Source organism: Phoenix dactylifera, chromosome 15 (assembly GCF_009389715.1).
Source record: "Phoenix dactylifera cultivar Barhee BC4 chromosome 15, palm_55x_up_171113_PBpolish2nd_filt_p, whole genome shotgun sequence".
Lineage (NCBI taxonomy): Eukaryota > Viridiplantae > Streptophyta > Magnoliopsida > Arecales > Arecaceae > Phoenix > Phoenix dactylifera.
Genome location: NC_052406.1, coordinates 9,249,767 through 9,391,850, shown reverse-complemented (window position 1 = coordinate 9,391,850; position 142,084 = coordinate 9,249,767). Strand labels below are relative to the sequence as shown.

Genomic DNA, 142,084 nt, shown 5'->3' with positions numbered 1-142,084 from the left:
ATATTATATTATATCATGCTATATCATATTATATGGTGAGTATATCATATAGCATAGAGTATAATTATAATATTTATTATGTAATAGTGTTATGTTATTATAATACATATAAAGGAAGGTAAAATGCTAGAGGACTGTTGTGACGGAGATAAGAATAGGGGTGAAAATAGATCCATCCAGACCCATTTTTTTATCCAAAACTATCCTGATATGGATAGATATTTAAACATTCGACAAATATCCATATCCATATTCATATTCGTAAAAAAAAATAGATATAGATATAGATAAACAACAATCCGATCCGTATTCGAATATCTAATTCTATTTATAACTTTATTTAATTTTATATAGTACTTATAAATTTTAAAAAAAAATAAATGTCTATATGAAAGGATTGAAGGGCCTTCTCCTGTATCTTTTTTAATTCCAGCTTGTTCCATAGCTTGCTATTACCATCCTCCATCTTCTTGTTACACAGTTGCTTCTACGGTTGAAAGGATTGAAGGGCTTTCTCCTGTACTTTACTGCAGCTTGATGTATTCATGCAACATGCCAAGACTAGCTATGAGAAAACTCGAGTTACTTGGACTCAAGCAAGCCCTGAAATGCCGGCTAAAGATCATTACTAGTTCGCAGTTATCATGTCAGAAAATCCAGAAGGTGGGTCTGGCATGACCACCTAGCTTTTTTTTTCCCCTTCTATATTATGAGATGAGCCTTTGATAGAAGGCAAAATGGATCATTCTACTCCAGCATGGAACCACCCAATTTCTGCCGAGCGGGCCAGGCCTCGGCCTCGCTAAGAATCGAGCCGACCTCGGGCCCTGCTGAAGGCCGAGCCGACCTCGGCTAGAGGCCAGGCCGACCTCAGACCCCGCCGAAGACCGAGCCGACCTCGAAACCCACTGAAGGTCGAACCGACCTCAACCCTATCAACCTTGATCCTGTCGAAGATCTCGTGGATCCTCAGCACAAAGAAAATAGTTCCTCCTCAAGGCCTTATATAGCCTACCTCAACGGTTCTGCTCGTCCTGCCCGGGCGGCCGAGCAGCCAGATTATACCACGTGGCAGACCCAGAAGCTCCCTCAGCATATTTTTCTGGATCGTGGTATTAAAGGCCGATCATCATGATGGCCGCCTCAGGGGCCGAGCATTGATGTTTGGCCCCTCGCATACCATTAGGTAACGCCTCAAGAAGGAGCGTGCACACAACGCATTGAAGAGCTCCCTTAATTACTTCTGCTTGGAATGATGTGGCGGATCCTCAGAACAAATCTGAAAAGATTTCTCCCGAATCCTCCGCCCGTGGAATTGATCTCCGTGATTCACGTCGCTTCCAGCTAATAGCCAGTTGATCACAACTTAGCCTAAGACTTCAGATAACGGCCAAGATCCTCACCCTATAAAAAGGGAGTAGCGAAAAGCCCCCAGTAAGCCAGAAAAAGCCATTAGAAGCAATACAAAGCAATTCAAAATATTCGGAAAACCCTCCAAAAACTCTGCTAACTTAGCCATTAGAGGGCCTTCGCCGGAATCGCCGACCAAGGCTTTGTGTAGGTACCCCGGAGCACAGGAGGTAGCTCCCTTTCTCCTCTTTCTATGTACCGACCGGCATCTTCTTGGCTTTCTCCGACGTGGTCACCCTCAGGCCGAATTTCAACCACAACATTTGGCGCTAAAGGAAGGGTCTGAGTCGTGATCATAAAGTTGAGGAGTCGAGGAGCTTCTAATGCATCGAGGCACCGAGCACCAACTCCCAGCAACTCGCTCCAAAGCCCACCCCCTTCGGCACCGACGGATCAAATTCTTCAGGTCCTGCCAGAGCAGTTCAGTCTGCTCGTCCAGCAAGTCCAAACACTTATCGCGGCCGTTCAAGGCCTGCAGCCGGCGGGAGCCCAGCCTGCACCCCCACCTCGCGGGCGCGAGTCCATAAGACGGCGCTCGTGATGTTATTCCCCTGCCAGGCAGCACACGATGGCCGACGAAAGAGAGTGTTGCCACTACCGAAGCTCCCACCGAGCTCGATCCCTAAGCCCGGAGGGCTTGTCGCACAGCCATTACCCTGAGAGCCTGCGCCAAAGTCTGAAGCCCTGAGCTCGAGAACAACCATCGGAGGCGGGGTCCACCCCATGCCGAGCTGCAGCAGGAGCCCCACCCGTCGCCGAGCTCGATAGAAAAGTCGAGGAGTTGGAGCAACAGATCCAGACACTCTGAGACCAAGGCCGAAGTGCGACACCGAGCTCGAATTCACAACTGAGTCTCCATTGCCTCGATGGATCGTTGATGAGTCAATCCCCTCAAGGTTCAAGATGCCGCAAATCGAGCCGTATTATGGCTCGTCTGACTTCCTGTATCATTTGGAAAGCTACAAAGCCCTAATAACACTCCAAGGGTGTTAAGACCCCTCATGATGATGCTGTCCACCAATAATGCTAAATCTAAGTGTAATGACACATCGAGGTAAGGACTAGAAGGAATGGACAACATAAGATTGCATAATATTTGTAAAGGTGCCTTCTGAATATCCTTGCATTGCTGAATATCTAGAGCGAAAATATAGATGATTTGCTTACTAGAAAGTAAAAGCTCGAAGTTTCTTCCTTCTTTGACTTCGCCATCCAGAAACTATCACATCCTAGAGAACACAAAAAAATCTTAAGGGTTTGTTTGTTTAGTGTAAGTCATATTATGTGGTAATATGATAATATCGGAAAATATATAGGGGATCCATCATTTATGTTACAATATCTGATATCACTTTCGCACTAAATATGGTAATCGGACATGGCATTTATTTTCTCATGCCAAATTATAGACCTCCAACCAATGGGCCTTAAAAGTTTACCCAAAAAAAGAAAAATCTTAAAGATCACTTTCTTTAAATGTCTCATCCAAAAATGGCAAAAAAATCAACGACAGATCATGCATCAAGTGATTATAAATATGAAGTCTTCTAATCTATTTCACCACCAAAGCAGAGATAAGCTTGAACAACATAGCGTTTCTATCTGTCACAGAAGAAGATGGCCAAGCTATCCTATCTTCTTCTAGTCCTTCTTGTCTTTGTGTCAGGTACTTTCTAATCTCCTTCCATCCCTTTTAATCCATTTCCATCGACCAAATTCAATTTTAGACAAATGACAAGATGTTTTCACAGAACTGGTTAAGCAATATTTTTTTGAGAAAAAATTAGCCATGATCTATGGCTAATGGATATGAAGAGGAAAAATAAATGAGATCTCCAAAAGCTTTGCTTGATTGCTTTCCATGACATTTGTTTTGGAATCAGTTCACAAGTTCTATTCTTCTCCACAATCAGATTTTAATATTAGATATTCTGTTAAAATAATTAATCTAACTTCTACTGGGCAGTACTCAGGCAGAATAATAGAAAGGAAAAAATAATATTGGTCTAGTTGGACCTTCCTTTCTAATTTTCTTCCTCCAGTATACAAATCTTTCCAGAAGATGATTGAAAAATACAACTCCATCTTCCCATGTGAGCATCATGCTCAAATATTATTACCTTTCCATGGCATAGCATATGAGTTGATGGTTTGCTCCAAAGTGAACCTATGAACCTACAAACATGGTCAAAAGTATGCATGGTCCAGAGAAGCCATGGCCTCTATCTCTTCGAAGTGGCAGTTACATTCTCGTTCATTTCTGGTTCATGATTGCAAGCAAATCTATCTACAATCCCAATCGGTAATAGTCATTATAATGTAAGAATGGATTTCTTGGGGGGTAACAACATATCATGGTTTCCAGCAGTGAAATCACAGAATCCTGGTTGCATCTGTTATTCAAATGATAATATTAAAATATATGATAACCATATTATTTAAATTATAAATTTCATAGATGGAGTTAAATAACATCCCTTGTGACTATTATATAATGTAATAAGTTGCTACTCTACTTCTGTATATGTTTACAATGTTATGATAGTGGGCATCCAAAAACCTTAAAACTCTCTATTGCTATCAGCATTTTCTTTGTAATTAAAGATAATTTGTTGACTAAGTGCAAGTATTTATAATTTTTATTTGCTCTTTTTTCAGTTAGATATCCTGTCCACTATTTTTCTATTAAACTTATGTTTCAAACAGTAAGCCTCTGGGACATTGACGGGAAAATCTGACTTTCCAACCTATGGGATATAGCCTACTAGATATGGGTGGCATTAGGATACAAATGGACGATCAATTAAAAGTATGGTAAGACACAATACTGTATAACAAGTATATCAAAAATTTTCCTTGATAGGATATTGTTGGCAACCGCAAATTTAACAACTAAAAAGTTAACCAGAAAATATTGTTTAGGTTCTTTGGTCCTGTATAAGTATGTAAGATCCACCAGTGCATAGTCAATGTAGGATTATAAATATCCACCCGTACAACTAAACATATGCCCATATAGGTCCTCGTATACTTTTCCCATTTAAGCTCTGATGTTCTCGCTAGGTTAAGAACTACGTTCATTCAAATCCATTCACAAGTATCATAATCACAAACACTATGATTAGTCTATGGTCAACCCCAATAGGCCTCTGTTATATTGTCCTCTAGACTACATGGGCCTTAGGCAAAGCCTGATACTATTTGTAACACCATAAGACTTCATCCAAAAACACTACCTGGAAAGTATTGTTTGGATTTTTTAGCTTGGTATAGATAACCGATGTAAGAAATAAAATATATAAATAAATCTATCTCATCCTATCAGCTTAAGCTTTTGGGATAAGTGGTGATTTTAATATGGTATGAGAGCAGAGGTCCTAAGTTCGAACCCTGTCTCCGCACTCTTTAACCCTATTATTAAAAAATTTCACATGTTGGACTCGCCCATTAAAAAAAAAAAAAGCAGGCCCACATGTGAGGGGAAGTGTAAGAAATAAAATATATAAATAAATCTATCTCATCCTATAAGCTTAAGCTTTTGGGATAAGTGGTGATTTTAACGACCAAGATCTCCACGTAGGAAAAATTGAAAGTGTGCGCTAAATATTAGATAGTTAATTATCATTTGAAATGTGAAAAATACAAGCAACTTGAATCATTCCAAGAGTTCCCATCCAAAATTCAGTAGAATTCTGTACTTAGAAAACATTCAGCAGAATTCTTGGAGCGTTCCCAATAAAATGCATTCCTTTTTACAAACGTTTTTTAATATACGCTTGAACATTTGGGTAGTGTTTTTATTTAACGCTTGTACGTACTTTTTTCAAATATTTGAAGCTGAGATGATGGTGCCAATGGTGGATGCTAAGAAGTGTATCGTTTACCTGGGTATCAACAGCAACTGCGACCGCAAAGAATGCTCTTGGGAATGCTCTAAATTCTACGAAAATGGACATGGATATTGTGTTACATTTCCTCCTGGAAATAACAGCTCATGTGTATGCATGCATGACTGTTAATTGAGCAAATGCTATCCCCGCTGTGTTGAGAATATGTAATCTTCTACCTATGATGATTTGAACTAAAGATATTGTGCGTATGAATAAAATTATGACTAAACCTTCTTTCAGAGGTCTTACAATGGCATAATAGCTTCCCATCATGACATATATAGGCCCATCCTCTTGTACTGCTCGACCAATTTCCGAGCTTCCAATACTATTATACGGGATGATGCCTCAGCTGTAACCTCCACAAGATGAAAGCTTTTCTCTACCAGGCCGATCGTGTGTGTGAGAGATGGAGAGACCTTCAACAAATAACCATATAGATGTCTTCCCTAGTTCTCTTGCTTCGGGATACTTTTAATTCTTCACTAGTCCACGGTGCAAAGAAATCTGAGGCCTGTCCATAGAGGTTTTGGTAACACATGATTTCGCAACAATAAAATCAGGTTATGTGGATGAGATCTGGTTTTAGAGCTGATAACATAAAAACACTATATTATATAGAATTTCAAGTTTCATAAATTACTTTGAAAGACTGTACGTCTAAGTAAAATTTTCAAGATCTGGAGGTTGAACCACGTACGTGTTTATCTACTTCTGAAATACGCTCAAGGTTTGGTGTTCAATCACTGTAGAAAGAACATAAAAATCACCGTTCAAATGCTTATAGTGCAAGAAAAAAAGATGAAAGAAAGTTGCTTCTTCACGTTTCTCTCTCTAAAATACTGAAAAATTTCTCCGGAAGAGAAGTCTGGACGTGAATGGTGTGCAGATGAGAGAGAGAGAGATGGAGAAACCACTTCTTTCTTTGAACTATTCCCTCTCTCAATTTAAAAATTAGATGATTTTGGTTTGGGCTAGCTCATCATGGCGGCCCAACCAAGCCCCAAAACCAACAAGAACCTGTTCTAGGATTGATAAAAGACATTGCTAAATCCAAGATTTTGTAAGAACGTGGATGGACGTTGAGAATGTTTCAGAACATGCTATCTTCTTGTTTATCGGTGTTTGAAATTAATTTTTTTTAAAGAAAATAAGATCCCACTGCCCCATGTAAGTCCGTGTATAACTAATTCATGAAAATAATATAGTATTAACAATAATAAAAATATTATTTTATAATATTTTAGTTTAATAATAAATATATTATAGTATTATAACTATGCAAAATGATGCATGCTATAATAATAAAATATTATTTGATTATGGTTATATATTATTATCGTATTATATTATATTATATCATACTATATCATATTATTTCGTGAGTATATCATATAGCATAGAGTATAATTATAATATTTATTATGTAATAGCGTTGTGTTATTATAATATATATAAAGGAAGGTAAAATGCTAGAGGACTGTTGTGATGGAGATAAGAATAGGGGTGAAAATAGATCCACCCAGATCCATTTTCGTATTCAAAACTATCCTGATATGGATAGACATTTAAACATTCGACAAATATCCATATCCATATTCATGATATTCGTAAAAAAAAATAGATATAGATATCGATAAACAACTATCCGACCCGTATTCGAATATCTGATTTTATTTATAATCTTATTTAATTTTATAAAGTACTTATAAACTTTAAAAAAAATAAATGTCTATATGAAAGGATTGAAGGGCCTTCTCCTATATCTATTTTAATTTCAGCTTGTTCCATAGCTTGCTATAACCATGTCACGCCCCTGGTTCTGGGGCTTCACGCAAGCGTCCTTCATCCCTCCCCGATTTTGTTTTCCACTCAAAACGCGTCTGCAGGATTAGGAGACACCCGCTTTATATGTCCAGGCTCTACAACGAGTCTTTCCGATGTGGGACTATTGGGCCTCACACCCTTCCCACTATCGAACAAGAGTCGTCCTCGGCTCTGATACCAAATGTTACGCCCCCGCTTCCGCGGAGCATGTGAGGCACCTAGTGCCCACGTGGAGGCCACATGAGGAGGGACCAATAGTCCTACATCGGAAAGACTCGTTCTAAAGCCTGGGCATATGAGGCGGGTGTCTTCTAATCCTGCAGACGCGTTTTGGGTGGAAAATAAAATCGGGAAGGGGTGAAGGACGCTTGCGTGAAGCCCCAGAACCGGACAATATCTGGCAGGAGAGCCCCGTGTTCCTCCCTCATGTGGTCCCCACGTGAGTACTAGGTGCCTCACGTGCTTCGCAGAGGCGGGGGCGTGACAGACATCCTCCATCTTCCTGTTACACAGTTGCTTCCATAGCTGAAAGGATTGAAGGGCCTTCTCCTGTACTTTACTGCAGCTTGATGTATTCATGCAACATGCCAAGACTAGCTATGAGAAAACTTGGACTCAAGCAAGCCTAGTTCGCAGTTATCATGTCAGAAAATCCGAAAGGTGGGTCTGGCATGATGACCTAGCTCTTTTTTTTTCCCTTCTATATTATGAGATGAGCCTTCACAGAGGATGCGTGGCCACCTGCACCTACCTCAGCTGGTTGGCATCTGTCTTCTCAAACAATGGGACGAAAGAGGCTCCAGGTCAAATCCCAGATGCGGCCATTCTCATAATATTTTTTGAAGAAATTTCTATGCATATGCTTAATCTGGTGCTGTTGGAAGAAAAAGGAACATATTCTCAAGGGCACCCCCTCTATACTTTACCTTCAGAGAAAGCTATCTCCTGGGCATCTCTAACTTTCCATTCCAACAAAGAGACCCTGCTCCATCTCCATCTCCATCTCCATCTCCACAGTGAAAAGATGAAGCTTCGTTTCGTGCTGCCTCTTCTCCTTGGCCTGCTTCTGCTTTCATCAGGTACTCCATAATCCCCTTCTTTCCTAAACGCTCGCTTAACTTCAATTAATTCCAGATATCCTTTTCTTTTCAGAGGAAAAGGAATTAGTCCTGAGCACAATTTATTTTATTAGACATAAGAGAATTAATTACAACAGCGAGCCTAGGAGCGAATAAGCTGCACTAGAATGGCGAGCAGGGTAATCTCTGAAGAGAATATGGTGTTCTCACAAACTTCAACCAATTAGTTCTTGAGATAATTATATTTTTCTTATGATTAATTTTGGTGCGTGGAAAATTATACTGACAAAGTTCTATAAAAGTAAATCTAGCTCTAGATTCTTCATTCTTGCATCGTCCTGGGGTGGCATCCATGGACCCATTTTTACGGTTATCTGTTTTCCGAGCAGTCAAGGAGGCGGAGCTCTTTGCGGATAGCCCAAACTCGGTCCGGCTTCCGGAGCACACATGTCAAAAGACGATTGGAACAGCTAGGTGTAGGCCGGAGAGATGCGAACAGGAGTGCTCTGTGGAGCCCAAAGGCAGAGGAGAGTGCATGGATGATGTGTGTTCATGCAGCTTTTACTGCCCACGGCCGCCTGTTTAGAGGTTTGGATGTTTTGGTTTGGGTCAGGAAATGATGGTCTTGTTTTCTCTGTTTGTTGGTTTAAGTGATAGATGAGATCAATGTTCACAGAAACCTCAGTGTCCAGCCTTTCCCTTTTTCTCTTGTAAATTTCTTCTGTTGTTTCGATAATGTAGCATGACTGCTGAAGTTTCCGGGGTCCAATGGCTCTATCAAACCTCCAAGACCAGAGACAGAGATGTTTGAGCTTGATGGGAATATTTATAGTGGTAGTTACCTCCTCTCTGTTATAGGTGCCAAAAATGCTAGAATTGCACTATAAGAAAAGGGGAAAAAGAAACTTCCAATCACACAAACCAACACCTTGGGGAAACCTGATGATGTTAAAAAAAAAAACTCTGCTTTATCAAACCTCCAGGAGAGCAGAGACAGAGATGTTTGAGCTTAATGGGAATAGTTGTAGAAGTAGTTATCTCCACTTTATTATTGGTTCCCAAAAATGCTAGAATTCGCTATACAAAAAAAAAAGGGATAAAGAAACTTCCAACCACACAAACCAACACCTTGGGGAAACCTGATCGTGAAAGGAAAACTCTCATGATAGAACTACGTATGCCAATTGAAGAGGAGAATTTCCTTTTATTTTCAGATAGGGAAAGAGAGAAGGGAATTTCCCTTCATTTTGAAGGGTCAAAGATTTCCAGATTATTCTATCTAAAGAAGCTCAGTTGTACCTCTTTTTTTAATGAAAAAGTAAGAAAGTAGTGATTCCGCTTTCCAATCCCATGGCACTGTAGGTGCAACAAGCAGAGAACTTTATTCACAAATGCTAGCCGAAAAATATTATTTAGATTTTTTTGGATCTTGTTTAAATACTTAAGATCTGCCTAATATATTGTTGTTGTGGGGCTAAACATATGTCTGCATGGTCTTTACGTACTCCATGGCTTATTTAAGTTCAGGTATTCTTGTCAAGTTAAGGGTCCAAATCTATTCAAATCTAATCACAAATACTTCGATTTAGTAGGCATACTCTATGGATCTATTGAAACTGACCATAAGTTGGTCATGGTCTTTATAATTCGATTTAAATATATTTAGACTATTAGCCTAGCAAAAATGCTGGAGCTTAAACGAGGAAGAAGGGTATGTGAGGATCATGCAGGCATGTGTTTAGTCCTACATCAATTATACAATGGGTAATATCTTAGGTACTTAAACGATGCTAAGGAATTCAAGCAATACTTTTTGGCTTATTTTTTTAGGTGAAATCTTGGGTTGTGACAAATGATACTAAAGTAGATTTGGTACATAGCCTATATATACTAAGGGCACTGCAGTATCGGTCCGTTAGGATGAACCACATGCTAATTATAATGTTTGTAATTGGATTCGAAAAGATTTGGACTCTTAGCCTAGTGATGATGCTGAGGCTTAAACCAAGAGGCATTTGAGGGGATGTTTGTTTAGTCGCACAATAATTATGTACTTAATAGATCATGGGTATTTATAAAGAACTAAGGAATCCAAATAATAACTTTAGGCAAGCATTTCTGAGTGACATCCTAGGTTGTGATCGTAGAACTTAATTTTACTCAAGTAACCATTGGCGGAGACACCGCTCAATGGGCTAGCCTATGCTCTCCATAGACAATATATAAATCATCAAGATAAGATTAATTAGTGTATCAGTCAACTCATCAAACAAGCAGCAACTTGAAAAATAAATCCTATATATAAAAAAAAAAAAAATCAGAGTTGGAGTCTTAGATGGTGCATTCCAGATGCCACTAACCTTCTAAAGTCAAGTGGGACGAGACAAAAGCCAAGATATATACACGAACAATATCTTCCAATCGTGACAATAAAAATCTCATTCTTGATGTCATACATGTATGCGTATCATAATTTTGATATCCCTGTAAATGTAAAATTTCATTTTCTCAAGAAAGTAGACGTTACTCTAAGCAACGGGCTTTTCCTATTCCTTTCATCTTTTCTTTTGGTCCTCCCCGTCCTTGCATAAGTTAGAGAAAACCGTCCTTCTTTTCAAACGATCAAGAGATAAAAAAGGTAGTTTTTGTGCTCACCTTTACCTTAAAATGGTTGGCTATTATCTGCTTTCTATCTCAGTATCAATGGTCATCAATTTTTAACTTAGTCTCACTAATTGGCGCTATCATAAGTTTTGAAACCTTGCAAGCACACTACATTAACAATTGAAGCTCTTTTATACTGTTAATGGGATTCACACTGAAAAATTGTTTACTATTAAACTAGGAAGGCATTATTGGATCTTATATCAATAATTTGCATCCTCCATTGAGGAGTCATTTGCCACGATATAAATAAGATTTCGTAGTTTTTCTTAAAGAAAATAGAAGCAAATTTTCCGCACCATGGGATGTCATTTTTTTCCATAGCTGAAATACCTTTGGAAATTTCAGAAAATCTTTATTTTTTTCCGAAGATTTTACCTTCTATGTTGGCATGGACATAAATCGAGATCTCATTCATATCACACCCACTCAAGATCTCATTCATATCGCACCCACACGACAAATAAGACAAATTTTAGGTTTTTTAAAAACCTTGGTGAAAACTACATGCCGCTGAGCTTAAAAGAAAAATCAATTCCCATGGTCGCGCCATATGTAGTGCGAAAATCTAGATGATTTGGTTACTATTAATTAAAATCTTGAAGACACTTCCATCCTTGACATTCAGAAACCATCACATTCCAGAGAACACAAAGAAAAATCCTAAAAGCTCGTTTGGTTCGCCGGAAGTATTTTCCCTCCTAGAAATATGATTCCTGGGAATCAGATTTCTAGGAACAGAATACCTAGAAAAGTATTTTTGGCATGTTTGGTTGACCATGGAAAAGTGACAAATTTTCAAAGTGCTTATGTTTGGTTAACCATCCACTTTCCTGAAAAAGTTATGTATAATTCCTATTATGCCCTTAATAAAAATTAGGTTTTTAATGCCTTTTTAATGCTGAAAGGTCTTTTTGGGAAAAAACAAAAAAGAAGTGATTCCCACCTCATGGGAAAGTAATTTTCTCATGTTTCTCATGAGAAAGACTTTCCCATGAAATGCGGGAATCATATTCTCATGGGAATACAACCTTTTCATTTCTCTCCTTTGAAAACTCCAACCAAACAAGAGGTATCTCATTACTTTTCTGTTGACCACACTTTTCCTCCTTTTTCTGCGAACCAAACGAGCCCTAGGAGTTTTTTTGGTTGGTGTATATATATCAAATTTTGTGGTAATCTAATAATTTCTCGAAATAGATATAGGATCAGTCATTTATTTTACTATACTTGATACCGCTCTGCTACCAAATATAATAATCTAATATTAAATTTAGTTTTGCACGCAAGATTACTTCTAACCAATGGGCCTAAAAATTTACCGTAAAAAGAAAAATCTTAAAGAACCCTTTCTTCAAATGTACCATCCAAAAATCTTCGCTAGGATACGATGGATCATGCGCCAAGTGATTATAAATATGAAATTTTTTAATCTATTTCACCAGCAAAGCAGAGATGATCTTGAACAGCTTACGAAGATAGCCAGGCTATCCAATCTTCTTCTTGTCCTTCTTTGTCCTTGTGTCAGGTACTCTCTAATCTCCTTCCATCTCTTTCAATCCATTTCCATCAACCAAATTGATTGCGGACAAATTATAAGACATTCTAACACAACTACTTGTTAAGTTTTTATTTTTTTGAGAAAAAATTAGCCATTACTATGGCTAATGGATATGAAGAGGAAAAATAAGTGAGATCTCCAAAAGCTTTGCCCGATTGCTTTCCATTACCTTTGTTTTGGAATCAGTTCACAAGTTCAATTCTTCCCCACAATCCGATTTTAATATTAGATATTATGTTAAAATAATTAATTTAACTTCTGCTGGGCAGTACTCAAGCAGAAGAATAGAAAGGAAAAAATAATATTGGTCTAGTTGACCTTCCTTTCTAATTTTCTTCCTCCAGTACACAAGCCTTTACAGACTGAAAAATACAACTCCATCTTCCCATGTGAGCATCATGCTCGAGTATTATTACCTTTCCATGGCATAGCATATGAGTTGATAGTTTGCTCCAAAATGAACCTATGAACCTACAAACATGTTCAAAAGTATGCAAGGTCTAGAGAAGCCATGGCCTCTCTTCGAAGTGGCAGTTACATTTTCCTTCATTTCCGGTTCACGATTGCAACTAAAACTAACTAGCAGCCCAATCAGTGATGGTCATTATAATGTAAGAATGGATTTTTTATTTTTTTGGTACAACGGTCACTCACGTTAATCTAGCATGCGTGCAACCAACTGAGTTAAGAAACATAAAGGTGGGGGTATTAGCACATGTCCATGAGACCTTTGTGAAATGATGGGTAGCAAAGGAGGCAACTCAATCTGCCGTCTTGTTTGCCTTCCGATACATATATCACGGTTTCCAACAGTGAAATCACAGTATCCTGGATACATCTGGCAGAGGAGGGGTCTAAGCGGTGCATGCGGTGTGCGTGCAGGCCCTGAAATCGGACAATATCTGGCAGAGGAGCCCTGTGTTCCCCCCTCATGTGGCCCCCACGCGGGCACTGGGTACCGCACGTGCCCCATGGAGGCAGGAGCATAACATTTGGTATCAGAGCCCAGGACGGCTCTAGTCTGAGGGTGGGTGAATGAAAGATCCCACATCGGCTAGACTCGTTCTAGAGCCTAAACATATGAGGTAGGTGTCTTTAAATCCTGCAGATCAATTTTGGGTGGAAAACAAAACCGGAGAGGGGTCTGAGCGGCGCGTGCGCGCGCGTGGGAGCCCCGAAATCGGACAATATGTGGCAAGGGAGTTCCGTGTTCCTCCCTCATGTGGCCTCCACGTGGACACTGGGTGTCTCACGTGCCCGGCCGAGGCGGGGGCATGGCATTTGGTATTCAGCAAAATTAGTAGAGTGCTTCGAATAAAATGCATTAATACATTTTTTAATATATGCTTTGAACATTTGTCTTTTGTTTTTAATTGATACTTGTAATTTTTTTCACATATTTGAAGCTGAGATGATGGTGCCAAAGGTGGATGCTCAGAAGAAATGTTTAATTTTCTTGATGAGTAACAAATACGAATGCCTCAATGTATCCTGCCATTGGGCTTGCGCAAAATGGTATAAACATGGAAATGGATATTGTGTCCCAAATCCTGATGCAAATAACTTTGTTATGTGTGCATGCAGTTATAATTGTTAATTGAGCAAATGTTATCACTGTTCTGTTGAGATATGCAATCGTCTACCTTTGAGGATGTGGACTAAAGATTGTGCGTTTATGAATAAAATTCAGACTGAACCTTCTTTCAGAGTGCTTACAATCTAATCATTGTGTAGCCCCTCCTCCTTGCACTGCAATTGCCGAGTTTTTAATACAATTTTAGTGACTTATTCGGGATGATGCCTCAGCTATAACTTCCCCAAGATGAAAGCTTTTTGGTCACTTGGCTATTTATCCCAGATAAAGTGGGGATAAAAACTCATGTAATCCAAACCATACGGAGCCCAGTTTTCTAAAGACATCTCTTGCAGGTCGATCTATGTTTGCGGTTTAAGAGATTGCCAAAAAACGAAGGGACTTGAATGTAATATTAGCACGTCTTAGAAGGAGTCCCGTCATGCGAATTTGAGCTATAGCCTATATAGTCCCCGCAACTCTATGGAGAAAAGAATTATCACACCTAACCCCCTGTCAAAGATATATATTAGACATAAGATCTTTCTGCCAAATTTGATCTAGTCCCGCAGCTCCCGCAGGCTGCAGGATCTACTTTTCAAATATGCAAGGTAATCCCTGCATTTGTGCCAAATTTGATCTAGTGCCAGCCAGCATGCGACTTGCAGGGTCTACTTCACGAATGCAAGCTAAAACCCGCACGCAGCATGCCAAGACTAGTTCAATTTTGAATAAACTTGCATATAAACCCCTAGATATCGATATTATATATGGCCTCCCAACAGCAGGTTTGAAATGGATTTAAGCGTGAGACCCGCCAGATTAGTTGAGACATAATATAAAGATTAGTACATTGCTAGAGAAATTCATAGATTGCAGATAAAAGATCATTTCTTGCTTCCAATCCCTGCTTCTAAAGCCAATACTTTCTTAACCTTCAGATAAGACTTCTTCTAATCTGATTTGATAATTTCTTATCTCAGACTCAGAGCTAAAAGATAAATTAAGAGTGGCTACCAATTGTCATTAAAAGGAAATGCTAAGACTTCAGCACAGCAGTCCCGTATTTATCAGTCACGCTTCAGCCAACGCATCCAATAGTTCAGCAGTTGAAACAAGCCAATATAGCGTGGTCTTTTAGAGGGTGGGGAATTAATTACCCCTAAGGGGTAATTAATCACCGGTACATTTATTGGGGAATTAATTACCCCTATAATTTATCACGTCCAAATTAAAATATTGGTAAGAGAATGAAAGAAAAGCCTCAAAAACATAAGGGTTCCTTGGTGAGGCGGATTATTGCCAATGAAAATATAAAAACGAGGACAACCTGTAGCGAGGCTTTGAGGTTCGTGTGGCTAATTGGGCGTTTTCATCGAGCAGGTGGTGGGCATCTGAAAAAGGGTGACCAGAGCGCACAGGGCCAGTGAAGAGGTCCTGCCGGCACTCGAAGGACCCGAGGACCGGCAGGACCTAAGGCAAGAGCAGGACACCCAGACTTGGTCCGGTGGGGTGCAGGGCCTTCCTCGGCAATTGATCAGGACGACTCATCAGATCTCCAAAGAGGAGATACAGAACTACTGAAAACAAACGTGGCCGTTGGGGTATTTAGTTCGAAGAGGGAAAAAAGAAAACGCATCAAAATCCTCGTCAATTTCTTAAAGATCCATGCTTTCTAATCCCTTACCCTTCTTCCACTAAAAATCAAACGAAAAAGAAGAACAAAAGAAATGGAAAAACCTAAAAATCTAAAAAGAAACCGTTTTTTTTTTCCTTCACCAAATCCCACACCTGGCCTGGCTTTCTGGCCTCGTTTTTTTTATTTTTTTACCTGCGGTTCTGGAACCAGACTTTGATCTGCTTGGGCTCGATGTTAGCGAGAATCGGGCACTCCCGGATGAGCTGCTGCTGCCTCATGGAGCTGGGCTTGGGGCACTCGCTGTAGACCCTCTCGAGCGCCTCCACCTGCTCCGGCGTGAACCTCACATACTTCCCCGCTTCCATTCCTTGCTGCATCTTCCCCGCCTCCTTCCCCACTCCCTGCCCTGCCACCACCATCGCCATCTCCTCCTACCAAAAACCCCTAGCAAAAACCAACCTTTACCCCACCAGAAAACCCCAAAACACCTCTTTTCCGGCACCTCGGCAGCTGGAGAGAAGAAGCGCCGCCTCCCTCCGGCATCACAGGCTCAGACCCTCGCCCCCTCCGCCGGAACAGCCACAGCGGCGCGGCGGAACCGTATCCCTGGCTTCTCCCCGGCTCCCACGGCGGCCATTTGGAAAGAGATAAAGAGAGAGAGGAGGAGGAGGAAGAGGAAGAGGAGGTGGCGAAAAAGACGAGAGCGCTTTGGTGCTTCGCTTTCGCTTTATTTGGTTTTTTTAATCGCTCTCTCGCTGGCTTTGGTGCAAGGCATTCGCTTTATTTGGTTTTTCCCTCTCATGATAACGCTGTCCGCCAATAAATGCTAAATCTAAAGTGTAACGGCACATCAAGGTAAGGTCCGTAAGGACCAGATGGAACGGACAACATAAGGTGCTTGCTGGATATCCTTGGATTGCTGAATATCTAGAGCGAAAATATAGATGATTTACTTACTAGGAATTTAAATCTCGAAGATTCTTCCTTCTTTGACTTTGCCATATAAAAATTATCACATCCTAGAGAATACAAAAAAATCTTAAGGGTTTGCTTGTTTGGTGTATGTCAGATTATGTAGTAATCTGATAATATCTCAAAATATATAGGGGATCCATCATTTATGTTACAATATCTGATATCACTTTCGCACTAAATATGATAATCGAATATGGCATTTATTTTCTCATGCCAAATTATACACCTCCAACCAATGGGTCTTAAAAGTTTACCCAAAAAAAGAAAAATTTATAGATCACTTTCTTTAAATGTATCATCCAAAAATGGCAAAAAAATCTATGACAGATCATGCATCAAGTGATTATAAATATGAAGTCTTCTAATCGATTTCATCACCAAAGCGGAGATAAGCTTGAACAACATAGCATTTCTATCTGTCATAGAAGAAGATGGCCAGGCTATCCTATGTTCTTCTAGTCCTCCTTGTCTTTGTATCAGGTACTTTCTAATCTCCTTCCATCTCTTTTAATCCATTTCCATCGACCAAATTCAATTTTAGACAAATGACAAGATGTTTTCACAGAACTAGTTAAGCAATATTTTTTTGAGAAACAATTAGCCATGATCTATGGCTAATGGATATGAAGAGGAAAAATAAATGAGATCTCCAAAAGCTTTGCTCGATTGCTTTCCATTACATTTGTTTTGGAATCAGTTCACAAGTTCTATTCTTCCCCACAATCCGATTTTAATATTAGATATTATGTTAAAATAATTAATCTAACTTCTGCTGGGCAGTACTCAGGCAGAAGAATAGAAAGGAAAAAATAATATTGGTCTAGTTGGACCTTCTTTTCTAATTTTCTTCCTCGAGTACATAAGTCTTTACAGATGATGACTGAAAAATACAACTCCATCTTCCCATGTGAGCATCATGCTCGAATATTATTACCTTTCCATGGCAAAGCATATGAGTTGATAGTCTGCTCCAAAATGAACCTATGAACCTACAAACATGTTCAAAAGTATGCATGGTCTAAAGAAGCCATGGCCTCTCTTCGAAGTGGCAGTTACATTTTCCTTCATTTCTGGTTCACGATTGCAACCAAAACTAACTAGCAGCCCAATCAGTGATGGTCATTATAATGTAAGAATGGATTTTTTATTTTTTTGGTACAACGGTCACTCACATTAATCTAGCATGAGTGCAACCAACTCAGTTAAGAAACATAAAGATGGGGGTATTAGCACATGTCCATGAGACCTCTTCGAAATAATGGGTAGCAAAGGAGGCAACTCAATCTACCGTCCTGTTTGCCTTCCGATACACATATCACGGTTTCCAACAGTGAAATCACAGTATCCTGGATACATCTGTTATTCAAATAATATTATTAAGATATATGATAACCATATTTCAATTATAAATTTCATAGATGTAGTTAAATAACATCCCTTGTGACTATTATATAATGAAATAAGTTGCTGCTCTACTTCTGTATATGTTTACAGTGTTATGAAGGTGGGAATCCAAAAACCATTAAAACTCTATATTGCTATCAGCATTTTCTCTGTAATTAAAGATAATTTGTTGACCAAGTGCAAGTATCCATAATTTTTATTTGCTCTTCTTGTAATTATATATCTTGTCCACATTTTTTCATTAAAACTATATATGTTTCAAGCAGTAAACCTGTCACGCCCCTGCCTCCACGGGGCACGGAGCTTCCCTGCCAGATATTGTCCGATTCCAGGGCCCGCACGCGCGCTGCACGCACCGCTCAGACCCCTTTCCAGTTTTATTTTCCATCCAAAACGCGGCTGCAGAATTTGAAGATACCCGTCTCATATGCCCAGACTCTGAAATGAGTCTTTTCGATGTGGAACTATTGGACCTCACACCCTTCGCACCATCGGACATGACTCGTTTCAGAGCCTGGGCATATGAGACGGGTGTCTCCAAAATAATGCAAATGCATTTTGGGTGGAAAACAAAACCGAAAAAAAGGTCTCAGCAGTGCGTGCAGGCCTCAGAAACGGACAATATCTGGCAAAGGAGTCCCGTATTTCTCTCTCATGTGGCCTCCACGTGGGCACTGGGTGCCTCACGAGCCCCACGCAGGCAGGGGTGTGACAAAACCAATATTTCAAATAGGTATATTGAGGGGAAATTCAGGTTACAAAGACAAATCTGTTGTTTGTTAGATAATAAAATCCATGCCTCCAATCTATGGTTTAAGATCTAATAAATATGAGTGGGAAATTTTATACTATTCTAGAACTTTCCGTATCTGGATACAAATGGAGGACCAACAAAATGTCTTGAAAGATACAACGTTATATAACCAGTACATCAAAAAATTTGCTTGAAGGGATGTTATTGGCAATCACAAAAGTCAAAAAGTGTGCTAGCTCTCAGATGGTTGTCATTTGAAACATAAAAAAATGCCAGCAACTTGAATCACTGCCAAGAGTTCCCAACCAAAATTCAGTAGAATTCCACGCTTAGAAAACATTCAGCAAAATTAGTAGAGTGCTCCGAATAAAATGCATTCTGTTTTACGAATACATTTTTTAATATATGCTTTGAACATTTGTCTTTTGTTTTTAATTGATACTTGTAATTTTTTTCACATATTTGAAGCTGAGATGATGGTGCCAAAGGTGGATGCTCAGAAGAAATGTTTAATTTTCTTGATGAGTAACAGATACGAATGCCTCAATGAATCCTGCCATTTGGATTGCGCAAAATGGTATAAACATGGAATTGGATATTGTGTCCCAAATCCTGATGTAAATAACTTTGTTATGTGTGCATGCGATTATGATTGTTAATTGAGCAAATGTTATCACTGTTCTGTTGAGATATGCAATCGTGTGCCTTTGAGGATGTGGACTAAAGATTGTGCGTTTATGAATAAAATTCAGACTGAACCTTCTTTCAGAGTGCTTACAATCTAATCATTGTGTAGCCCCTCCTTCTTGCACTGCAATTGCCGAGTTTTTAATGCAATTTTAGTGACTTATTCGGGATGATGCCTCAGCTATAACTTCCCCGAGATGAAAGCTTTTTGGTCACTTGGTTATTTATCCCAGATAAAGTGGGGATAAAAACTCATGTAATCCAAACCATACGGAGCCCAGGGTTCTAAAGACATCTCTTGCAGGTCGATCTATGTTTGCGGTTTAAGAGATTGCCAAAAAACGAAGGGACTTGAATGTAATATTAGCACGTCTTAGAAGGAGTCCCGTCATGCGAATTTGAGCTATAGCCTATATAGTCCCCGCTCCTCTACGGAGAAAAGAATTATCACACCTAACCCTCTGTCAAAGATATATATTAGACATAAGATCTTTCTGCCAAACTTGATCTAGTCCCGCAAGCCGCAGCTCCCGCAGGTTGCAGGATCCACTTTTCAAATATGCAAGGTAATCCCTGCATTTGTGCCAAATTTGATCTAGTCCCGGCATGCGACTTGCAGGGTCTACTTCACGAATGCAAGCTAAAACCCGCACGCAGCATGCCAAGACTAGTTCAATTTTGAATAAACTTGCATTTAAACCCCTAGAAATCGATATTATATATGGCCTCCCAACAGCAGGTTTGAAATGGATTTAAGCGTGCGACACGCCAGATTAGTTGAGACATAATATAAAGATTAGTATATTGCTAGAGAAATTCATAGATTGCAGATAAAAGATCATTTCTTGCTTCCAATCGCTGCCTTCTAGAGCCAATACTTTCTTAACCTTCAGATCTAATCTGATTTGATAATTTCTTATCTCAGAGCTAAAAGATAAATTAAGGGTGGCTACCAATTGTCATTAAAAGGAAATGCTAGACTTCAGCACAGCAGTCCCGTATTTATCAGTCACGCTTCAGCCAACGCATCCAATACCCTTTAGTTCAGCAGTTGAATCAAGCCAATATAATTTATCACGTCCAAATTAAAATATTGGTAAGAGAATGAAAGAAAATATAAAAACGAGGACAACCTGTAGCGAGGCTTTGAGGTTCGTGCGGCTAATGGGCGTTTTCATCGAGCAGGTGGTGGGCATCCGAAAATGGGTGACCGGAGCACAAGGCCGGTGAAGAGGTCCTCCAGCAGCGAGGACCGGCAGGACCTAAGGCAGGAGCAGGACAACCGGACTTGGTCCAGTGGGGTGCAGGGCCTTCCTCGGCAATTGATCTGGATGGCTCACCGGATCTCCAAAGAGGAGATCGAAAACCTCCAATAGTATTTCACGGAGTTTCTAGAGCTACCGGAAGAGGGTGTGGAGGCGGTGAGGCAGGCGTAGGAGACGACGGCGGTCATCGCTCGTAGCCTTGGTCGGAGGGTTCCCATCGAGTAGGTGGCTCAGGACCTCAAAACCCGGAGAAAGTTGGGGTATGAGGTGGAGGCCTTTCCGATGGCGGAGGACCACAACGTCTTCTGCTTTATGAGCGAGGAGGATCGGAATGCGGTGTTAACCAGCAAGCTGTGGATAGTGGCTGAGCAACTGCTAGTGTACGGCCCACGGCTAGCAATAGCCAAAATCTAGCTGCCGAGGGTTGTTAGGAGTAGGATGCGGGCAAAGAAGATGACAAGTCCACCCCCGAGTTCACTTTTGGGTCGGTTTCGTCTCAATCGGGGTTGAGTTCCCTAGGCTCGCCGCCTGCTTCTGATGGATGGCAAAAGCCGTCCAACGTCACTCGCCGGTGCTTACCGGTAAGCTGTCTCACCCTGAAATCGGTGCAAACTAGGGCGGAAGTTAGTCAACACTGGTTGGAACTCAAGTTGGAGACAGAGATAGAGATGGGCAGGGTTGTGGGTGGGGCCCAAGAAAAAGGTGAAGCAGGTTGGGTCAACGGGCCAGGAGGAGCTGATGCGGAGATGCTTGAGGCTCGATCTAGTTCGGGCCAGCTTAAGCGAGCCGAAAGCCAACCGTCGGAAGGGAAGATATTGGGCTGCGAAGAGCCCGATCCGACCCAGGAGAGATTTGCAATCTCTTCTCTGTTGTCTGAGCAATCCCCCCCCCCCCCCCCCCCCCCCCAAAGGTCGATTCCGAACAGCACTGCCATCCTTCTCCGGCTCCAACAGCGGCCCCGACGCCGGAAGTGGCAATCATCTACGAGGATGGGGATGGGGCAGTCCAGGTAGCGAAGATCAGGAGACTTGAGGGTGTGGAGCGCTGGCAGCAGCGGGGGGGGGCGGAGGGCGAGGGTGGTGAGTCTCGATCTGTGGCGTCGACGATGGTTGGTGTGAAGGCGGGGCTAGGAGGTTCACCTGGATTGGAGAGATTGGACCACGCAGAGGGGAGGGCGGTGGACATGCCCAAGCTGTCTGGCAGCTCAAGGAAGCCTTAGCTTGGATAATCACGAGGGGGCCCGAGGAGTTGGTGGGGACGGGTGAAAGGACCAAGAGAGTTGGTCACAAGGAAGGAGGGCCCTTCTTCTTCGGCATGAAGTTGTTGATTTGCAATAGTAGAGGTGCTGGGAAGCCTTATTCCCCAACCGCATTCAGAAGGTTAGTGCAGTTGAATGACCCGGATATGTGCATCCTCTTGGAGACTAGATTGTCAGGGTGGAGTCTTCAATGCGCCAGGCCACGATTTCCTCCATCCTGAGGTTTCTACGCAATTGAATCTCGAGGCCTGTCTGGGGGTATAGTAGCGGTGTGGAAGATGTGCTTTGCTAATTTTGACATCTTCCATAGATGTATGTAATCAACAAGTAATTATGGTAATTTTCGAAGATAATGGTATTTTTTGGTTTCTATCTATGGTCTATACTAGCACATATTATAGAGAGCGCCGAGAGCTTTAGAGCGAGATATCTTGTATGGTGCAGCAGGGTACCCCTACTGTGGTGGCGAGTGATTTCAATTGTATTGATGGGCCGCGGAAGAAGCATGGAGGCAGGGCATTTTCAGCCAAAGCCGAGGCCAGAGAGTTTCAAGATTTTATTACAACAAATAGTATGGTGGACTTGGGGTTCACCAGGCCGAGGTTCCCTTGGTGCAACAACTGCCAAGGCCGAGCAAGGGTTTGAGAGAGGATTAACAGGGCATTTGCCACGGTAGGGTGGACTAGCATTTTTTGGACTACCATGTGCGTCACCTGCCCCGCACTGGATCATACTACTACCCGATCCTCATCGATACGTTGTCCTCCTTGCCTTATCGATGCCTCTTTAATCTAAGGTCTTGGGACATAGTCAAGGAGGTTTGGCGCATGGTGGTGAAATCAGGTGACCTGCAAGCTTGAGTTACTCAAGCGTCGACTCCGGAGATGGAATAGAGTGGAGGTAGATGACATCTTCGGGAGACTGGAAGAATTTTAAGGAGCGATTGCCTCTCTCCAATCCAAGGAGCAGGAGGAAGGCCTATCGCCGAAGGATCTGTCAGAGCCAAGATTGCAATCATTTTTGCACCACTCTCTTGTTCCAACAAGAGACCTTATAGCGGTAAAAGTTCAGAATGAAATGAATTTTGGAGGAAGACCGAAACACTACTTTCTTCCATCAGTGATTCGGAGGCAAAGGAATAAGATCCAGAGCATCTAGGACACCGGTGGACGGTTGATAGAGGAGGCAGGGTCTAGCCAGAGCGGAGGTTTTGGGGGCTGAGCTGGGTGCCGAGCTAAAGACAGCCTAGAAAAGCATCTCTTATGGAGCGAACTAAATTCAGCTGGAGGAGGACTCGGCAGCTGGATTCAGCTGGGGGAGGACTCGGCAGCTGGAAACATTCCGTGTTACCCAAAAAAAGAACCAAAGAAAAGAAAATTGCTTGATGCACTTCATGCCATTGTCACATTAATATGATGGCAGGAGATAAATAATCATAAATGGGAAAAAAAGAGATATCAGAGTAAAAGACTCTTGAAGCAGAAGAAACAAACACTGCCCAAAGAACCATCCAGTCCGTCTTCCCCCAAAAGATCTTAACTTGAAATTCTCGCCCTCCAATCAAGTCCTCGAGAGCAGATCTAGTTGCTAGAGGATACAACTCCACATGTCGTTACTCTATCTATTTATCCATAAACATATCCAAAACAAGGTGTCAAGCACTTATATTACAATTTGAATGTTCATTTTGAGTCCTATCAAGTCTTGCTACCATATGAAAATGAAGCATTTCTGACGAAATACCATAAGCCAAGGATGAATTGCCAGGGAAACACCATCAGGCCGATTCCCCATGTTTTACCGCATGATGGTGATCCGAGGTTGGGACCCGTTCTCTATTATGTCACCTCCACCTTGAGTACTCCTGACGTGGGAGTGGAAATCAGCAGACAAGAAGCTGAGGTGATCCTGCTGTTCTAACATTCCTCCGCTGGTGGAAACTCTTGCGACATCAGAGCTGGTAGGAGCAGCAGATGAACCAATGGGACCATTTTCAGAGTCGAGATTAGAGGCTGAGAGAATCCCCAAACCTCTGCTAATAGAAGGCGAAGGCGGGGGCGGCGGGGGCTGTTGCTGCTGCTTTGTATTTAGGAAGCGGCCGCCGGATCCCCTTGCTCTTTTCATTGCATGAAGATGCCGAGACTCGTGAAGGTATGGCTGGAAAAAGAAATAGAAGAGCAGTTGGAAAAATTAAAGCATTTTGGACCACCATACGAAAATCTCAAGTCCCTCAATTATATCTGAAACAGGAAAACAAGTAGAAACTACAATGCAATGTTTGGACTCATGGAGGGTGGTCTTGGCCAAATTCTTGACGAATCAAATTATAGAAACTTTACATTCGCAAGCATTGCATAGAAGATTCTTTTAGGCACACCATTGACCACAAAAAGAGAAGACCAAGCTAATATAAAAATGTTTATAATTTTATACCTTTCGAACTTTGATGAGCTTATTTTGAGCCTCCAACTTTGCACGCAGCTGCCTCCTTCGGAGTATTGCACGGTATTGTTTTGCATTGACGTAGATGGGTTCCTCTGCAGCAGGTTCAAGAGGCAGTGGAACACGAGAACAAGGGGCCATTCCCACCATTTGAGGATGAATCTGATTTAAGTACAAAATCACAGCATACCAAGATCAGTAGAGATGGGATGATATAGAAAACTTCTTTCTTCCCTCATAGAGGAGGCATGACTGAACTCCTATGATTAAAAAAGAGTAACAGTGTGAGTTCGTGCCTGAATAATATAAATCTAAGTTTCTGGAGCTTCTTGTGCCATTCCCTCATCAAAATGACAAGAATTGCAGGATCCGGCACAAACATAGTGGTTGCATCAAACTAAAAGAGGACAAAGTGTTGACAGAAAGAACTACTGTGCTCTGAATGATATACGCATTCGCTAAAGATTTTAAGTCCAATGAAACATACTTGGGCAAAAGGATGATCGACTGCAATGAACTTTTGGACCCACCTTTCTCTATTTACTGATCTGAATTAACTTCAATGACCAACAAAAAAAAAGAAACTAATATATGTCTACTTTGGATAGAATATAAATGTTAGGATAATTGACAAAAAAAAATAGTACGCAACTAGCCTGTAAATAACAGTCATGGCAACAAAATAATAATGCCATCCCATCCTTGGCTCATGTTTCAACCTGTGCATTGTAGCATGTTCATATTGGCATAACTTAAAAGCCACCCATGAGTAATGTTGTTTATGTTTCCCCTGTGACATAAATATAGGTTTAATTAGCGTTGATCTAATTGCCTCACAAGAATTCATGTGGCACACAATCAGGCTTTCTGTTTAAGTCTTCCTTATCAATGAAGAATAAATGTCTCTTAATGACTTCTGTGTATTTATTCTATACAATACCTTCGGTTGTAGACTAGCATTTTCTAGTAATGATGGAAAGATAAAATAACCCAGAAAACCATTAAGAATGCCCTGACCAAAACAACATAAACCTAAGAATAGAATACCAAAAATAAAACATGGCTGTGCACGAATCTGGGAAACAAACCATCATTGCAATAGAAAGCCATGTCCTTAGAAACATAAGGTATCTTCAAATTTGCTTTGCTACTATCATCCAACTTTTTCTTTAGCCCTATCCTCCACATTTCAGGAGATCTGTTTCCAACAAGTCGACATCCATCGCTCAAAAAGTTTTGAGCCTATGAAAGGCGTAAAGCAATGGGTATGCATAATAAAGAGTTTGATCTCGCCTGGAGAAAGGCCAAGTTGCCATATTCTGTTAATAAAAAGGAAAAAAAAAAAGGAAGAACATGTTCAACAGTACATACTATAGCAGGTGACCCATATGCAGCCAGCACACCGCCAAAGCTTGGATCAGCATAGGTGTAAGGGACACAAGCCTGCCACAGAAACACCACAAGAACCATCAAGCATATGCATCAACATAAAAAAATGTGGTTACAGGGGTCTAGAGCAATCAAGACCACCGGAAAAAAATTCAAGAATATGGCATCAACTTACAAAAGACTGGCCATAATCAAGTCTTGGAGATACAAAGGCAGCTTCTGGAGTCCCTAGGAATAAAACTGAGTTCACCTGACCCTCAACCTGCTTTCCACATCTCTTATCATTACCTAAGTAAAAGAACAACCCCGCATCAGATGTTTTACATCTGGTGGCACAATGGCATATCTCACTACATCAAGAAAAACGAAAGTCTAAGATAATGTTTCCAAAGAATACATTTCACACTAGCGACCACCTTTATATATGCATACAAGGTCAAAACAATAACTTGGAATACTATTAATAATGACTGCCTGACTGCCAGATTACTGTCAATAAAGTGGCAGCAAAACTTCATTTTATCATGAGAACACTTAAGCATATTCTGTACCATTGATCATCTCTGAGAATGCACTAAGCATTTAGTCAGGATTTGGTTTCTACATTATATAAAAGTTTTATCCCATCAGGTTACAAAATTGCAATATATAGTTGACAAAACCAAAAGTGAGAAAAAACTAAGAATGAATAAAAAAAGAAAGATAATAAAGTACTTGTTTCCATTTAAATGCCACACTTTGGAGTTGGGATTTTTTTTCAGCTGTCTTTGGGTCAAGATGTTTAATTCATGTTTAGTTTCTGACGCTTTCAAGCTGAAACAAGTTGAAATGAAATAATAATAAATTTATTGAAATATTCATTTGAATTATGATGATACAGCATTGTACATATCATAATGTTCGACTGTGTGGTTTGCAAACCTGTGTACAAAGCATAATCACGGTGACTGGTCCTTTTACATATAGTAGCAATCAACGGAACCTTCTGTAAGATAACTACAAGTTCCCAGTCCATATGCACTACAATGCGTGTAACTCTTTATCACAGCCACCAGAATGCAAAGGATCACATAAAATGAACACCGAAGCAAGTAACACTGAGCATGTGGCAGAAAAGGCATACACATCATCGACAAAAATGCCAAACTTCTCAACATAAAACTTCACATGCCAAACACAATCTAAATAGCAAAAATAGGAAGTAGTCATGTTCATAAATGACTGCCTTTGTATTTGACTGCTATTGACATTTGTTGGAAACCAAAAACAACAAATTTTTTTTATCATGTAATGTAATTCTAAAGGAAGTACATAATAAGATGAGCAAGTGAAACTAGCAATGGTAAAGAAATAACTATAGTAAAACTGAGCTTCACCATTGCTAAGGACTTCACACCAACATAATATGCCCGATCTAATGAGAAGATAGGAAAGTACAACATCCATAGTTAAAGTCACAGGTTCATAATTTAACAAAAGTACAAATCATATTTAACAGAATAGACATGTAAAAATTGATATAGACCATACCAGCTTGTGCTGAAATACTTTGCTCATGAAGGTTGCCTTCACTTGTTCCAGACACTTCTTGGTGTGATTGACCGGTTGACTGAGTCGAGGATGAGTCCTGGTCAGGCATTTGACCACCCAGTTGCTTCATCTGATTATCAGGTTGTGCCAGGGAACCCATATTCATGTAGAAGTTATTGAAATATGTTGATTGTGGAAAGCGCGAGCCACTTTGATTCAACAAGGATGGACAATTATCAACACAATTTGATGTTGAACGGACTGAAGTCACTGAACTATGCTCTGAATCTTTGTTGCTGAAGTATTGGGTGTCAAAAGCATTTACATTATCAAGAGGCATCTCTCAGTTCCGCAGAGATTGCAAGTCCTCAAAGATGTTGCATTCTTCTTGCTTTTACTGCAATATTTCTATAATAAAGCACCAAGTTAATTAAATAATAATGCAGTTTAACGAACACGAAAAACCTGCAATCCAGAATTTAAATCATCCTAAACCACCATCACAAAGAACTTTATATATACATAAAGTACATCTGTACATACATACATACATATATACATATATGCACAATCAAATGAATTTTTATCAACAAGATGATATTAATGTTGGACAGCTGAAATAAACATATTAAACCATCCATCAAAAGATATAGAAGTACATTAGTAAGTATGTTTAATGTAAGAAAATGGATAGTAAAGAACTTTTGAATTTGAAAGTTAAAATTGAACAAGTACACACAAAAAAAAAAAATTTAATATGGAGAGAAAACATAGAACTAAATAGTAGTGATCAAAAATAAGAAAAGGAAACATGTTGCAGGCATTAGGTGTGTGTCACATCAATTGGCCAATACAGTCCAATAGAGAACTGGTACAAGCAATATATATTTTTTTTAATTATTTTACGCGTAAGAACAACTATTATATTCTTTATGGTTCCAAGCGGTATATTTGTGGCTTTGATATTGAGCCTCTTGATTTATTACTTGGAAATCACATAGAAAAAAATAATTATATACACTACTCATCTGCATTATGTGCGAAAATGAAGTCAGTTCTTTATTCCAAATTCATCTTGAAGCAACATCTTCCGTTCATCTTTTGTTGAGAAACAAGTTTATTGCCGTGCAGTTCAGTAAAAATGCAAAGAAAAGACATAAAGAGGAGAAAAAAAAAATGAGGATATGAAGTAGGAGGGGAACATGTTGCTTTAATACCAGTGCTCGGCAACACATTCTACAAGAAAAATCAATTACTAGGTTAACATATATAGGCACAACATATTTGTTTCTTTAAATCTTAAAGTGGAGGGTGAGTCTTAGCTAAATGGTAAGGTTGCTCCATTCCATTGTGACCTAAAGATCACAGGTTCGAAACACGGAAACAACATCTCTGCATATGGGGGTAAGGTTGCATATATTTGACTCTCCCCAGACCTCGCAATGATGGGAGCCTCATGAACTAGGCCACCCTTTTTTCCCCAAATCTTAAGGTGGCCCTTTGATGAGCAGTGCAACTTACCATCCAACATCTAGAAACAAAGAGAACTTCTCATCCCAATTTATGTTATTGGAAAAATTGGCAAATTCATTTTAAATTAGAGATAAGGTTTCAAATAACTCAAAATAAAATATCTAATAAATGTAAACAAAGGCTCCCCATCCTTATGCTATGGTTGGAAAAAAAAGGAAGGATAGAAAAATATCCTTTACCACCACCAAACCCCTTCATCTCCAAGTTTACAAGAACTGCTAGAATTTAGTTCTAATGACCCAATAAGTTGTCCATGCCTAACAAATTCTCCAGAACTTTAGAACGTTTTATACTCCCACTTATAGCACTCCACCTTTTTCTAGATTCTCGCGTGACATTCTACAATAATCTCGAGCAAAATATAATTGGGTAACCACACCCAAACCTAATCCCCTAGTCACTATTAGTGTGTGTGAACAAAAAGTGTAATTAACTCACAGCATACTCTATATAACTATGCAATTATCTCCTTGTAGTCCTCAAACATGTTCCATATCCTACTTATAGCACTCCAGTCTTTTGTATCTTATCCTAGGACATTCAACAAGACTTTTGGGTCCCTAAATTATTAAAGTGTTTGTTTATCTCGTAGCATACCCTACCTATGAGAGTGCTCTCCATCCAAGAGGTCCTGTAAACATTATGCGAACTCTTGGCAACCTTTCTTTCCAAGATGCCATAGCTAAATTGGCTCTATTACTTGGTGTTTACATGCAAATCTTGTAGGCTTTACCACAGAACCATGCAGGATTAAAGAAAGAAATAGAAACTGTATGGTAAAGAGACCCACTATATTTTCTAGAAAGAGGCAAGCGCGGAAAGCTCCGTCATTTTATAATCCACAATAAACCACAGGGCATGTAGTTTGCGTAAGCATGATGCTTGTCCTGTTGTCATAAATAAAATGACTCTTGATTTTGAGAGGGAATGAACAAATCATGATTTTGAGATAAGCTTCTGAATCTCCACAATCAATAGAAAGATATGAGTAAACCTAGGTTGTCTTAGCATTGATGTTCAGAATCAAAACACTTGAACAATTATGCGAATACAACCACTACAGCTCCATTATGCTACCATTTTAACAAATACAGGGACACAAAAATGATGTTCCCTCAACAAGCCTCAGTTTTTCTCTGCACCAGTTGTCAGAAGTTTTATGATTCTGTTTGTTTAATCTCCTGCAAAGAACCAATATGCATTCAATTTAGTCTGCTCTTGGTACCCTAGAGCTAAACAGCAAGCTATACTGGTGAAGCTACAATAATGCATATAAAGGATGAAAGAAGATTAACCCATACCAGCACCGACTTATCGATTCATATAGCAACATTTATCTCCATTAATGGCTACAACTGTGCCACAGCATAGAGCTGCACATGGTTGAGGAAGATCGTACGGTCCCATATAAATATGCAAGAAAAAGTTTCCACACCAGCACCAGGGTTATTTTTTCATATGACTTATCACTTCATATACCTTCATTTACCTCCACTAAGGGCTACAACTGTTCCACAGCAAAGAAATATCAGCTTATATAGATATACACTTCTCCATGCAGTATGCTAGTCTGCCAAATTAGATATAAATGCCTCTTAAATTGACTGTAGGTCACATTACAGACCTCCATTCTGTGATTTGCTTCCAATCACAAGAGATTATCAATTTTCCTATTCCCACCTCTCTATTATTCTAGAGAATTTATGAAAATTCGAGAACCCTTTCTTGTGACAAAGTCATGAGAATCCTAAAACATCAGGTTTGCCGTCGTGGACACATCACTAGTTCATTTTCTGGAATACTCAATCAACAAATGCCAGAATCCTTGGTCGTTGAGAATAGCAGGTAAAGCATGCAAATGCAAATTAGAATGATTATAAAATCCAAAGCACTTTCTTTCACACTATATAGAAAATTTCAATGAAGAAGATAATTTATGTCCTTTCTAGGCTTCAGCATTCCGAACCACAGAAACGTTAAGGCCCTCGGCATATTTCATCACAAGCATATAGAAATGTCCAAAAGAATCCAAAAATTTGTGGAAAAAAAAAAACTTCCACCTAGTTTCTGCCACCAGCCCAACATGCTCACGTACCCCCTTACCATCCAAGGGTTTATTTGTTCAAAGAAGGGAGAAAATGGCCTTGACCATTGACAAACAAAATGGCTGCCAACACACACTCTACGATTTCAGGTACTTCAATAAAAAAAGCAAAAAATGGCAATCCAGCATGACCAATTGAGAGAGCCTTCAAGAATCTAAAGGCCCCAAATGCAAAATCATCACTCCACCAATGAACAACAGCGAAAATAACAACAAAAATGTGCATAACATGAAAAAGTTACAAACTGTCGACAAGCCAAAAGCAATTCCAACCCAAACAGCATTCAAAGCCTCATGAAAACTAGATTAACATGGGGAAAAAAGAAAAAGGATTACCTGTAAAACAGAAGGCAAACTATTAATAATACTAGAGAGAGATCATCAAGACGAAGAGATCAAGGAAAAAATCCAACACAACAAACAGAACCGAAATGACAGACTACAAGTCAGAAGAAGGAATCAACAACACAATACCCATCACACACGCATAATCCGCCAGCAAGAAACATAAAATAAAGACACATAAACCCTTTTGCTTTTCACCAGCAAACACAAAACTCACTCTCGGAAACATCCCAGGACGAAGAAACGGAAACCAAAAGGGACGCAAAAAATGCTCACGGCGAATCACAAAGCAGAGGCGAGAAGCAAAAGGCTAAAGCAGAGGCGGCAGCCAGAGAAGGGCAGAATGGTAAATAAAGGAGGGATTTTGGGGGAAGGGGGAAGACCTTTTGGAGGGGGACATGTCCCCTTTCTCGAATCCCTTCGCTCCTCCTGCCTCCTCCCTCCCTCTCCTCCTCCTCCTCCTCCCATCCTTGTCCCCCCTCTCTTCTATTGGATTTTATAAGATAAAAACAAACACATAAAGCTTTCATTAAAATATACTACGCCACCTCTCTCGTGTATGATTTTTTTTATTAGTTGAAACTGGCTAAAATATTGGTATCTCTCCACTTCCAACACCAGGAGCCGCCCCTCCCCTTCTTTCTCTTTCCTCTGTTATCTAATAAATTATTAGCGTTTGATTCAATCATCTCCTTCCCTAAACGCCCTTCAGCTTGGGTGCTATTATCTAAAACGACATAGAAGACACCTAGTCACTGCTCCCAGCTGCCACTTGTTACTTGCAGAGCTCAGTTGATGACTCACGCCCACTGTTCTGAGTAAGAGAATCAGAGACCCAAGCTGGAAAGCCCACAAAGAACCCCACACAGATGTGATAATAATTTGTAAATAAAAAAAAAATCATCTAGACTTGTTTTATGTGCAATTTGTAAAATAAAAGTTAGACCAAACTTGATACACATTACATACTTACAATAGGCAGCTATAAGATTAGCGAAAAAGCCATATTATGAAGCATGCCTTCAGAAGAATTTTGGAGCACGTGTCGGTGGTACTAGAGCGTATTTTGTATTATTATTATTCTGAGCATATTCATAGCTAAATATAGTGGGATGCCGGTGGATATAAAAATAAAAAAAAGAAAAAAGGCATGCCTTTATTATTAGACCTCCATCTAACATTTGAGCCATGCTAGTTACACTTGCTTTTTTACGTAGTGACGATGGGAGTAAAAAATATTGTATTCATTTTTCTATTTTTGTGACATTTTTTTTGATTTAGATAGTAGTACTCATACGAGCAGCTGTATAAAAAAAGGTTTTATAATTGATAACATGTAAATATGTAATATTGGCTCCATTTCAGTAAAAGCGTCACAAGCTGGTGGTTGCAGTGGTCCAATCTACGAAGGCAAGTTTTTTTTTTTTTTAACATAGTGGTGTTCTCTTTTACATACCGGACATTCAACGCAACAACTGTAGAAAGATGGCGAGGATGGTAATATTGCAGAAGAGCATGGATTTTCGAAATGGTCTCGGTGAGCGTGGAAACAGGGCTGCAGGCTCCTCAGTTGTTTGGTAGGGTCCTGTCGCCGTAGACCGTGGTCAAGCGACTTGACCCATCGAAAGAAAAGGGTAGTCCTCGTGTAGGTCCAAAATGTGCTCCTGAAAAGACTCTAATGCCCTGCTGCTTTTAGTTAATACTTTTCGTGAATTGAGGCCATTTTTGTCACTGAACTATTTGAGATGTTCCTTAAATGAAAGGTATATTTTTAGTCAAACGCGTTACTGTTCTGAAAAAAGAAAAAAAAATTGTCGTTTTCTTAGCTGTATATCTTTAGTATCAACCCATAAAGTCTAGCACAGCCATCCATAAACTTCTACCTTGGTATAGATGTACAGGATTTCATGTCGCTGATGTTGAAAGATAGAATTTTTCCCCTTTTAGACGAATAATATAGTCGAATTTTGAAAAAAAAGAAAAGTTTCCTTCCATAGACCATAATTGATTTTTTGCAAGAAAAGATCTGATTTTTTTTTTTTTTTTTGCAGTCCTATCCACGTTTAATCTCTTCTGGACCAAATTGTTTTTGAAGAAAATGAAAGCCATACAATATATATATATATATATATATATATATATATATATATATAAACAGTTGAAACGATTTATTTATCTTTCTGCCATGATGTCTGATTGATTTCAAATCTGCCCATAAAAAGACAAGATAGTGAAATAAAAAAGCTTTTGACTAAGAAAGAAACTTCTAGCCTTTTGTTTTTTCCTAAATTAGGATGTACAATGAAAATACATAAACTCTTGTATTATAGGCAAGACCAGACACCTTTCACTTTCTAAAATAATCCTCACTTATTTCATCCATCAAGAAATATAAAACGTTTCTATACAGAATTAAATATATACTTAAATCCACATTAACTTCATAAAAGAATTTTGACCAAATCTTAAATAACCTAATAAGAATTTCTTAAATGGCTCAAATAAATATGATTATGTAGGCTACTTTAGAAAAATTATCTTTATGAAATTAAATATTTTTCGACAGTTTTTGCCTATAATTAACAACATATTTTTCCAATATCATATCCAAAATGCATATGGTGCTCTAAATTAAGATGAATTTTGATACGATGCATGAGGCTGACGAGGAAAGGAGCAGCATTGTCGCCAAAAAAGTTGCTATGAGGCTTATGGGAGATGAAGGCATCCCTGATGCTAGCAAAAGACGGTATAGGTGGGATTAAGAATGCGGCATGGGAGATGAGGCAAGTGTGATGGGCACAAAGGAGAGAGGCGACAACATTCATAAGGTATTGAAGTGGTGAGGGTAAGGGTAGGGGTAGGGAGGAGAGGTATTCTTGTAGCTTAGGGAAGGCAAATATTGATGGAGAGAAGAAAAGGGAGGGAGTGGTGAGCAAGGGTATGGCATAGAAGGGGTAACAAAGGTGCAGTGGACTAGGTAGGAAAAGAAGAAAACATCGAAATTATGGTGAATCTTGGAGGACATACCACCTGCATTGATACATGCATGCGGATTCACATATATTTTATCTGCAATGAAAGATATCTTTAATGGACAGCACATGGATACAATGGTAAATGTATGCTTTTTATTTCACACACTATACACTTGTAAGTGATCGACATAAACATCCGTTTTTGGGATGATACACACGTTATCCATTTTGATACACTCATAATATTTGTTGATACATATTTTATATGCTATAGGCTTAGGGCATCTAATATATATGTACTTAGTATCCAGTACATATAATATGCTACTTGATACGTGCTTAAATTTTTGGCTGCACTAAGTTTGATCCTCGGTGCACGCTTACTTTTTACTCGATGCATGTATTCCTTGTTCTGATACACAATATGTTTACCATCTGGTGTTTGAGTGACATTTAACTGGTATACATGTGATATACACATATGTGGATACTTATCTTATATAGTCGATGATACATTACATCCTTAGATTTCTCGCAATATCGAATGTCAAAGGCTAGACCAAAAACTCATTCAAAATCTAGACATACTTCCTTCGCAAGGCTAACAACCACCTCCATATCTTCTTTTCTTATTCGACCTATAGCCACATATGCCTCCTCACTGACATAGCTACCCCTTCGCCAACTACAACATTCACTGCACCTTTGTCATGGATAGGATTGAAAAATATATATAATGCAGCGATGCAAATTAGCTTGACAAAGAGTCATCTTTCTTCCATCTTTTCTAATTTCTATAATTAGTGTGTTATAACTAAGCCTTGCCTTGAGAAAAAGAAGACGGAAATAAAACAAAAATGTCTTTTTCCCTCTTGCTTTTTATATATTATTACCTTCTTGCATGTAATCTATTTCTCTACAACCATTCTAATTTTCACTTTTCGCCGCTTTCCCTTCAGCTCCATCCTACCACAAATGCATTTAAAATATTACATCACATTTTTTTAAAAAAAAATATTTATGTTGAATGAAGTCCTTGAATGTACATCAGCCTAGTGTTTGATATCAATTCAGGTTACATGATGACTAGCTACACTCCTATCTTTGCTTCCTTCCCTTTGCTCCAATGGTGCCACAAAACTTTATGTGCATAATAATTGAAAGGTGTAATTACACTAATTACAAAAAGCAAGATCAAAGGAAATTAAACAAATACTACCTCTTAATTTGCTAATAATTTTTTTCTAAAAAAGGTGGACATATGATATTTAATGCTTATAATCATCATTGACTTTTTGAAGAGCTAGCCCACTTCCAAGTTAACTTGCATAAAATGAGGAGTAATATATGAAGTACCTCTAAAATCTAGCCAAAGCCGCCGTTAGGTAAGGTCATGCCCGCTTTTCCTCCTCATAGCCATCAAAACATATGGACGAAGCTATCAATAACGGTAACCATATCCTAATGATATTTAAAAATTATGATGCATGTCTTCATGCTAAAAATGAATGCAAAAGTTGTAGCATTCAAATATGGTCGTTAAAAGGATGGGTGATGGGCGGAAGTTTTGGGTATTCTGGAACAGTTCACTGGCCAAGAGCATGTTCCAAGAGACAATTGAAATCGTTCGTTATATTAGTATGGTTTTAGGTTTCATAGTATACCATGCTCAGTAATACCTGGCCCAGCTTTTCTATGTAGTCACTGGCTTCTTGTCTCTTGGAAGGTTTGGATGGGCATGGGTGACCAAGCTCAATGGGGACTTTTTTTTTTTTTGGTAATAGTTGTGGGAGTACTAACTTGAGCTGGATTGGCACTGGTGAGATGTGACTTGTGAACGATGATAGCCTTCAAAATAGACCTCCAAGAACCATGGCCTGGTGATGCAGCGTGCTCCCAGGGACCCATTGTAGGACAATGGTGATGTATATGGCCACGCTTTTGGCCAACTTCTTTGTAAAGTGGTAGCCAGCAAATATCATACCGGGTATTACATGTATTTCGAGAGAAAAACAATGCAGCAGACTAAATTACTTTCTTTGTTGCTTGGCACTCCGGAAAGATCATCTGAACATCCGTAGGAGACACACCCCCTCCCTTATACTTTTTATTTTTTTCTTGGTTTGGTAGGATGTACTCACGTTAGAGCTATGTGAATTGCCGTTTTCAAAAAAAAAAAAAAAATATCATATGAGCCTGACTTGCTACGAACCCTTTTGTGCTGCACAATAGGGGTAGAGATATTTGAACCATTTCATTTGATTCGACTCATTAGTTAAGTTATCAACTTAAGAAAATAATCAAATTTAAAACTATGTTTTTGATCTATTTAAAAAACAGGTCATATTTGAATTGATAAATTCTGGACCTATGTTACATCCGACTCAACTCGTATTTGTCCGATCAGACTCAATTGCCATCCCTACTGCAATGCTCGGAACTTTGGGAGGTTTTTCTTCTATAACAATGCTATAAAGACTTTTGAGCTTCTCAGCCAATCTACTAGGGTTCCATGCGAGTTTTATTTTCTTGTGATTTTATACTTTTCTACCATACTTCTTCTTTGATCTAATTGCTCGTGATTATCTCTAATCCTTTCCATGGTCATGAGCTATTCATGGAAAATAAAATATGGATGCATGGATGCTGTTGCTGGAAATTGGACCCGGGGGCAATCTTCGGTCGAGGGAGAGGGAGCTGCGGGTCACCACGGCGGGGCGGCGACCAGTCGGCGGGCGGCGTCCTCCGTTTGGGGTGGCCGGAGAGAGGGAGCAGGGGGTCCTCACGGCGGGGCGGCGATCCGTCAGCGGGCGGCGTCCACCGTCTGGGGTGCCTGCAGGCAAGCCGGTGGCCGGGTTTTCCGGCGCCGGCCCTCCGATGCTCAAGTCAGGGAGGGGGCAAAGTGTGTAGAGAGGAGATAAACAGTGTTTGTAGGGCACGGAATTTCCCAACCCCCTCCTGAGAAGCCAAGGCTCCCTTTTATAGGTGGGGGTCGGTTTACCTGTGATGTAACAGGGCGAGGCCATAGTACGGCTCGGTATGTGGCTCAAGTCGGCGCACGGTCAGGCGAATCATTGTGCTGATGTCGGCGGTGAGGGCGTCGTACGACCCGAACCAGTACGCTACCAGGCGAATCATTGCATTGGTGTCGGAGGTATGGCCGAGATCAGAGACTTATCATGGTTGACCAGACTCTGCTGGGCTAACTTGCCGTGGAGAGCTGAGAGTCCGTAGATGACAGGAGCCATACGCATTAAATGTGGAGTAAGCCGGAGATCCGCATTAATTGCAGAGTAGGCCGGAGATCCGCATTAATTGTGGAGTAAGCCGGAGATCCGCATTGATTGTTGAGTGAACTGGAGGTTTACAGTAGCCATGCGCAATAAATGCTGAAGCAGCGGCAGGATATGGTCCTTAGTTGGACCTCGGAGGAGTACGGCCGTAGTAGGTGGCTGACAAGGGTAGACCTTGAGCATCAGGATTTTCCTAGGTCGGAGGTCTCGAGGTCGGATGTCTTGAGGTCGGACGTTCCGAGGTCGGACGCCGACTTTGGCTGTTCAGGGTCGGCGATTGTGCGGCTTCTTGGGGGCATTCGTGTCACTTGGGGGAAAAAATCTTATTCCCCCAACACTACCCCCCGACTTCCGAGTTCGAGCGGCTTGCGGGCTCGGACGTGGGAAGTAAAGTCTATCATTAAAGTTGGGGGGCGAATCTCGTCCGCGCCCTCGTGTTTCTCGGAGTTTTTATGGCAAGACCTGCGCCCTTGGGCGTTTCGAGGTTGCTTTATTCAGCGAACTTATGGTGGAGCTCGTATCCTTACGTTTCTCGGAGCGGATGTAACGGGGGTGGCGTCTCTTGGATCGCCAAGATCGCTTCGTGCGGCGGACCCATGATGAGGGTCCTCGGGCTCAACGAGGCGGCGCCTCGATCTCGTAATCGAGACTCCCCGCTTATCAATGAGTGTGCCGTTACGGGGTTCAAAACGGACACGCGGCATGACCTAGGGTCGGACGCTTCCGATCTCGTATTACTGGATCATGGATCCGGCGAGGTGGAGGCTACATCGGGGCTCCACGTGCCCCAGGGCCTTATTAAATGAGGGGAGCGGAGGTGCCGTCCGCTCGTTCTTCAAGGCGATTCGATTCTGCGGACCCATCAATGCTCCCCGGGCTGAGATCCTGATGGAAATCGAGGGTCGGGACTTCTTCCGACCCCCGCCTCCTATGCGAGACACGGGAATTCCCCGTAATCCTAGGAAGTACTGTCGCTTCCACCGAGACCGTGGGCACGACACGGAGGACTGCTTCCAGCTCCGGGACGAGATAGAAGCGCTCATCCGTCGGGGAGTACTCAACCGGTTCGTGAGGAACCGACGTGAGGAAAGGAGGCCGGCGGAGAACACCATACCGTCCGAAAATCCGAGGTCTTCTCCAACTGGCTTCCGACCCTCGGGGCATCCCGACCTTACCCTCGGGGCGCGCTGAGCTCAGACCCACGCTCGCCAGGGCGTCCTCCCGTAGGAGCTCGGTCAGGTCGTAGCCCTTCCCGAGGGCTCGGAGAGAGTCCAGGGTCCTCTGCTCCCTCCCCGAGGGCTCGGAGAGCTTGTTGAGGGCCTTCAACCAAGGATGTCCCCACCTCGGATTGAACCCCCACGGCGCCTCGGACGCGAGGAAGAAAAATTTCTCCTTCCACTTATGTATAGAGGAAGGGGCCCCGTGAAAGAGCGACATACCGCCTCGGAAGGCAAAGTATAGCCACTCCGCGTCCGCCGGGTTCTTCTTTAATAAGAAACACCGACGGAAGACGCTCACGATAATCGGGATCCCATGCCCGAGACACAGGGAGAGGAACCCGATGATGGTTCTCCACGAGTTCGGAGCGAGCTGTGCTGGGGATCTGAAGATACTCGAGCGTTGTTCCCTTGGGAAGCTCGCTCATGCGGGAGGTTGCCAATTTGGACAGCTGGTCTGCCCTGAGGTTTTCCGCTCTGGGAAAACCTCCGCACGTTTCGAGGTTGCTTTATTCAGCGAACTTATGGTGGAGCTCGTATCCTTACGTTTCTCGGAGCGGATGTAACGGGGGTGGCGTCTCTTGGATCGCCAAGATCGCTTCGTGCGGCAGACCCATGATGAGGGTCCTCGGGCTCAACAAGGCGGCGCCTCGATCCCGTAATCGAGACTCCCCGCTTATCAATGAGTGTGCCGTTACGGGGTTGACCAGACTCTGCTGGGCTAACTTGCCGTGGAGAGCTGAGAGTCCGTAGATGACAGGAGCCATACGCATTAAATGTGGAGTAAGCCGGAGATCCGCATTAATTGCAGAGTAGGCCGGAGATCCGCATTAATTGTGGAGTAAGCCGGAGATCCGCATTGATTGTTGAGTGAACTGGAGGTTTACAGTAGCCATGCGCAATAAATGCTGAAGCAGCGGCAGGATATGGTCCTTAGTTGGACCTCGGAGGAGTACGGCCGTAGTAGGTGGCTGACAAGGGTAGACCTTGAGCATCAGAATTTTCCTAGGTTGGAGGTCTCGAGGTCGGATGTCTTGAGGTCGGGCGTTCCGAGGTCGGACGCCGACTTTGGCTGTTCAGGGTCGGCGATTGTGCGGCTTCTTGGGGGCATTCGTGTCACTTGGGAAAAAAATCTTATTCCCCCAACACTACCCCCCGACTTCCGAGTTCGAGCGGCTTGCGGGCTCGGACGTGGGAAGTAAAGTCTATCATTAAAGTTGGGGGGTAGTGTTGGGTGTGTAGTTATCATACCTCCCTGGGTGCGTCCGAGGCCGTAGCGGGGACCTCGGTCGGGGAGGTGTCCTCTGCTGAGGTCGCCCCTGCTGACGGGGCGGGCTCCTCAGTCGGGGGAGATTCTTCTCATGGCGGAGGGATCGGCTCCTCTGTCGGCCGCGCTCCTCGCGGCGCTTCTTCTGCTTCTTCGAGGCGGGCTCAATTGCTCCCCGCCTAGAGGCGACTGCCTCCTCGGCCTTGGCATACTTCCGGGCCCGGGCCAACATCTCAGTGAAGTCGGCCGGAAAGCTCTTCTCGATGGAGAAGAGGAATCGGTAGGAGCGAACCCCAGTCTTCAGAGCCGACATGGCTATCGACTGGTCGAGCTCGCGGACCTCCCATGTGGCGGCGGTGAAGCGGTCCAGGTACTCTTTGAGGGACTTCCCCTCTTTCTGTTTGATGTCTAGGAGGGAGTCTGACGTCCGTCGCTGGCGCCGGCTGGCAGCAAAATTGGTGGCGAACTGCCTGCCGAGCTGCTCAAAAGAGGATACCGTGTTCGGCTTCAGTCCAGAAAACCAAAGCCGAGCGGTCCCTCGGAGGGTTGCTGGGAAGGCTTTGCAAAGTATGGCCTCCGAGGACCCTTGTAGGGCCATGAGGGCCCGATAGCTCTCCAAGTGGTCGAGGGGGTCGGTAATTCCGCTGTAGGGCTCCACCTGAGGCATTTTGAACCTTGCGGGAACCGGCTCATCCTCGATCTGGCAGGAGAAGGGGGACTTGGTAGTGAACTCAAAGTCTCCCTCCTGCCTCGCCTTCTTACTGTGGAGCGCTGCAATTTGGCGCTCCAAGTGCTCAACCTTTCTGTCGAGCTCCCCCACCCGCGGGATTGTCGCCGCGGTTTGCGCCGGCTCACGGCGGTCCGGGGCTGACTCAGCCTCAGAAGGCTGGAGTCTTCTGTTGAAATCTTCCCCCGGTAGCTCTCTCTGGGGGGAAGTCCGCTCTTCGTTGTTGGCTCTGGAGGAGCCATGTAAATTCTGGCCGGGGAGAACCGGGCCGTTGGGAGGAAATTCCGGCGGGACCTGGGCCCGCGGGGGAAGCGTTGGTAAAGCTTCCTCGCGTCGCAGGCCCTGAACGGCGGCGGCCAGGGCCTGGACTTGTTGTACTAAGGCATTGAACTGTTCCGGCTGGACCTGAGGAACTGGGTTAGCCGGAGTTGGAGAATTCTGGACGGAGCGTCTAGGACTTTGCGGGGGACGCCGGGAGACGTTGGAGGCTCCCTTACTTCTCAACTTCATGACTGCTACTCGGGCCCTTCCTCTAGCGCCAACTGTTGCTGGAAATTGGACCCGGGGGCAATCTTCGGTCGAGGGAGAGGGAGCTGCGGGTCACCACGGCGGGGCGGCGACCAGTCGGCGGGCGGCGTCCTCCGTTTGGGGTGGCCGGAGAGAGGGAGCAGGGGGTCCTCACGGCGGGGCGGCGATCCGTCAGCGGGCGGCGTCCACCGTCTGGGGTGCCTGCAGGCAAGCCGGTGGCCGGGTTTTCCGGCGCCGGCCCTCCGACGCTCAAGTCAGGGAGGGGGCAAAGTGTGTAGAGAGGAGATAAACAGTGTTTGTAGGGCACGGAATTTCCCCCAACCCCCTCCTGAGAAGCCAAGGCTCCCTTTTATAGGTGGGGGTCGGTTTACCTGTGATGTAACAGGGCGAGGCTATAGTACGGCTCGGCATGTGGCTCAAGTCGGCGCACGGTCAGGCGAATCATTGTGCTGATGTCGGCGGTGAGGGCGTCGTACGACCCGAACCAGTACGCTACCAGGCGAATCATTGCATTGGTGTCGGAGGTATGGCCGAGATCAGAGACTTATCATGGTTGACCAGACTCTGCTGGGCTAACTTGCCGTGGAGAGCTGAGAGTCCGTAGATGACAGGAGCCATACGCATTAAATGTGGAGTAAGCCGGAGATCCGCATTAATTGCAGAGTAGGCCGGAGATCCGCATTAATTGTGGAGTAAGCCGAAGATCCGCATTGATTGTTGAGTGAACTGGAGGTTTACAGTAGCCATGCGCAATAAATGCTGAAGCAGCGGCAGGATATGGTCCTTAGTTGGACCTCGGAGGAGTACGGCCGTAGTAGGTGGCTGACAAGGGTAGACCTTGAGCATCAGGATTTTCCTAGGTCGGAGGTCTCGAGGTCGGATGTCTTGAGGTCGGGCGTTCCGAGGTCGGACGCCGACTTTGGCTGTTCAGGGTCGGCGATTGTGCGGCTTCTTGGGGGCATTCGTGTCACTTGGGGGGAAAAATCTTATTCCCCCAACAGATGCTATTTATTATTTGATTAGAAATATTTTTTATTATTGCATTAATCAATGCGTTTTTTGGCAACATAATGGAAATTAACTTGTTTGGAGGTAAATCTCTCTTCCTATTCTTTTATGTAAGAACTCAATTTTGTTGAGTGTTTTTATTGCACATGGAAGTAGTTGGTAGGATGCTCAAGAAGTGCTTGGTTTTCATACATATTGAAAATATAATATTGCTTACGATTTTATGAAGAAAATTTGGATGAGTGACAATTACTTCTCTGACCACACTTGCTTAGATAGTATCATCCCTTGTCACTTAGACAACGATGCGAAGTTCGATTATTAGTAGCATTGTCCCTCACTTTGACCCTACTAATAAAACTTGGTTACGTAGGTGTTTACTAGGCTTCATCCTAGATGGGTTAGGGTAGGTATATGGTAATTGGTAGGATTCCCCTATCTTAGCAAGAACGAAGAAGAAAAGAAACTAAACCACCTGCAGCAACCAGCATAAGCCAATCTTTGTAACTTGTGACAATGGCTTGTGGTCCATGCTAACCACCTAAAATAACATCATGCCAACTTGTGGCTTGGTTTAGACTGAGAAACATTGTAATTAATTCTTTCTTTTCAATGCAATTATTAAGTTGATTGGTTAAATCATCATGTCATCATCATTTTCATCATCATTTCTCTCACCCCACATCCATCTGCGTGCCTGCATGCATGAGAAGAATTGTTAATTCTAGCTATACACATACCATCTCTCTAGTTGGAGATGGTACAATTGTAGGTAGACTCGCATTCATACATCCAATATGAGCCTAGACAAAAAAAATAAATAAAAAGTTCTCAGCATTTCAAGTCAGATCCAGTATTTTCCAAACAGCAAATACCAACTAAAACGTCTTTTAAAATCATTAAAAATGGGGGAAATATTTGAAAAATATTAAATAATTTAAAGTTATCTAATATGACTTGGAGAGATGAGATTGGATGCTTCTTGGTTTGACATTAAATTGGAGAGGTCTGGTCTCAAATTACTTGCTATTCTTATATTGCATCATACACATCGATGGTTAGGCGAGCTTGTATCCACCCATTCTGCAATGCATGTGAGGTGTGATTTTGAACCAGTTCTCTCAAGTTCGACCTCGAATTAAAGAGGATCCCAACTCTTGACCAACATCTTGCTGCAACCAAGAATATAAGATATGTTGGGCATGTATTTTTGAACTCGAGTAGGGTTTGAGCTAGGGTTCGAAATATGCCCGAGCAACCTAACCTGGCTCGATGTATATCAACCACAAGTCTCAACCTCATGTGACCATGACTCTCTGCCAAAATGAATTGATATAATATGACCCTTAACCAAAACAATCCCACGATATTACACAACATGGTTATATAAACTGATATCTTATAATAAATCATTGCATACATTTGCACACTGCCGCATATACAGTACCTGCTATGTAATGATGTAGAACCAAAAACTTCATGAGACTCCTTAAATTGAAGGAAATGATAAGACTTATCATGATTGTTTTTTTTTTTTTTTCCGCAACATGTAATCTTCTTGAATGCATCTTCAAACCAAAGTTTGTATTTTTTGATAGTCCAATGAGTCTAGAGTCCAATGAGTCTTCTTGAATGCATCTTCAAACCAAAGTTTGTATTTTTTGATAGTCCAATGAGTCTAGAGTCATGGAAGATCATGTCCTGGCCCAAGAATGATCGGATAGTGCTTATATAGGTACATTAATTGCGCAATTAATTGCAAAGCTACCCTTTTGACTAAGTCCATGACCCACCTGACCAATGAACCCAAACACAAACCTAACTTGATCCAATAACACTAGCACAAATCCAAACCTTATTTCTAGCCTAAGCTTAAGCCATGCCAAAAGCTTGAAGTGGCTCAAATATCTCCCACAACCAATTAATTCATCTCCACACTTCTAATTCTAAGTTCAACCCAAGCCTACATAGTGATGATTCCATTGGCAAGTTCATCCAACCCTCCGTCGCATCATAAAGTTGTACGGAGGACAAGTCAATTAGATTAGCAGAATACAACGCCTTGAAACAAAATTATCACCAACGTAGCGTGGTCTCAAGTAGGTGAAGCGGTAGGCGAAACACCTGACTCCCCGCACGTGCCTCGGTCCGGCGGTTCCCCGACCCCATCCCCGTTTCCAGCCACGGCGTCGAAAATATTCTTCCGCCTTGTTTCCCTTAAGACCCTGCGGACGAGACGGCCGTCACCGGTTCGACGGCCGGCGGCGCGTGGCGGCGGAGGCGGCGGAGGAGATGGTGTCGTTCCTGAAGGCGCTGGTGTACGGGGCTGGGGGCGTGGTGGTGGTGGGAATGGTGGCGCTGGTGGCGCTTCAGGAGAAACTCGTCTACGTGCCGGTGCTCCCGGGCCTCGCTCGATCCTACCCCATTACCCCCTCCCGCCTTCGTCTGGACTACGAGGACGTCTGGCTCCGCTCCTCGGACGGTGTCCGCCTCCACGCCTGGTTCGTCAAGCACGATCCCCCACTACGAGGTGCGACTTTAGCTTCTCGAGGATCTAGGGTTAGGGTTTTGGGTGATCTTCTTTTCTACAGGTTTTCTTATCCATTTGCTCCGGATTCTCTTTGAATGGTTCGTTCATTGTAGGAATTTCAGTTTCTTCTTTTGGAAGTAAAGAAAGTTAAAACCTTCATTTGTTTGATTTGAGTGTAAATTGTGGCTAAGTTCGGAATGTTAGAATTTGGTACTAAATTTCGATGCTGTTCTTTCTCTCGAGATGATGTTTCTCCTGATAAAACTAATACCGACCTATATTTTTCCTATTGCTTATGTACTATTCAATTAACACAGACTAAATATATCTCTCATCTTCCCCTATCATTCACTGTTGGATGCTTGGTGCCGTATCACTGTGGTTGTTTGCAGATCAATGCAAACCAACTATCAGGATTGATTGAATGCTATTATACATAGAGCCTAATTAGGTTTCAGTTTTCTACTTTTATTTCAAGGTTATAACAATCCCCACCCCCCAATCACATCACCAGAAAAAAATCATTAATATTCCTTTATTACAAAATTTATGTAAAATGCGCAAGTTACTTGCAAAATGTGATTTAAACAGTCCCAAAAGCCAAAGTTCCTAATTCAATTTATCATAAACAAGCCCTGCTAACTCCACAAATTGTTTAAATGAACCTTGCAAGGGCTTGTGTGGATTTAACCTTTATATTAGTAAAGAAAATTCAACAGGATCTGCATGCTAGTCCTAGTAAGTAATTTCATAGGCTTCTCAACCGAGGTACATCTTAGCTCAAGGAAACTGTAAAGCATGTTTCTCATCCAGCTAGGAGTTTCATTGCTCAATCATCGCTATGATTATTAGATGAGTTCACAGCTTAATTTATGACACCTGACCTGATTTTGGATATGTTTTGAGAAGAAAATATCCAGTACAGGACAAAAGATTGACTCACTAAAGAGCCTAACATTCCTAGGAAGTGGTTTAGGAGATTGATGAGGAATGCTACTCATGGGGAAAGTTCAGGAAAATAATATTATATGCACACAAGAAACAACCCTCTTTTCTGAGAAAGATAATGTGCACACCACTGCCATCAAGGTTTGAACCCCGGACCTCTCCCAAGTGGAGAAGGCTGCCAACCAGCTGAGCTAAGACTCTTGACAACAACCGTCTTTCTACCATCTAAAAGGACCATGTATAGACACCCAGGCAGCTTTAACATTTTATTTTACCTCCTTATCGAGTTTCCTAACTTCACACATTACAGACTACAAGCTATTGAATTTAAGGGCAACTTCACTTCCACTGCACAAAACTTTTCCACAAGTTTGATGGTCACAAAGTTGTCATCCTATCCCTCTGTCTACTTAGCACTTGATGATAAGTACTCAACATTGCATCTTGGTTGATTCCGATAGATGATGTCAATCTCAATATTAGCTTGTAACTTTGCGATTTAATAGAGATCACCTGCCCCTGGCCCATCATTTTTTTGTTTGGATTTTTTTTTCCAAAATTTTTGAGTGAAGTTTGGATGATTGTTATGGATTTCTATGGGATTGTATGGGAAATAGGTTTTTGAAATTAGTTGGTTGATCTATTTTTGGGGTTTGGTCAGTGTAAAGTTATATCAGGTTAGGGTTGTCTTTTTGTCTATTGTTTCCCCTTAACTTTCAAAATTATTAATTTTCTGAATCTAGATATAATATGAAAGAATGCTAGATTTGACATAAGTTGTTATTTTTGTGGATACTAATACTATTTTTCTAATGAACATGTGACAAATTAGAGCTAGTCAGTAAGAATTGCCTATCATCTTAGACTCATTTAACCAAATTTCCAGTCTTTAATCAGGTGACCTCTCCCACACATCCCCTAGCACACACACAAAGGACATCTTGTGCCTAATTTTATGGTACATCAGTTACCATCCAACATGAATTGATGACTGAATTTCCATGACCATCATATTTCTGGAACTCTCTGTGCTTTATATCTCTTAGCTTGCAGTTTATAACAACTTCATCATTTTTATTGCAGGTCCAACCGTACTATTTTTCCAAGAAAATGCTGGCAGTATCCTAGCTTTATGCTTCTTTGCAAGAATCTATTTAAAAAACTTTTACTGGAATTAGTTTCAATTGAAGACCTTTAACCAGCTCTCTAGATATTGCTCACCGTCTTGAATTTGTCCGTATAATGATGCAGAGACTGCATTGCAATGTGTTTATGCTTTCTTATAGAGGGTATGCTTCTTGTACAAGAATTGAGTAGTCTTCAACTTGTTACTTTTTCTGGCCTTTATGCCTGTGTCTAGAAAATTTAATTATATTCAAATGTTTGTGTGCAATAATAGGTATGGGGAAAGTGATGGTTACCCATCTCAGCATGGCATTATAAAGGATGCTCAGGTTAGTTGATTTTTCTTCATAGTTTTCTTTTGTTTCATTGTGTATATCAGGATAGATAACTATCAGATACCTCTATTTTTTTATTTAATCTAAGGCTTACACTTTGTTTCTGTGAAAGAATGGAATGGGAAGACACCACCACCATTATTGCATACATTCTTTGGCTGTATTTATTTCTAAGCCCTCACTTCTGTTACCTTGCTTACCCCCTTCACTAGGCGGCACTAGATCATCTAACTCAGAGGAATGATATTGACCCATCTAGAATAGTTATTTTTGGAAGATCATTAGGAGGTGCGGTTGGATCAGTGCTTGCAAAAAATAATCCTGATAAGGTATGCCTTTACAATTATATTTCATTTTCCATGTATTTACGATATCTTTTTTTTTTTTGGGAGGTTGCTGAATATCTATTTGAATTGGTACAATTTTATCAAATTGGTGTTATTTCCTGAATTATAGGTGCTTGCTTACTTTTGCTTTCTTAGGTCGCTACCCTATCCATATAGAACCTTACCCTTGTCTGGTATACACACCTTTTGATATATTTGAATGTTGTCAAAAAATTATGGTGTCAATATCTGTGGTCAAAAAATTATGGTGTCAACATCGCACTAGCACCCCCTCCCCCTTCTTTTCTTTTCTGAACTGGTTGTGCAATGATGAGACTTGACTACTAGCAATTCTCTTCATGAAAGGACAAGACTTTGTAATTTCACAGGAACCCACCCAAATGGGACTACATGGTTCCTCAGTTTTAAGCATACGAAATGGAGCAAAACGAACAACTCTCTTTTTCTGCTTTGTAAATGGTGATATGTTCATTGAGTAGCAAGTTGTTCAGGCATTGGATAAGGTGACTGATTATCAGGCAGTTTTACTATTTTAATATACTATATGCTCAGAATTGGTTTTAGTGTTAAAAGTCACCCAATTGTTCTGGCAAATATGATCATTATTTAATTCATACCAACATTTAGTTTGTAATTCAACTTTTAGACTTCCCTCATTCTTACAAACAGATTGCGGTCTAGACATGATTTATATATGCTTTGCTTGAATTGTTCACCATATTGGTCTCAGTTTTTAATACTTCGGCAGGTTTCTGCTCTCATATTGGAGAATACTTTCACCTCTATATTGGACATGGCAGGTATTATGTTGCCCTTTCTAAAATGGTTCATAGGTGGCAGTGCGTCTAAAGGTCTAAAGGTTCTCAATTGTCTAGTACGCTCACCATGGAGTACCATTGATATCATTGAGCAGGTGAGCTTTCATATTTATGCAAAAGTTTCTTGATGAGGCAGCTTATGAGCTTTTGCTTTAATTGGAATCTCCTTACTTTATGTGCCTCGGTGCTCATTTAGTGATTTGCTTGGAATGATGGGGACATTGACATCTTATGCTTGAACTAATTGGTTCCTTGTTTAATACTTGAAAAGGTGAAATGCTGACTGGTAACCATAAACATACCTGTAAATCTTGTTATATCTTTATAGAGCCATCTTAGCCATCCTTTTTCTACCATTTGTTTATACACAGGGTCATAATCTTTTCAAAGTGACATGTGCTTCATTTAAATCCTTCGACCCAAAACTGATCCCTTCCTCATCTAGGCTAGCTCTAGCCTCACTAAATAAACATTATCGGGCCACCTAGAGCATGGGAAAAGAATGGTTTGTCCCATTGCGAGGATTCTGCATTTGAGTCGCTTTTAGCAATTTTCTGTTAGAATTACACTGTATATTGCCAGGTCACTTGTACTCTTGCTCTTTTTGGGATCTGTTGTTGCTGAATTGCAACATTTTCCATGGTTTTTGCGAATTTGCAATGTGTTCGGATGCTCAACTGAACAAATCCGTTCAAGTAGCTTCTAGGAGGTTTGCAGATTCTTGGAAATTATTGATTGGAGAAATCATAGGATTCTTGCCATTGTTCAATACAGTTTCTAAATTCTTGAAGCAGAAGCATATAATCAATTCTTTTAATGCTTCCACTGATAAACAGGAACAATTTACCAGTAGGTCAGGTACCAAGATATGGTGTTTCTGTCAACCCTAGGAGAGACCTGCTCAGGTGTCCAAGGCTGTCTCTCAAAGGCCAGGATGGGCAATGGGAGGAGTCAGGCTTAGGGTGCATCGGATGATGCTACATATGCTCCAGATTATTTTTTTTTATTTTTTTTTCTCTCTTCAATCAAAGTTCAAATAAGCAGTAGATCAAATGAACATCAATGTCTCCTTGTTTCCAACCTCATAGCAACTGGCTGTTGGATTTTGTTGAAGGACTTCATAATTGATGCCTGATTATTGTGAAAGGCTACCCGTTGGAAGTGTTAGACATTGTAACTACAAAACAGCTGTCAGAGAAGCACTCAGCTAGCTCGGAAAAGAGGCCAAAATGGAACTATGGCTGGTATCCATCTCAAACACCACTCAATTCCAAGTGTGACTTGGCCAGCCTGTGCTGCTTCTAATAAGCAAGTTACAAACTTTTGATCTATCTTGCTCATGGAGAGAAGCTAACACCGTAGCTAGAGTTGTGGCTTTTTAGGTGGAAATGCTAATATAAGTATTATCACGGCATTTATAGCTTGCATTCTTCCTGCAATACAAATGCACTGAGTGGAACTGGCTCTGAACCTCTTCAGGAAGGGTTTTATTCATCTTCTGAAGTAATTTGCATGGCTTTGATTTTTGGTTTCTATGTTCTATTTGCTTGACGTTTTGTTTATCATGCAGATCAAACAGCCTATCCTGTTTCTTTCTGGGTTGCAAGATGAGTTAGTTCCTCCATCTCATATGCAGATGCTGTATTCTAAAGCAGTAGAACATAACAGACGTTGTTTATTTGTTGATTTTCCAACTGGCATGCACATGGACACTTGGTTTTCTGGGGGAGATCGGTATTGGAGAAACATTCAGTTATTCTTGGATCAATATGTTCCAGAGATAAAGCAATGCAAATCAAGATGCAAAGACGATGATGCTGATGATGACCATGGTAAAGATCCATCTTGTCTGATCTTGCAACATTTTGAGTTGCCATGTTCCATTCACGTGTATACAATGGAAATCAATTTAAATTCCAGAGCTGACTAGTGTGATGAAGTAGTAATTTGTTAAATCACATACATACGAAAGTCATGCCATTTTATTATGTGCATATACAGGTGCATGCATACATATAATTAAAGCCAATAGATTAGAAACTTGGGGAAATTCATAGTGTTGTGTGTTTGGTGTGGGAGTTTATTTTCTGTTCGAATTTGTCAGCTGCACAGTCGCACATGCCTCATGACCTTGGATACATTGAATTTAATTATTTTATCTTCTCCAACTTTGCAATGACATTATGCATGCCCTTTCAGATACTGCAGCAAGGTGATCTGCTGCATTTACTTTAAGGCAGAGCCTGCCATTTTTCAACCATGCCTATCATATATTTCTGATGCTGCAGCAGTTAAATCTATCTATGGGTGTGACGACTGGTCTCGATTTGCAGCGCATTCAGGCAATTTTGCTAGTCTTCCCAGTGCAATGTAGAGAAGATGCCGAAGATGTGACTCTGTCAAACTGGTTCCATTACAGTGACACATTCTCATTGTGTGAAATAAGATGAAAAGATTGATTTTCTCGAGATAAATGCCATGATTGTATTTTGAACTCGGTAGTTAGATTAGATATCTATTCATAATGTACAAGGTCAATTATGTCTAGCCTTGTGATGTTTTTGGGTTCAACATAGTTTGTACAATTACCTAACATCTTGATCGTAAACCGAAAAAAAAAAAAGGTTTTGCAAATATGTGACTGTGGAGCATACAAAGTTCTTGAATCATATATTTCTCTTTGGTTTTTCTCTTTCTACTTGTGCCTAGCATATATTGCATCTCTAATCTCTTATCAGCAATGAGAATCGACATAATCAGGTAGGTTAAAGTTAATATTAATCGGGGATCTTTTAGGACGTAACAGTCTTATATGGCTTTGGAACATTGGCTAGGTCAATCAATCCTGAAGCAAGTTTGCTTATATAGCTGCATGGTGTCTGAAAATATATAGCTAACCTAATCTGGTTTTCCATTGGGAAGATGTTCAAGCAGTCTTGATTTAGATGAGATTCAGCTTCGCCTTCCTGATTTTTTTTAGCAGGAAGATGTTCTAGCAGTCTTAATTTACATGAGATTCAACTTCTCCTTCCTGATTTTTTTTTAGCAGGAACTCGCTACTGATAACCATCCCTACAATGCATGTAGTTGTAAGAATAAAATCATTACTGTAATCGGCATAATTAAGTTGTTATAGTCTAATGGTACATGCAATGACAACAAAATAGCAGTATATATTTTTTTGCAACCATTAATATAATAAATTGTTAATATTTCACATGAAATGGTGATTTAAATTTATGCATCAATATTGTTTCATCCCATAAGCAATGAAAAAGGTCAAACAATGGTCTGATTCGGTTGTGGCCCTTGCAACAATAATAATGGGCAAATCAGAGTCATTATGCGAATACTTATATTGCATATGTGAAATAGAAGTGACAAATCTCTCTTTTTGCCTTTTTTTTTTTTCTTTTCTTTTCTTTGGTGCATTGGAGCCCTCTAAAGACGGTTATGGCAGCTCTTATTTATTAGTTCAAAAAAAGATGAAAAACAAATTGAATGTTCGATGTATTTAGAATGCTAAATAATGAACCAATCAAGAAAGTTGGTAGAAATTTTTTCTTATCTCATTTTTGCTTTTTATGCTAATTTTTTTAAAAAATAATTTTAATTGAGTTAAACTGATGCACAAGTAATAAAACCTCATGTGATTTATTACATGGGCATAATGGCTGTGAAGTATATGGTGGTCTATTTTTTGTAAAAATAAAGTAGCTTAATTTCTCTTGCAAGATTTCCATGAATAAGTCATAGAAAAGACAAACAAGATTAGTTAATCCACAGGACTTCACTAAAATAGGTTCTAGCAAACTTGGTAGTAAACTCAATTGCAAAGTTAACGTGATTAGCTTTCAAGATGGGATCCTTTGGCTCTAAAAATATATTAAAAAATCGAAGTATTTACAAAATTCTTATTTTCTTTCTCTCATATTTTTTTATTAAAATTTATCTTCACTGCCAATTCTAATATAAACCCAACTTTTCAATCGTCTCTCCATCAGCATATCTCCGTCATCTATCTTTAATTTTTTATCTTAAATAAAAACAAATTTTCTTTCATTTCACTTTAAAGACAAAAGTATAATAAAATATCTTCAAAAATAAAAATATATTTATCAATAGACATGTGTAAGAAAATATAAAATTATATAAATAAATCTACGCCAAATTTTTAGGGTAATTAGTGGTTTTAATATGGTACGAGAGCAGAGATTCTGACTTCAACCCCCTCTCACCCCACCCGCATGGCCGCATCGGACTCGTCCCTCCCATTTCTCCAAGCCACTTTATTCCCTCATTTCAACCCCCTCCATTTCTTCTTCTCTTCCTCTCGGAGGTGAAAATAAATGACTGCTTTTACCTCCCTTCTTTCCCTCCCTTATAAAACAAACTCTCTCTGCGCTCCCCACCCCCGGGCGCCCATTTTTCTTTCTTTGAATTCCGATAATTTCCCTCTAAATTCCCTCTCTCTCGATTGCTCGGTTGTTGTTATTGTCCTTGGAGCTGGGGTATGGACTGGGAATCGGTGCCATGCGGCCTGAGGATGGTGGAGGAGGTTTTCCGGGACTTCAAGGGCCGGAGGGCCGGGATCGTCAAAGCCCTTACCACCGGTGAGCTCAATTAATCTTCCGTTTCCCCCTTTCTCGAGGCATTTCCTTTTTTTTTAAAAAAAAGGGATGCTATTTCGGTTCGTTTATGTTGATTTCTTGGACGATTTAATGGCCTTTTTGGTCTCGGGTGATGCAGATGTGGAGGATTTCCACCAGCACTGTGAACCTGGTGAGGAATTCGCATTTTTTTATGCCCTTTTCTGCCATTTTCTTGTGCCGTTTTCCTGTCGTTCGTTGTCCTTGCATGTGTGGGTTCTCGGAGAGGGTCGGGGGCCATCTTTCGCGCGAAAGAAGAGTTCACCTTCCCTCGCGCGAAACCACCGTTGGATCACCCACCGGTCGCTTTGCGATCTGTGCAGGCGGATGAATGATGAGTTCGGGGCGCTTTGAGAGCTGTGCGATGGATGATCCAACGGTGGATTCGCGCGAAGGAAGGTGAATCCTTCTTTCGCGCAAAAGATGCAACCCCGATCCTCACGTTTCTGTGCGTATATGTTTTAATTTGGCAGGGTCCTTAATTTGTCCCTTCGTACGAACCTGTACTGTAGCTTGCCGTGTTGATTTAATTTCTAGTAATGTTTTTACTCGAAAATTACAGTAAGCTTGATAATTGCGATTATTTTAGTCTCTCGATACTGCTTAAGACAAGCAGTTCTAATGAGGGGTTTCTTTGGGTTGCGGTATTTATGAGTTTGCATTGTTTTGTTTTGGAGTTTTAAGAATATTCCAATATGAGGTTTTTGAATGCAATGAAACAGCTTCGTCAGTTGTTTTTCTTTATGTGATGTCAACTTGCTCCATTTTAGTCGAAGCCAACTGATTGGATATGGATAAGCAATGTTGTGTGTGATTTTTTTTTCCTTTCTGTATGCACTTATTGTTTGTTTCATTCTTATATGATGCTCATTTCTTGTATTTCGCCATACACGGTTATAATGTCAAACATTAGAAAGTGGTACATATCATTTACAACGTCCCCTTTATCTGGCTTCGCTTTGGTGTTATATGGCCTTGTTTTAATATAATGTTCGAATGATAAGCTGAGGCGCCCTATCATCTAAAATGGTCAGCACCTTAAGAATGGAAGACGCTAAGATCATTGATAAAGCCAAATCAGTCTTTATGGAGTTACTGATTTTTTTTTTAACTATTTTTTTAACATATCTTTGCAATTATGTAAATATTGTAAATCATATTGTAAATAATAGTTGCTGCAATGTGAATAAAGTGGCTCGCCCTCTTCTATTTTTTCTTGCTTTACTAATATATACATATGCTGAAATTACTCTTGACCTGTGCCATTTAACTTACAATCCTGAACCCTGATGTTGTGTCAAGTAGTTTCATATATAATGAAACAAATTCTATCACATGCCTGAATGACTTACTGAGTTTATTTGTTGGCTAAGCAGATTGTCAATCAGATAGGATTTTATGGTTCCATCTGAATGATTCTTGTTGCAGAAAAGGAGAATTTATGCCTTTATGGATATCCTGATGAACAGTGGGAAGTTAAAATCCCTTCAGAAGAGATGCCTCCAGTGATCCCAGAGCCTGCGTTGGGCATTAACTTTGCGAGAGATGGAATGCAAGAGATAGACTGGCTCTCTCTAGTCGCTGCACACAGTGATGCATGGTTACTTTCTGTTGCATTTTATTTTGGTGCTAGATTTGGATTTTATCAAGATGACAGGTGATTAATAAAATCAAGCTTCCCAGAGAGACTTATAGTAATGACTTCTTATTTATTTAAATATCACTTCTTCCCATTTTTATTTGTCCATTAGATATTTATATTCGTTCTTTTGCCTTGATTTTCCTTTTAAGCACCCCTAGTTTTTTGATGCATAAAAGTTAAATAATTTCATGTGTGTATTGCCTACATTTTGTAGCTTATTGAAACTTGTGTCCTTTTTTTGCTTAGGTTTGACAGCATCATTATCTTTCTGCTTTTATTTTTTAATGTCCCATGTGTGTGGCTTTTGCATCCCATCACAACAGCTTGCAAATTGCACATCAGATTTCAGTTTCTTTAATATTGGTGTTGACTTTTGCCGTAATTATGCTGCATACATGATCTCTGGGCTGTAATAATGTCAACATGGCTTGTATAATGGCATGATTCTGTACAAGGTGTCAAGTTAGATAGAATGGAAGTTTTCCAGGGCATCTGTTGAGGAGGCTCTGCAAGTAGACTACTAACAAGGAGTGAAACCATGAAAAAGAAACAAATATAAAAAAAAGAAACTTTTGAAGCTATTTGGTTGCTTAATTCACTCTTAGATTAGAGTTGATGCTTGTCCGATCCTCCTATTACGATAGGAAAATGTCTCAGCTGCCTGACCCTGAGTGTTATGAATGCCCTCTACTTTTAGTAAATACTGAACCCCCATGCCTCCCAGGCACAAAGTTCACTCTTTTAATAATTAATATACTTTTATATTCAAGATTGTTCTGAGATATTTTGGCATATAGAGATTTCTGCCTTGAAGGGAGAAGGGAGAGGGGTTACAGTTGTGGTCATACATTAGTTCATTACATATACAAAGCATGGTTAACTCTGTAGCAATGCTAGAGCTTTTTTTTAACTCACTTTTGCGGATTTAGTTGGATCAAAATATGAAAAGATATATGTTGTTTTGTTAAAGTCCTGGCTTGAAGCTAATGAAGTAATTTGTTATGTTTCTTTTTTTTAAGATTAAACATGCTAGAAAGTCAGAAAATGTAGGTCTTAAAGAAAAATATTTGCTTAGCACAGTTCAATTTAATAATAAAATGTTTTATGAATTTTTTTTATCATTTCTTACCTTCAAGTTATTGCTGCAAAATACTTGCCAGCAGCTTTTTTTAAATACACTGCATTTACACATGTTGGTGATATGGATGTAATATATGTTTTAATTTATTTTATTTGTTTCATAGGTCTGGTTCATTTATCAGTAGTGAGCCACACTTCATCTTCTTTATGTTTTATGCTTTGCAGTCCTCCATTTTTTGGTACTGGTAATCTATTATAATACTTTGTTATAGTTCTTATTTCTGGTATACAGGGCTAGATGTCTGATTTTCATAGAATAGAGATAGATGCATATACATGACTCAGTTGTATTGATAGGTTCTTATTTCTGGTATACAGGACTAGATGTCTTATTTTCCTAGAACACAGGTGTGGATATCTGATAGTTCCTATGGATATTGAGGAGGCAGTTTTATTGATTTTGGCTCAGTGTTCTGCGATGGCTCATGCTCAGAGGCTCAGGAAGGTTAACATGACTAAGGCAGGTATGGTTGGATAATGATAATGGTTAGACATAAAAAAAGGGTCCGAGCAGGTTTCTCTTTTGATTTGAATATTGCACCACGGGATCAGTATACATGAAGAGGTAAAATACCAAAGAGTTCTGACGAGTTTGCAGCTATGAGAATACTGAAATTAATGTATCATATGTGTGGTAGTAAGAGGAGGAGTTATGATTGAATTGTGTAGGTTATATGAAGCTTAGGCATTGCTCCAAAATGCTGAACATATCACTGACTGAAATGGTACGTGCATGTGCTTAGGAGAGCGGTGAAAGTCCAATAAAGGCATGGATGTTGGTATTTTCTTGAAGAGTCAGCAATGTTGAGGGGAAGAATAAAAGTCCAATGGAAGTTTGTAGCATGAGTAAGGCTTTGGTGAAGTATCGAACTTGATTGTTGATATGATTTGATGATTGCATATATATGGGATCAAATGCTCTCCTTGGAACTAATTATGGAAGTTGGTTGAATATCCTTGCTTTACTATTGTTGCATAGGACTAATTTGGTCAGAAACCCGGAATAGCTTGCCATCCATTGACTAAGTTGGACCTGTTGACAAGTTATCAAAGGACAGAAGTACAATGTAGTTATATGAAAAAATGACAGCATTAAGTAAATTCTTTTGGAACCTAATGTCGTGAAATTTAATGTATCTGACATTTTGTATCAGACTTTCATAGCTCGAATTGTTATTTCTAAATGGACTAATTTCTGCATGTAGGTATGCATGTTTTGAGAGTTATAGTTGTTTTTTCCATCTTTTGGTTTCCTTTTTATTTCAATTCCTCCAGAGTTTTATTATCTTGTCCCATTTTTCTGTTGAAATTAAGTGATGACAGATTCCAATGTTTAATTAATGGCAGTCCAGTAAATTTTAGTTGGTATTTCTGATGCAGGAAGCACCTCTATGGCTTGATTAACAGACTGCCTACCATATATGAAGTTGTGAATGTAAAGAACATAGTGGAAACAACGGGTACCAATCACAGCAGTAACAAATCCAAGTCAAACTCTAAACTGGTAAAGAACCTTCTGATCCTTGATGGTTCGACTGAACTTGCAACAGGTGTTGCATGGTTATCATCACTCTCCTTAAATATGGACAGATCAAATTCTCCAGAGCAAAGATTTAACTGGTTATATGGTATTAGAATGACATAATTTTCTTTTACCCTAAAATGGCATACCTGCTGTCATAAGATTCATGATTGGTCAGTTTATACAAGATCTTCTATGCATATTAGAAGTTGAGTCTATGCAGACTTTTAACGAGGGGAAAACATTGATTGATTTTTTTTTATCATGTATTTATATTTGCATGACTGTCCTTGCTCATGATAATTTGTGGGAGGGTGGGGAGTAAATCACAGTTTTCTCCATGTAGAATTAATGGGCATGTAAAACATCTTTTACATTTGCATGTTATCATCCGGGCTGATTAATGTAATTACATGGGATTGGTATTTTTGATTATCCTCTTTTTCTCTGTCTCCCTTTTTTTGAGTGAAGGCTTGCAGCATGCATATGCCATTTGTTTTCTGAATATCATATGAGAATTATGGCCTTGTTGTCATCTTGATGGGGTGCCAATCCACTTGTAGGCCCATTATCTCCATGAAGGATGGAAATTTGCTGCTTTCATCCAACATATCATTCATTTAGATTTATCCATGTTCGCTTGCAGTCAAATGATTATCTACCACTTTTGTCTTTTTGATCACCTCTGCCCTTTATGTTGTCTGAAAATAAAGCAGCGTGCATCAGAGCCCCAGGCCAAGTATGCAAAGGGGCAGCTTAAGGAAGAAGATGAAGGTCTGGATGGGGAAGATGAAGAAGAGCATGTGGAGATTGTTTGTTCTGCGTGTGGGGACAACTATGCATCAGATGATTTGTGGATCTGCTGTGACATATGTGAGAAGTGGTTTCATGGCAAGTGTTTTAAGTTCACCCCAGTTAGAGTTGAGCACATCAAGCAGTACAAGTGCCCATCATGCGGCAACAAGAGAGCTCACTCCTCCTGAGTTTTGGTGCAAGATTCTCTTCGTTGCATTTTGGTGGCAAATTTTCTGCCCAATTCATAGGAAAAGGTGGTTCGTCCTGTTAACTCATGTAAGAATCCTTATGATACTCTAAACTCTGGCATGTTCTTGTGCATCCAGATTTGCAGGTCACTGTCGTAAGGAGTACTTGGTACATTACTACTCTATGTTAAAAAATTTTGCTCCTCTTTGCACAGATCTCTGGCTACTTGGATAAAGAAACTCCAGTTCTCTTCGCGGCGGCTGTGAGCAATTCTGTGACTCTTCTTCTGCTCTGTTTCTGTGGCTACAAGGATAAACTCTGGCTGGCTTTCTCCATGTTGTTCCTCCTGGTGCGGACATTCCTCTCTCTCTCTCTGAATATCTCTTTGGATCTCAATTCTGTCAGATTACATTTCCCTCTATGGGTGTAGTTCTGTTAATCCGGTTTCCATTATCTTTGTTGTACTGTTTTTCTCTCCTCCTCATCTATTCTTTGTAAATATCATGTAAGCTTTGTCTTTTGGGGTATATTTTGGTTGGGTAAATGACTTCTATTCCAGTCTGTTTGGTCTCGAGGAGTCCCATCCCCATTCCTTAGGACGAGAATGCCCCAATCATTTCAAACCTAATCCCTACTATTCTATAGTATTCAAATTTCATTTCGATTTCAGTCACGAACCAAACATAATAAGAGATATGGTCATTCTAATTTTCATTCCAAACCATTCCGATTCTGATTTTAATTTTGATTTTTTCTAAATGCGGTTTTAGTTGCTTTAATAAATTCTTGGTGGACTTTTCCAGTGTCCTTTCAATTAAAAAAAACTCATGCAAGGATCCTCCTGTTTAATGCTGTACGATCTTCCAACTGGATGTAGAATTTTATCTATCTTGTAGTCATGCTTAGATGCTTTTTTGTAGGCATTATTGTTCTCCCGTGGTTTAGTGAATGGTGTTGGCTTTTGTTGATTCTTCCGTAACATTCTTCCGATGTTTATAGTTTTGTGCGCTGAACGGTTTCAGGTTCAATTGTCTTGGGATCTGAGGGCCGTATAGTAATTTTCTATATGGTTTTTGTCATTGCTTCATGACGTGGCCTTGATAAATAAAGATTGAAGAGGCAAGTTTCTTTGTTGCTGAATTGGTCCTACTATTTAGGATTTAGGTGTCGGATTCCATATAAATAATTTTATGGCTTTGATCACACAAGATTATCAATAAGTGCCATCATAATATTTAAGCATACTAGGATCATTCAATGCATGTCATTGACTCAATAAATAGGAGAATTTCAGAGATGATTCCGGTCCTATGGATCAATCTAAGTTCATGTAGTTCGGGTAGCTTAGATTACAAGCTATAATATGATAATTTTTAAAAATTATTTATCTAAAAAATAATTAGATAGGAACATAAATTTTGCCATATTTGGTTGATGAACAATTATTTTTGAAAACAATTATTTTTGAAAACAGTATCGAAAAAAGTTTACTATGTTTGATTGGAGGTAATTTTATATGAGAATATTGCAGAATTCTCAACAATTCAAATAATAATAATTTTTTTAGTTAATTTGTTGGTCATTTATGCCCCGCTTATATAATTATTGTCAATTGTAGCTATTTCGAATATTGAAATATATTTTTTATTATAAATAAATCTTAGTATGTTTGGGTATATAAATAAATATATTAACTATTAATAAACTCTATGTTATATATATTGATAATTAATATTTTTTGTCAATTATTTATTAATAATTAATATTTATAAATATATATTAATATATTTATAATATATTAATATAATATATTATAAATATAATTAATATTAGTTATAGCATATTAATATACTTTGATTGAGGGTATTTTCATCAAAAAATGATAATTGTAGATTACCTCTACTTAGTAACCTAGCGTGGAAAAATAAAATGCCACCCATTATACTTATTAATAAATATTAATTATTAATAAATAATAAACAAATATTTATTAATTATCAATAAATCTAGTATAGGATTTATTAATAATAATTTATTTATTTATACACTAAAACATACTAAAGTTTATTTATAATAATAATTTCTAATATATGTATAATGAATTATAATTTTTTTTATTAACTCATGTAAATATATTTTAATATTTGAATAGTTAATATTGACAACGTTTATGTAAATGGGCTATAAATAGCCAACAAATGGACTAAGAAACAAAAGTTATTACTTGAATTGTTTATTCAAAGGTATTATTGAAAATTTGGCAATATTTTTATATAGGATTATCTTAATTTTTTTTTCGATGTTATTTTTTGGAGTAATTTGTCTACCAAGCAAATATGGTAAAATTTATTTTCTCCCGCAATCATTTTTGCAGATAAATAATTTACAGAAATCATCAGATTATTCTATGATATGATACACCTAACCAAACAAACCCTTAAAGAAATAGACATAGAATTTATTATTTATTTTACCATCTCTCTTATTCATTTTTGATACCAAATATGGTAATCTGCTATTGAATTTTTTGATGCCAGACTATCCCCTACCAAATAGTCCTTAATGATTGCAATCCAGCAAACAAAAGATAGAAAGGACTAGTTTTCTTTCTATGTTTGACCACTGTGGTATTGATCAATAAAGTACTACGCATTTATTATAATTAATTAATATACCTAAAGTTATTACTTATTAGAGATGTTTTAAATACAATTGAGTTTTTCGTGGTTTCCTAAAACAACTAGTTTTTTTTTTTGGTTAACCAAAACAACTAGTTTTTCACTAATAGATAACAGCTTCAAATATGATTGTAAGAGCATCGATGTGAACTTTGATTTCAGGAACTGGAGATGTCCTACTTATCGTCATTAACATAAAGGCCTTATCTTTCTTTCCTCACCCTCCATCGTTTGTCCTTTTCCCAAAACAACCTCTGGATCTCGCAAATTCTGGGAGCCAGGATGGCACCCACTGCCTACCTCACGCTCTACCCATTGATTATCCACGAGAAGCCTCAATCCATGGGCTGTTATCAAACGACCGCCAATCCGACGGCTATTCTTCATCCTATCCACCGCCTGTGATGAGCTCCAGCCCACCGTTAATCCCAACCCCTCCCTTTATGCGGGCGCCGCCGGCCCACCGTATCGTGAAGCAGCACACCTATCCTACTTAGCAGCATAATGAAAATAACGGCCGTTATGCTTTTCCCGTTCTTGTAAACATAACGGTCGTTAGGAAATCATAATGGATGTTTGATTTCTGGGTGCTTGCCAATGGATGTTTGTGGGATTTAAAGAACGAACCTGGCTTTAGCCAAAAAGAAAAAAAAAAAAAAAAACTGGAGATGCCCGTAAACGAGGGTACGGATACATCGACAACAGAACATCTAATTATTAGATGGGCTAGGTTCAGTGAACCAGTCCAATAGTCGCTCGCCACGTTTCCCCTGATACATATGCTCCTCGATTTGGTTTGGGCCACTGGACCTGGTCCATAAGGGGACAGGGCTCCACGTCGCGCTGCGTGCCTGCCTGGGAACGGCCTTTGGACACGTGTCATTCGGACCTCCTCGCTCGCCGGTAGAAGGAGTCTATAAATATGCAAAAAGGCCCCCAGGATCCATAAAGATATCTCCTCCTCCGCGCCATACCCGCGAAGCTGTTCCCTTCTTTCTTCTCCACTCTCCCATTTCTTCGTCCCCTCTTCTTTTCTCCCAAACTCCGAACGCTGCTTCTCCACTCTCCCACTGGAGACGTTGCACTCGCTTCTCGTCCGGCTCTGAATTGCCCCGTTCGAAGGCGATATTGAGAAAAAGAGGGATTCCTTTGAAGGTAGGGTAGTTTATATATTACGTATAATCACTCTCGATAACATCACCATTTCAGCATTATATATATTCTTTCTTTGTATTCAAGATTGGCCTATATTTCTTCTTTTTCTAGAAAATATTTTTTTTGAAAATATTTAGTTTGTCTATGGATATCCATCTTGTACATGAATAAGATTGAAAAGAAAAAAAAATGACTGATGTTTTTTTTTTTCTTTCACAGAGGATAGTGCTTATAGGAAGAGAATTAGGATCAGGGTTTGGTTGGTGGTTGTACAGATGGATGGAGGAGAAGTTGAATTTAATATAATAGGTAGGAGAAAACACGGAGATATGATCCTTAGGACGGCGACGGGGGCGGAGGATAGCCGGACGGCGGCGGCGGAGCTCCGCGTCCCGGCGGAGGTGGACTGGAAGATGCTGGACAAGTCGAGGTTTTTCGTCCTCGGGGCGGCGTTGTTCTCCGGCGTGTCGGCAGCCCTGTACCCGGTAGTGGTGCTGAAGACCAGGCTCCAGGTGACGCACCCGCCGCCGCCGTGTCTCCGGGCGGCGGCTGCAATCCTCCGGCACGAGGGGCTCCAGGGATTCTACAAGGGGTTCGCGACGTCGCTGACCGGGACCATCCCCGCCCGGGCGCTATACATGACCGCGCTGGAGGTGACCAAGAGTGCCATCGGCACCGCCACGGTCCAGTTCGGGGTCCCCGAGCCGGCGGCGTCGGCGGCCGCCTCGGCGGCCGCAGGGCTCAGCGCGGCGGTGGCAGCCCAGGTGGTCTGGACCCCGATCGACGTCGTCAGCCAGCGCCTCATGGTCCAGGACAGCGGCGCCGTCGCGAGGTACCTCGGCGGCGTGGACGCCTTCAGGAAGATCCTCCGATCGGACGGCCTCCGCGGCCTCTACCGGGGCTTCGGCATGTCGATCCTCACCTATGCCCCTTCCAATGCCGTCTGGTGGGCGTCCTACTCCGTCTCCCAACGGCTTATCTGGGGCGGGCTCAGCCGCCTCTCCGCGGCGGGGGGCGGCGGCGGAAGAGGGTTGAGGCCGGACTACGGGACGGTGGTGGCGGTGCAGGGGGTGAGTGCAGCGGCAGCGGGGGGAGCGGCGGCGGTGGTGACGATGCCGCTGGACACGATAAAGACGAGGTTGCAGGTGATGGACGGCGGGGATGGGGGGAGGGCGACGGTAGGAGCCACGGTGAAGAGGTTACTGAGGGAAGGGGGGTGGGGGGCGTGCTACAGAGGGCTGGGGCCGAGATGGGCGTCGATGTCGGTGTCGGCGACCACCATGATCACCACGTACGAGTTCCTGAAGCGGCTCTCAGCCAAGGAAGGATCCATTTGAGAGGTATGGAAACGTAGGGGGAAAAAAAGAAAGAGAGATTTTTAACTTATATTGGTTTTTTTTTTCTCTCTCTCTCTCTCTCTCTCTCTCTCTCTCTCTTTTTCAGGGTGGGGAAAAAATATCACGGTTGTGATTCCACTAGATAATATTTCAATGAAATCTCGTCCAATGTATGCTTTCTCTTAATTTTTTTGGCGTGTAATTCATTTGGAAATTCTTGTGTTGGTGACTGCTTGGTTAGAATGGATATATAGGAATGATAGAAAGTGTAAAGATGTTAGTTTGGATAGATAGAATTTAAGATGAAACAAAAAGGCACCATTTGAGCTACAAGTGGGTGCTTTTAAGTTTGAATATGCTGTTAATGGCGAGTGTGAATTGGTAGCATATTATGGTTTTGGGGACTTGGGAAGTGTACAATCGAGGCTTTGCATTTTGTTTGCTGCGAGCCTCCATGCGATCCTTTCTGTCCTCTCAAGTTATAGCAGCTTCAAAGCAAACAAAAATTAAGAAGGGGGAGTGTTTAATGGTGAGAGGAAGCCGGTGGGGGAAAGGACCTGAATTTTTGGATTGTCTCTGCTGGCTTTTTGGATAAACTACCAGGATTGCTTGCCATGATGATAAGTGTTGGTTAGGAAGTATGATTTATGTTAGTTGTTAAAATGTGGGTGAAAAAAAATTGGGTGCTGCGTGGTATTATTTTTATTTTTTATTTTGTAAATAGAAAAACAAAAACTTTAAATTTTATATTTTTAATTTTTTAAAAAATATAAATATATAGTATAGTTAATTATTTTTTTAAAATATAAATATGGCAGTGGTGCCAATGATGATAGTAATGATAATAGAAGCAATGATAGCTATAGTGGTGTTGGTAGTGTGGACGGCGATGATAATGGTATTGTAGTAAAGTGACAAATAGTGGTAGTAGACTAGTAGGCAACGACGCTAATTGTGATGCAAAGATGATGATGTTGGTGGTGGTGGTGGTTGATGAGATTTTTATATAGTAGTTGTGGTGCAAAAACAATGGCATTAGTTTTTGTATTTTTTATTTTTAAAAATAAAGCAACAACTAAAAAGTTAAGGTGAAACAATTTGCTTATAGGTTTACCAGCAATGTTACTGCTAAGCCTCCAAGGAGTTCGCGAACCACCATCACTTTTATGGGTCGGAAAGGGGAAGTTGCCTCGGGCACTCCGTGAGTTTTTATTTTATAATTTTATTGGATGTATTCATGCATATATTGTATATATTGTATGATGATTCCGCCAAAAAAAAAAATCCCACCATCACTCTTATTCACAATTTGGCTGCAGCTCCTCTTTCTTAAAAAAGGGAAAAGAAAAAAAAATCGGACCACCATCATGTGTATTCTTCTTTGATATTTTGGAAAGGTGCATAAGTTATAGGAGCAAAAAATCGAGAAGACAAATAATGGCTAAAATTTTCTTCAGCAGCCGATTTTTTTTTTCCATTAATATGATGATTTTTAGAATAGCGAAAAATCAAATGGAGTTGAACACATATACCCATATTTAACAAGTTTCTTCTTTAGCTTACCAAATACTATAGAGATTAAAAAAAAAAAAAAAAAGATGGGAGGGGTTCTGATCTCGTACCCCTCGAATTCCAAATTCCTGGATTGAGCCCCCGGAATTGAGGTACCAAGCAATGGGGTCCGGAAGGACAGTTGACGTCTCTTGTCTTACCTTGAGAGGCATGGATTGTACCATCAAACTAAAATTCGTTGATAATTTTATTTTTTAATGAGCAAATAGATAAGTTGTGTCTCTGTGTGTATATATATATATATATATATATAAAATCAAAGGATAAGATGTCACACCAATCATTCTTAGATGTACGGGTGGTATCCCTTTTGAAATCTTGGGCTTTTTTTTGTTCCTTTCAATGATAAAGTGGGCTGGCGAGGTCCATCCAACCGGAGGCGGAGGCCGGCCGCCCACGGATGGCTCCACCCGGTGTTTTGGACGCGGAGTGGTGACCAATGACCATGGTTTGTCCCCACCATTTTGGCAAGACAAGTTATAATATTGATATTTGGATTGAACCGTGACCGAGGCAACCGATTTCGAGTCATGGATACTCGCAAGTTGATCCGACTGAGGGGTGTGTATTGTTTTTAGAAACAAATTACACTTATATTCAACACTTTAAAAAATCTATATTTCTCGCCTGAAAATTTATTTTTATCTAATATTTTAATTCATAACTTAATAAAATATTAGTTAAACCATTAATCTTAAACAAAATTCATATGTCACATCAAAAAAATTTAAGAGCAACTAAGGATATGAGAAAATATGTGCATTTTTCTCTCCACCCAAAAGTAATTTTAATTTTTCATATGAGATAAATAATTTTATTAACGCCATTAATTTAATCAGATGTTAAAGATAGATTTTACAAAATATTAGATGTAATCTACTTCTGTTTTTGAAGTTGATTAGATCTATTATTGAAGCAGAACGGATACTTGATAGCCTTTGTATTGGTGCTCCATTACTAACACGTTTGCCTGTAAGACCACAAGTCATGGTAAAGCAGTGCAAGACTCATGGTGTAACAAGAAAATCAACACAAAAAGAAACTTATACATTAGTGTTCAATGTTTTTATCGTTACTTTTTAAACTGCTGCTATGTAAGCTTATAGACCTCGAGACAGTTAGAAAGTTAGGGAAACACTCGTTAATATTTTTATTAGTTATATTTAGATTAAACTACACTCTTACTCTCTCGATTTTACCTAAGTTCCATTCCGACATCTTCTAATTTAAATATTTTTAATTAGATCTCTCAAGTTACATGAATGATCCGATGTCATCCTTCCATCCATCTTCATCAACATAGTTCGCATGAATTGCACCATGTGTTAATTGCGTGATGTTCTTCTAACTTTTAAGGATCGAAATATGTTAGCACAATTTGTTTGGAGTGAAAGCCTTTGACACCAAGTGGACTCGAAATCAAGGGACCTTGTGTGATTGTCATCTCATACAACCAAGGTTTCTCATACACCAAGTAAGAGAGAAACAAGAAGGTGAGAGGGAAGCATTAATTGTCAGCATATGGGCCATTGGAAGGCACCCCAGCTACTGGGTGGAGCCACTTAAATTCCAGCCAGAAAGATTAATGGAAGGCGAAGCATGATCGATGTCAGAGGGAAGCACCATTATGATGAACACTTTGTTAGCACTATAGCTTATCCTGCCATCTCCTGGAGCCATAATGCAGTGCTTCAAGTGGAAGGTTAATGGTGGTGGAACCATGCGCATGATAAGCTGGGGACCAGGCTTGACACTTCCAAGGGCACAACCACTGGTGTGAGCCGCAGAGCCATGCTTGAATCCATTGCTATCTTCATTGAAAATTATTCTCGGCAGCATCATTTTTGCAATTGGAAGACTGCTTTTGATTAGTTGAGCATGTTTTAAGCTTTTAACAAAATTCTGTCATTATAAGAAATTGTGAGGCCTGGCTTGGACTCTCTGAGGCCTGAGACTGAACCCAAGAGTGCAAATGGAGTTTTATTGGAATCTAGCATGGTGGCCTGGCCTTCTTGAACCCAGGCTACCCTGGCCAACACCCAAGTTTAATTCACGCTCTACCGAGCTCCACTCAGCCATGCTTAGCATAACCCATTTTGAGACAGTGGGAAACTCCTTTAGGACTTGATCCTGACACAGTGTCCTTGAGAAGAGGTGCCAACCAGGAGATTAATTACTGCTTGGGTATAAAGCTCTTGAAAATTAGGTGAAAGAGAGCTTGGTTGGCTAACAATAACTATATTTGACCCTCTTGAGACATTATCATGGAAAGCATAGATTTCATTAGCTACAGACTTAGGTGGGCCAAAACACATGTTGAGGGATAATACAAATTTAATTTTGATGCGTGGTATAAATTTGTTTCGAAGAGTTAGCATAAACTTCTATCACCGACTCCTTTTCTATGGATAAAATTTTAAGAACAAAAATTCTCCTTATTTTTTACTCTTTTTTTTTAAATGTTCGTGTGAAGATTCGTGCCGTGCATGTGTTTAGCCCTACATTGGCTATGCGCTGGGTAGATCTTGAATACTTATACAGGGCTAAGGAACCTAATTAATAGTATCTTTTAGCTAGACTTTTTGGGTGTCCTGGGTTGTGATAACGATTCCAACCGGTCCTTCCCTTTCGGGAGTTTTAATCTATTCCAAAGACATAAGAAAAAACTTGGAGGCAAAGATGTCACCTAGGTCAGCCTTGATGGTGCAATCCTGCTGTATTTGAGAAACAGATCTGCACGAGCGTCAGCTTCTTCAGATGTATGACATTGCTGAATCTCTTTTGCAGCTGGTGTTGAAGGTATTGGCAATCCATCACAAATGCCTGCATTCTCCAAGTGATGACCTCGTCTTGCTCAACAACTTGAAGTAATATGAGGAGTCACTAGAGAGTATCACATATTTTGCATTCAGTCTTGAAATCATGCAAGGGTGACGCAAATTTAACCAGGTAGAACAGCAATATAATCCAATCCTTGTAGGATCCAAACCCCATCCACCCAAACTAAATGTAGTCAAGCCAAGAAATTGGAATATGTGCAGCCTATCCTTATTAGTGGTTGCATGATTGTGACTGTAGCCAACATCTGTAAATGAATGCAATAATTCTGCATCAGCTCACTGCGTTTGGATTATTAGCTCCGGTATGAATTGCTAAATCACCCGACGGCAGCCGACACCCTCCGGTCGCAGGTTTTGCAGCGTTCGAAATTGGTTCAGTCTAGCTCAGCAGCGGAGTGTGGTAAACTTGGCTGTTCAGCTCTTAACGAGCACAGGTTTGTGCAATTTTTGGAGAAAAAAGAGTTGGTGCAATTTTAAATGGTTCAATGCGATTCAATCAGATGTAATTCAGAAACATTTTTAACAATCAGACACTGTTTGATTGTGACTGACCATGGTTAATTTATATCATCCATCTAGCCACCAGGCTCTTAGGATAGTAGGTCATAGTGCACTCACAACAACAAAAGATTGTGAATCAGAAATCTCTGTTGAGGTGAGACCAACAAAAAATTTTCCAAGGCTTATTTAGAAAGTACCTGAAGGAAATAATTATAGTGGTTGTTGATGTCTGTAGTCATGTCTTTTATGAAAAAACTTTTTCCATAATATTACATCTCTATTAAGAGCTGAGGTAGTTGCCTAGTTTTGTAATATCCCCCTTCAGAAAATTATGAATGCTAGCTATCACTCCTCTTTTCGTACCTTGGTCTGGTCTTCTGCAATGATATTTCTTTATACTATTTTAACCTCTCCTTTTTTTTTCCCTTTTTTTTTTTTTTGCTAAAGCAAAAGGGAGGAAGGGGTGAGGAGAACCTCAACCGCGTAGCAACCCCCACTGGAGAATGTTCGATATGGGAAGACAAGTTTTACTCATACCCTTCCCAGTCGTAGAAAGCCTCATATGTGAGTACGTCACACTAGCACCATCTAAGCAACCGGCAAACGAGATAGCGACTCCACTGGACAAACAAGGCGGAGGGCATCCGGTCCCTACATTTAATCGACGCCCGCACATTTCGAACCTGGGCTACTCTGGTAGAATCAAAGCTCCATTCCCACTGTGCCACCACCTCGGTGGTTTTTAACCTCTCCTTTGGTACAATGAGTGGGAGGCCCAGTTGCATTCCTCGACTTTACATGCACGGATATGGTATACCACAAAGGACGGAAATAAAGATCAAAATGCAGTGCTATGTGAGTTCAGAGCTTTACCCATTTGCGATGGGTAAAGCTATAAAACTAAATAGCTGTTGAGAATAGGCTGTCAAGAATCCCTGGAGGACTGCAGATCCTTCGCTGACCTAGTTGTAATGAAAACTCAGCGTCGATATCGAGCAGACTTCCATATTAAACTCCGCCAAGAATCGGAGTTGTAGAACATTATGAAGGATCCACTCTTAGATCTTCAATACCACGTGAGAATGGAAGCTTGGTGATGAAAATGGTAGGGCAAAACTAGAAGCAAGGATGCAGAGCAATTTATTATGCGCATGCAATTCTTTTTGGAGGTTATGAACTAGGAAGAGATCGTCATAAATAATATGTCCCAAGTAAATGTTATCTGAGCCCAAATCTAAGCACTTTGCAGTGGAATCATGTCATATCTACCCTCATGATTTCCTAACCATCATAATCTATTACAAGTGCTACATGGCCCACATCAATTTTAGTAAGAAAGAAACAGCAGTTGTGACGGTGAATTGATTGCAAAGAGTTTGATTGACATTATATACATTGGGTCGGAAGAAAATTTAGTTGAATTTATTTTTCTAAAACCACTTCAGTTATTATAACAATATTTTTATTTAAATGTACGACTTCGAAGGGGATCTTAAAGCGCTTCATCCTTCATCTTTCATCTGTCTGCATAAATCTCAAAGCGCTCATCATTTATCATTAAGCCACCGGCACATATCTCAAAACACTTTATCCTCTATCATCCATCCATCGACAAAGATCACAAAATGCTCCGTTCTTTGGTATCCGTCCACCTGCACAAATCTCAAAACACTCCATCCTCTATCATCCATCTACCTACACGGATCTCAATTGATCCATCCTTTGTCATCCATCCGCTTGCACGGATCTCCAAGCGCTCTCTTCTCTGTCATCCATCTATTTATACAGACCTCGAAGCACTCTATCCATTGTCATTTATTTGATTACACAGATTTCAAAGCATCTCATTCTTTGTCATTCACCTGCTTGCATAGATCTCGAAATGTTTCATCCTCTGTCATCCAACCAACTGTACAAATCTCAGTGCTCGATCTTTCATCATTCATCCGTTTGACTGAATCTTAAAAGCTTTCTCTACATGATTCTCCTTCCCCTCCCCCTTCAATTCATGCTAAAGGACAACCCTTTCCTAAATAAGTGGGAAGGGCAATTCTAAAATTTTATAAAAACCTCGCATGATAATATTTTATAATAGAGATAGACAGTTGTGTCACATTGCATCGAATTTGAAGTTTTAGTGGCTAATTGATATTTTTTAAAACTTTTGGGGTCTAAGTATAAATAACCCAAACTTGAAGGGGATACTTCTATAATTTTACAAAAAAAAACCCTAAAAGAAACAAGCCTTTGTAGGGTCAAATAATTGTTCCTCCACTATTTTCCTAATTATATATCAATTTAGGTTCTAAAATCTATGATCAGTAGACTGATAATACCGCACATTTAGACATCGTTTTTCTTTTCTTTTCTTTTCTTTTCTTTTGTTCTTGGTAAACTGCATTTAGACTTCGGTGGAAGTCAAATGTGGAACCCAATGAAAATTTGGGACCTAGAACCTTGACAAAGTGATGATGAATGGGTCAAGATTTTTGAGTTCTGAGCCCAAGCTCACCAAACCTTGTCCCTCCAGCTAACCCGTAGAGCATAGCAGCGTAATTAATTCCATCGTTGCCAGAACCAAGAGAGAGTGCAGAAAGCCAGCTGGGAAGAGAATCATACTCCAGCCAGAGGAGGGGAACCCCATTAATTATTTCACCCACACCATCCTTCCATGAGTGTTTTAATGCAAAAAGCCACCAGCTTCTAAAGAGAGGCGCATGAAATCCACCAGGTCTACTATGTTATTCCACGCCTTCCACACTTTCACTCCCCCCACATCACGTTCTGACAAAGGTCATGGGGCACTGCCACAGGTAGAAGGGAATGATTCCACTTTTCAGCCTCTTCCTCTCTCTCCCTCTGTCTCTCTCTCAATTACACTGCTCGATGCCCTTCTTCATGTGTCCTTGCTCTCCTTCATAAGTAGGCACCTGCCACCAAAAGTGGACCACAAGGCCTTAGTTCACACTATATGAAGGGGCTCAGGACGGTCTCTAGGTTTACTCACACGGCAAGGATGGGTCATTTGATCTCGCTTCATGTTGTACTCTCTCTATTCCTTCTCTTTCCCTCGCCTTCCCTTGGGAAATTAGGCCACCATTCCCCTCCATGGCATTCACCATTTTGGCCGCCCAACCACCACCATGGATTACCACCAGCAGCACCTTATACTCGTAGTCCACCAGAACCTCCAAAAACACCACCATATGGGTACAAGTCCCCACCGCCGCCGCCGCCGGAGTACAAGCCGCCCATATACAAGCCTTCACCACCATCGCCACCACCGGGATGCGAGTCGCCACCACCTTACAAGTCTCCACTGCTGCCTCCGAAGCCATACAAGCCCCCACCAGCGCCACCTCCAATATACAAGCTACCACCACCACCACCTAAATATAAGCATTTGCCACCAAAGACATACAAGTCTCCACCACCAGCACCTCCAAAATACATGCCGCCGCCGCCGCCACCAAAATATAAACCTTTGCCTCCAAAACCATCCAAGCCTCCATCTGCGACACCTCCAATATATAAGCCACCACCACTGAAATATAAACCTCCACCACCGAAGCCATACAAGTCTCCACTACCTCCAATTTACAAGCCGCCACCACCACCATCTCCCGAACATAAACCTTCACCACCAAAACCATGCAAGTCTCCGCTGCTGCCGCCAACGAAATACAAGCCGCCGCCACCGAAATATAAACCTTTGCCGCCGAAGACGTCCAAGCCTCCACCACCGTCGCCTCCAAAGTACAAGCCGCCACCACCAAAATACAAACCTCCGCCACCGAAGCCATACAAGCCTCCAACAGCGTCGCCTCCAAAGTACAAGGCACCACGACCACAGTATAAACCTTCACCACCGAAGCCATACAAGTCGCCACTGACACCATTACCACCAAAATACAAACCTCTGCCACCAAAACCTTACAAGCCTCCTGGCCCTCCACCAACCCCACTTCCAAAATACAAGCCACCACTACCACCATCACCATCACCAGTATATAAGCCTCGAACACCACCTAAACATGAATATTGCGAGTCACCACCACCATCTCCAGCACCCATGCACAAGCCTCCGCCAAAATACAGGACACCACCTGCACATAAGGCCCCGGCGCCACCACACAAGCCTGGCTACAAGCCGCCTCCACCACCATATGAACCAAACCCTGTTTACAACTACATTTCGCCGCCGCCGCCACACCATCATCAACCAGGAGTCCACCAGTGACCTGGAACTCGCACGATGAAGGGATTCCTAATGGGCATTCTACTAAGCCGCAATATGATCTACCATCAAGCTCTCTCCCACGCCAGTGCCATGGTCATGTTTAAGAGACATCTAGTAATGTTGAAGTCCGGTTAAGAAGCATGTAACTAGATCTTTTGACCATTATGTATGGCACAAGCAAAAAATATATGAATCATGACTTGCTAGCAAAGATGCTGGTTTCATCTGTGTGATGAAATGAAGCGTTTGAAACAAGAGATTTATTTTCAACCGTGAGGCATTTATATCACAAAGCTCAGAACAAACTATCTTAACCCTTCAAATACTAAAACATGCTATAAGATCAAACACCATCAAGGCAATAGCCAACATATCCTGCACGAATTCAGCCCGAGCATTCTTAATGACCAGAAACCAGTGATTCCTTCGTCCTAATTTGTTGCACTCCTGTTAATTAACCATAACCATAATGAGCATACAAAAATGCTACCATCTACTAAGTCCTGCTGGCATCTTTCGACCACTGGAAACCTGATCGCAACATTGCTGCCAAAAAAGAGGTCACAACTAGCTCATCCTGTGAGACCGCCAGGTTTTAAGAACCGTGACTCTGGCTTCAAACTAGCTCAGCTTGCAGAGTCACTGGATTTTGATAACCGCGACACGGCTTCAAACTAGCTCAGCTTGCAAAGTCACTGGATTTTGTTAACCATAACCAGGTTTCAAACCCGGCCCTCACCCAATTTCGATTAGGGTTTCTCCCATCCTATTATTTCATAAAAAAAAAAAAACAAAGAAACCTTTGATGGCGCTTTGTGCTCACCGGAAAAGTGGTTCAGGCTTTTGTGCTCCTTTGCTTTGACAACCTTCATTTCAGATTGCTGATCTCATTCACGTTCATTTTCATCTGGTAAGCTCCTGCAAGCACCACGCAAGTTTCTGCACTTATTTATTTGTATAAATGCACCACGCAAGAATATCTCAGGACCTTTCACAGGTAACCCACTGTGATACACACACTGTTTAACCAATGAATATCACCAGATAACAAACAATAATATTTCGGAAGATTAAGCCAGTATGCCACATCAGCTCTTTTCTTCCAATATCAATGAAAATTGAGTGGTTCAATAATTTACAACTTCATAACGTTTCTCAATAGCATTCAGTTGTCCCGGGCAATTGCAGAAGTGATCGAATCCTATGGGCCACAATATTTATCCATGTGCCATATCAATGTGTTGGAAAGTGGTGATTCAACCCAATGGTCAGCTCTAGGTTGGCAGCACGTCAGTGGAGGTCCACGAAACCACTGGAGAACGATCACTGTTGTATTAGAAATTTCTCCCTTTGTATGGCATTTCCTGTAACATTAACAAAAAATCATACAATAAAGATCAGAAATTATGAAATCATGGCTACAGCAAGGTAAAAGATGATCATAAATGATACATGGCTTCTCAAATATCTTTTTTTTTTCTTTCATATATCAGAATTAAGATCATCAATGGTAAAATAACTAAAGTCCACAATGAGTTTTAGAGTGCAATGATTTTAGAGTTTTTTTTATGCTGAAATATATATGAATTGATATATTATATGGTAAAAATTATGGACAACCAAATATGGAAGTTTATTTCGACAGAAATCACTTAAAAAATCTTGCAGACATCACCAAGGACTTGATAATGTATATAATGATTGCATAAATACATGATTGCAAGCAAATTTTCTTCATTTGAGCTCCTTAATGCATTCCTTCTGAAGCAGAAGACAACAACTGGCTGCATGCAAATGGCTTGAACCAAGCATTCCCTCTAAAGATCACACAGATGTTTACTCATGCTGAGACAGCACTACAAATTTTTAGGATCAATTAAGGGTCATTCTTTACAATCTCAAGTGAGATTGCAAAATTAGAGGATCAACCAGCTAACCAGTCCATACTTAAGTTTACCAACTCTTCAGCAAGGAAATGTTCAACAGATGCCCTCGGCAATGTCAACACGACTCTGTTTTTAATAAAAGAACAATGTCTTTCACTCCAATAGAGTAAAAAGAAATCTGAAACATGATCTCAGCCACCATACATAATTTTGTCATCTTGCTCATTAGTTTATAAGCTGCATTGCATCTTGGTTTAACTATTTGCTATTGCATTTGTTTATAATCTTTTGTTTTGCATTATATTAGTCTCATAATTTAATAATCTAAATTGGTCTAGTTAATCAATGGCATTTGCATTGCATCATCTAACAGAGCATATAGGTTGGATCTTTCCTGTGTCTTATATTGATCCAAAGTCAATCTAAGTTATGATATGGTCATTATTAGATCTAAAATTATAAATAGTAAAGGTAAAGCAGACCACTGGATCTCAAGCTACAACTCTTGAAAGGTATAGCATTTATTATACCCAGAAATAATCAAATAACTTAAATTTGATGTCTCAACAGAAGAACTTTTATTGACTTTTAGTAAATTTAAATTATAATATTAAATTATATTATTCACTTGAAGGTAAATTTACTTGCTTAAAGGTAGGGCCATTATTCACTTTTATAATATTAAATTATGAATATTATCACAGAATTTTGTAATTAATGTGGAATTTTGAAATCATATTGAATAATTCAAGTTTTATGCCTCCCATCATTGGATCACTAGCATAATTAAATGACGGTAACCAACTTTGAAACTCCCTGAACATGAACTACGGAAGAGGTTGATTGTGCTAATTGACCATAACCATTGGGTCATGCATAGAATCACTAAAAATAGAATAGTGGATGCCCCAGTTGCTCATAATTTTCGAGCAAACATAGATCACCTCATTAACTATAAAAAATTACATCAAGTGACAGACTGGCAAACAATCTGGACATCCCTAAGCACATGAACAGCTGTTATACTTAGCTTTAGATGTAGAAATTTCATTGAGTCTTCAAAGACTAGATTCCTAGTGCTCCTGTCCAATTATGATCGATTTATCCACAATTGAAACAATTATTGATTTTTACCGATAATCTTCAATTGCTAGATTCAGAGTTTGTTGATCTTAAACAAGTGGATACTTAGCCACGATATATTCAAAAGATAGAACGTTTATCAACCATGACTATTTTGATCAGGTCATAAAGTAAAATGTAGAGCGAATAATCAAACCTCAAGATCGTCAACAGCTTAACTCAAATTTCAATCACATTATGAGCTCTTCCTTAGAACCATGCATTCGCATATCCTTGACGGAGAAGGGAAAATTTAGAAAAAAATAGTTCATTTTAAGATTTTTATTGTGTTTTAGTATTTTATATTCATAATTTTATGTTGCTTGTAGAGTCCTGGTTTAAGTAGAATTGTTGTACAAGAATCCTACTTTATGTATATCTTAAGCCGGGGACTTCACAAATTTGGATTTGATTTCAGCTAATTTAAGTATCTTTTTATAGGGAAGACAATGTCCATATGGAGACTGGCTACTGAGTTGTTATTTGTTGCGAAAACACCAGTGTACTTGTAGAAAAGAGTAATGAAAAAGCTACTAATGGATCCAATACCTTGCCACTAGAAAGCATTAAATGTAATTTTTATTGCAAGGAAAATTTTTCTTGAGGCCAAGTTCAATCTTAATTTCCCTCTCTTCTTGGTGTCTTGATCTCTGCTTACATAATCATTCTCCACATGCACTATTAACTGAATATCAGTTATGGATCGATTATGGACTCCCTTGTTTAGTCTCAACCCATTTGAACACTATTCCTCCTACACTCCCATCCAAAAAACTAGGTGCCAGATTTATTATACCTCTTGTTTGCCCTTATCAGCAACCGTCATCACCAGTATGAGTCCTCAAGCCCAAGAAAAAAAACTAATCTAGCAATAGCTCCCATACAGGAGAAAAAGAAGATTATCAAAAAACTAAACTGAAATTTAAATGAATATAAATCTTATCTTGTGGGAATGGCCCTTACCCTCCACGCAAAACCATCAAGAAAACTTGAAACCCTGAGAAACCTTGACTAAGCCCTTATGTCTAACAACTAGTTCTAACCATTAAACTGAACTCGTTAAACATATATGTCAAGTCCTTGTCACACAACCTTCAAACTAGATAACTTCGCTCAAATGGACCCTCTGCATTGTGTCATTGAGACACCCTGAAATCAAACATTACAAAATTGAAATAGACTCCTTGATGTAAGCTTATGGTCCCCAAAAAATATATGACTATGCTTAGCACCAAAATAACTATTCAATCAAATCTAAAGACTCATCAGTCTCATTGCAAAACAGAAACGGTTGCACAAAAAGAAGGAACCCCTGTAAATTTGTTCTCCTTAACAAAGGAGAAGTTCACATCATGTCTAAATGGCATATTTACTTTAGAGCTAAAAGTACCCATCTACTATAGTAACAATATAGAATCATATATAAATAATTTCAACTAAAGTTTCAAGGATATATGTATACTAGATTAGCAAGTAATTGATTTCATAAAATTGATAAGATGTTGCACTTCATTATAGAGAAGCATTGCAGATCTTCCCTTCCAATATTTCCTTCTGGGCGCACCTGCAATTACCAACTTGGCAATGACATGATTTGGCAGTTCTAAGATGCTAATAGAAATGTGTTCCATGGTATCATTTTTTCCATAATAACAAAAAGGAAATAACTTGGTGGCATGTTGAAGATGATCAAAACAGTCTAAGGCTTTGACCAAAATTAAACATTTTGAACAAAACAATCTGAGTTTTTGCAAGGACTGAACCAGAACAATCAGTCAAAATCTATAAAATTCTGTTTTGTCCTGTTTCAAAAGTTTTGGCCTGTCTCAACAACAATACCAAGCATCAATCTGGCTGTAGCAGCAAATAGTCACTTGGCCAGATTTGGTCATATGATTTTGCATGTTAAAGGGTTTCAGCTAATTTTCTCAAGAACTGACTGAAGTCAATGGACCATTAATTGCCTGCCAAAAGGTATGGCAAATTCAAAAATAAAATTTGATGGACGTATCTTGGTCTTTAGGACCGTCATGTTTAGTTTATTTGTTAATAGTAGGTATATAATAATAAACAAATGACCAAGATTTTGTAGGAAATTAACGACTCTTTGAGTACATGAATTTTATAGAAAACTAATAATCCAATCATTAGAAACAAACTATTTTTGGTAGGATCTGAAAATTTTTGGAGGCGCACAGTGACCACATCTAAAGTTCCTACTTTATAAATATTAATGTTAGTTTATTTCCACAGCCGAAATTTTGTAAAAGGAAAATTATAATTACATGCATTATAAAAGAGTATTCACTATGAAATTGATTTGCTAGGAGGAAACACTATTAGTGGTAAAACCAAGAGGAAGAAACATAGAGATAGCTCACAGCTGGATAAGTTGGCATGTAATAAACTGGCCGAGGCTGCCCAAGAATCATCTGCTGTCCATACTGCAAAAGATGATATTGATGATATCAGTACCTCCGTTCGCACACATCAGGCAAGTAAAAAAAATAATGAAGTTGCAATCCTCATGCATAGATTCAAGTTATATTATAAAAGTTCAGATATAGGCAGATGGCATACCAAAGGAGGACCATTTGGATGGATAAATGCTTGGGGAGACTGCAATTGTGCAGCCTGTGGACTGTAAACAACAGGCTGGTGCCCACCAAAGGTCGGTCCAATCTACAAAAATCATTCCATGTTAATAAGGGGTCTTGTTGTGACAGAAATCTAAAACTGCAATTCAAACTACAAACTACAACAGAAGGCAAAGATGAGCCAGCAATCAAAGAAAAGAAAGTATAGATAGAAATAGGCAATCTGAACTTCTACTCGAAGAAGGGAATGCAAGAAGCCAAAAATGAATCATTCCCCATGAAACTCTGCAAGAAGTACACCGAAGTTCAATACTTATTTTGGAAAATTAGTAGCTCACAGAGACCATTAGTAGGGGTGTAGATGTAACTATTGGTATCCATCAGGGAGAGTGCCAAATCAGTATCAGTTAAGGAGAGTATAAGTTTTGGCAGACAGAATCCTCCTTTAACAAATTAAAAAAAAGGTTTCTCTAACAGCTAATAAATAGCTTCTGGAAGCATAAGTGGAAAAATAAGACTAGTAATTCGACTCATGAGTATTGTTATGACCGATCTGCCAAGCCTCTGCCACAAGTTTAAAAGAGTAAATTCCAAACAACATCACCAAACAGGTCACCAGCATACATAACTTGCAAACAGGAATAAGTGATGAAATTTAATCAATCCTTTTCAAAGCAGAAATTGATAGTAGAACATGACAAGCATCATATTTGTACAATATATGTTAGACAACATCACGACTAATTTAGCACTCCACTCCCAGTTGGAGAAGTGCAAATTTCTCGCATTAATTTGGGACATCAAGTTGCACGACATGGTGGTATGAACATACAATGCACCGTAAAGGTGGGTCAGCGGGTCGACCCCGAAGCAACTGCAGTCAAACCATTAATCTGAAACGTTATAAATAAAATATTTTACACTTTTCTAGAGCCTGATTCTATCCATATCATTGCCCTCTGCCCCCAATTTCCCTCAATCTCCCCAATCCCTTGAACTTTCTTTCATCTAATCTTTCAAGAACCTGATGCCAACAATAAACAATGGCAAGGCTCCTCCAGCAAGCCAACCAACCTAGGCCATCTTGGACCTGCTACTATGCCTCTTTGCCACCTCCTCCATCACCCCTCCCCCTCGAATGACCACAACTTCGCTGCCTGCGACTAATGGTGCACCTCTCTGTTAAGGTGCCCACTCCCACTCCCTCCCAAGGATTGAAGCATTGGTACCGAGGGTGGCACTGGTTTTCCTAGGAATGGTACAGTACCAACCCATACCATACCATCTCTTAGGATGGTGGTGCCTATTGATATCTTAGAGCTATTCAAATTGAGGGTTTTTTGTTCTTTGTTTTTAATTTTTTTGAGGTTTGATATACATATGGATATTAAGTGGATCTTGTTTTCTTTTTTTATGCATAATATTGATATGAATTGAATTAAAGTTCATCTGATTGTTTACCATATTGATCTGATTGACATTTGTTACTTTATAGCAGAATCAACTGCGAGAGCGAACTGCCTCCAATGTAGGAAGAAATTTTGTTCCCTAATCCCTGTGACTCATTAATAAAACATACTTTGACAGATGGATGCAAAGTTCATAGATTTGTAGCTGGAAACTTCAACATTAGTTTTCATCGGGTTTCCAAATTTTTTTGGTTGAATAATTTTAGTATGTTTCCTTTCGTTATTGAGTCAAATAATTCTATTTCTACTATAATTTTGTACCGAGCTTAATGCGCGATCGATTTGTCTTTCACACTTCACGCTGCATCAGCCAACATGGGCCTTCACCTTTTGATGAAAAAATTGTCACCCTGATCAGGACGGGTATCCTACTAATTGTCCCAGCCGGTACCCATTGAGACAACTGGTACATCTTGATTCTATATTGTTTGGTATCCCAGAACTCATACTGGTGCTGATTTCATGTCAAAACAGTACAATGCAACTACCATCCCATTTCACCAGTTTTTGAAGTCATGCTGCCTCCTCTCCTGCACCCACGACAACCATGCGGCAGATCAAAATACTAGAATTTTGATTCCCCCTCCTCAAAACCACTAGAAGCCATCGTGGAAGAAGATAGAGAACCCAACAAGGGGGCAAAGAAGAGAAGGAAAAGGTAGGAGGTAATAGACGGGATGAGGACCTTGCTTCGATGATAGTAACAGCATTGGACTCGAACTACTCCCCTTCCCCAATCCTCCTGGCCAAGTCCGCCACCCTGAGGGTTGGCAACACCACCCTCGCACTCACCGCTCCCAACACTGCCCACTCCTTTACCAGTGATGGCGTCCCCCAGGGCATACACAACCACCTATGGTCATTGATTTAGATGGGTTGAAGATTGTGTTGAACTGAAAGAGTCACATGGGTCAATAGGTCAGATCAATGGTCATCCGAGTTTTTGAGAAATCCACATCTGGGATTGACTTGACCAGTGTAGGCTTACAAGTCATAGGTCTAGCACGTCAACCTGCTCAACCTGATCAGATCTTAAAAAATGGATGTTATTTCTTTACATATTCCATTTTTAAAAATATTTGAAAAAAATACCAACCAAAATATTTACCCGTGTACGACAACTTCATTTTAGAAAATTGCTAATCGAGGCCTCAGATAAACAATAATTTGGGCAACAATGAGACTTTATATATGAAAGGGCTAAAACTAGTTTGCACAAAGATGGAGTAAATAATAACATTATATACTAAAACTTGTTTTAGTAATTTTAGTAGAAGCAAGACTTGATGGAAAGGTTGTCCCTAAAAACTCACCCCCATGCCCATGGATATGCCATGCATATGAGGGGCAGCTGATATGTTGCTGGCATAATAAAACGATCCATCAGATACTGGTGTGTGCAGCCTTACAGAAGCAGATGGCATAAAACTTTTAGCATTAGGATTGAGCTTGAATTCCTGCACCACAAAAACAAAAAAAAAATAAACTACTACATAAAACATTTAGAGGCAAAAGAAAAGAAAATAGGTGCCAGTTAATCAAGTCAGGAACCACAGCTTGTAGCAAAAAATTACAGTCAAACTTGGATTTCAAGCATGGACAATGATCACACCTTAGCATTAGGATTCAATGTTGACTTTTCTGAAGATAATGATCCTACTGATGAGCTTGGTGATAGACCAGGACCACCTGAAACTGAACCAGCACCTACACACTCAGAAGTCGATGATGTAGAACAACCAGGTCGTGGAGAGGTATTTACAGCTTCACTAGCAGAAGACAATTTGCCAGATATTGCAGAATCTGAAGATTCACCAGCTGGACATTTATTTACTTGAACAGAAGATGAAGGATCATATGTAGCAGCACTAGGTGACAGTCCTTTAAGATGTGTTGATGGGTGTACATCTGCAAAACATGCAGAAATTTGCATATGGGAAGACATAATTATATATTTGCAAAAGCAAAACTAGAGCAACACTAAGTTACAGAGGAAAAAAAGTAATGCGCAGACAGGTATAACTGCATAATAACCAACCCTGCAGGAAAAATACTACTTGATACCACCTGCAAAATTTCCAATCAATATATTTCAGAATGGTAGCTACATAGTGTACAATTTTGTACAATCATATATATGTATATGTGCATGTGTATACTTATATGTGTAAGTATGTTGGTATCTATATGTGTATACACATATACATACATACCCACATACGAGTTGCACACTCTAGCCCTCTCCCCATAGTCAATAAGGTAGGTGGGAATAACATTAAAATCACAATACTCTTAATTAACAAGTCGAGTAACTCTTGTTGCTGATAAACCATATGATTTCAATAAACTGACCAAAGCAATAGCGAGAACTGCTTTACCATATCTTCTTTGTTCAAAATATCTAAAATCATGCAGTACAATTTTTTCCCATAGAGGGTCATGTAGGCTTTGCTGCAATCCTTCCTCGCAAAAGTTTCTTTTAAGGTTTTAATTGCCTTTTTTTCTATCAACTATGTGCAAAAGCTACCCAGCACTCCTCTTAGTAGGTCCATCTATGACTTTTTATAAGCATATGTAGGTAAAATTCGTGAAAAAAATAAAAATTCTACAACATAATTGAAATTTCCATCTCCATATGCAATGCTGATGCCTCCAACCCTTATTTTGCTCGGAACCTTTTATAATTTATAATATATTAGCACCCATTACATGCGATGCATGTAAGCGAAAGGTGTAGTTCCAGTGTTTGGGACATTTTCAGACTAAGGGAGAGTGGAGTCGATGCAAGGGTGGAGTCACACCACCGAGCATTCGCAATCTAATAGCAAGATGCGCAAAGCCCATAGTTGACCTCATAAACTTAACATAAAGCAACATTTTTTAATATGAAACCCTAAATTCTAACATTGGAAACAAATTTTACATATAATAAACACATAAAAGAATGGAATGAACTTCTCTCGAGTTTTAGATTTAATATAACAACCAGCTAGCATAAAATATTTTTCGGTATCCAAAAACCAGTTTCTAAAGGAGTTCTGCATACAAAACTCATCATAAAGTTAATGTTCAGGATAAACTGTTTAATTAGTTAAGACGTAAGCTGTATCTCAAAACTGCAAGTTCAGGTGAAGAAAACAGTGTTTATTAGCTTTTTAAACTACAAGGTCACCCAAAACAATCAATTATATTAATACTAACCAAACATATATATAAAAGCAGAAATGTAAAGAAAAAACATATTAGACTTCTACTGACCCTTGGACTTTGATGTTTGAGCCTCCTCAGAAGCCTGAACAAGGTGAATAAATGAGTCAGATGCAAGTGAAGAGGTGAAGATGTTCATGTATTTATCTTCATAAAAAGTAGTGCTACTCAACATTACTTACAATTCTATCTGTGCACCCATTCAGCAAAATCTTTTCTGCATCTTGATCTTTGGTCGTCTTCTCATCCAATCTAACATAGAGAATGCAAAATTGAAAGATTGATGTGATAAAAAATATAAAATCTCCATCCTTGATAAGCTCATATATGATTGCCAAGCTAGCAGAACAAAAATAGGAAATTTCAGGAAAGAAAAATAACAACAATAATAGTTAGGCTGCAAACCTGTTCTTCTCATCCATGAACGTGGAACTCTTTACAGGACAGACGGAGGTTGGCCAAGTAACATGGTCAGTGAAACCAGAAACATATACATCCTTATCAGCAGGTATTTGAGAATCATCATCCTACACAATACAAAAAATGCAGAAGATTCTGCTCATCTAAGATGATATTATTTTATTTCATTTACTAATCATTATCAAATAAATAATCAAAGAAAACCTTTGCCACTTATTTTCCTGGATTTGGGTCTAGATGTCAAGTGTTCTATACCACCATTTAAGAAACATTATAAAAAGATTACATTTTCTTAGTCCTTTAGAGTTTCTAATCAAGTCAAATCATAAAATCAGACTATAAACACAGTATTATTCCTTCACAAATATACAGAATCTGAGGAGAGTGGTTAAATGAGAGAAAAAAATGCAAGGTTTAGCTGAATAGTTTAACAGTTTAAACTACCATAAAAACCTACAAGTAGAGTTGCAACACTATTTTTCATACACACAGACACACACTAATAATAGCAAGCACATATAGTGAGAGAGCTGAGAAATCACAACTGTAAAACCAAACTGTCATAGAAAATCCATTTTGACTTGTCACAGGATGGGTTGACAATTAAAAAAGTTTGGAAGAGCCCATATTAACTTCTCTATAATGTGATTCAAAAGGCCATATAACCCACATTATTCACAAGGAAACAGCATGTAGCTCTTCAAACATTTCAATAGATAGGGAAGAGAGAGGGAGAAGATACTCAAAGCCATACCGCTGACGAGCAGGTAGATGATGCCTGGGCTTCACTCTTAACTTTCTTGCTTAAAACCTCAGAATATGATCTACCGATGACAGACCCAAAGGAGCCTCCAAAAGTTTCCACATTGCGAGCATCCAGAAAAGAGCTTTCATTTTCTTCATATCTGCCATCATCAACTTCCCTTCGTACCGCAGAATATCTGCTCTCCTCGTCAAGGTCAAAATCTTCATGGAAATAAATACCTCTTTCCTGTTGAATGAATTCAAAGAAGTTACATACCATTAACATGCTAAGAAGCATGGCCCATTAAAAACAGTCACTATGGATGTTACAGAAAAGTCACCTCAGCTAAATGATGATCGTGAGTTTCTTCTCCCTCAATTTCTCTAGCTATTCTTGAAGCTTCAATTTCGAGTTCTCTCATTTGAGGACCTCTCTCAAGCTTTGTTGTGTAAAGCTCCTCATTGAAGGTACTCTTTACTCCAAACAAAGTTTTATTTGTTTCAAACTGATCCCAGTTCCTGATTTAGTAGGTTTTTTGGAACAAAGCAGTCAAATTAATTACAATAAAGTTAGTGACCTTACAGATGCTAATGAATTGCTTAGGAAGGCATAAAATATCAGGTAAATAAAAAGAAGAGTAGTCCAATTTAAGATAGATGGCGGACATATAGAGGTTCTCAACTTAAGAAAGAAAAAACTCTAGTTTTTCTAAGAAAATGCAATTCTGAAACTATGTATTGCAAGCATGCCTTATCTAAGAAATAACAGGAAACTGGTAAACAATTGAATTCATGCTTGATAATGCATATAAAGAACGAAGTGATGCTAAGCACATAATCCGAGAAGAATCCAAACATTAAAATTTATTTGTGATTGGGTTAATGAGATGCACATTCAAAAAGAAACATATAAATTGGACAATAATTTAAAAGCAAAACTTATAAAGCCATCATAACTTTAAAGAGAAAAGGGAGGCATGCCGTTAAGATGATGCAACTAGTTACATGAAGAAAATTCTAGCAAGCTGACATTCAAGTTAAAGAAGTTACTAATGCCCACCTATTCCAAGTTCCATCAAATATATTCTCCAATTCGGGGCATGCTGGATCATCTTTGTCAGGAATCCAGCGCTCTAGCTCTCTCTCCACCTCCACATGATGAGGATGAGAAATAACAGAATCTATCAAGAGGTCATTGCGCTTCTCCTTTGCATGCCCATTCACAAATTCATCACTACTTAATGATGCATCCTGATATTTGATTAAACATCAAATGCACCATTATTAAAATCTCTACCAGAAGTAAGACATGTGACATAATTATACAACAAATTGCTAATAGAAGTAAAATAAAAGAAAAATCATTTAGCTGTTTAAAGTTACAGTCCAAATCCTATTTGCGTAAAGAGAGTAACTTTAAAATGGGCTCAATATATTATAATCAGAATTCATAAAGAAGATGAAATAATAGAACATCACAGACAAGAAGCTAACAAAACCTTTGCAAAAATATGGACAAGTTCTCTTGAAGTTATGATCATAGTCTGAGGTTTTTTAACTGCATCATTAATCTGCTTCTGCTCCCTGACAGAACCATCCTTAATCACTCGAGCCATTTTCAAAACAACTCCTGCAAATAATAATCAAATATTTGATGGAAATGCAATATAAGGAGGTGCTGACAGCAAGAACGAGAAGAACATTTGCTTTGCAGGCAAAACAAGAAAGAAAAGTATCTATAATACTATCTACATCAAAATCCTTCCACAAGGCAGAAGCATACAACAAGCACATAAGCATACCGAAATCTTTGTCAGCACTTGCTGAGTGAAAAATTCCAGATATTATAGACCCATTTTTCAAAAGGACTTCCACATGCTGACCAATAAGACATGTCGTGATGTAAATTAGTCGATCATGTAAAGGACCTGCAACGCCTCCTACTTGGCTTCCATTTGCTAAACCTGTATGAGAAGTCTGTTAGAACTAAGAATAGGCAACACCACAAGCAAGACTTGAATAATATACATGAATTACCAAAAGTAGGAGAAGTTGGCTTTCCGGAGTGCATCCTATTAGTATCCATCCTGGCCCCCGTCTCTCTGTCAACTCTCCTACGGCCAAAGCCATTGGAAGAAGATCTAGTCGGCACAGCTTGCTGGAGATTCATTGTCGACTACAGATTCTGACCGAACCTGGAACTATCATAAGATGATTCATCAATCACATCTCAACAAAATCTGATTCTGATGCAAGGAAGATAAAGAACAAGTATTTACAAAAACCCTTTTCTGCTTCGAAGAGTGTGTCACTCATGAAGCGATTCGGGAAGAACAACCTTTCTAAATCGCCAGAGCCTGGACTAAGAAATGAGTAAAGCCCTTCGACAAACACTTTTGGTAAGAAATATGAAGCAAAATACTGGAAACTACTGGAGAGGATCTCCTCATACCAGCATAAATTGTCAGAATACATCAACAAGTGATCAAGAAACTAAAAGATTACATAGCTATTTCCAACGGGCATGGATTCCTGGAAACACGGATCATCAGATGCTCAAATAAGCTTGAAAACCCTAAAAACGAAGCAGAACCTCGGCACCACGGTTGCTAAACACTTAATTAGAGGTAATACCAGAGTCAACATAGAGGGCCTACAGGCTGGACCGAGAGCGGCCCGTCCCAGCCCGATCAAAACTAGGGCGCACGTCCAGACCAATCCATGGTCGACGGAATATATAGGGTGAAAGGGGCAGGCAGCGGTGATCTTGAGCGGAAGCAACGGCCGCCCGAATCCCGGCGTAAGGGGATCGATGTAGAGAGAGGGGGAAGAGAAGTAGGGGGCGGCTTACCAGATCCGGCGAGGGCGTCGTCCCTTCGGTGCACAGCCGGGGAAGCTAAGGAGATTAGAGAAGGAGAACGACGACGACGACAGCAACAACGACAAAGGGGCGGCGGAATACCAGATCCCGTAAGCGGCGGAGGCGGTGGTCCGGGCGGGGACGGGGACGGGAACGGGGACGGGGACGGGAAGGGCTTTTTTTTTCTCTCGGGGGACGGTAAGTGGGTGATTAAATGCAAGTACGTTCGAATGCGTGTGTTATATATATATATATAGATAGATAGATTCAAGAAAAGCACGGTGACTATAAAAAATAATGATTATTGTTTAGATATTTTACGGTTACTTTGGCTATATCCAGAATAATAAAATCATTAGATAACTATTGATAACTATTTTACGGTTATTTTGGCCATATCGAAAAATTTTCTCACACGCGTCCCAAATGCATGCAAGTGTGCAGGTGTAAAACTAAATTCCCTTCCGTTTTTGCAAATCAACTTGACTATTATCAGTTTAATAAGTCAAATACTAACTTAGCCCGAAGCACTAATACGATTGATACTACGAGAGCACTTAGTTTGGCCTTTTGATCCTATATTATATGATGGATCTCGAAAGATATTTTGGTTCAGATGTTCGAACTAGTCATTAATAGCCATGTTAAGAAAGAGCACTACCCATCGGAACGTTGTGGCGCCTTTCATTTTTCGAGAAATTTTTTTTTTCCGGATTTCATTAGATTAAAAACCTAAATCTGAATCTGAATCTTCCCAGCAATTGAGATCCGCCGCCACCTTGACTTTCTTTCTAAAAAGGATCATGAGAGCAGCTACCCAGAAGAGAAAATAATATTGCCAGAAATAGTGTCCTGCATGCATGGGACATGCAAATCCTAGATATTCTCTTATCAGACAGGGAGACGCTCTTTCTTTGCGGCCAACTTAAATTTGGCCTGGGTACTAGAATTATGACCTCCTGCGGAATGTTCCCATAAGTTCATACCAAAATATTATGCCATTGTTTTTATCCACAAAGAAAGTATTGATACGATTAGCCTTTGGCATCATGAGATAGTATAAATTAAGAACACTGGCAAATATGATGAAGCCACAAGATATTTAGGCCTCCATGAAGGCCCCCCTCCCCTCCTCTTCTTCCGGAGTGGAATGAACGTTGAATTATTAAGTACAAAAAACAGTGATTGTCAATGATACAATTATTTGGTATTGTATGCAGAGCGTTTATTGACAAAGAACGGCGAAGAGCTGCAAACAAAGCAGATATTGGAAACTAGGGACAAGATGAGCTCACTTATGCTTGCAAAGCTCATTCTGATGGGTATGTACTCCTACCGTTTCTCTTTACAAGAGGAAAAAGAGTGTTAGAAAAGCTCTTGAGACTTAAAATCATAAAATCCAGCTAATTAATAATGTAAATATGATTAACTGTCTCCTAAGCACCAGGTTCTTCCCTGCAAATTGAGTAACAAATAGTTATATCAATAAACCCATCAAAGGTTTTGACACTTGCATATTGATTTATCATACCTAGTTATACCAATTCAACCTGCATTTTCTTGTTTTTTTGCGCACAGTAAGATACAATAGCAGCAAATTTTTTCAGAAAAAGAAAAAGACCATAATGTTACTGTTTGTAGAGCCAAAAATTGATACAAAATAATGAATATTTAAATTTTATAAATCCAAATAATGATTGTTATTTTTAATCATATAATGATCATAAAAAAAAAGATAATATATATTATTGATTATTTTATAATATAATGTTATGTTATATTTCATTTTAGCTAAATTTTTAAATTATGATCAAGATTCAAATTTTGAGCTCCAACTCGAGCTCGAGTATGGTTCGATTGATATTCGAGTTGAGTCGAGTTGATCTCTAGTATTTATTTATTTTTTATTAAATAGAATTTGATCTTAGATATTAAGATGCGACACCGAGTCAAGTTTTGAGAGCAAATATTTTGAATGGAGTTGGGCTTGAGTTACTCGGCTCCGCTTGGTTGAACCCTTCAACAAGACAGGAGGCCCAAACGACATTGGGCTAGGCATCCAGAGCCCAGAGCTCGAGCAGCCCAACAACCGATAGGGCAAAAATAGCCCCAAGTCCAAAACCTTAAATTCCTCCGCCGGTAATCTCACCACATGTCGCCTTCGAGCCACCCTCATCCATCTTTCTCCGTCTCTACCAAAAATCCTTCTTTACGGGCGATGAGAGTCGGACTCGGCTTCTCCCCCATCATCCGCCGCCCTCCTCACCGCCGACCTCTTCCGCTCCTCTCACCTCCCTCTCAAACCCCTCCTCCTCCCATCCATAAGCCCCAATCGGATCCCGGCGAGCCGCCACCGCCGTCTCGCCGGGCGCTCACCGCCGCATTGTCCGCCATGGCGTCCGCCCACAAGCCCGAGGATTGTAGGGCTCCGCCCGCTCTCCAGCTCCCCGCTCCCCCCGTTTCCAAGGCGCGTTCCCTCTCCAGCTCCCCACTCCCCCCGTCTCCAAGGCGCGTTACCTCTCCAGCTCCCTCGCCTCCTTCTCGATTCGTGCTCTGGTTTCGATCAAAATTTTGATATTTTTCCTCTTTCTGGCAGTTTAAGATCGGTCTTTGCCAATTGGCGGTGACTGCGGAAAAGGAGAAGAACATCTCCCATGCTCGTAAGGCGATCGAGGAGGCCGCCGGGAAGGGGGCAAAGCTCGTCCTCTTGCCCGTAGGTTCTATTAACAGTTTCCCAGATCCTTAAAATAGATTGCTTGTTAAAAGATAAATCTTTTGTTTGGTCTGGTGTTCTGGAGATAATATACTTAGTCGCATTTTTTTTAAATAATCACATCTTTTATCAGATAAATGGCCTAAACACCAAGTCGCTGATTTCAGCCATCAAACAAAAAAGAAAGAAAAAAATAAGGAAAGAAAGAAAATGTTGCAGTACGAGATCAAGGAGCAGTACGAGACGTTAGCATAAGCTGTGCAGACATTTTTTATAACTCTCCATGTTAAGAAAAGCATTTGTGGCTGCATTTATGAAACATGGAGTTTACAGTTAAAAACTAAAGTTGGCATTTGAGATGCCTTGCCTGTGTCAAGACAACCAAATTGGGCATTTGAAGTGTCTCTTCACTTTTTAAACTAAAGCTGGTATGTTAATTGGTTCCTTTAAATCAGAGCTATATTTAGCATTTTAAACACTAAAATTCACATTGACCATGAAAACCAAAAAAATAAAGGTTCTGATTTTGTGTGTGCATTTGCGATGCTTACTGGGCCAATAAAGAAGTGGAAAGTCAGTTCTACTTTTAGTATATGCTGTGGATATTGAAGCTGGTGGTGATACAGCTCCCTTGTTTTCAATGCTGTCTGATGTTGCTCGCAGTCTGCAGATTACAATTGTTGGTGGATCTATACCGGAACACTCAGGTGATCGTTTGTACAACACATGCTGTGTCTTTGATGCAGATGGGAATCTCAAGGGCAAACGCAGGAAGGTGCAATACATGAAGAGTTGTAATGCTAGCTACATCTCATATAAGTTGATAAGTTTGCTGTGCTATGGACATAAAACCTCTTATAGTTCTGAAATTGTAGATATATCTGTTGGTTTTAGTATTACTATACAAAATATAAGATGAGCTTGTGATTTCGTTTTAGAATTTTTCAACAAGCTTTCAATTTCTATGCCAGTTGACGCTATGTCTGTTCTATGCCAGGATGTCTTGTATCAATGAAGTAACAATTACGTTAATTTTGATGCCAAATAAAAATTTATTAAATGCCAATTCTATTAACTAAATTGTAAAATTTGTATTATTCTTCATTTTCTAAGATATTTATGGTTCAATATTGAACATTTTTTTCTTTATCTCTTGTTCTGCAAAAGTATCCTTCATGATAAAAGTATGTGGACTCAGATATCTAGTGCAGTGCACTTTATGAAACATGGATACATCTTTTTTGACATTGATATTCTGGGAAAGATTAGCTTCAAGGAATCGAAGACTCTCACAGCTGGGCAGCATCCTACCATTGTAGATACAGGTTTGACATTCTGTGGTGCATTATTACCAATTTAATATGAAGACCATGTCTTACACCAGGTATTCACCCTGAGATAGAAATGTCATATACTTAACAGTACCAACTAGGAGACTACTAAATATATGTCTGAATCAGAATCCTAAAACATGCTATTGCTTATCAGGTGCTTGGCCTGCAAAGGTTCTTCTTTATGCTGTCCGCATAAGGGGAAGAAGTTCAGTAGTCTATTTGAATAATTAAGGTCATGTTTAGTGCACACCATGATTACAATAGCTTAATATAGATTCATTATAGCTCTTATATCTTTTAATTTGCGCTGAAAATTATTAATGGTAATTTTGAACCTTTGCAGTAGATATGATAGTAAACAGAGAATGACTGTACATAAAAATCTTATCTAGTCGCTTATAATCCAACCAACAAGACCTTTATTTTATGTGGGTTTGGCTTTATGATCTCTTTCTTGGTAGTTGTTCCCATCAATGGGATGCATGTGATTTTGATCTTTCATCAGAATTTTCATCAAGCTTATTTTTCTGCTCTTTTGCTGAACTTATTTTCACCATTCCACTCAAATACAAGCCCTAGTTTTATTAGGACCATAGCTTCCATTACGGGGAAAGCTGCTCGCGGAAAAATACAAATGAATCTTTCTTCATCTTGCACAATCAGTCTTGAATTATTAAAATTCAAAATATGTTCACAACACCACACATGAAATATCTTGTCTCTAAAATGGACTTTGTTTTTAAACTCAAGGATGGTCTTCAAGCCTCTGGCAATTACATCATTGCCTGAAGCATCTATGGCATAATTTGGGATTTGGATGCATCATACTGGATTGCTAATCTAGGGGATACTGATTGATAGTACCGGAAGTAATCGTGGCAGTGTGTGGTGTCCTCAAGTCACAAAACTCAACATCTTGTTCTAAAAGCTTCCAAATCTACTTTAATGAATAAAATAATTATTTTCAAGATCACAATGAACACATTTTGTGCAGCAATGAACTGCACAAATCGTAACCAAATCAAGTCATGCTGCCAAAATTTGCTTGTTCATTACTAGTGCCTGCATGATCAAATTATAATCTGGTAGTCACGAAGCTTCATTTTATGTTAAAGCTGCATGGCACTTGGCTGTTTAACCTCTTCCTATCTCAAATTCTCAACTGTATACTACTACTACATTTTTGTGCAGAATATTACTGCCTTTTTTGAAGATTTTTTATTTTTTGCTCTCAGTTCATCTTCGTATAATAAATTTTCTTTTGATCAGTGCTTTAAATTGCCCGGTACTGTTTTTTCATGTTTAATGGTTTCTGACATTTCAAGCATTTCATGATCGTCGGAAGAATGACATTTTTTCACTTTAGTTTAGGTGCTCGTTTGCTGTGCGGTCCTGGGGCATTTAACATGACTACTGGTCCCTTGGATTGGGAATTGCTACAAAGGGCAAGGTAATGCTGCATTCTTCCTGATTGGAACTAGTGTTGATTCTGATTGGAACTAGTGTTGTACATCAATGTATTCTATGATTACAATTTTTTTATTCTTTTTGTTTTTGCAATTATTTTGTTCAGAGGTTGTGAACCACCATGAGCCATTGCTCTCTTATGTCTTAAACCATCTGGTTAAGTACAAATAAATCTATGCATTGTAACAGCTAAAATCAGAAAAATCTTGGAGTTAGACATTAAGCAAAACCCACCTCAGGAGAAAAAGAACATAAATCATGCAGCCATGACCATGCATATGAATGCACGTATGTATTGAATGACACATTCGTATTAGGTTCCTTTGACTCGTGGCCATGCAGTGCCTTTGAGTGTGATTATTTGAAGAGAAATTTTAGGATTCATTTTCAACAACTAAGGTGACAACATGATAGACAATTTCATGCAACCATCATGGAAACAAAAGTTATGAGTTAAAGACTATGAAGCTGCAGGAGAGGGCTTAGCTTTTGTATGCTTGCACACATATACCTTAACCTTAACCAGCACGTCATTACCCATCTATACGTAGCTGGCTGCAAGAATCTAGCTGTAATCTGTCAGACTTTGAGAAATTATTTCTGATCAGCTCTCTGCCAGACAGTAAGTACTACTAGCCAAGGCATCTTCATACATAAAGGCGCCTTCCAAGTAACCTACAAGGCCTTCATCTTTCCTAGATTTTCTGTATGCTAGTGTGCAAGCATGTTTGCTTGGAACTCATGTATAAATTAGATCTGGTAGATGTTTTTATTTTTTCTGTTTACATTCATAAGGTTGCTGATGGGTTTCTTTTTTCATTCCAGGGCTGCTGATAATCAGGTACATGAATCTCTGTGGCCTGCATTTTGGTGAATTCACTGTTAATTGCCACCTAATTGCAAAAGATTTTGAGTGTAAATGGGTCCATTTCTTTATATCTAGTCTGTCTTCCTCCTTTTCTAACATCTTTATTTGCTTAGCCATCTATCTTAATTGACAAAGTAGACTTTTACCTTCGGAAGAGCCTTCCTTTTTAATCTTTCCTGATAGTGACTTATTTATATTTGTCTGTTTGTCTAACGAAAGTGCGGCATGTGCATCTTATGAAAATATGTGGAAGCTTGTCCCTTTTTCAGTGATCAATTTTTTGAGAAAATTGTAAATGACTAAATACCTTTTTCTTCCAAAATTTTGGAATCTACTGTGCTTAGATTGTCGAAGTTTGGAAATTAACACATTGTTGCTTGTCTTTTTCCCATCTGGTTATCAGTTTGGAGAAGTGGTTGCAACCGCTGAGCATGAGGAGGCAATCATTGTAGAAGAGATTGATTTATCGTTAATTGAGCTTATAATGTAATTCTCAGAAGCATACTCTTTTTTAAGTGATAGTTATCAAAATCATAAAATTTACTATTCAAATGTCGTGTCCCAAAATCTGATTAAAACATCAAATATTTTTGACTTTGTTAATGTGAATTTGATTAAACAGAATAGTTTGAATTTTAATATAAATTATCTATCTACAAGTTTGCAAATCAACCAAATGCAAGTTAATAATTAATAAATTGAATTTAGCTTTATGTGAGCACAAGGAGTTGTATGTCGCCACCTTGACATGCCTCATTGGTTGCTTGTGTCACTGTGCATGCATCACTCTTTTGTAAATAAACATAACAACGGAAAATTAATGTCACAACTCAGTATAGTATATCCGGAATGTCAGACAAAGAAAAGATTTAATTAAACTTGAAGTCTCTTTTTAAAGTAAGAAAATCACCATATGTTTTAAGTACGAAGGTCCGTCGTACCGACCATACCGATGTACCGGTGGGCGCCGGTACCGAATCGATACAGCTGGTTCGATTTGGTTCACGCATCCAAAAGTTCAAAAAAAATTGAAACCGGTATGGGCCGGTATGGGCCGGTACCGGTTTTTAATACCGAACTGGACCGGTTAAAGCCGGTACTGGTTTGGTATGGGTTGAACCAGCCGGTATGGGCTGGTTCCGCATTTCATGGTTTTAACATAATTTCAACAAATGGCAAGATATGTAATAAGATATTGCTATTGGGTTCAACCCATCTCTCTGGAATTTCTTTTTAGACTATTTGATTTCAAGCATCTTGCAGTTGCTTTGAAAGTTATTGCCTCATATGTTTTATATAGTAAACTCCACAGGTTAAACCTTCCCCTGGAAAAGCAACGTTGTGGGGATCTATATCAGCTTGTAGATGTCCAGTCTGAAGTCTCAATATATGAAAAGGTGGCATTGCTGTTTCAGTGTTGAGTAACTCAACATTGTCTCCATCAACGTCGAAAAATGTTTCAACCGGATTAGATTTCAGTTTAGACTTTAATTTGTATCATGAGATTCATGACAAATGCCAGTTTTTGGAGGGGGCGTAGTTTACCGCATCCGATAATTTATATAGTTCCTTTCATCCTGAAAATCTGCAAGGCATGACATCTTTCCACAGATGGTGTATTCTCCGTTGTATGAAATAATTTTGCGAACATTGAGCAATTTCTTCACTATATTGCAGTCTCTTTATCGTCAGTAAAATCTATAATTTTTTATATTACAGTATAAAGTCCATATGGTCCATTGTGATATCTATAATTTTGTATCTTTATACTCAAGGACAGTCCTGTAAGAGTCTTTATACAGCCTTGATGAGAGGTTTGCGTCTGTATGGGGAATCAGTTCTCAAGATGAAGGATAAAGCAACTTGCAATAATCTTTATAAGAACGATGAGAAAGAAGGCAAAAAGTTTGTTTTGAGAAGAAGAGTCAGCTCTCTTCTTCTGTGGAGCTTTGCTGGGTGATTTTTGTCAGGCTTGTTGCTCATAGCTTCATAGGAATACTTTGGCAAATAAGATTCATAAAACCGACCCCAATAGTCCGAATAGTTGAGAAAAAGTTAGATCATGGTTCTATTGTGTATTGTGTTCCTTCAGATATTTAAATGATCGAAATGTAGTCTTATTTATATTTAGGATCCAAATGGCTGAGGGTGCAATTGAGCCGGGTCGAGTTAAGGTCTATCCAAGCCCAAATAATATTGGTGTCTAGACCCAAACTGAGCCCAATCCATGACTTCGCATCGGTCGGACTGATGGGGGTCTTGTTGGTGGGATCTCAGAGATACCGACACCATCTGTGGCCGTAGAGATTATCACGTGCCAACCGTTTGACATACATGTGTGTCGATCAAACAATGCTTGGCGTATCAAATTTGAAAGCCATTTCACTCTAAATATCCCTGACAATGTCTTGGGGTACAATCCATGTTAAGATGTAAGCTAAGAGTACTTGCTGGCCCCAACCCTGATGAACATGTATTGCAGGTGATATGTGTCATTTACTTGGTCACTTTACTGTTGATGAAGTGACCTATGGGTGCCAAACCCCAGCTTGACACCTGTCTCTCCACATAGAATGTACATGTCTGAGTTGCTGATGATTTGAATACATTTTTAACATCATTAGATGGTTCTGCTAATGCATCTAAGCTAATAAGCAGAAACTGGACATGCATTGCAGGTGATGGTCACCTTACAGTTGATGTGGCAGCCTATGGGTGCCAAATCCTAACACCTCTCAATCTATCCACAAAGAATACGTGAGGCTCAATAGTCCCACATCAGAAAGACTCATTCCAGAGGGTGCCAAACTCTGACACCTGTCAATCTATCCACAAAAAATATGTGAGGCCCAATAGTCCCACATCGGAAAGACTCGTTGCAGAGCCTGGGCATATGAGGCGGGTGTCTACAAATCCTAAGGGCGCATTTTGAATGGAAACCAAAACCGGAGAGGAGTTTGAGTGATGCGTACGACGCGCATGCGGGCTCCGAAACCGGATAATATTTGGTAGAGGAGCCCCATGTTCTCCCCTCATATGACCCCATGTGGGCACTAGGTGCCGCACGTGCCCCGGAGAGGCGAGGGCTTGATATTTGGTATCAGAACCGAGGACGGCTCTTGTCCGATGATGGAAAGGGTATGAGGCCCAATAGTCCCACATCGGCAAGATTCGTTCCAGAGCCTGAGCATATAAGGCGGGTGTCTCCAAATTCTGCAGATGCGTTTTGGGTGGAAAACAAAACCAGAAAGAAAAGCTTTATATTCCCCCTTCATGTGGCCCCCACGTGGCACTAGGTGCCTCACCTGCCCCGCGCGGGCGGGGGCATGACAGAATACATGACTGAGCTGCCAATGATTTAGGATATGGGTTGTATATTTCATCGATTCACCTTTCTTTGTGTGAATCCACCGTTGGATCATGCAATGAATGCTATAAAATCTATGCAGGTATTTATACAGGATACAATCCAATCATTCTTTCACGCAAAAGATACAACCCGAACCCAATGATCAAAACACACTTTGAACATTTGTTCTCTGCATGGCAGGTTGGCGACCAATGCGAGAAGGAACAGCTGAGCGAGAGCCTCTGCCACCCTGCTTTGGCTTTGCCTCTGAATTGGCGTACAACAGACAGTAATCTAAAAGCTCCCACCATTTCCTCGTGAGAGCATAAAAGCACAGCAGCGACATGGAAGTAGTAGAACAGCAGTTCATAAATAAAGTTGATATGCAGGGGGAAACACCCTCACGAGAGTTTTGCTGCTCTAAAGCCAGCTGAATCAAGGCAGAGAGAGAAGGGAGAGAGTTATGGATGATGAGTTAAAGTGTGGTGATACGCACGTGGGTGAGCTCACGCGTGCCAGAGAGGTTGCAGGCATCGTCCTTGGGCCGGGAAATGTGGCAGGTCACTCTCGCCGTGGGTGTTTTGGGTCCGATTCCTCCTCATTCCTTCCGGCTTCTTCCCTGTTTTTCCTGCCCTTGATGGTGCTTCGGTCTGAATAAAAGAAGAGAAAGGGAAGACTTAAAAGCAAAAGATGCAAAACTTCTCCAACAATCTCTCCTTTCCTGCCTTACTCTGTTGCTTTTGTCACCTCATCCACTTTTTCTTTTCCTTTTTTTTTTTTTTGGATGAGGAGGAGGAAAATTAGGTTAAGAAATAAAAAATCTCATATTTGATTAAAATTTTATATAAAAAAATAAAAAATTAGCTTGTCTGTGCTGATATTTTATAAAAAAAATCTATATAAAACATAAAAAGGTCTAATTTCCACTGCTAGAAATTGGAATAATTTTTTTCAAAAATAATTTTAAACTTTTAGATAGAATGGAGCAAGACCTTTCACTTTATTAATAGTATAATAAATAATTTATATATTTTTTTAAAAAATAGATGCTTAACTAAACATAAATCATTTTGTAATGTGCCACTTTCCGTGGCTAACTAAATATACAAAAATTACTTTTCGAGACATCATATATATGGATATCAGCCTCGTAGAATAAATATTCCAGTGAAAAAAAAAATCTTTTCATGATCGTAAAAAATTAAATTATGCTAGCGAAATATAAATAGTTATAATTTATTCAAATGAAATCAAATCAAGCTTTTTGTGCAAAATCCTATTGATATTGGACTCTATAGCCATGTAGGGCCAATAAAGTTAAAAGCAAAATAGGACAAATAAAACTTCTATATGGCTGAGTCAGCATGTAATATCATCATACTAGGACGTTGGTGTTACATAAAATGGGTTGCATCTAACTACTTTGCCCATAGACGTGATCGTTCGTTGTTGTCAACGCTTGTTCTGAGGTCGCATGAGAAGTAGGAGACCATCATATAAGCTTCAAGATGCTGACTTCAGTTTTCAGGTTGTTCGTCTATTATTTTGTTGGTGTAGCATTAACACAAAGTCCTTATAAGAAGATCAGAGTCCAAATAAGTAAGTAATTTTTCTAGGATATGCTTTTATATAAAAATATAAAAATATATGCAAGGTTCTTATAGTATGCCGAGTATTCTACAAAAAAATAAAAAAAAATATCCCAAACTATGTCATTTTAAGTCAGAGATTATATAATTTTTATGGCTAGTTTAAATAGTTCGAGAAACCTACATACCTTGTATGTAGACTAAAACACAGCTAATGTAATGACATGAATGTTTCGAAAGTAACGAGTATTTAACAAACAACCCCATAGTTCTCATAATTTGATAAAAGATACAGATTTTTTAAAATCATTTTCCTTAGTATACATAGACTTAGAGATAAATTTAATTTTAATAAATATACTTCTCTTGTTCACATTTCTTTTTATTTTCTCTTAAAAATTATAAAACATTATCTGCAAAAGAAACTCAAAAGGAATATCCATCACTAAGATAGTAATTACTTGCTTAATTATTTGCTGAATTATCCTGTTCTCTATGGCGTTATGTTATTGGTGTCACGGAGTGGATCATTGCAACGTAAATTTACTACAATGCAGGCACCACATTAGCACCAAAAATGCTTAAGTAAATTAAAAATATCACTCAAAAAATCACTAAAAGGTGGTGTAGTGTATTCTCATTGCTGCTTTTAAATTGGCATCGGGAAGCATGCAATTTAATGAAGATAAGTGATTAGTGCAGGAGAGCAGACCAATTTTTCTGAATGATTTTTCTGAGTTACTGTGGCATTCCTCCATCAGCATAAGTAACTATGGGAATGGTGGTGCAGGGAGGCGAAAGGCCTTTTCCCTGGGAACAGGGTTGCAAATGGCTGAACTCCTGGCAAGAGAGCAGTCTAAAAGCTCTCACATCACAAATGGTGGAGAATAGACTGAAACTTGGCAAAAGTTCTTGGCAAAATCAAATTAGGCTTCAAATAATTCATAATTAATGGGTAGCCAATCGGCAAAAACGGTGAGGATTATTCTCAATGGTTGTGGATTTAAATAGCGGCCACTATATAATAAAAATAATTACCATTATTTAATATCTATATCATCCAAATAAATAAAGCAATATATTGGTAACTTCAGAACTTCATGCTGTCTAAGAAATTACACACTTACAGAGCAGACCTGAAAAGATAATTTTATTGTTTTATGTCCAAATACATTTAAAAATTGGCTGAATCAGAAAACAACAATTATCATATCTTTACAAGCTAGGATGATAAACAACCATATCGCAGGGGTATATTATTTAGTAGTTCACTGAAATTTTGAGTGGCAACAGCTTAAGAGTCAGGAGAACTGCATTTTCTCGATGGTACAAGTGGTGCGATATTGTTGAAAAATTATATTGTACATATTTAGATTTAGAAAAACCTAGGTTCTGTTCGACGTTGAAGTTGCTCGTGTAACAAAAATTGTTGAGAAACCTGGATTTTTTTTTTTTTTTTTTGTGGTGAAACGTAGTTACCATAAAAACCCTGCCTATGATACTAGGTACTTGTGAGGCTAGAAAACTTAGACAATCATTATCATCTCTCTAAGCAGTATACTATTACAATGGCTTTCATTATATTAATCTCTTTAATTAGTTCTCTAACTAAACTAATGAAAAAGAAACGATTTAAAAGCAAAAGCAGGAGATATGGAAGAAGTGCAACAGAACATTGTTTTCTAACTTGGCTATTAATAGAACAAAGCTCAGAGATGCTCTCCAAGTTCTACTATGGGGACCATGGGCATCCATTTGATTGAACTGCAAAGCCTATGCAATCTAATAAGTCCTACTTATGAAAAGAGAGTATTTGAAGCAAAATAAGTACTCTAGGTGGATTGCTTAGGCTTTTGCACTCTGCATTAGGTCTAGCAAGTGGCTTCAGGTTTCCACAGACAAAGTGGATGTAGTGTCCCCCAGCTGGCCCAAAGGTTCGAATATGGTGCATAAAAATAGAGTGGTCCTAGGGTTGGAGTGTCATAACTTTAGGATATTAAATATAACTATATAGTTAGTATGAGTAGAGTTGTAACTTATTTAGGTAGGCCATGAAAATACTTGGCTGCCAGGAGCTATGCTGGGGCATAGCATTTGTTGAATACTATTTGCAATATATAATTAACTGTGGACACCTAAAGTAACCAAATGTCCTTTCGACCAGGCTGAATGTTTATCATATCATATAAATAACAATTCCTATAGAATTCCATCTCATCAATAAATAGTTGTTTGAACATGGAAAATGGTAGATCATCGAAGATTACACGTAATCTAGATGTGCTAGCCTGTAATCTAAAACATGTGTCAAGTGTCTCAGTCAATGATTCTGCATCAAAATGTTCTCTTTCTCAAACTCAAATATTAAAAATTATTGAAAGAGAAAAAATGTGCTTCTTTTTCCGGGCAAAATGGTAAAAAAGATTATATATATCTTAAAGTTAATAAAAATCATGAAAGGAGTCAATGAATTGTAGGCTTGATGACTATAAACTATGGATCATGTAAGAGCACTGTCTGGATCTCTCCAAGCCTAAAATCTAGTAAGTTATGATCCAAAATAAGATGCATATCTTCTACTTCAATTCAATGAGTCAAGATATCACTTTCTCACCTACAACAACATATCCCATGAGAATGGAACACCATCCATGACCTTTTATTTTTCCTCTTCTTGTTGACTGCCAACTCTATCGATGCTTCGCGTCATTGTGTGCTTTGGACTACTATATGGTAATCAATCAACTTAGAATAGGGCTGAAAATGGACTGCCTCCTATATATTAGTTGATATAATTTGACTTTACTGTTCTAAGTTTGACTGCTAGCAGCCTTTCTTGGCCTTGTTTTGGTTGAGGTGGTGGCTTGGGTACCATATAGCAAGTCCCTAATCCCTTTTGTTCCATAACTATGTTTAAGAAGTAGATACAACTTTATTCCATGTCTATTTCATACTTATTAAAAGATTATATTCATTCTTAGAGAAAATTATTCAACAAAGTGACATAGTTCAACATATAGCCATTATGAATAGCTAAGAGTCATATAGCCACTAACAACCCAAAAGGCACCGCTAATGAAGTATTTGTAGGTCATTAGAGGAGCAATCATACAAGATAGGAGAAGAAAGTTTGGTCAACTCCTAAGTGGGCCAGTAAAATTTTCTTAGATCATCCACTAAAATTTTCAATACTAATGCCTCCCAATACCTTAAATCCCTAATACTTAATGCAAGTCATACGTGCGCTAGAGAGTATAAAACAAAATTAATCTCATGAAAGAACCTTTTCATGCAGGGGGACCATGCTCCCCTTTCCTCTTTAGGAACCTTAACCATGATATCTCCAGATAGATAGACAAGTAGGGATAGATAGCCATCTATAGAATACAAAAGGCGGCACACAATATTATAATGTATAGAGTACATATCCTTGTTGTTGTGGAGTTGTGGTCCACTCCATTGCTCAAATTATTTGCATTAATTAATCCTCTAATGTGTTTGGCCATCTCCATCTCAAGTCAAAAATTCCAACTGCAAATCTTATCAGGTTTGCAATTGGGGCCCTCGAGAAGGAGAATTTTCGAGATGATGATTTTGTTCGGTCTTAATTTTGTCGCACTCACAATCCTCCCATGCTTATCGGATCATTTTTAGTTACGGGTCCACCGTATTTATAAAAAATGGTCCAAAACTCATTGCATTATTTGTTAATCTAGGTCCTAATGGTATAAACTTGATGCTAAAGTTTTGGTTTCTTCATACTATATTACAGATTTTACTTATCAAATGACAAATCATGAATTTGCATCAAAAGAAACCCGAGAATGACTCTATGCCGCCCGAAAAAATAAAAAAAGAAAATAATAATAATGGTATGCATATAAATTATTCTAGTTTATATACTATAAAAATGTATGTAGTTTGCTAATTTCCCTTTTATCCTCAAGATATGTTGCTTTCTATCATTCTATAGTTTGTAGCTTGCTTATAAACATTTGACTATATTTAGTTCTATATTTTCGTGAACATGAACATAAGCACTAACCAAATATATTGCATGAAAAACTGAATAATTTATTGGACCCTATTCACTCAAATGGTACAAATTATTTTTCAAGAAGAATTAGGTTGATACTTAAGTTGAGTATGAACCAGAGTCTGAGTTTATTATGAGACTAAGATTTGGACCAATAACCTGCTTAAATACAATGGGTTGCATCGACTATGATATTAAGCTGAAATTACTTCATGGATTAAGTCCAACATATTCAACTATTCTGGGTAAGGTCTGTTCTGTATGTCACAAACAAACCTGTATTTTAGCTTGTTGGTCTGGCTTCTGCTTGATGAGTTTTAGATGCCAAATCTTGTTAGTGGGTCAAGCTTTTGGGTGTGAGCCACTTTTAAGAACCATTTTCTGACCGAGACCAAATAAACCTGAGCACTGCAGCATGATGTTAGTCATCAACTTCCAAGCTTTTAATTTTTTACCCCCCTTGCTAAAGCATTGGAATCAATTGATGTGATGACTGGATTTCATTGCCCAGGTTGGATTGAGCTATCTCTTTCCTTTTTGACAGATAGTCACAAGAGCCGAAAAGGAGATGAAAAGAGATCATTATCTCTTCATATAAATTAGACAAGGATCGGTTCCCTCAAAAAGCGGATAAACTTTGGATTTTGCTATAATATCACAATGATGACTGTGACGCGATGCTATTGCCTATTAGCAAAGCGGTTTGGGTTGCATCTTTCGCGAGAAAGAAGGATTGATGTTCTTTCGCGACATCAACCATTGAATCGCCTCTTACATAGATCTCAAAGCACTCCAAACTCTTTCATTCATCCATCTGCATAGATCTCGAAGTAGCTATTGAGTGATCCAATGATGGATTTGCATGAAGGGCAATGAAACATTTTTTCGTGCGAAAGATACAACCCTATCCTTAGCAAAAACACATCTACAAAGAGATGAAAAAGATTAGATTTGAGGGGGAGAACTTACGTCATGCCACTCTTTCGTCGGTGCAGCTTACTTTGCCAAACACTGCTATTACAGATGGCGGTGACGCACATGACATGGACACCAGAATAGCATCTGATTCATTTTATCGAACATTGTAGCATCCTTTTCTAGGTTGGGGTTTGAGTTTCGAAGTTTCAAGAACTCTGCCAGAGGTTCACTGCTTGCCTTATTGGTCTTTTTTTTTTCAAGCATTCTTATGGAGTACTTTCATCAAAGAAGGGCATCTTAAGCACGATTTATAGAAGTCCCAAGTGTAATTGGGATCAATTTCTGAGCATTTTTTTTACATGTAAGTGAGGTTATGGCTCACAATGTTGAGAAAAAAACATAAGAAGTTTGTAATTTTCTCCCATTCTATCAGCCGTGATGTAGAGACTAGAGTTGTGCTAGCTACCACCTTAGGAGATTACATACTAGATAATACCTAAGAGCTAAATTAAGAGCTATATCTTATGACTTAAGAGCTGACATGAGAATTTTGTTATGTTCTATTAATTCTATCAGCCATGACATATAGTTATGCTAGCCACCACCGTAGGAGATTACATACTAGCTGTCTTGAGACTATGAGCTATATTTCATTAGAGATTTTCCTTTTCTGTTAAGCACCTGAGATACAAGAAAACATAACCTGAAAACCTCAAATGAGTCAGAAGACACAATGACAAGTCTTAGCTGTTGCTGGAAAAGAGAAGTTTAAGGCAAGGAAAGAATGTTAACCGTCCTAACTCCCAAGTGAATAACATTTTTATTATGTGAAATCAACTTGAGCTTCAATTTTGCTCTCCATACTGAAAGTCTTGGTAACAATCTCACAAGAAAAAACTTCTCTTCGTGATACCTCAAAGAACCAATTGAGAACTCTTCGTATTTAGCTAAGTGACAGATACTTTTCAAAGATTACATGTTAGGTTGGGATGATAAGTATGGGTGATACGTACCTCTGGCCATAATTGTTGAAGTATTTGATTAGAGCTTATCTACAAAAAATCGGAAGGAGTCTTTTAATCTATGTCTTCATAAAAGCCATAAAATTAATGGATATCACAGGCTTAAAAATAAACTAGGCTGGGGACTCTTATTAGATAACCAAAATATTGTTAGATTCCTTCCATCAAGAAAACTACCTTAAGCTAGTTACCTACCGCCCAAAGTCATCCAACAACTAAACCAGTGTGCCCAGAAAAGTAGTGATATGAAATTTAATGTGGCATCTCCTTGATACTGATGCTAAATATTCATAATATACCATATATCCTACTACATTGTCAAAAGCCCATGTAATGATATAGAGAGCCTAATTCAAACCTAACAACTAACGTTAAATTCAGCACATGACACTCGTGTGCATTGAAGCACTTGTTTTCTTTCTGGCTATTAGTCCAGTGCTCCACAGCTTCCCCTGTTCCAAGCCTACTCTGTAGTGAGAAATTGAGGTTAACCACTCGAGAGAGAACTTAACCGGCTAATCATTGTTAACTATAAAAGAAACACATCCCTTTCTTCTAAGCATTTCACAATCATTCTTTACAACCAAAGAAAGTGCGCAACTCCCTCTTTATCTGGAATCTCCAAATCCCTTCTCCTTCGCTTAACAATTGTCCGTTTTATTATAATAACATAATCATTAACATCAACTTCCCTCCTAATCACCTCCCTCAAAAATAAACATATAAATAAATAAAAATACTATAAAAACAAAAAAAAAAGAATCCCAAACATAAACAAGCTCATTCTTATTTCCCATATAACCTCAAAACCAGTAATTAACACCAAAATGAAAACACTGAGTTTTCCCAAGAAAATTACGCAGGCTTTTCTTTTCTCCTTCCAATTTCGCCCTGTTTTCTCATATCCTTCTTCTTCCTTTTTTTTTGTTTTAATTACAGGATGAGACCGTGGGAAAGGGCGCGATTGGTGCCAAAGTGAGTGGTCTCGTACACCGGAAGCTCATCCCTGTATCCTCGCCCACCGATCGCCGTCAGATTCTCCAACTCAAACAGATCCGAGCTCGAATCGCTCCCCTCGTCGTCGTCCTCCTCGTCCTCAAATCCTCGGAGAAGCTCCGCCACCCTCTTCTTCGCCACCGCTGCCGGCGGCGGCGGCCGCCGGGTCGCCCCCGCCGCCGGATCCCCGTCGTAGAGGCACTTCTGGCCGCACGGTCGGCAGTCCTCGTCCACGATCACGCTCACCGGGTAGAACCTCACCGACCTTTTCACCGCCTCCCCGGCCACCGACGCCGGCAGCCCCTTCGACGATGGCGTCTTGCTCAGGCACGACCGTGAGTACGAGGACGCCGTCGAACACGCCGACTCCTCCCCTCCCGTTCCGCCGCCACCGCCAGAGGCGGGCCCGGCGGCGGCGGCGGCGGCGGCGGTGGCGGATTTGGACTTCCTTGGGCTCCCAGCCGCGGTGAAGAGGGAGTTGAGGAAGCTGGCGAGGCGGGCCCCCGGCGACGCCGGAGACTTGGACTTCCTCAGATCCCGGAACTTGCTCCGGATCGAGCCCGACTTCTTCTTGTCCTGGTGGGGGTGCGCCGGTGGCGACGCGGCCACCGGCGGCGGCGGAGCCGGGGGTCTCGACCTGGCCTCCTCGGACCGGTAAAGAAAACTGCCGGTCCGGATCGGCCGAAGCCCGGGCGGGCGGGACACCGACTCGGCATCGGAGGACGAGAACCCGCCGTAACTGGAGCAGTCGGAGGAGCTGGAAGTCGAGTTCACCAAGAAATCGCGGCGGTTGTTGGGCTTGCGAAGTCGGGTCACCGCTGCGGTGCTTCTCCTCTCCGCTGGCCACCGGTCGGCTACGGAGCTCTGCTGCTTCTTAGCGGCGGCCGGGCCACGGTCGTAGAGGCGGTCTGGCGCTCCGCCGGTGCGGTGCTCCCTTACTGCTCCGCCGTCGGTCTCGTCGATGGACCGGTAGATGACGTCGAGGAGGGTCGAGGAGAACGACGGGTGAGCGTTACCGCACCGCAGTGCCGGCTTCGGCCCCCTCTCCATTCCAACAACTAAACGATAAACAAAGACAAAGACAATTAGAGAAACAACAGAAAATAGTTTTTTTTTACTATTTCTCTGCCACCTCCAAGAGAAGGAATAGAAGAAAACGGTAGCGGCCTTGGGGCGGCGATAGGAGTGGTCAGATCGAGGGGGCGTCGCGGCCCCTATTTAGCTCTCACGCGCAAGGCTGAAGCTGACGTGGCATGTCTCTCTGTTGTTTAGGTGGTGGGACCCTGGTGATTTCGTGCGGCTGACGGCGGCGGGGACGTTCCGATGGCCGTGAGCACAGGGTGCTGGTATCGGATTTCTTCCCCGATTCCATCCCCTCACCGCACTTACGCTTACCCCATTACCGTTATCATGCTTCTTGACGGACGGTGGTTATTCTTCTCATCAGGCTCTCGGGCTCATTTGGTTTCTAAAAAAAAAAAAAAAAGGGTCAACAGAAAGTAATAAAATTCGAAGTTTTCAAAAAAAAAATTATATTTCTATAAAAATATAATTTTTATATTTTATATTAAAAAATTCATAAAAAAATGAAAAATTACTTTCACATAAATCGAAAATCACTCCATTTTTATTTTTTTAAAAAAAAACTCTTCAACATTAAAGGAACATTGAAGATCTAATTTTTATTAAGAATACAATAAAAATTACACATAAATTTTTCAGAAAAGTGGATGATAAACCAAACATAAGCACTCTAAAAATCTGTAACTTTCTCATTGTCAACCAAACATATCAAAAATATTTTTTTAATATTATATTTTTAGAAATCTACTTTTTAGAAATTATATTTTTTAAAAAAAAATTGATTCACGCGAGCTCAGTTATTATAACTACGGTACACGTGACGGCCGTCACTTTAGACTCTGAGGTGTCATATGGCTCTGGTTCCGGTGACCGGGAGTGAGCATAGAAGGCAATTTGGCGATGGAAGGAACTTGGGTTGGCAAGGGCTCGTGACACGGGGGGAACTCAAAAGTTCATTCCTATGATGACCCTACTTGCTATTTTTCTACGTATCCCAATAAAATAATGGGAGCTATAGGAAGAAAGAAACGTACCCAAATGGAAAGGAGGGGGGAGGAAGAGATTCTTTGCTATTTCTGTGAATATTTTGCAAGGCGATTCAGCGTACCGAAGGGAAGGGGCAAGGAGGGGGAGTATTTTAAGTAATTTACTACTGGGGACCATTTTACACGGTGAGAGAGAGAGAAAGAGAGAGAGGGAGGACAAGTGAGTTTGGTGGAGGGGGGGAGAGCAGGCGCACAGGGGATTCCAATCTTTGCTTTTATCATGGTTATGAGGACTCTGTGTGCAGCGATACCCAGCTGTCCTTTTCAAGCAAGGAATGCTTGTGCCTTCCAATTTAGCTCATTTTTGTGGAAATCGCTCTCAAGTTTGGCATAAATTGGAACGGACAATAAATGTAAGTAGAACTAGTAGTTTGAAATTCTCTCAGAATACTGATATATATATATATATATATATATATATATATATATATATATATATATATATATATATATATATATATATATATATATATATATATTGTGCTGGTTGACGTAGTTACTTTCTATTCTTAGCATGGGATGTCATATCATAAATTGGAAATTTTAATGATTTTCATATGTAGCATTTGGTGAATATCACCATCTTTTTACATATTGTTTTTGTTTGATGACAAATGAGGTACACATTTTCTTAACATGCTTAACCTTCCAAATCTTGGTGAATACAAAATTCTATCCATGATTTTGATACGTCACTAGAAATTAAGTTACTTATAATCTTATAATCTATACAAACTACTGGATGCTGGATGCACAATTAAAAATTCAAAATTTTGATTTAATATAATAAGTTTGATTGATTTTTTTTACATCACCAAGGAAAAAAGCAAGCTCTTGGGCGGCAAAAAGCAGTATATTAGAACCTTGCTGCCCCTGAATCAGCTCATTTTGGATGTATTCTTGAACCAGTTACATTGCTCAAAGACTATAGCACAAGACACTAACATAAAAGCTCATGAATGACTCTTTAAGGCAAACATGATGCAATGTATTCATCCTATATTCTTCTTCTTCTATTAGAAAGGATATCATTCTCTGGATATCATATCTCATAATTCGGAAAAATAGAATGCATGTCTCATACCCCGTCTGCACCAACGTCGGAAGTAGGATTAATGTTATCCTGCTCCTGGCGACATCAAGACCCTGGTGTGGGCGAGAAGTTTCAGTACATGCGAGAGGACTAGTTAAAATATGTACCTTAAAAGTATTGCTTATTTTTATATTTACTCTTATCTAGATTCGGACATGTCACATCTAGTTGCTGGCAACTGTTAAATAAGCATGTCTTGTTGGGTTGCGAATTTAGTGGGGAGCTTTTGCCTGCGTGTGGCTAGTTTAAGGGAGCACAAATGGAGGCAAAAAGGTGACACGGCCTGAGAGGGGTCAGAGAATGTAGCAGGTGAAGCACTGATCATTTGCCCTCGCAGCTCTTCTTTCTAGGCTTTTGGAGAGTAGGGTGGTCCTCTGAGATTTTAAATTGGATCCGGGGAAGTTTCTAAAGCCTAGGAAGCATTCTCTATCCTCACTAGACTTGAGAAATAATAAGACCATGGGAGAGGAATGTGTGAGATTAAAGCAACTGGGAAAAAAGAAGAGAAGAAAACAAAAGAAAGCTATAGAAAAGAAAAGCAGAGACAATGGGCATTGTTCCCCTTCTGCTCTCACCTCCACGTTGCTTCATATTCTTGTCCATAAAAGAATGGTACCGGCTGAGCCAATTCTTCCTCGAACCCTTTTTTTTTTTTTTTGAAGAAGAAAAGGAGAATGGTTTCTATCCAGGAGCAGGACTTCTGATAAATGTGATCTTTAGTGCCCAGAAGGATAAATGTGATTTATAAGAAAAGGTTCTTTAGTACAGCAATTTGATGAGTTTATAATTGCATGCATAGAGTCTCTCCTTCTCCAGTTACTTCAGCTTGTAGATATGTGGCTTCTTGTCATGGAGAAGGAAACTCTTGAGGATTAGGCGTCTTAATTGATAGTAAAGATAATGTCATGGACATTTGCTCTGGCCTGGCCACTATGAGATTTGAGAACAAATAAATCATTATTTTTTTGAGAGTGAAAATAAGAGTCATTCTAGTTTGGTACGGTATTAAGGATTTCTTAAAAAACTAATTGGAGAATTTTGAGATGATTGCTTAAAGAAGGCATAGAATTTATTAATGGAGGATGGAAAGGCTCAAAGCATAGGGTGCTTTTTACTTGGATGGATGAAGCCTGATGGTGATTTCATTAGTCCTTTGAACTCATCACCATGCATGGCCCTCTAACCTATTCCAAAGGCCAACTTGGAATCTTTGGAAGATCTCTATCATTTAGTGGAGCAAGTGGTGGGTGGGAATACATCAAACCTCCATGCTTAATGCTTTTGGTCCCATGTAGTGGGGCGGCCATCCACGTCAAGTAGATTTTGAAGCTAACTTTAAGCCATGAGGATAAAACCACCTTCTAAGATGAAATCTTTGTACACCTACACCTAGAAAGGTTAAGTAAGGCGTTGGAACGATTCATAGTTTGATATGGTTTTGATCGATCGGTTTATTATTCACAAATTCGCAGCGAAAATATGTGGTGTCAAATTTGATGTACTTTTTACCAAGAATATATAAGCTTTTCGGGCAGACGAGTGCATATACGTCCATGCTGGCATCTAGGATAGCCATAAAACTAAAGTTGGGATAATTAAAAGATGCTAGAGAAGCATAAGCAAATCTTTAATCTGAGACTGAATCATTTTCTTTTATAATTTCATAATTTGTGAACTCATGCAGTAGGTAATTATGATTTTACGTGCCTTTGTGGAGCCAATGGACACGCGAGTGCTTCCACTAGGCCCAAACCATTGCTCTTGGGACAGTGGTTCTGGTCTTTGGGTGCTCCCAATCCAACCGGACCCATCACTTCCAGCTTTATTGGCAGACATGGAGACCTGGTTAAAGAAGTCTTATTAGGAAAGGACACGTCTCTCTCTGTCTCTCTCGGGGCTCCCTCTGGCTTTCTTTCCTTAAACTAAAGCGTGCTGTTTTGGGAGCAGAGAAAGGGAAAGAGAAAAGAGGTGGGGTGACAAAGAAGCCGGAGAGGCAGAAAGACAGAGAGATGGGCGATCCCGAGGAGTAGTGAGAGGCAAAGCTGGTAAAAGAGCTCCCTTCCTGCTCTCTCTTCTTTTATCCTTCAATTTTGTTTTGTTCTCAAGAGGTCCAAAAGCAAGGAAGTAGCAGGCAAAGAAATAGACAGGAAACGGATCCGAGACACCAGGCCAACCAGGTTGTCTTGGTCATCCCTTTCATATATATTGATCTGTATATCTATACATATCTCAAAGCACTCCGAACATATCCATTCATCCATCCAAGCAGATCTCGAAGCAACCATCATGTGATCTGGTAGTAGATTTGTCCGAAGGAAGATGAATTATTCTTTCGTACGAAAGATACAACTCTGTCTTCTATCTATCTATCTATCTATCTATATAAAAGTATAACCGAAAAAAGATCTATATATAGATAATGAGTCATGTTATTATTTGCACATGACTTTGCGATGCCTGACATTGCCCGCCACGTGCCAACTTAGCCCCGTGCATCTCTCTACCCTTCATCATCTCTCCTCTCTTTCTTTGTTTCACTCGTGTCCATGCATGCTTTAGTTTAGCCTTTAAGTCAATCTGGGTTTCTAGGGTTAGAAATTAGAACACTAGGGTGCACCATACATTCTTCAATGACTTTCTTATTTCTTTATGTTGCTTTGTAGCAGGTTTACCTACTCAATCTCATCTATAGCTGTTCACGCATGAACTAAAAGGCCTTCTTAAATCTGCAGTAGTTTGGATTGTGCTCGCACTTGAATGCTCCTGCAAACTCAGTTTATATGTAGAAATTAAACTCCAATCAAACACAAATATCACCGCCTGCTAAGTATCGGATATAGTCTTAGTCTAATATAATAGCAATGGCTTGATGCTGTTCGAACATCTTCTTCACAACTTCACAAGCTGATCGATCGAAAATTCAACAGTGGCATGTTACATGTTTTATATATATATATATATATATATATATATATATATATATATATTTGCTATGGCCTAAAACCATCATTCGCATTCACTATATAACATTTCAGTGGACTATAATTTCAGCTTAAGAAATTCAAAACCTTTTATTTAAAATATAGTATATATAAATGGTATCATTTTTTTTGAGTATCAATATTACGTATTTGAATTTATGGTGTAAATAATGCGACATGCCTTCCGCCTTAGCCTAACAGGAGAAATGCCTAATGAAAATAAAATTCAGGATCTTTAAAAGTAAGAGAACTACATTATTTTATATGAGGACCCAAAAGCTTACGTTTGAATGGATTTTGATGCTGATTCTACCAGGTGATATCCAAAAATGAAGCATTGAATTTTTTTTTTTTTTTTTTATTTTTAAGATTTCTGCATCTGCACCGAATTATATATCCAAAAAAGATTTTAACGTAGAGAAGACTTGAAACCATAATGGATATAATTGCATTTAAAGCATAAGACCATATGAAGTGGGCTATGTACCATATACGGTTCTATTTGATAGGACACATCTGATGTGGCTTTAGCACTCTTGAGGCAAGCCTTGACATTGAGTTAACCTGTCTCCAAGGAGAAGCTATGCTGTTCTAATCAGCTGGGCTGGCCACGAAACGTAGTGCATGGGTCCTGTCCACGAGAACGATGGGAACCAAATTACTTCCAACAAGCAACGCTAATGTGACCCAAAAAAGGGCCCTTCAATGGTGGCAGCACGACTTGATGTTGTCGCTAGATCTACAAAATTACAAGACTATTTTACCCACTTGGACCGTTCATCATATGTGTAGGATCTAGACTTCAGAAGGGAAGAAATCTTATCCTTATTAATCTGTGGAACCATCAAGGATCTAAAATAGGTATCGGGATCCTCTCCCACTTCAAATTGGAAACACCCAGTGCACTGTAGAGAGCTATATGGCTTCTATTAGAAGATGGATAGCTATCAAACAAGACACGCTGTATATAACATAAAAGGCTGCTTTATTTGATGGCTGTCTATTTTTTGATGGCGGCCATTGAGTGCAGCATTCTACGTTACAAATAAGACATCACAAAGAATCCACACAGAGCATGCGGACATATAGTTTAGATAGTAGAGTGCTTGCTTAGCATGAGAGAGAGAGTTACAAAGTTCGATACCATGTTTTATTTTTTCAATATTTTCCCCACTTTCTCCCTTTTTCTTCTTGCTTCATTTTCCTCTAGCTTGTCTGTTGCACTTGACAACAAAAATACGCCATGTTTCCTCCATGATGCTTGTTTGTGGTTTAGTTTCACTAGTTATGGTTTTTCCCGATCATATGTTTTGGCTTTTGTAGTAAGAACCGAATGGTTTTCCACAAGAAGGATATAAGGGAAGTATTTTGAGAATTATACTCTATATAGCAACTTTGAACTCTAATGCTTTTATTTAAGAACATAATAGAGGTCCAGATTTAAAGGTAAAAAGAAGAGTACAATATTGAAGGGAGTACAACAGGGAAGAGAAAAGAATAGAAAAAAATCCAAATCCCCATACAATTATCCAACAAAGCTCCAAATTTAAAATTCAAAATTCCATCTATATAGTTATTAAGCATCATTCAAATTTTGAAATTTAAACTTTAAATTTTAAATTACAATAAGCCCGCCACCGGAGAACTCATCATCGATAAGCATATTAAAATTATGCCATTGAGAAATGCCAAAAGAAACCATAGTTGGAATATTGATGCCAGTTGAGCAATTTACCAATAATGATTATAAAACATATAGGAGGAGGGGTGATCACACCAAAAAAGAAGAGAGAGAGAGAGAGAGATGAAAAAGAAAGGACAGGTCTGCCGAATTTGGGGGTCATCACACAAGAGAGGAGAGAGAAAATGAAGAAAGAAAAAATAGATAAACTCGGCTAGTAATATTGGTGCCAAAAGACATCTAATGCCAATCTCATCACACAAGAGAGGAGAGAAAGAGAGAGTGAGGGCAAAAAAAAAAAAAAGATAAACTCCGCTAATAATATTGGTGCTAAAAGAAATCTAATGTCAATGTCCATCACCAGAAACTGGCACTAGCTTCCTCGTCAGAGCATCTTCATCAGCAACAAACAGAGAATTATGGAATTTAATAAGTCTCTCACAAATAGAAAGCAGTATTCCTCTTTCTAATCCCCACTTCAAGCCACATACCACTTAAAGAGGGTAAGGGGGAAAAAAAAAATTAATAGAACAAAAATCCTCAAAACCCAACTGGTCCTTTCCCCTCTCACATAGGTTCCATGCATTGATATTGACAAGTCTTGGTCATGTTATTCCCATATGAGTTTCACTGATAGTGGCACTGATGTTGATATCTACCTCACTAACCAAGGGTGACTCAGGGTTACAACATTTCCTTCAGCAAGGGTCCAAAATTTCTCTTTTATTAGGAGACACATAATCCACCTCCTTGCATGGCCCTCTGGCTTGTCCTCGGAACCACTTTGAAACTTGAGAGTCCTCCTACTATCATTTCAACAACAATGGTAAGACAAGAGGTTGGTGGGAATACATCAAACCTCATTCTTATGGCAACCATGTCATGGGCTGGTTGGTGGATGTCGGATGGCTTTATACAGATCGAGGGTGGCGGTGGAGAGCCTCCAAAAGCTGGAATCTTTCTTCTTCTACCCCCATCTTTTGGCATCTGTAAACTTGCACAGAAGTATGATGGGAATACTCATGAGATAAAAAGTGACAATGAGCTCCAAGACTCGTTAATGAAAAATATTCATTGTGCCATTTTACCATTTGGCATTGGCCATTACGGAAGAGAAATTAAGGTGTGTCATGACTCATGATGGAGTGGACACTCTGCAAGTGTTTCATTGTTTAGTTCTCTGGCCGTGATTCATTGGGCCATGCATGCACCTCGAACCAACAACAAAGAATATGGACCACAATCTTTCTACTCTCCACCCTGTTCATATATATATAATTCCCATGATCAAGTTTTTCTAAACTACGGGTTTCTATGCTGAGTCCTCCAGAGCTTGTTTTCTATATATCCTTCTCAAGGAATCAGAACTAATAGCTATTCAATAGTATGAAGAAACCGAGTAATTGTTAAAGAGAACTTTTATGTTATATAATCAGGTTGTGTATCCACATCATCCAATCTTACAAGAGAATCTGTCAGGATAGTCTTTCTTATGGATGGTCTGATGTTTCAACTAAATTTGATGGATTCCATACACATAAAAAAGGAGAATGGCCGTCCAACTGAATACCAGCACTGGATGGATGGATCATTATAACCATCCAATCACTATGCCACCTTTATCCTGTATATCTCAAAGCATAACCAGAGCTAATATGTTCCTTTTTCACTAATTGGAATTATACTAGATAAGAGCATGGCTCTAATACCAACTTACTCCCATAAATGCAGGGGAACTTGGCTCTAATACCAACTTAATCTGATCAGATCAAGTTGGTATCATAAGCTTTGGTCCTCTACATCTATGGGAGCCTTAGTGTATGGTCTAGATGCATGAGCAGCACAAGCAATCAGAAGAAGGGCTATCCATACTTGTAGTATATTGAAGGACAAAGACAAATATGACCGCTACTTCCACCTCGACGGATGATGAGATGATGGAACGTCTTACACGACGAGAGGAGAAGATAGCTTAACTCACTGAGACTGTGTCTCGATTGGCCATGCCTTAAATACAAGCACCAACAACTCTATCTTCAAGCAAAACCAAGTAGTTCAGCTGTAAGACAGGAAACAAGCATTTTTCCATCTTCTGTTCTGATTTAGCAAGAGTTAAATTTCCTAAATAAAGGAAGCTTTGATCCGAGAGGATCACCAGACTCGATGTGGACCTCTTTGATCACTACAAGTATTCAGAAGGATCACTAAACTCGATGTGGATCACTTTGGCCACTACGAGTATCCCAAGGATCACCAAACTTGATGTAGAATACTTGGTCACAATGGATATTCAGAAAGATCACCAGACTCAATGTGAAATATTTTGACCACTATGAGCAGGGTTGGACAAGATTTATGAGCGAGATCCGCCACATTGGAAAGCTGAGTCGCAAGTCAAACTTTAGGAGGTCATAATTTAGTCATACAATGCCTGACTGAGATAATCTTTTTTTTTTTTTTGAAATTGCGTATTTTTTCGAGATATACAACTTTGGGCCACCTCCAAAAAGGTTGAATCAGGCTGAAACTCGCTTTGAAATAGGTTGGTCAAATCGAAAGAGGCATGTACCTCATTTTTTGTAAAGGATCAATAAAAAAAAGGAGACATAAAGCTATACTTTTTATATTCCTCTATCTTTTTCTAGTTTTTTTTTAAGAGATTTGAGTTGAGCAGGTTAAAAAAAATCTTCTTTATCTCTGATCGGATTACTAATATTTTATGTAAGTCACTAAGGGAGCGTCAAAAGTTTACTAAAAGGTTATGTCTGATTTTGGACAATGGTCGGGATGACAATAAATTGGCCCGTATGATACACCACAAAGGTCAGGATATAAATTGCCCATTCTCTAGATGATAATTTAAATGGCAGTTTGGTATCGAATCACTCAATTCTTGTGGTCATTTCTACTATGAAATTTCATTATTGTCGAAGTAATCTCGAATCAAACTCTTTGGATAGACCAGGCACTGATGGAGATAGTGATATCAACCCCCTTTCGATCATGGAAATGTGCTCCACCTTATTGGACTCATCACAAACTCTAACAAGTTAGCTTAGGTTGAGCCGTAGGCGCAATATACAAAGTTTTTCTTTTGGTAAGCTTTGGTTTTTTATTACTTTTTGAGTTGGTTTGGAAAAGGGACAGAAGTCTTAATGTCAGTGAAAATTTTAGAGGAAGAGAACGTATGTACTATGGCTTTAAAAAGAGAAGAGAGGCAAGAGCGTGATGTACTGGAAAGAGAGAAGAGACGTGCAGCGTGGGAAGAGAGAGAGGGAGAGAGAAATTTTTTTAAGTGGGGAGCTTCTTTAATGGGGCAACCAAACTTTAAATTTCGGCTTATATTTTTTTAAAAATAAATTTATTTCTTTAATTATTTTCCTGCCATTATTTTTTTTGTTATATTATTTTTGTTTGATTTATTTAGTGTTTATTCTACAATCTATCTATTCCAAATAGCGTTCCGTTCTATAATTCAAGTAGCACCTCTACTATAGAAACAGCTCAAAAACTAAAAAGCATATAATATTAGTGCTTTCTGTCCCAATGGAATCAACCATGGAGATGACCCTCGTTCCACTAGGGAGCGCAGGTTGGATCATTAGTGGAACCAGCAGCCCACACACTTCCCTGCTTTATTTTATCCAGTATGAGAAGATGATTCCCTATGATATTGATCATGTATTAATCTTTTTCAGACACATTGATTTGACTCTTTCTCCTACATCAGGTATTTATACATCGTAATAAACGTTGCACAAAAGTTTTTAATGGTCAGGTAAATTCTCAAGATATCTTATATATTTCAAGCTTTCTTACCTTTTTACCTTCAATAATGATATATCTCATCCTTGTCTCGATATTTTTAACAAATTCACGAAATTGCAAAGAAAAAAAAAAGGCAAATCCTTGAGAAAACAGAGCCTTGACACCGTGCTCAAATCATATTGGCTCGTGAGATAGCCCAAACTGCACCGGCTAAGCCCAAGGAGTGAGTCCAAAGAACGTTTTATCTGGGCCATGGGCCTAGAAAGGCTCAGTCATTGCTATACAATCATTAATTTGGTACGAGATTGTCCAAACATCGTTAACCGACCTTAGCTCAGTTGGTAGAGCGGAGGACTGTAGTGGGTGCAACCTGGCTGTCATCCTTAGGTCGCTGGTTCGAATCCGGCAGGTCGGATTTTTATTTTAAACTTTTTTGCTCCTTTTATTTTTTTAAGGATTGTTTTATTTCCCAAAAAATTATATTGTTTGATTTCTTTTAGTTCTCATTAATTCTCAAAAAAATTGTTTGATGTGTTTAGTTAGTTACTCTGATTTTTCTTTCCAATCTTCAGGAATATGTTTTTTGATTTCTTATAATCACTTCTCCATTTCAAATTGAAGAAGTTATTATTTCTTACCTAATTACTCAGGTGCCTGCTACAACAATGCTGGAATAGATTACTCATGTTGCTTGCATGGGAGTTAAAGCATTGCCAAGTGTGGTTTCTGTGAATCTACATCATATAAATGTTGTAAAGTTAAAAAAAGAAAAAAAAACACTAACAAATTATATTTCTTTTATGAAAAATGAAATGGGCTGCCTGATTCTGCTTCAAAGCTTCAGTTGAGCTCACTTGGAGTATTTCTTGCTTCTCTGTGTAGCAGTAGCTGGAACCATGAAACAACAGTGAAATTGATATCATCGTTTTATGTTAGGGGCTGTTGTAGTTAAAACAGTTATTGTATCAACTCTTAGTTCTCTCTCTCACACACACTCTCTTTCTCCCCCCATCTTTCTCTCTCAAGTGCTAATATATATATATATATATATATATATATCCTCTTTGAACTTTTGCAGACAAGCCAGGCCCTCGCACCACAACAGATAAATGAAGCATGCTATGTTGACATAAATGCAAATAAGGCAGTCTTTGAGAAGAGACTGTAATTTGTACAAGAACCAAATTTGTGTAATCATGAGAATATGGGAAATGATAAGAGTGATGAAGTTATTTCGGCGTGCATATGTGATGCCCAAGCACCAACCATCTATTAGATGTTTTGGCTCTTAAGAGCATCAGGCATTGTATTAAATTACTTATCCTCCTATGCGAGTCCTTGCTTCTGTTGCTGCCAGCAAATAAAGATAGCATCTTTCCTGTTACACAATTCAGTGAGGCTATATCACGTTTGATTTTTTCTTTTTTCAGACATTCCAGCAAAACAAAACCCCGAATCCTGGGGACAAAGTGAAGGCTGTGTGGTTCTCCTGTAATTGCCACGCATCAAGCAGCGAAAGAATACAAAGGAGTAGGTCTAATATTAATCATAAATCATGTGTCCCTGCAATATCTTCCCAAAGATAAGGATAACGTTATCCTCCATAGGCACAATCATAAGGCTCCACGTAGGATCCAATGCTGACCTGGCTTCTGGAGCATCCCATCTCTGACCCCCTCGCCCACCTATCTATCTTCCCCTTTCAATTTCCTTTCTTTTCTCTCTCCATCGACAGCACCGAAGGATCGATTCCTTCCATAACACAGACATTAATTGTATTGTCTTGGTAATGGCATCAGTTTCCGCCGCCGCGATGGCGATGCCGCTCCCTCGGGCGGGCCACCGGAAGCCGCAGTTCAGCTCCGACGCCTTCTTCCACCCACTGAGGTTCCCAGCCCGGGTTGCAGCGTCTTCTAAGATGAGAGCGAGCATCCGGGCGTCATCGGTGAGGGAGAAGGCGGTGGCTGGTCTGACAGGAGCGGCGGTGGCGGCAGCCATGTTGATACCGGACTTGGCAGAGGCAGCCCAGCCGGGGATCTCACCATCACTCAAGAACTTCCTCCTTAGCATTGTGGCCGGTGGAGTTGTGCTCGGCGTCATCGTCGGGGCTGTCATCGGCGTCGCCAACTTTGATCCCGTCAAGCGGAGCTGAAAACAGTGCTATGGTACGAATTATATTAACGTACGTATGTTCCAAAGTTTCTTTGCTTGCTCTTCCATGCCAACTTTGTCAGGCAAGTCGTTGTATCATGAGCTTTACCTTTGTAATTTGGCATCCTTCTATAAAATTTCAAAGCCGTTGTTTCTAGGCTCTTGCTGCTGCTTGAAATTCTCAGGTCTTGCTCTTGATGCACATCAAATTTTCGTCCCAAGCTGTTAATTGTGAAGGTTGACTTTCAACTTGCTCGACCAAGTAGCATACCGTATGACCCATAAATGGAACATTAAAAGGTTGCAGGATTTTACTGGTTAACCAAGACTGCATTTAGTTTGCGAATTAGAAAAAGTACAGTAGAAATACTTATGCCTCTAATCCATGCCAAATATTGGTGATACGACTATAATAAGCTTGGATTAGATATATGAGTACGTCAATATCAGATATGTGCTTGATCCATTAAGCTAGTTGAATTCAGGCAGGGATCTAGATGCGCCAGAGCTCTTGCCTACCACCATTAAAAACATAGGAACTTGGAGATATGAAGTATCATTTTTATTTTTTTTCCCTTTTCCTATCCATATAAATTCCTCCCACCAAGAACTGATTAGCGAGCTTCAGAAGACAATTGTCTTCTTAATTTAAGCAAAAACAGGTTTCGTGAAATGCTCAAGTTTTGAAAGACTCCACTTTGAGAAAATAAAGATTGTGCTTGCATGACTAAAATTTAGAGTTGCGCAAATAAAATACACTATCTTGTTGAACAAAGCAAACACACAGCATCCATACTGCAGCACTCTCCAGTGCCCTCGCTGCAACCATTAACCTGCCATTGCACCCGTCTTCAAAACTTATCAGCTCTCTTCCTTTTGTCTTATAAATCTTCAAGCTATCTTGATACCAGTAGCAGAAGATATCCTATAAAACAGCCATCCCTGCAAAAATAATTAAATAATTCATTGTTAAAATATAGAATCACAAGCTATGCTCCATCAGCAAGGGGGAGAAGAAAGCAAGAATTCTCACTGTGACCGCACAACATCAATGCAGCTGTTGGTCTCCATGAAAATTATTTGTCTCTTTCATATACATCTCTGTTTCTACGGCATGTGGATTATATGACTACACAATTGGCAGGTTAAAATTATCCTTCTTGACCATTTTTTTCCCTTTTGGCTTAACACAATTTCCTATTCCATCAACATGAAACGGGCCCTGTTATCATATGAATCCATCATAGCAGATGCAGCCTAATCTTCCACCTCCATGGATGCCAGAGTAGCAGCAGTTTCTTGCGACTTCACATTGTTAACCACCTATATCATTTGCAGTTTACAGTAAGCAATAATCACATGGATTTCAAAATCATATGCTCAAATTAACCGAAGAACAAGAACAAAAGACAATTATTTTCTGAAAGTAGCACAATTAACTCAAGTCACATAATCATGGTCTTAAAACCTCATTCACACTCATCCAGCATTTCATACCCTATGCTTCCAACTTGAAGAATTGAAGTACTAGGCCATATTCAGTATATTTCCAAAATAGTGGGTACTATGCTTGGCTGCAACATCAAGTTGGCAAAAATCACCTGATACCAGTTTAGGGAAAATGACTAAACTGAGTAAAATGAAATGGTGCAGGAGATGAAAAAGGAAGTCAAAAGCCTGATATTTTTAATCTCTGAAGTTCAAATTGAACCTGAGTAAAATGACTGCAACTACAATTGAACCCAGCAAGCGCTTTTGGCAAGAGACATAATCAGAAAGCATGGCACCAATACACACTACTATGCTGTCACTGGGGTCCAAACCAAGCAGTCATCTCACAGATACGGCAAAATAACATAACGAGCAAATTTACACCAGATTGTTGATACATCCATAAAATATATAATAGCAATCAGCACAAGGAAATCAATTCACATTGGTTACAAAGCTGGACACATTTGTATACTTTAAAAATGTTAGATTTCACCGATATCCTTGACCACTAGGAACAATGACAATATCCTTGACCACTTACAACTCCTGTCCTTAAAACTTTTTAAGCAGATCCTTCGAACTACGTAATGGATCCCAAGGGACCTTTTGCCCTATCTAACATCTAGCACCATTACAGTACTTCTCAAATAACAAAAATACCCTTTATATTGATAGAACTTCAGAAAAGACTAGAAATATCATTAAATCAAAACAACATTCCATCACAGCACCATTTTCATCAAACACTTTGTGGCCTCAGTGAGTCCTTCCTCTCCCTCTACCCCACAGCCTCAGCCTTCACATCCTTACAGCATAATTACAGCACCATTTACTTGCTTGAGGGGGATACACTTTTATAGAAATAAAATAGTCATTTCCACAATCACTTGATTTGGCTGAATTTTAGAAGAAAGCTTAGCAACTTACAGAGTAGCAGAAACTTGATGCAGTAGCCAGCTATGGCGACGGAAACTTTCTTTTAATGCAGAGTACAGACTTGTATGGCAATTTGATAGATATGTCAGTGCCACAACAAACAACCTGCCAGTACAACCAAAAGCAGGGGTGAAAGTGGACTGGATGATATCCGTCCAGATCTATTTTCGTATCCGAATCTACTATCCGGCTATGGATAGATATTAGACCATCCAACTAATATCTATATTTATATCTGTATCTGTAAGAAAAACGGATATGGACATGGATATGGATAGACAACTATATGATCCATATCCGAATATCTAATTCTATTTGTAACCCTATTTAATTTTATATAGGGCTCATGATCTTTTAAGAAAAATAAATGACCACATTAACATGCTATTAAATTGATTTACCTTGCACTTATTAATATCCTTAATTCTATGGTTATACAGTTTAATCATCAAACTTATATCTTTATTTATATCCATTCTTTCGGTATCCAATTTGTATTTGTATCCATTTAAAATAAATATGGATATGAATCTCTGCATCCGACTAACATCCATACCCATATCTGTATTCGTCAAACAAAACAAAATTGAATATGGATACATTGGCATCCGATCTGTATCCGATCTAGTTTCAGCCATAGCTAAAGAAAAGAAAACATATCAGAATGCGTGCACTATGTCCTACTTTGTAATTGACACCTCAGTTTGTATGATACGTATAGCCATTTATGATCAGCTGCATTGCATCTAAACACACTAAGCAGGAGGCGGAGATGGTGGGTTGTTTAATACATAGGCGGAGTTGCAGAAGAGCTTTCGAGGAGGTTGAGGAGATGGTAGAGAGGAGCAGAGAAACAGTTGCAGTTGATTTTGATGAACAAGAATGTGCTAGGAAGAGGAGGGCTGGGCCTGGGATGTAGATGATGCATTTGAGCCAGTGAATGTGCTGTCAAGGCAGATGCTGCAACAAGGTGACAGACTTGGTGGACACAATCTACTAGCTAGACAAGGTTGTGTAGGAGAGATGTTTTAGTTAAATAATAACAAGGGTATTTTAGTCCTAAAATATTTTTTCAAATGTCGCGTGATGATCACGTGCTACAGTTTCTATTGATCCGGTAAACAAAGATAGAAGGATCACATTGGATCACTTGAGTAATTTCAAGGATCTAATTAAAAGTTTTTAAAGAATAGGGGGTGTAAGTGCAGTTCAAGCGAAGTTGAAGGGGTCAAAAGGTGATTTTACCTATTTCTGGAGGGGGAGGTAAAATATTGAACAAGTTATTCAAAGGCGCCCTTCTAGTTCCATAGAAACATTGTACCTGTCAAGGTAGCCCAACAACCCCATTGTAGAGAACCACATACAGGAAAGTAGACTTGCAAAAATAGGGTATTTTTTTATTGGGGTTAACTTGGTTTCTTGAATTCATACTAAAAATATGAGGAAAATAGTTGTCAAGATTTCCACCAAAATAACAGCAGAAATCAACTGCCCCATCTTCCTCTAGAATCACTGTAGCAGGAATGCTCGGCAACAAATGCATGCTATGAGAGCAAGGTGCCGATACAGATCCTGCAATACAACAATAAAGTTCCTTATCAGCATAAGGAACTACAAAGAAGAAAGACAGCAAGAACAAGAAAATATTTTCAGTTTCTATCTGAAATTGCAAGCACTGCATGCGAATACAGCTCTAAAACCCATGACAGTGTCAAATGTCTATGGTCAAGAGCACAGAAGTAGAAAAGCTAGGGTTGCATGAAGGCAACAAATTCACCATGTATACTATCAGTTGTCACCAACATTTAATCAACAAAACCCATCTAGGAACCACCTTAAGCCACATACCCAGAAAACCTGTTACACCAATAAAGATTAAACTATAAATGATACCTGGTTCATACTATATAAATGGGTACATGCAAGCAAGGTTTCTGAAAATGAAAAAGAGAAAAATAACTATTAATTATTCCAAATAAAGCATGATGCCCATCTTCCTTGCTACAGCAAGAAACACTTTGGCCAACTTATTATAGAGGAAGGTATTATTATACACAATCTTGACGCTGCAACATATCAACAAAAACTTAAATTGTCAGGAATAGATGAGCATGGAACTCTAACGTGTTGTTTGGCTGGACAATTTTAGGTAAATTGTTATTTTAAAATCATTATCTTTAGAATTTTATGAAACCAGCTGTTCAGGAAAGATTTTTGACGGTTTAGCAAATCTGAGTATCCCCAGAACAAGAAAAATAGGTTTTAAGAAAGACCTAGGCTTCTACATTTTTTCTCGAAAGATCCAGGATTTACACGAGCTCTCCCAAATGTTTGCAAATCTTACCTAATACCACATTCTCTAGTCAAACAACAAATCTAGTAAAACATGTTTTAGCAAAATACGTTCTTAAAAAAAACATAAAACCAGCAACCAAACGGAACCTAAATGTTAAATATAGCCTATCAAAATTTCTTTTGCACTGCATTAATAATGTGAGGACCCGTGCGGGCGTGTGTTTAGTCCCATATCGGTTATTCGCTAAATAAATCTTGGGTAGTTGTATAGGATCAAGGAACCCAAATAATACATTCCGGCTAGTTATTTTGGGTGAGGTCTTAGACTGTTACAAAAAGAGGACCCGACCTATAACTAATGTGGACTAGAAAATACTGCAGCACAGATCCATTGGGGCTGACCATAGGCCGATCGTGGTGCTTGTGATTAGATTTGAATGGATTTGAACTCTTAGCCTGACGAGAACGTTAGGGCTTAAACATGAGGAGTATATGAGGACCCATGCGGCCGTATGTTTAGTCCCACATCGGTTATTTGCTGGGTAGATCTTGGATACTCATATAGGATTAAGAAATCCAAATAATATCTTCCGGCTAGTATTTTTTGTGAGGTTCTGGGTTGTTACAAATAATATTTTAATATCACTCATCATCAAAACCATTCTCTAACTCATCTTCCTTAAAAGTAAAGATGATCAACATTACAGTGATTTTTAGATCAAGAGCAATCAGATAGAGGATGAAGATAACACACTTCATGAAAGCGATCCAATCCATATCTACAATGTTTATTTCATCAAACTCCTGATGATGAAAACTTATTCCTAAGGTAGTCTAAGAGATAAATGGTAGCTATAGTAGATATATAACAGAATTATTTATATCAAAATCAGACAAACAAAACGGCCAAAGTAGTTGGTCATATGGCTTTTTGATTTCCATGTCTCAGAAAGAACATGGGAAAAATGACTGTTGAGATACCCAATAAAAGATAAGGGTATAACCCAACTGTCCAGTTCCCCCAAAGTTAGTGTAGCAGAAAACACCGTTCAGCAAGAAATGCACTGCATAACAGCATAGTACTGATACACACTATCTTGCTGCTGAAGATGATCCAGACTCATTCTGCTGAAGATTTTAAGGTCCCAACCCCAAAGAACGAAATAAAGAGAAAAATAAGATTTGTCACCAATAATAACCTTCATTTCTAGCATTTTAACTATGTTTGATCCCACATTCCGTTGTCAGATCAATACAAACTTGCACCTTAAAATCTAATTTTATGCACAGAACAAGCCAAAAAAAATTTATTAATATATAGAGATTAATATCCTATAAAATCTCTTTTTTAAAACCAAAATCCTTGCAATGCCACTAGGCTACGAATCCCAATCCCATATCAACATTTAACTCAACCAACTGCATATAAGATGATTCCAAATCATAAAAGCATAATCTACCCAAGAAATTATATAATCTTCCCTCAAGCTTTTCTTTTCATTGAGGAAAAATATGAGGAAAATGATTGTTGAGACACCAAGTAGAATTAGAATTTCGCAGGAAACACTTTCGGCAAGAAATGAATGAAAGAAGAGCATAAATACACAATATCCTGCAATAACCAAAGGCTCTCAATGGGTTCTGATTTCTGATTCAAATGCATGTGCAAAAAAAGTTGAGAAAAGAAAATAAACTTCTTTTCAAGATTCATGAGATAGGAGCTGATTTCTGATTCGATTGGGAACGAAAATTAAAGAACCATGGTCAGGAGATGTATGCATTTGAAGGATCTCTCAGCTCAAACGGCGACCGTAAATCCACTGCCCCCATCGACGGGCAACCAGATTGGGAAGAAGGTTGGAGTCTAAAACCATAGGGGGCGTTTGGTATGGGGTGATAACCCCAGGATCAAGGGTGATCCGGATGAAGGTGATAAAATCACCGTGTTTGGTTACATCTTAGTAATCCTACATGGCGGTGATATCGGATCACCCCACTCTTCAAATCACCGTCCAGTCCAGTGATCGGATACCCGTCCTTGACCAAACTATCCTTCAAAGCTGTGGCCACGAAAAAAAAAACAAGATTTTTTTCGCCGGAGCCGTCCCGCGGGCGCTGCTGGCCGGTCGCGGGCATCGTCGGCCTCGGCCAGGCTCCTCCCGAGGGATCCAACAGGGAGATCTTCCCCTTGCTTCGCAGGAAAAGAGGGGAGATCTGATGAATCGGGAAAGGAAAAGAAGAAAAAAAAAAGAAGAAAAAGGAGAAGAGGAAAGAAGAAGAGGAAGAAGAAAAGAAGAACAAAAAAAGAAGAAAAAGAAGAGAAGAAGGAGGAGGGAACGGCCACTTACCGGTGGATCCATGGCCGTAGCGCCGCCGATCCTCGGTCGGAGGCCTTTCCTGCGCTCCCCACGGTGGGGTGGGCTCCCGCTAGCCTTCCTCCCGAGCTCGCCTTCCTCCCTTCGCGGGAGAAGAAAGGAGATGAAAGGGAGAAGGAGAAGAAGTCGGGAGGAGTTCTGGAAAGAAGAAGGGGAAGAGAAGAAGAAATGGAGGAGAAGAAAAAAAAGGAAACAGGAAGAAGAGAAAAAAAAGAAAAGGAAAGAAAAAGAAAAGGAAGAAAAGAAAAGAAAAAGAAAAGAAAAAGAAAAGAAAAGAAAAGAAAAGAAAAGAAAGAAAAAAAAAAAGAAAAAAAACCTTGTCATGGTAGTCTTAATAGAATAATAAGAAAATGTTGGATGTTGTAACAATTTAAGTATAATTCAATTTGTTCAAACTTAACGTCATAAAGAGTATTGTTGATAGAAGAAAATATGGTCTAATTTTTTTGTGATAAAGATTACTAAAAATAGAATATGTGACAAAATTTTAGAGTTATTATAGGAATTAGCATATTGACTTATATTTTTGATTCATGAGAATTAAAAACATATAAAAAATCTATCTAAGATATATCAGGGGTATTTGTGGTATTATGTGGTTGGTGATCTTCGATCTCCGTACCATACCAAACAAGTTACTCATGGATACCCAGAGATTTTTAATCACTGGACCATAGCCTACCAAACACATTGATCTTAGATCACTGGGATCAAATCATCCCACCATTTGGATCACCGAGGATTTTAGATCACCGTGGTGATCTTGTTGGGGTTATCAAACGCCCCCATAGTTTTTTAGGTGTCATTTGGGGGACAAGATAGATCACCGCGGCTGAGAGAAGGTGCTGACTCCACCGCTCAAATCGGTTTGGTCTAAGCTGTTAAGGGTCCGAGCCAGCCTGAGTAAGAGGAGCAGCAACCATCAGATCTTTTCCATCAATAAGTTGAGGCAAGATCTAATCGGTTTGCAACTAAATCCAAAATCGAACCAATTTAAATCAACCTCTTAAAACCGAATCTACCATCCATAAAACAACTTGAAACCGATCGATATAATTCAATTCATTTATTGGATTAATATTTAATAGATCGAGCTAAATCTAAAAAAATTTATTTTATATCAAATTAATATTTAATAGACCATACTAAATAAGCTGGACTAAATCTAAACATAAAAATTATATTATATATATAATATAAAAATTATATGTATATATATAAATAAATTGGATTGGATCCGCCTGGGTCGGCTTGAATCGATTTTCTAAAAACTCAAATAAAAATCTTGAATATTTTTGTTCAAAATTTTACCAAACCGGAACCAAATCAAATTTTTTAAAAAATATATAAATCGAAAAAATCGAATCCAATTGAACCCACAGTTTGACTGATATTTTGCGCACCCAGAAGATTTAAGATCAGCTGGGTTATCTTCTTTGGCATGAGATTTCTGTATTGTACAAGCATTTCCCTTCTATCAAGTTCAAAGAGAAAATGGACCAGCAACCCTTATACAAACTTAAACAAACAGTATTGTCGCCTTACAGCATGTGCCACGTAGGCTAAATACTAGTGAAAATTAACAAGACCATATATCCATTCAGATTATGGATACTATGTGCTCCTACTACTATGAGAAGATCCAGTTAAGGTATGCATGGCATGGAGACTCCCCATCCTAGGTGGTAATTGCAAGATCATGGTGCTTGATACGAGTGCAAACAAACACAAGATTTAGAGGTACTAATAAAGTAGGCGGTAACACACCTGTGCAGCTTTAAGTTGATAAAGGATATGATTCAGAAAGCAAAACGAAAAAGCAATACATAAAGCAAAGGTCGGCAAAAGAATTTACGATCACCGCATGGCAGAAAGATTCAGCAAAGACGAAGACGGGGACGAGCAATCATCCCTGTTCATTCAGGCACTCAGAAAACAAGCGAAGATAGAGTGGGTCAACCAAATATTTCTAAGGCTGCCAACTGGATTTCAGCCGACGGATCTTTAATACCCTGCCATCTGTGCCGAGCTTAGTACCCATTACTCATATGAGACTTGTTTTGAATACAGACCACATCCTCCTCGAAAAGAATTCGACTATAGTGATCAAGTAGATTCGAGGTCGACGCTATGTTGCCGGAGGAATGCTGCTACTCCACGACACATGCAAACTCGTAAGAAAGTGCAACTCCTGAGCTACTCAAGCTGACTGAATTACCTCTTATGCGAGCCTAGAGGTGGGCATTGGGCCGGCCCGACATGAAGCAGGCACGGCTCATAAAAGAGGATCGGGCTGGGTTAAGGATTTCTGGCCCGCGGGCCAAGTCCGGCACTGCCCATAAGGGCCAGGGCTGGCACAATTTGTGGGCCAAGCACAGCACTGCCCGCGGGCCAGCCCAGAAATACCTCAAATACCCCTCTCATTAGCCGTTTTATTACTGTTGAGAGGGGCAAAATGGGTAAAAAAACCACAAATAGCTGTTATGGGCCAAAATGGGTAAAAAACCACAAATAGCTATTATGGGCCAAAAAAATAGCCGTTATGGGCCACCCATAACGGCTATTTTTTTTTTTTTGACAGACAGGCACGGCCCGTCCCGGCATGGCTCGCCACCCCACGGGCCTAAGACCATGCCGGGCTTAGCCTTTAGGTTAAGGCCCGGCACGGCCCGTTTGGTCTGTGGCCCAGTGGGCCTGGGCCGGACCGGCACGGCCCGATGCCCATCTCTATTAATGCGGCTAATTACTCCGATGGTTTTCTTTAAAAGAATCACATGTCTTTTTTTTCTCCTTTGTATCACCTTCTTTTTTCTGATTTTATTAGCTGCATCCACGGGTATGTGAGGCGCCGTTGTACCAAAAAAAAACCTTTAACATGAAGCATTAAATGTGGCAAAAACCAGACATAGCCCAAACATAAGACACAACAATCAATTTTTTTCAGGAATTAGATAACCTGCTCAAGGTCGAGCCTTATGAACTGTAGAACTAACTTTCCCCACACGGACTAAGGCCCTGTTTGGTGGAGCTTTTGGAGGGCCAGAAAGCACTTTCTGGCCCTCCAAAAGTACTTTTAGATGAAAAACTGTGTTTGGTAAATTTTTCAAAAAGCTGTTTCAGCTTTTGCGGGAAGCTGAAAACAGCTTTTGGGAGGAAGCTGCAATTTGGAGCTTTTGGGAGGAAGCTGTTTCAGCTTTTTCCGAAAACTGTATTTTTGACAAAAATGCTCATATTAAAATAACATAATTACATAGTTTGTCCCTTTATAAACCTAAAAATCTGCTGGAGCCAAGAACCCTAACCGTCAGACTCCCTTCTGTAAGAAAAGGTATTTTTCTTTTCAATTTTTGTATGTATCTCTTGAACCACATTTTAGAAGAAAAATTTTTTAATCCTTTTCCATACCTTCCAAAATCAATCTATTATTTTTTTTTTTATCATCAACCTCGCGGCCCACGCTGAGGTCCTCCTCGAGCGTGGACCACGAAGAAAAGCCCCTGGACCGCGAAAAATTATTTTATGAAAAATTATTATGAAAAATTATTTTATACTAATAATTATAATATTTTGTACCTTTATTTTTTATTATACTATAAATATAATATCATATTATATTATATCATAATACATTAATATGTTATGTTAAATAATTTAATATTTTGTTATATTATGAAAAATTAATTTATACTAATAATTATAATATTTTATACCTCTATTTTTGTATTATACTATAAATATAATATCATATTATATTATATCATAATACATTAATATGTTATGTTAAATAATTTAATATTATGTTATATTATGAAAAATTAATTTATACTAATAATTATAATATTTTATACCTTTATTATTGTATTATACTATAAATATTATATTATATTACATTACATTATAATACATTAATATGTTATTTTAAATAATTTAATATTATGTTATATTATGAAAAATTAATTTATAATAATAATTATAATATTTTATACCTTTATTATTGTATTATACTATAAATATTGTATTATATTACATTACATTATAATACATTAATATGTTATTTTAAATAATTTAATATTATGTTATATTATGAGAAATTAATTTATACTAATAATTATAATATTTTATACTTTTATTATTGTATTATACTATAAATATAATATATATTACATTATATCATAATACATTAATATGTTATATTAAATAATTTAATATTGTGTTATATTACCAAATATTAATTTACTCTAATAATTATATTACTATTATGCTATATTAACATAATATTATTTTATATTACAATAATATTATACTATATCGTATATTTATGTATTAATTTATGTTATGTTTTATTATGTTCTGTTGTATAATACTATGCAATGTCCTTTATGGTAATTTTGTCATACAAAAGTACTTTCTCAGTTTGTTTACCAAACACAAAATAAAGTACCACAGCACTTTACGAATGTAGTTACCAAACAGCAAACAGCTTTTTATAACAGCTCTACTTCAGACAGCTCTACTTCTAACAGCTCTACTTCCAACAGCTCTACTACCAACAGCTCCCCAAACAGGACCTAAATCATTCATCATTTGACAGCACAATGATCATTTAATTAATCCACCAATATTTCAGGTAATGGAAATGGTAAGGGCGCCGGGCAACTGAGAAGCATCACAGTGGAATAAACCATGAATCCAAAGCAGATGTCATCCAACTTCAGATAATCCTAACTAAAAATGTTCCACAAACATATTAAGTCGCACACAGATAAAAAAAGGGAAGATGTGTCTTGGATCAAGTCAGGATAAAACAAGCACATCATTACGTATGAAAGAAATTATACCTCACTATTTGACAGAACAAGCAAACTCCTCTTTAGAACATCATCAAAACCAAAAAGGAAAAAAAATTACTATTTAGACTAGTTAAACACCCGATGCTCCCATATGAATACCCAGCTAATTTAAGCCGCTGGGACATCTATCTCTGTGGCTATCATTGCAGGTGGCCTCAAGTACTCATCCTCATCCTTCGGAGTGTGAATGGTGACCAGATCTGGCAGTGGTGTTGTAGGACCCTGCTTGCCCTTTGGATCCCAATCCAGCATAATCTTGACCTTGATCCCAAGAACACCCTAATAACAAAAAGTCGAGGACCTTATACATTGGTTACACAGGTAAACAACCTAGACTAGACTCGAAAAATGTTCTTCTTAATATAAATAGATTTTACAAATTATTATTTAACATAAAGGGTGCACAAATTGAGTGAGACCATAAGCCATAAAGCAAAAGAGGCAGCAATAGAACAACCACCAGATGCTAAGAGTGGAAAACGAGACACAGGAATGCATATTCATAACAAACATGCATACTTCAATTCTCAAAGGGTATGTATCCATTGAATAAGAACCCTTACTTGAATCAGCATAACTTTATGATCTAAAATATAGGCATGGGGGCAAATCCTACCGAGTCTCAAAGTAAAATTGGTCCATGGGTGCAAACAACTCTGTACTGACTCTATTTGATTTCTTTTTTTATGTGTTAAAATGTGTTTGATATAGCAGATAGCTGCAGGTGGGTAAGGGCATGGGGTATTATTATTATCAAAGAAAAATGAAAGGTAACAGCCCCAATGTCATCATTGAAAAGAGACATGGTGTATGGCGATCATATCATGCTGGCAATATCATGAAATCCACTTCTTTGCAAGAAGACCCAAAAGTCCAGAGCCCATAGCCACCTCCCACAATGAAACAACCTACACCTTCAAGATTTAAGAGAATGAAAAAAAGGTTTAGGAAAGCTTAAGTCAGGAGTCAAAATAAACATCAACCAAACCTCAAATAGGTATACGGCCACCTTTGTTCTTTTGTCAGGTGGAATATCACAATTAGGTTTAATATTTTTCAACTGGACATGACATAAGCAAGGGGTAAATATTAATCTCCAGTAATGCCAGCTCTGATGGTGGGATAAAGTGCTACTAATACATAAAAAATCTTAAACCAGTAATTATAGGCTGAAAAACAGTTTGTACAGAAAGGCTAACCTGTCTCAGGATATTGGGTAAAGGGTGGCCAGTACAAAAAAATCTTAAACCAATAATTGTAGTGCTGAAAAACAGTTTTTATATGAGAAGCTAACCTGTCTCAGAAGAACATGTCTCACTGCCGAGTCAATATATTCATTAACAGGCTGACCAGAAGAAATCATATACCCATCCTTGAACTTCATGGATTTAGCACGTTGTGCCCGAAGCTTTCCACTTACAATCACCTAGAAAATCATAGGCATTAATACCCAGGACTTCAAGATAGAAGTGAAATCACTTGCAAGAATCATCACATACCTCACATCCCTTGGCACCACTCTCCATGATAAATCTCAGAACACCATAGCATGCCCTGATACCAAAAAGGAGATCAGAGACAAAATAGTCTAACCCTATTATTAAATTCTTAAGACCATTTGAAGCATGAAAGTCAATATAGATAGCACGATCAAGACAAACACAAGTTTTATGGATCAAGATGTGCAGTCAATTACATCAAATTATAAATTCATCACATTATTACACTTCAAATTATAAGCATATCATTTTGTAACCACTTGATGCATCAATAAGAGATTTCCCAAACATGTATTTATCTGTCAACCACTTTACATTGTAGGTTGTCACTCACACTAGCATTCTCCAACAGGGAAGAATAATCCATGTGTGATTCTCAGGAATATGAAGAAGGAGGGAAAATGCAAAGGGAAAAAATAATGATGAATAGGAGAAGTTATAAGAAATGGGAAGAATTGGAGATACCAGTAACTGTTGCCAAAACAGACTTATTACGTGAAGGCTAGCAAGTTTTATTCCATGAAGCTAGCATTCCTAGCATGCATGGCAACTTTGATATGGTCATCTTCCAACACAAAGATGGTGCTGATAATCTACCTGCTTTATAGATGACAAACCCCCAAGCAACCAAAAGGATGAGAAAACCTGAAGGAACTGATAGCATGAAGTTAACTAATAAATATCAAATGAAATATGTAGTGGAGGAATACATAAAGATGAATAAATTAAATTCATGGTTGAGGCAAAAATGCCCAAAACAGTAATTGTAAAATGGGAAACAAGGATTTTCAAAAATCAGAGAATATGGGACATCAGACAAAATAAATAATAAAAAATAGTAATTCCATTGGAAAATTGAAAATATATGTACAGAACTTTTGTTTAATAAGATCATGGTAATATTGCACAAGCTAACCAATATAAGTATAAAAACAATGTTAAAAAGGGAACTAGAATTTTTAATGAATTCTAATATGTTAGCCTCATAGACATACTTATGAACATGCAAGAAAATTGTACTTAAAATTTTACAAGCAAATCAGCTCTTATAACACAGGTTGGAAGCCACAGTAGCATATAATCAAAATTGAATTCTACACACCATAGTTTCAGCTATTTCTAAAAATAAATACAATGGGTGGTGTCATTAGGATCCAGACCCGCACCTAAAAGTTGCATTTGTAATTTAAAAACATAACGATATTATTATTACTATTATTTTAAAAAACTTTGAATTCTAGTAATGAAACAGATATCTGACATCACCATGTTAGCTCGGGTGTGCTGTAAAAGCAAGATAGGTTGTCACACTAGAGACGGAATAGGAGTTTTAACTTCACTGGAGGCAGCAAAAATGAAAAGGCATACTTCTTTTCTTTTTGTATGCATTTAAACTTTTATTTTTCAATGAAATCAAGATTGCAAGTCCCCACTTCATTATTATGGTTAAGTTTCAGACTCCTAGTCCTAATGTTGCCATTCAAAAATTAAAGTCGGGTTTGAAATATATATATATATATATATATATATAACCAAGACAAAGAACCGATGTCTATTTATGATAATAAAACAATCCAAGCACCAACATGGTAGTACTTTTTCTATTGTAGATACTTCACGCCATTTCATTAGATCTATCTTTAAACAAATAATGTAGGTTTTCATTAAATATCCTCATAACAGCATATCATTGAACCTTTGGATAAATTTCCCTTCAAAGCACAAAGCAATAGAATAACAAGAATGCATCCATTGCACAAAAGCGGTTGGAAAGGCAACAAATAATGTAGTCATCCTCGAACACAGTTTTGGTATGAGGAACCAACCCGCTGTAAAGATGAGAAATATTAACAAATTTTCAACTTCAAGCAAACTCGGACAAATCCACGAGCCGTGCAATACAAAGAATGTAGAGCTACAAAATAATGAAGAAAACCCATCTCTTTTCTAAATAATTTGGGGAAAAAATGTAACAAAATGGGCATTAAAGTTAATAGACCCACAAACCTCCGAACAGCGAGGCCTCCAAGGAGCTTGTACCGAAGGGACTCAGCCTGCGCAATAGCACAGAGCCCCCGATTGTTAACCTTCTCGGCATACAGCTCGACGCTGTTCTCCGGAAAATTGAATCTTTTCTGGACCACTGAAGTCAATTCCCTAATCCTTCTCCCCTTCTCACCTAAACCCCAAAGCAAAACCCTATTTACCAACTGGAAAACCTAGACTCGTGCTCAAACGAATACAAATCCCCAAAAAATGTCGAGAAAAGAGATTACCGAGTACGTTCTGGGTCCGAGTGGCCCTGATGATGATCTCGGTTCTCATAGGGGTCACCCTAACCTCGACGCCGGAGTACCCATCCTCCGCGAGCTCTCTGGTAAGCACCTCATTCAACTCCGCGAAGAAAACTCCATCCGCCACGAACTATAACGAGAAAAAAATTTCAAAAAAATCGCAAAAAAATGAGAAATTCGATATTGCCAGAACGAGCCGGAAGGATTCGATCTGAGAAAGGACAAACCTTTCGCTTCTTGCTCATCTGAGTCGCCATGATTTTCGATCGAGGGAGAGAAAGGGGCAGCGGAGCCGACCGGCCACCGTTTCTTTCTTCGGCTCTAACTCCTAAAACCCTTGTTTGTAACCCTAGGGTTTTTTTCTACACTATTATAACGAGACGGGCTCGATGATCACGTGCATAGCAGCTAACGAGAATATGTGAAAAAGTTTATCCTACGAACTTCAATGTAAAATATAAATTTCTGTATGAGCTTATATGTAAAGTTGCCATGCTACTTTTACCAAAGAGGGGCAATCTGGTCAAATTGGTCAATATGGGTTGGGTCAATAATTTATCAACCCAAATCCGACCATCAAAATTTTAAATTTAAATCCTATATATTTATTAAACAAGTAATCTAATCCTACTTTTAACTACTTCCGACAGGTTGCTTGGTAGAACCAGTCCCGGCACACGGCATAGCGGGATTACATTAAAGTTCATATAAGTACTCACACATACAAAACCCTATTGCACATATATACACATATATACAAACGTACGTGGGTGTATATATATATATAGTCCTCAGAAATTCTGTTGCTATTTATCTACGAGGCAAAAAATAAGAAAAGCATTAGTTAAAAAGTGAAACTAAATTTATGTATTACATAAATAATAAAAATAATTTAAACTACAGCCGCATGCTCGATCTCCCATATCTAGCAACTGATCTAGTGTTCATGATCGATGTAGGAGGATGACGAGGAGGGTGGTGACGGAGAAGTGCTTCTTCTCTTGTTAGAGCCGAAGGCAGTCTCCACCTAGATCGGCAGGAACACTAGGCCGAGCTTTCCCATCCTCTCTGTTTCCATGCCCCTACAAGAAAATGGATGAGTTCCCAGCTTGCTACTGGTCGAGCTGGTAGATAGGATCTAGAAAATAATTTCTCATTTATATAATCAGGGCACCGGCGAAGTTGATGGGAGACATGTATTCCTGTAAGATTACAGTTGTTATTCGATTTATATAATGGTCCTTAATCGCCATAAGGAGATACAGCTAATGGACGGCTATGATATGAAAGTTCTTCAAGTGTAGATCTCATAACATAACAAAAGGCTATCAACCCTCAACGTAGACACTCTCTTGTCAAGGCACCGGATGCTACCCGATCAACGTGAGGCCCTTGGCCCACCCTGACCGAATCCATGCAAGTCTCCCTTCACTTGCCCACTGCACCAAACTGTGCATCAAAAGCTAGGTCTGGGTCAAGCCAGGGCCCCCCAGAGACAAGCCGGTTCGCTTGTTGCATTTACTGCACATATGAGAGAGAACAAAGAACTTGAGTTTTAGCAAAAAAAGAACAAAGAACTTGAGGAGATAAGCATTGGTGTGGCGTCCACCCTCCAGAGAATCCTCTGAGCCCCTTGTCCTGTTCTTGGACATCACTGTTTGTGGATACTTTGTCTGGCTGTAACATTCCAGTGCTTTGTTCTAGCTTCCCATGCTCCCTCTCCCTTATCCCATATTCTTTACGTTTGTATACCTCCAACCAGAAGCATTCAAGGCCCTGAACAAAACAGCAGTCAGAAAGCTCATCCCCTCCCATTTGAGATAAAATGGCATTTTGCCCATGTGGCATATCATTAGAAGCCACCAACAAAAAGAAAAAGAAAAAGGGGGTATCACAGAGTTGCTTTCTTGCTGATGACTTGAAGCATTACAGCGCACTAAGCCTGGCAGGCGTTCATCTCATACAAATAACGAAAAGGTTTTCTTAGTTAAGCTAAAAGGACTTCGATTCCATGACAAAAAGTATGCCCATAAGAACAGAATCAAGAGTACGCTAAACAACAACAGAAGCTGGAAGGTAGGCAGAGAGCTTCACATCAATGGGATAGAAGAAAAGGAGAGGTACATTGGCTTGCAACATGGCAAGCGATCAGCTGTTATTATGAAGAGCAGGCTTCTCTCTTTCTCTCTATGAATCTATGGAGTTCCTTGCTGCTGCGAAAGAATTCAAAAGCTGAAACTTTTTGCCTTGTTGTACCGCTCTAGCCGGGCCTATTTCGCTTGTGACCGGGCTTGCCATCCGAGTCCCCCTCGGAGGACGCCTCCATGGATTTGGTAAAGGAGAAGGAGAGGTCGGCGTAGAGGTCGACGACTCGCCGGATGTTGTTGTTGAGCTCTCGGATTAGGCCAACATTCCGGGTGAGGTTGTCGGGGATCTTCGACTCATGGTTCTGGTTGATCTCATTGATCAATAGCCTGTTGTGATCCAGGATGCTCTGGACCTGGACAAAGCTCTTCTGGAAGGTTTGGAGAGTTTTGTTGTCCACTTGGGTTCCGTTGCCGAGGCCTGAGAAGGTGTCCCCCTCCATCATTCCCACTCCTACTCTTCTCCTCGGGTGGGCTCAAAACCACTCCTGCAGTTAGAAATCAAAGCAAGATTTTGAAGGGAAAAGAGAGAGGAGTCTCAGAGGGTCAAAAGAAAAAGAAAAGTTGGATCTTTTAATGGTACCAAAACAGATATAGCATATTAAAAAGCAAGAAAAACTAGTGAGGGAACCACAGGGAGAGACAAGTTTGATGAAACCAAAGGAAAAAATCCAGTAGAGAAGCTCATGAGGAAACAAAGAGGTGGGTGGGGGTAGAGGGAGAGGAATCTAGTGAAGTGGTATCAGGCCTTAGCAGGCTTGAGAGACACCTTACTGAAGAGAAATCATGGCCCCAGAGTCTACTTTTCCCAAAGGGATCAGTTGGCAAACAGGGCTTTCTATATCATAGTATAGAAAAGCTGATCCAATTTCATAAGAAGGATAGCTTTCCAGAGCCTTTTTTTCTTTTCTTTCAAAAAGAAGCCATTTCAGAAACCTCACATTCAACTGAGAAGTGAGAACTACAGCACAAAATAAAGAGAAAAGATTTAAAAACAAAAAAGAAAGAATACAGCCAATGTACTGAAAATGAGATGGCAGCGAAAATATTTCACAGAGGATGAGCAAAAGGATAAAAAAAATGTCTAATTTTAGAGAAAAAAAAATAGAAGACAGCAAAGGGACCTTTTCATTCCGGTGAGGAGCAGAAACAAGAGGACAGAATTGGTTGCCCAAATGCTCATCCGTACAAAGAAATCTTGCAGACGAATTTCTGAAATAAGAACATAAACAACCCCCCAAGCACACACACATACACACACACACACACACACACAAAAAAAAAACGGAAGACAAAAAGAATACTATTCTACCAACAACTGAAAACAGAGGAGAGAGAAACAAAGATCAAATTTCGATAGAAAATTCTTCATAACGTTGAAGAAAAACGACAATCCATTTGGGGGGAAAAATTGGAAGGGAAGGATCTAAAAATATTTGTATTTGGCAACATCAATCCAGGAAGAAAGAGAACAAAAAAATGATGGAGCGATAAAGATCCAATTTTGATACAAGATTCTTCATAATCTTCGAGAAACACGAAAACCCACTTGGAGAAACTCTGAAAGGACGTATCTAAAGTATCGGTATTTCCATCAATAACAATCCCTAAAGAAAAGGAAACAAAGAAACAAAGAAGGAGAAAAGAGAAGAGGGAGCAATAAAGAACGGATTTTGATGCGAAATTCTTGACAATCTTCGAAAATAACGAGAATCCATTTCGAGAAAAGATCAAAAGGTACCGATAAATCTTTGTTGGGCGTACCTTGGAAATCTGGAAGCCTTCTTCCGAGCCGGATATATAGAGATAAAGATAGAGATAGAGAGAGAGAGAGAGAGAGAGAGAGAGAGAGAGAGAGAGGAAGAAGAGGAAATCCGAGATGGCGAGAGAGAAGCGTCGATGTGGTCGAATCCGGGAGGAAAGGTAGACGAGATGGTCCTCGAACTAAAAACAAATGGGGGGGTCAGTAGGAGTGTGTTCACCGTCCTTAAGCTTAGGCGGTCTTTCACCGCTTCCTGCTGCTTCCGTATGCAACCGAATATATGGGCTTAAAGGGTCACAATGGTTTGTACCAAAAAAAAAAAAATCATGGTCATCATGTATTTGATCAATAACTATATTTTTCATCAGTCATATTTATTGAAGTAAATATTATTTATTTTTGAAATTTTTATATTTTAGTTATCACAAGAAGGTTGTGTTTAAAAGAGAATTGGAACTTCATATTTTTTGAACCAATGCCTCTTCATAAAACTATTATATTATAAAGAATCTATATTTTTTGTTACTAAAAGTCTGGACTTCCGAATTTGCTTATGGCCTAATTCCACACAGGCTAGCTGCACTAAGCTGGGAGCTGAGCTCGCTGCAGGTGTCTGCATCCGAATAACATGCTTTTGAGTTTTTTTTTTTTTTTTCGTGCTAAAATGGATGATTTATACCGTTCTAATTCATATATATCTATAAAAAAATTAAAAAAATAACAAATTTTGGAGCGCTCTAGGTAGCTCTCTTTCTCCAACTCATAGAGCACTTCTGGAGTGATTGACCACATACGAAGCTATCTAGTCCGTGGCTGCATTGGCCTCTTTCTAAACATACTTGGCCTAAAATATCACGCCATCACTAACTATTGTCCGGATGTTTCAAAGCGATGAGTGGCACCCTTTCACGTTATCGGTGCCTCTCTGGATCCCGCCGATAACCGTAGTCAAATCATCCTTAAGCAAAACTGCTCTAGCCTGTAGCAGAGCTTGTATTCCCTTCAGTGAGCATCCACCACATCGTGGTCTGTTGTGCATAACTACTGTAGCAGCTAATTACTCACAAATCGCACTGCCACCATCACACGACGCGTCAAAGTAAACGTGGCAAAAGTCACTCAAAAAACAATAAAAAGAAAAGAAAACCTCCAGGGCAGCTGTATCCTTTTGCGCGAGGTTTTGACTCGATCTGGGTGTTTGGCTCGCGCACCGTGACGCTTTGTGTAGACGACGCCTCCCCGTCGTATTCCAACAATCGAAAAGAAGGGAGTGGGATTCGGGGCTGCCTCATGATTCGAGCCAATCCGACATGGGCGGCGATGGATGATGCCACTCCTCCGACGGAGCTCCGAGGTCGCACGAGGTGTACGGCTAATGATGGTCCACGTCAGCCAATCTGACCTAACTAATTTTGTACCTGAGACTATTACAACGAAAAGCAGTAGGTGGTACGCCTTATTCTAAACACCCGGAACCCTCTCACCGTTGCGTGGGGGACCATAAGCGAGTCAAATTCTTCGGCCCAGAAATTATACCCTATACCTTGTATATACCCTAAAACATAGTTGTCCGTTCGATGGATCCATCTTAAAGAAACAAGCAGTTGTGATTAGCAATATATATTACCATATGATGCACGTAGTTAGTATACATGTTCTAAACACTCGAAGACCAACCCTCTCACCGATACATAGGACCGCATGTGAATCAAAATTTTGAGCATTGGATTGTGTTGCTGGAAATTGGACCCGGGGGCAGTCTTCGGTCGAGGAGAGGGAGCGGCGATGAGTTCTCACGGCGGGGCGGCGGTCCGTCGGCGAGCGGCGTCCTCCGTCTGGGGCGGTCGGAGAGAAGGGGCGGCAGGTCCTCGTGGCGAAGCGGCGATCCGTCAGTTGGCGACGTCCTCCGTCCGGGTGCCTGCACACGAACCGGTGGCCGGGTTTTCCGGCGCCGGCCCTCCGACGCTCAAGTCAGGGAGGGGGCAAATAGTGTAGAAAGGGAGATAAATAATGTCTGTAGAGTGTATCAATCTTCCAACCCCCTCCTGAGAGGCTAAGGCTCCCTTTTATAGGCGGGGGTCGGTTTACCTGCAATGTAACAGGGCGAGGCCGTAGTACGGCTCGGCATGTTGTTCAGGTCGGCGCATGGTCAGGCGAATCATTGCTCTGATGTCGGCGGTGAGGGCGTCGTATAACCCGAACTAGCACGCTGTCAGACGAATTATTGCATTGGTGTCGGAGGTATGGCCGAGATCGGAGACTTATCATAGTTGACTAGACTCTGCTGGGCTGCTTTGCCGTGGAGAGCTGAGAGTCCGTAGATGACAGGAGCCATGCGCATTTATGGTGGAGTAAGCCGGAGATCCGCATTTATTGTGGAGTAAGCCGGAGATCCGCATTTATTGTGGAGTAAGCCGGAGATCCGCATTTATTGTGGAGTAAGCTGGAGGGTTACAGCGACCATGCGCAAAAAATGCCAGAGGGGCGTCAGGGTATGGTCCTCGACCAGACCTCTGAGGCGCACGGCCGTAGTAGGTGGCTGACAAGAGTAGACCTCGAACATCGGGGTTTTTCTTAGGTCGGAGATCTCGAGGTCGGTCGTTCCGAAGTCGGACGCCGACTTCGGCCGTCCGGGGTCGGAAGTTGTACGGCTTTTTAGGGGCATTTATGTCATTTGGGAAAAAAATCTTATTCCCCCCAACACTACCCCCCGACTTCCGAGTTCGAGCGACTTGTGGGCTCGGACGTGGGAAGTAAAGTCTGTCACTGAGGTTGGGGGGCGAGTCTCGTCCGCCCCCTTGTACTTCTCGGAGCTTTCATGGTGAAACCTGCGCCCTTTGGCGTCTCGAGGCTGCTTTATTCAGTGAGCTTATGATGAAGCTCGTATCATTACGCTTCTTGAAGCGGAGGTGGCGTCTCTTGAATCGCCAGGATCGCCTTACGGTGGATTAATGATGGGGGTCCTCGAGCTCGTCGAGGCGGTGCCTCAATCCCGTAATCGAGGCTTCTCGCTCATTAATGAGTGTGTCGTTACGGGGTTTAAAACGGACACGCGGCGTGACCCAAGGTCGGACGCTTCTGATTTCGTGTTACTGGATCACAATTCCGGAGAGGTGGAGGCCACATCGAGGCTCCACGTGTCCCAGATCTTATTAAATGAGGGGAGCGGGGCGGCGTCCGCTCGTTCCTCAAGACGATTTGATTTTGCAGACCCATGATGAGGCCTCGAGATCCGACGGGACAACGCTTCGATTTCGTACCCGATTTATTAATCCAGAGTGAATACGGTGCCTCGGCTTCCGAGGTCAACACGTGGCGCAACCCG

The 142,084-nt window shown here is 39.6% G+C and overlaps 11 protein-coding genes, 4 long non-coding RNA genes and 3 other non-coding genes across 27 annotated transcripts; 10 read left to right on the top strand and 8 right to left on the bottom strand.

Annotated features, from left to right (window-relative positions):
- The first annotated feature begins 2,980 nt into the window (after positions 1-2,980).
- On the top strand, positions 2,981-5,551 carry LOC120113362. Its single transcript, XR_005515277.1, has 2 exons — positions 2,981-3,076; positions 5,248-5,551. It is a non-coding gene; the product is annotated as an uncharacterized LOC120113362 (long non-coding RNA).
- Positions 5,552-7,878: 2,327 nt separating this feature from the next.
- On the top strand, positions 7,879-8,975 carry LOC120113361. The gene is made up of 2 exons (XR_005515276.1): positions 7,879-8,206; positions 8,596-8,975. It is a non-coding gene; the product is annotated as an uncharacterized LOC120113361 (long non-coding RNA).
- An 8,015-nt stretch (positions 8,976-16,990) lies between these two features.
- LOC120113295 lies at positions 16,991-19,553 on the top strand. Its single transcript, XR_005515196.1, has 2 exons — positions 16,991-17,098; positions 19,245-19,553. It is a non-coding gene; the product is annotated as an uncharacterized LOC120113295 (long non-coding RNA).
- A 3,953-nt stretch (positions 19,554-23,506) lies between these two features.
- On the bottom strand, positions 23,507-31,959 carry LOC103705784 (nuclear transcription factor Y subunit A-3-like). Its single transcript, XM_008789639.3, has 6 exons — positions 31,713-31,959; positions 27,348-27,755; positions 25,993-26,105; positions 25,800-25,871; positions 24,420-24,590; positions 23,507-24,143 (listed from the first exon to the last, which is right to left on the bottom strand). The coding sequence occupies exons 2-6, from the start codon at positions 27,685-27,687 to the stop codon at positions 23,784-23,786; spliced, it is 1,056 nt and encodes a 351-aa protein (XP_008787861.2). The 5' UTR covers positions 27,688-27,755; positions 31,713-31,959; the 3' UTR covers positions 23,507-23,783.
- A 12,529-nt stretch (positions 31,960-44,488) lies between these two features.
- Positions 44,489-51,119, top strand: LOC103705783 (alpha/beta hydrolase domain-containing protein WAV2-like). The gene is made up of 8 exons (XM_008789637.4): positions 44,489-44,877; positions 46,909-46,944; positions 47,036-47,114; positions 47,225-47,279; positions 47,498-47,614; positions 48,381-48,545; positions 50,021-50,282; positions 50,650-51,119. The coding sequence occupies exons 1-8, from the start codon at positions 44,640-44,642 to the stop codon at positions 50,664-50,666; spliced, it is 969 nt and encodes a 322-aa protein (XP_008787859.1). The 5' UTR covers positions 44,489-44,639; the 3' UTR covers positions 50,667-51,119.
- A 1,576-nt stretch (positions 51,120-52,695) lies between these two features.
- On the top strand, positions 52,696-62,567 carry LOC103705781 (PHD finger protein ALFIN-LIKE 3-like). Of its 4 annotated transcripts, XM_039134359.1 has the most exons (7): positions 52,696-53,063; positions 53,200-53,232; positions 54,528-54,756; positions 57,262-57,385; positions 58,117-58,474; positions 58,602-58,736; positions 62,440-62,567. In XM_039134359.1, the coding sequence occupies exons 1-5, from the start codon at positions 52,964-52,966 to the stop codon at positions 58,384-58,386; spliced, it is 756 nt and encodes a 251-aa protein (XP_038990287.1). In that variant the 5' UTR covers positions 52,696-52,963; the 3' UTR covers positions 58,387-58,474; positions 58,602-58,736; positions 62,440-62,567. The 4 variants fall into 4 exon arrangements, with proteins under 4 accessions (XP_038990287.1, XP_038990286.1, XP_038990288.1 ...); XM_039134358.1 differs by lacking the exon at positions 62,440-62,567 and having other exon boundaries at positions 58,602-59,789; XM_039134360.1 differs by lacking the exon at positions 62,440-62,567 and having other exon boundaries at positions 58,120-58,474; positions 58,602-59,788.
- LOC103705782 (solute carrier family 25 member 44-like) lies at positions 62,477-63,743 on the top strand. The gene has a single exon (XM_039134357.1). It carries the CDS (start codon positions 62,496-62,498, stop codon positions 63,555-63,557), a length of 1,062 nt encoding a protein of 353 aa, XP_038990285.1. The 5' UTR covers positions 62,477-62,495; the 3' UTR covers positions 63,558-63,743.
- A 7,688-nt stretch (positions 63,744-71,431) lies between these two features.
- Positions 71,432-72,980, top strand: LOC108511253 (extensin-1-like). Its single transcript, XM_017842439.3, has one exon. It carries the CDS (start codon positions 71,442-71,444, stop codon positions 72,708-72,710), a length of 1,269 nt encoding a protein of 422 aa, XP_017697928.2. The 5' UTR covers positions 71,432-71,441; the 3' UTR covers positions 72,711-72,980.
- Positions 72,981-73,635: 655 nt separating this feature from the next.
- LOC103705780 (polyadenylate-binding protein-interacting protein 4-like) lies at positions 73,636-87,218 on the bottom strand. 2 transcript variants are annotated; one of them, XM_008789634.4, is made up of 15 exons: positions 87,007-87,218; positions 86,193-86,356; positions 85,958-86,119; positions 85,655-85,785; positions 85,216-85,406; positions 84,497-84,674; positions 84,166-84,402; positions 83,397-83,518; positions 83,174-83,243; positions 83,043-83,076; positions 81,397-81,692; positions 81,098-81,241; positions 78,299-78,400; positions 78,100-78,162; positions 73,636-74,074 (listed from the first exon to the last, which is right to left on the bottom strand). In XM_008789634.4, the coding sequence occupies exons 2-15, from the start codon at positions 86,323-86,325 to the stop codon at positions 74,045-74,047; spliced, it is 1,893 nt and encodes a 630-aa protein (XP_008787856.1). In that variant the 5' UTR covers positions 86,326-86,356; positions 87,007-87,218; the 3' UTR covers positions 73,636-74,044. The 2 variants fall into 2 exon arrangements, with proteins under 2 accessions (XP_008787856.1, XP_008787857.1); XM_008789635.4 differs by having other exon boundaries at positions 86,193-86,350.
- Positions 87,219-89,407: 2,189 nt separating this feature from the next.
- LOC103705779 (omega-amidase, chloroplastic-like) lies at positions 89,408-95,066 on the top strand. Its single transcript, XM_039134492.1, has 7 exons — positions 89,408-89,482; positions 89,612-89,728; positions 90,927-91,053; positions 92,434-92,512; positions 93,355-93,370; positions 93,801-93,883; positions 94,698-95,066. Exons 1-7 carry the CDS (start codon positions 89,408-89,410, stop codon positions 94,816-94,818), a joined length of 618 nt encoding a protein of 205 aa, XP_038990420.1. The 3' UTR covers positions 94,819-95,066.
- Positions 95,067-104,947: 9,881 nt separating this feature from the next.
- Positions 104,948-106,700, bottom strand: LOC103705778 (protein BIG GRAIN 1-like). Its single transcript, XM_008789627.3, has one exon. It carries the CDS (start codon positions 106,355-106,357, stop codon positions 105,245-105,247), a length of 1,113 nt encoding a protein of 370 aa, XP_008787849.2. The 5' UTR covers positions 106,358-106,700; the 3' UTR covers positions 104,948-105,244.
- A 10,582-nt stretch (positions 106,701-117,282) lies between these two features.
- On the top strand, positions 117,283-117,374 carry TRNAY-GUA. The gene is given in 2 exon segments: positions 117,283-117,319; positions 117,339-117,374. It is a non-coding gene; the product is annotated as a tRNA-Tyr (tRNA).
- Positions 117,375-118,670: 1,296 nt separating this feature from the next.
- LOC103705775 lies at positions 118,671-119,284 on the top strand. Its single transcript, XM_008789626.4, has one exon. The coding sequence runs from the start codon at positions 118,749-118,751 to the stop codon at positions 119,109-119,111; it is 363 nt and encodes a 120-aa protein (XP_008787848.2). The 5' UTR covers positions 118,671-118,748; the 3' UTR covers positions 119,112-119,284.
- A 489-nt stretch (positions 119,285-119,773) lies between these two features.
- On the bottom strand, positions 119,774-126,370 carry LOC103705776. Of its 4 annotated transcripts, XR_005515194.1 has the most exons (7): positions 126,184-126,370; positions 122,786-123,112; positions 121,532-121,645; positions 120,822-121,455; positions 120,608-120,711; positions 120,144-120,433; positions 119,774-120,052 (listed from the first exon to the last, which is right to left on the bottom strand). It is a non-coding gene; the product is annotated as an uncharacterized LOC103705776 (long non-coding RNA). The 4 variants fall into 4 exon arrangements; XR_005515191.1 differs by having other exon boundaries at positions 121,532-123,112; XR_005515192.1 differs by lacking the exons at positions 120,608-120,711; positions 120,822-121,455 and having other exon boundaries at positions 121,532-123,112.
- LOC113462642 lies at positions 122,975-123,119 on the bottom strand. The gene has a single exon (XR_003385432.2). It is a non-coding gene; the product is annotated as a small nucleolar RNA snoR135 (small nucleolar RNA).
- LOC113462641 lies at positions 124,788-124,942 on the bottom strand. Its single transcript, XR_003385431.2, has one exon. It is a non-coding gene; the product is annotated as a small nucleolar RNA snoR135 (small nucleolar RNA).
- A 4,524-nt stretch (positions 126,371-130,894) lies between the features above and the next one.
- LOC103705774 (40S ribosomal protein S3-3-like) lies at positions 130,895-135,233 on the bottom strand. The gene is made up of 6 exons (XM_008789625.4): positions 135,081-135,233; positions 134,836-134,983; positions 134,567-134,738; positions 132,560-132,614; positions 132,355-132,486; positions 130,895-131,339 (listed from the first exon to the last, which is right to left on the bottom strand). The coding sequence occupies exons 1-6, from the start codon at positions 135,108-135,110 to the stop codon at positions 131,169-131,171; spliced, it is 708 nt and encodes a 235-aa protein (XP_008787847.2). The 5' UTR covers positions 135,111-135,233; the 3' UTR covers positions 130,895-131,168.
- Positions 135,234-136,742: 1,509 nt separating this feature from the next.
- On the bottom strand, positions 136,743-138,938 carry LOC103705773 (protein ELF4-LIKE 3-like). Of its 3 annotated transcripts, none has more exons than XR_603840.4 (2): positions 138,122-138,732; positions 136,743-137,485 (listed from the first exon to the last, which is right to left on the bottom strand). XR_603840.4 is itself a non-coding variant. In XM_008789624.4 (2 exons), the coding sequence occupies exon 2, from the start codon at positions 137,441-137,443 to the stop codon at positions 137,114-137,116; it is 330 nt and encodes a 109-aa protein (XP_008787846.1). In that variant the 5' UTR covers positions 137,444-137,485; positions 138,739-138,928; the 3' UTR covers positions 136,743-137,113. The 3 variants fall into 3 exon arrangements, 1 of the variants encoding a protein (XP_008787846.1); XM_008789624.4 differs by lacking the exon at positions 138,122-138,732 and adding an exon at positions 138,739-138,928; XR_603839.3 differs by lacking the exon at positions 138,122-138,732 and adding an exon at positions 138,762-138,938 and having other exon boundaries at positions 137,048-137,485.
- Positions 138,939-142,084: the final 3,146 nt, after the last annotated feature.

Bases quoted from the DNA above. Each gene is read 5' to 3' on its own strand.
- LOC103705784 (XM_008789639.3), bottom strand. From the start codon at position 27,687: ATGCCTCTTGATAATGTAAATGCTTTTGACACCCAATACTTCAGCAAC. The intron at 26,106-27,347 runs GTATGGTCTATA...TCTTTTACTTAG, and splicing joins AAGTATTTCAGCACAAGCTG to GTAATGATAAGAGATGTGGA. The intron at 24,591-25,799 runs GTATGTACTGTT...TACTTAAATCAG, and splicing joins CATATGGGTCACCTGCTATA to ATTCATCCTCAAATGGTGGG.
- LOC103705783 (XM_008789637.4), top strand. From the start codon at position 44,640: ATGGTGTCGTTCCTGAAGGCGCTGGTGTACGGGGCTGGGGGCGTGGTG. The intron at 44,878-46,908 runs GTGCGACTTTAG...TTTTTATTGCAG, and splicing joins GCACGATCCCCCACTACGAG to GTCCAACCGTACTATTTTTC. The intron at 47,115-47,224 runs GTATGCTTCTTG...GTGCAATAATAG, and splicing joins TTTATGCTTTCTTATAGAGG to GTATGGGGAAAGTGATGGTT.
- LOC103705781 (XM_039134359.1), top strand. From the start codon at position 52,964: ATGGACTGGGAATCGGTGCCATGCGGCCTGAGGATGGTGGAGGAGGTT. The intron at 53,064-53,199 runs GTGAGCTCAATT...CGGGTGATGCAG, and splicing joins CGTCAAAGCCCTTACCACCG to ATGTGGAGGATTTCCACCAG. The intron at 54,757-57,261 runs GTGATTAATAAA...TTTCTGATGCAG, and splicing joins GGATTTTATCAAGATGACAG to GAAGCACCTCTATGGCTTGA.
- LOC103705782 (XM_039134357.1), top strand. From the start codon at position 62,496: ATGGATGGAGGAGAAGTTGAATTTAATATAATAGGTAGGAGAAAACAC.
- LOC108511253 (XM_017842439.3), top strand. From the start codon at position 71,442: ATGAAGGGGCTCAGGACGGTCTCTAGGTTTACTCACACGGCAAGGATG.
- LOC103705780 (XM_008789634.4), bottom strand. From the start codon at position 86,325: ATGAATCTCCAGCAAGCTGTGCCGACTAGATCTTCTTCCAATGGCTTT. The intron at 86,120-86,192 runs GTAATTCATGTA...CTTCTCATACAG, and splicing joins GCCAACTTCTCCTACTTTTG to GTTTAGCAAATGGAAGCCAA. The intron at 78,163-78,298 runs GTATGCCATCTG...CATCTTTTGCAG, and splicing joins ATCCAAATGGTCCTCCTTTG to TATGGACAGCAGATGATTCT.
- LOC103705779 (XM_039134492.1), top strand. From the start codon at position 89,408: ATGGCGTCCGCCCACAAGCCCGAGGATTGTAGGGCTCCGCCCGCTCTC. The intron at 89,483-89,611 runs GCGCGTTCCCTC...TCTTTCTGGCAG, and splicing joins CCGCTCCCCCCGTTTCCAAG to TTTAAGATCGGTCTTTGCCA. The intron at 89,729-90,926 runs GTAGGTTCTATT...ATGTGGACTCAG, and splicing joins CAAAGCTCGTCCTCTTGCCC to ATATCTAGTGCAGTGCACTT.
- LOC103705778 (XM_008789627.3), bottom strand. From the start codon at position 106,357: ATGGAGAGGGGGCCGAAGCCGGCACTGCGGTGCGGTAACGCTCACCCG.
- LOC103705775 (XM_008789626.4), top strand. From the start codon at position 118,749: ATGGCATCAGTTTCCGCCGCCGCGATGGCGATGCCGCTCCCTCGGGCG.
- LOC103705774 (XM_008789625.4), bottom strand. From the start codon at position 135,110: ATGGCGACTCAGATGAGCAAGAAGCGAAAG. The intron at 134,984-135,080 runs GTTTGTCCTTTC...TTCTCGTTATAG, and splicing joins AGATGAGCAAGAAGCGAAAG to TTCGTGGCGGATGGAGTTTT. The intron at 134,739-134,835 runs GTAATCTCTTTT...TTTGGGGTTTAG, and splicing joins TCGGACCCAGAACGTACTCG to GTGAGAAGGGGAGAAGGATT.
- LOC103705773 (XM_008789624.4), bottom strand. From the start codon at position 137,443: ATGATGGAGGGGGACACCTTCTCAGGCCTCGGCAACGGAACCCAAGTG.